This window comes from Lytechinus variegatus, chromosome 17, assembly GCF_018143015.1.
Source record: "Lytechinus variegatus isolate NC3 chromosome 17, Lvar_3.0, whole genome shotgun sequence".
In the NCBI taxonomy this organism is placed as follows: domain Eukaryota; kingdom Metazoa; phylum Echinodermata; class Echinoidea; order Temnopleuroida; family Toxopneustidae; genus Lytechinus; species Lytechinus variegatus.
Window position 1 is genome coordinate 29,931,995 of NC_054756.1, and position 141,956 is coordinate 30,073,950.

At 35.4% G+C, this 141,956-nt stretch overlaps 5 protein-coding genes across 6 annotated transcripts; 2 read left to right on the forward strand and 3 right to left on the reverse strand.

The window, feature by feature from the left end:
- The first annotated feature begins 10,552 nt into the window (after positions 1-10,552).
- On the forward strand, positions 10,553-16,888 carry LOC121430899 (myosin regulatory light chain 12A-like). Its single transcript, XM_041628326.1, has 4 exons — positions 10,553-10,661; positions 14,738-14,947; positions 15,514-15,675; positions 16,695-16,888. Exons 2-4 carry the CDS (start codon positions 14,743-14,745, stop codon positions 16,886-16,888), a joined length of 561 nt encoding a protein of 186 aa, XP_041484260.1. The 5' UTR covers positions 10,553-10,661; positions 14,738-14,742.
- Positions 16,889-27,711: 10,823 nt separating this feature from the next.
- On the reverse strand, positions 27,712-93,594 carry LOC121430941 (sodium-coupled monocarboxylate transporter 1-like). Of its 2 annotated transcripts, none has more exons than XM_041628377.1 (16): positions 92,916-93,594; positions 70,719-70,784; positions 48,928-48,979; positions 48,152-48,219; positions 44,510-44,664; positions 43,310-43,450; positions 42,215-42,344; positions 41,256-41,344; positions 40,115-40,227; positions 39,576-39,643; positions 38,782-38,868; positions 37,582-37,760; positions 31,304-31,404; positions 29,632-29,771; positions 28,856-28,948; positions 27,712-28,100 (listed from the first exon to the last, which is right to left on the reverse strand). In XM_041628377.1, exons 1-16 carry the CDS (start codon positions 93,270-93,272, stop codon positions 28,011-28,013), a joined length of 1,929 nt encoding a protein of 642 aa, XP_041484311.1. In that variant the 5' UTR covers positions 93,273-93,594; the 3' UTR covers positions 27,712-28,010. The 2 variants fall into 2 exon arrangements, with proteins under 2 accessions (XP_041484311.1, XP_041484312.1); XM_041628378.1 differs by lacking the exon at positions 92,916-93,594 and adding an exon at positions 84,299-84,655.
- A 16,449-nt stretch (positions 93,595-110,043) lies between these two features.
- LOC121430622 (prolactin-releasing peptide receptor-like) lies at positions 110,044-111,078 on the reverse strand. Its single transcript, XM_041627938.1, has one exon. The coding sequence runs from the start codon at positions 111,076-111,078 to the stop codon at positions 110,044-110,046; it is 1,035 nt and encodes a 344-aa protein (XP_041483872.1).
- Positions 111,079-120,593: 9,515 nt separating this feature from the next.
- Positions 120,594-121,598, reverse strand: LOC121430623 (somatostatin receptor type 3-like). The gene has a single exon (XM_041627939.1). It carries the CDS (start codon positions 121,596-121,598, stop codon positions 120,594-120,596), a length of 1,005 nt encoding a protein of 334 aa, XP_041483873.1.
- Positions 121,599-124,916: 3,318 nt separating this feature from the next.
- LOC121430624 (galanin receptor 2b-like) lies at positions 124,917-125,972 on the forward strand. The gene has a single exon (XM_041627940.1). It carries the CDS (start codon positions 124,917-124,919, stop codon positions 125,970-125,972), a length of 1,056 nt encoding a protein of 351 aa, XP_041483874.1.
- The last annotated feature ends 15,984 nt before the right edge of the window (positions 125,973-141,956 follow it).

Consider the following 141,956-nt stretch of genomic DNA (forward strand, 5'->3'; position numbering starts at 1 on the left):
ATAGATATTATTTACAGAAATCTTGAAGTTTACTTGCACACACTAAGAAATAAATGTATAAAAAAAAAAAAAAAAAAAATGTTCAGAATTGAACCCCGAAAGGTTGATGCAAAATCAGCACCCTATGGGTTCAAAAATTGAACCCCTGATTTGGGGTTCAAAAATTGAACCCTGCGGTTGGGGTTCATTTTTGCACCCTACGGGTTCAAAACTGCACCCATAAATTTCAAAATGAAATTTCAATTTTTGAACCCCAAATCAGGGGTTCAATTTTTGAACCCATAGGGTGCTGATTTTGCATGAACCTTTCGGGGTTCAATTTTGAACCTTAATTTCTTAGTGTGCAATATGTAAAAGAATAACTGAAACTTTAATTGTAATGGTGAAAGTTTCGGATGCGTTTTTTATTTTTTGACGAATCGTCAAATACTCAAATAACTGAAATAACTCTATGGTTTATATCGTCCCTATATTTTTGTTTCATGTAGTAATGCGTAAAAGACAGCTATATACAGTTGATACGACACCTTTTCGTTTCCAACCTACAGTGGGAAATCACGTTTTATTTCTTTTAAACGAATTACACTGAAACTATTACGTGGATTTACTCAGGCCTAAACTGCATTGCTATCATAATTTACATTTATTGTTACATCTTGAAATAGTTGATACATGGGACCTTGGAATTCATGTTTCACTAGTAGTGTATGTAAGAGAGAGATAAGAACTTATCGTCCAAAATGATGCGAACTTAAGAGCATTGTTTTCATATTTATAAAGACACTGACAATAAAGTATATTTTCACAGTATATTTATCTTTAGTATCTTATATTCTTTTATATACACCGTTTACACGCATTCTGTTTCTTTTGAAAATCTATTTGGAGTATATAAAATTTGAGCAAGATTATAAGATACATAACCTTTTGATACTTTATATGATTGTTGCAAGAGCGGAAGAGCCAATGTTTGTTGATTAGGATTGACAAGACAACTCACTGTTTTGAATGGATTTCAAGCGAATGACAAAAGATTATATAATATATCCAAACACTTACAGATCTAAGTAGGCAGTGCACTCCCAATTAGTAAATGCTGAGTGCTGACTACTGAGTCTACCTCAACTATATAATAAAAAGCATGTAAATTTATATCTTTTCAAGAATATTTTACCCAAAATAAAATATTAATTTTCTTTCATGCAGAATATGCAATTTAGTTATTGCACAACCAGTTTTCATACGCGGCGATACAGGGGCGTCATCCCCGTAAGATTTTTCAACCCCTGAAGCAAAAAGTAGAAAAAAAATGGGAGTACCCATAAGAACGAAGAATGCCTACAATGCAAGAGATGTTCCTGTGAGAAGTAACTGAACTAGACATTACCCATTCGGCAATGGGAGTCAATATTTCGGCACGATTATTACTTGACTTGAAATTAGGGCCCCCTAAGAAATCCTGGATCCGCGCCTGGCTCCCACTCACATAATTCTAGCAGGGCCTACTCTGATGAGAAGTTAAACGAAATTGAAAGCATCAAATGGTTGAAATAGAAATCGCTCGAGTTTCCCGCTCGCATTGATTATTTTTTAAGGTGATATTACGTTTATTCATGAACACATCATTATAAAACCATTATTCAATTGCCTCTTCTTCATGCATAGGCGGATCCAGGTGGGGACCCGAGAGGCCCGGACCCCCCTATTGGTAGAGAAAAAAAAGGGGGGAAAGAAAGAAAAAGGAAGGAAAAGAAAAGAGAAAAAAGAAAAGGAGGAAGACGAATGAATAAAATAAGATGAGAGGAAGACTTGGAAAAAATATTTTATGTCACTATATAAAATTTTCGCTCGCGCTTCGCGCTCGCATTGCCTGTTAAGTGATCCACATATCTTGTTCAACACGGAGCTTAAATATCAAGATTGGAAGTCAGTATACAAAACATATTTCTCCTTGGAAATTGAACTTTCATTAATTTTTGTGATTTACATATTGATTTTTAAAAAGTGCTCTGTAAAATGTCAGTTTTATGGTCTGAATATTAACATTTTCCAATTGCGCTGCGCGTTCGCGAATTTCGATTTATCAGGTACCTATTATTTTCATGTATTCCATAAAGTTTTCAAAATATCCCTTTTCAGGTCTGATTGTCAAAACGCATCAGCTAGCGCTGCTATGCTTGCATTTTTGATTGGCGGGTTATGTATGTCTCAATATTGATTGTATAACAAACTTCTTAAAATCCCCTTTTCATGACAGTTTATCAAAAATTTCTGCTCGCGATTTGCGCTCGCATTAATGGTTAACTATATCAACTAATTAATGATGCATCCTATTCATAAATAAAAAGGTGCTTGAAATGTTCAGTTTTCAGGCCATAATATCATCAGATTCCGCGCCCTCATTATGCATTAATACTAAGATATTAATTTAATAATTAAATTGTCACTTTTGGTTTATCTCGCGCTTAGCAAGATGAATAGGAAGATATATAGTCATCATATTCATATGATAACATGTCCTAAGGATTGTCAAGGTCCTATGTCTCAAAATTAAAGTAATAATGAAACATATCAGCTCTTTATCAAGTGCGATTTATATCCACCTTACAAGTTTTCTACTAAGTGTTTGAAATATCAGATCGGAATGTCAAATATTTTAAGCTCGCGCTTCGCTCTCGCTTTTATTTTAATGAGAAAAGATTGTTTAGAATGGCTAGATTCTATGTCTAAATCTGAAACATGCGCGCGCATTTTCATTCAGTTATCCAGTTTCAGATCACAATATCAAAAAATTCTGCTCGCCCTTTGTGCTCGTATTATTAACGTAGGAAGATCCCCTTTCATGATTTACAAAACATGAATAGAGTATCCCGTTCAAGGTCGAAATCTCGATTTTTTTACGCTCGCGCTTCGCGCTCGCATAATTTGATTGTAATATCTTTATGGCTAAATGCAAGCAGTCCTTAAAAGGCACTTTTCGATCAGTTCAAAACGTATATAAACATTTTCTGCTCGCGCTTTGCGCTCGCATTATTAATGTAGGAAGATCCCCTCTTACTCATCTTGTTCATGATTTAGGAAACATGAATAGAGTGTCCCGTTCTAGGTCTAAATCTAGAATTTTTCCGCTCGCACTTCGCGCTCGCATCAATTGTTATCTTGTTCATGATTACAAAAACTGATAAAAGTTTTCCATTCTTTATGTAGAAATGTCAAAAATTTTCAGCTCGCGCTTCGCGCTCGTATTATTTGATTACGAAATATGTAATGTCTTCATGGCTAAATGCAAGCAGTCCTTAAAAGGCACTTTTCGATCAGTTCAAAACGTGTACAAACATTTTCTGCTCGCGCTTTGCGCTCGCATTATTAATGTAGGAAGATCCCCTCTTACTCATCTTTTTCATGATTTAGGAAACATGAATAGAGTGTCCCGTTTTAGGTCTAAATCTAGAATTTTTCCGCTCGCACTTCGCGCTCGCATCAATTGATTTGATTTGATATACTTTATTCTTCTGCATCCATAACATTCATATGATACATTTTTCACAACATAATAAACATAATATGTTAGCATTTTTGGCATGAATCATAAATAAAGTGTACTGAAAAAATAATTCCTGACAAAAAATATTATTATACTACTGTATATGATATTCACAATTTGCAGGAGGATTGTCATCATAAGCAGATTGCTTGAAAAAAATGACAATCCCAAACTTATACCATGTATACTAATTGAATTAATAAATTTATAAAGCAGAATTGGCATATATTTTCAAATACGAAACATGAATTCATGCAATATTATAGCATAAAGATGAAGATGATAAAGCTGAGGGTGACGGTGATATGATGATGATGATGATTATGATGATGATGATGATGAAGGCCATGGAGATGATGGTGGTCATGATGAAGATATTGGTAATGACTAAATCGAAGGAGGAATAAATTCACGATAAAAAGGATACGACACAGAAATTTTACTTCATATATTCTGATAATAACATAGATTTAACGTTTGCCTTAAATGAGTGAAGAGACGAAGATTGTTTTACAGACTGCTTGTAGAGAGTTCCACAAATCTGGACCATGGTGTCTTATGGATCTCTGCGCAATAAGCAGTTTAGGGTTGATTAAATGGAAATTTGAAGAGTTATGGGTACGGTATGACTGAATAGATGTATTCAGAGAATAAAAGTTGTGGAATGAAGGTAGGTGGGAGCATGTTATTTACGTACTTAAACATAAGTAGTAAACTTTGAAGTGTATTTATGTCCAATACGGTTAGAGTCTTTAGTTTATGGAATAATGGATTTGTGTGTGATAAATATTGGGAATCAGTACAGATTCGAATTGTTTTTTTTTCTGTAATTAAGTAAATTGTATTAAAGTTTTCCATTCTTTATAAAGAAATGTCAAAAATTTTCAGCTCGCGCTTCGCGCTCGCATTATTCAATTGATGAAATATGTAATGTCTTCATGGCTAAATGCAAGCAGTCCTTAAAAGGCACTTTTCGATCAGTTCAAACGTATACAAACATTTTCTGCTCGCGCTTTGCGCTCGCATTATTAATGTAGGAAGATCCCCTCTTACTCATCTTTTTCATGATTTAGGAAACATGAATAGAGTGTCCCGTTCTAGATCTAAATCTAAAATTTTTCCGCTCGCACTTCGCGCTCGCATCAATTGTTTAGTTATACTGTATGGCTATCCTGTTCATGATAACAAAAACTGATTACATTTTTCCATTCTTTATGTAGAAATGTCAAAAATTTTCAGCTCGCGCTTCGCGCTCGCATTATTTTATTGTGAAATATATAATGTCTTCATGTCTAAATGCAAGCAGTCCTTAAAAGGCACTTTTCGATCAGTTGAAAACGTATACAAACATTTTCTGCTCGCGCTTTGCGCTCGCATGATTAATGTAGGAAGATCCCCTCTTATTCATCTTTTTCATGATTTAGGAAACATGAATAGAGTGTCCCGTTCTATAGGTCTAAATCTAAAATTTTTCCGCTCGCACTTCGCGCTCGTATCAATTGTTTAGTTATACTGTTTAGCTGTCCTGTTCATGATTACAAAAACTGATTAAAGTTTTCCATTCTTTATGTAGAACTGTCAAAATTTTTCAGCTCGCGCTTCGCGCTCGCATTATTTGATTGTTGAAATATATAACGTCTTCATGGCTAACTGTATGCAGTCTTTAACAGGACTGGTAGGCCTACCTTTCCGATCAGTTCAAAACGTTTATCAAAATGTCTACTCGCGCTTCGCGTTCGCAGTAATTATTGAAGGCACATCTTTTTTTCCGAATGTTCAAACTTTAGGAAAAAATACATACAATTTCAAAAAAAAAATGCTCGCGCTTCGCGCAGGCACTATAAAATAAGGATTATGATATTATGCATTTATGTTGATTTAAAGAATAAAGCTAAAAAGTGACTTATAAGACTACCTCCTTCAAAGAAACAAACGGGAAAAAAAGCCATCTTCGAGCGGCCGATCGGGGAAAATATGGCTGAAAAAAGAATCTGGGCCCCCTTATTGTTGAAGGCTGGATCCGCCCCTGATTCATGTGCCTATGAAATAAGATAATTTAACATGCATTTAAGGCACTTATGATTGCCTGGGGGAGGGAAGGGCCGCCATTTTTCCGAAAAGTACACAGGGGCGCCAAAATCAGGTCGAATTTGGGCCCCCCTCCCTGCGAAATCCTGGATCCGCGCCTGTATATATATATATATGTATTAAATACAACACTGGCGTACAGATTGGGGACATGGACCCCCTGGAAAGGGGAAAGAAACGCAAAGAAAGAAGTGTGAACTATCATCATCTGGATATTATGTCAAAATATATCACGAAATAGGGGTTTGTAATAAAAAGGTGTCGACATTTTTCCTCGCTCGCTTCGCTCACTCGCATTGAAAAAAAAATAAATTTTACGTCATATCCTGCCCCCTCAAATTTTTTGCCGCATTACGCCACTGCAAAGCATACAGATTTATGAACCAAACGCTATTTTCGCCCTCTGCGTTTTTTGCAAGACAACCGTAATCCTATCATGCCGATCTATGAGAGCACGTACCCCTACCGACAATAATAAATCTTTTTTGTTTTTACAGGGTTCAAGATTTCACAAACAGGCAAACAAATTGATTTTTTAAACATAGATTTACACATGTTTCATCTTTAAAAGCTCAGTATTAAACCAGTATGCTTTTTATTAATAAAAAGTGAATGCTCAAATCGTTATTTTGTATTCATTATGTATTATTGTTTATGATATGGATTATTTTGTATATTGCATTTGTAAACACATTTCTTATTGTATTATTTTAAAGGGCAGTTGTGAAAGCAAGCAAACAAACAAATAAACACACTACCACCACCAATGCATGATGCCTTATTAAAAAGTTCACTCCATTACAACACATCTAAAAAATACCCAATCAATACAAAATTATAAGACCCTATGCAGGTAAGTCAGGGCGGATTAAGGTTTATCCAAAAGAAGGGAGGGGCGCACATTTCCCCAAGGGAAATTTGAGAAGCAAAAAAAAAGTTTTCGCAAAAAAATGGAGACCATTTTGGCCTGTGTAAAATTTTACAAGCAAAAAAAAGGTCGTTACTTGTGTATGAACGTAATTATGAACGGCATATTCCCATTTAAAATATTTATAATGACTCTCAAGACGGGGGGGGGGGGGGGTGGCAAGGGCCGGAGATGCCACCCCCTTGGATCCGCTAGTGAGGTAAGATTCATTTGAGAATAATCATTTCTTAATGATACGTAAGATTGTTTTCCTTATCAGTTAAACCTTCCTTTTTGTAATTCATAAAAAACGATAAAAATTGAAAGAAAAAAAGATCACCTTTCTTTTTTAAATCTACACCTGTAGACAAAAAAGCTTGAGATACAAAAAAAAAAATTGGCAATCTGACTATCATCAACTAATCGAAACATCTTGTTTGTCAAGGGGAAATTGATTTTTTTTAAATCCATTATCAGATTTTCCCACAGCGCAGTTATAATTGAACAATAGTACAGAATAAATGGAGGAATGTCTCTGGACAATTTGGTGAATCTAATTTCTTGATTTTGAAAGGAAATAAGCTATTGATACAAATACATGTACATGTATCTTTATGGCAGGGGCCGCGGAAAGGGTTTTGGAAAGGGAGGGGGTGCTGACCATGTAAAAATCATAATCAAATGGTAATTTTTATGTTTTTTTACACGGTTTCTGAATCTTTTTCACATTTAACAAATCTCGACTGTATATACGTACGACTAAGATACAGTAGATGTCAGTCAAAAGGATCTGCCTATCTATCAACTGGAGAGCGTTTCATCAACATTTTTGTCCTACAAATTGTCTGATCTGACATCCTTCCTTGATTTTGATTGGCTGTGAGGCACTGTTACTATGGTAACCTTCGGAAAAATATGGGACTTGTCAGATAAAACATCCGACAAGTCATTTCTTAACATCATAGAAGAAATCGTAGAAATCACAAACTTGACAAAATCCCTTATCGAAGCAAAGTGGGTAATAAAGTGAGTGCGATTTTTAAGTCGTACTTAATATTTCGCCATTTGAGAAGAAGGTATAATAGTGTTAAAGATGTGGGGCTTGGGGGCCATGGATCCTATTAAGTTTCACCACCAAGAAGGAAGGCGAAAAAAAAAGAATATAAAAAGACAATGTGAAATATGATAATCATTCAAATGTCATGTCAACATCTATTAGATTTGGGAGAACTATATTGTGTCAGTCGTTTCCCAAACATGAACACCGATGTTCACATCAATGCTAACTCTATATATGAACTCAGCAACACTCGAGTGATGGAAATATAACCAATAACAAAATTGTTTGAATGATGAATTTGACCTTTTAAAAACGAAAGATGCTTTATACCCGCTGAGAATATAACAGCAAAGAGAGAGTGCCTTTAAACTTCCAGACTTGAAAGGGTTTCAAAGTCTAACAGGTGCTAGTTTTAGCATTGTATACACACCTGTTCTATTCTCCAACACTGGGTGAGGGGGTAATGTCACCCTTCTTGCAGTCATCATCGCTATATAGCTTTTGATCAAACTACGTGGATGAAGAGGTGGGGGTGGGTACCCGCTTAGTATTATGAACTTTAATTAGGTTATAGGTGAGTGACTTAACATGCAAGGATATAATCTGGGGCCCAAATAGTAACTGAACGTGCATGTGTTTTTTGATGTCATTTTTCAGATCGGATATCTACAATGTAGTTATGAAATAATAATGATTATTAAAGATATTGTTTAACTTTGTGAGCAGCCGATTTAAAAAAAAAATCTCAAACCAAGATGAAACGTGTGTACAAGTGCATGTATAAACCCTGAAAACAACCAATATTGAGAATGAAAAGCTAAAACTACAAGGCAAACCCCGATTTTGTAAATAGGTGTCTTATAGACACCTAAATGGTACACATAAGTGTATGGGATTAAATTAAGATGGTGCTTCCGGTCACTTTATATTTCAATTTTTGAAGCTTTAAATAATTATTTTCGAACGCAATTTTTTCTGGGCTTCATTTTTGTAACATATCACAGACACAGGTGACAAGTGCGACCTTCTAGCTCAGATTTTTTAAAAGTCAAACCAATGTTAACCAATCACTTTAATACTTCTTATTTATCAGTGGTGCTCACTAAAGAATAAGCTGTTCTCCCAGCTAACCCTGAACAACAAGATGTCATTACTAGCAGAGAAGAAGGCAAAAGGACCAAGTGTTTGATTGGCCGGGGATCGAACCTACGACCTCCGTTCACGAGGTGGGCACTCAACCAGTGAGCCACTATGCGCGCCATCTACTATATTTGTCATTTTTATTTGTTTTTGTTGATGTTTCATTTTTATGTTTTGATTTGTATTGTTTCTTTGTCTGCATAATTATGATTATGTTGTACAATTTTTTGAAAATAAATACTAAATTATATTTATATAAAAATATGTTTGGAATTTATATACGAATCATAAATTGTATGAATCATGATTAAAACTTCGATAAAACAACTTTCTCTTTCTGGTTCAAAATGTTTTCAACATTCATAGTTCCTTTAATATACTGGAGCGTAAGTAAACTGCTGCGCCCAAAAGTCTAAAGGTGGACCATGAGACAGGCTGAGTCATATTGCTGGTTCATGTTCCATCATCAAATGATATGATTTGCAACCGTTTGTTTAGTGCTTTACACATTATCTGTGTGTCAACAGTAATATGACAATATAGTAGTGCAAGAAAGTAATTAATCACTGATCCACAGTTATGATGCATTAATTGCTCAAAATGCTAGTTGGGGCTATACATTAATGGGTATGTAATTATTATGCATACGTGAATGTGCTAACAACATATGCATGTAAAATCGTGTATGACTTAAGATTTTAACCCCAAAATGTCATCTCTATAACTTGATGTTCGTATGCCTATATTTCTATCCTGAAACGTTAGAAAGTTAAATGTCCCCTACATGATTTTCTGTGTTTTTTTAATGTTTTTGAATTAAAATATGTATAATTATGTATTCCTAGCTTTGCTTAAATTTCGTATTTATCCAATGAACATTAGTATTGTGGTGCATCATTAACAGTCAGAATCAACTCCTAGGAAGTTCAATATGGCAGTAAAAATGAACACCAGATTTTACCATGCTTATAAATTTTCCGGACATAATCCAATTAACTTCAATTGACTTTATCAGCAAACTAATAAAATAGTAGTTTTCAGCAAAATTTCGACCACCCAAAGCCACATTCTCGTGTTTGGCCCTCAAAAATTGAGCGAAACTTAGGGGGTACAGTCCTGTGCGTTCTATAGTGATGCCGGTGAATTAAACGTCTGAAGGGGGTCAGAACAATATAGCCTCAGTCCTATATATAACATGTACAATACGAAAGAAAGAGGAAAAAAGGGAGAAAAAAGGGAGAATTATTTAGTTTTTACTTGTAATAATCATGATAATCGCGAACAACTAGACATATAGTAAAAATCTGTGAGGGCGCGAAGCGAGTGAGCAATAAAAAAATAATTTGAAAAAAAGATATTTTCATAAAAATTTCGGTATAATATTAAAAAAAATAATGATATATATATCATATTAATTTCACCCATATTCCATTCCATCCCTACATTTTGTCTCTTTTTTCATTCTGGTGGTGAATATTTGGGGTCCATGGTCCATACGCCCCCCCCCCCCATCAGTGTAGACTGAATTCGATTTGACTGTAACGACTGTAGCATTAGTAAGGGGAGAGAAAGAGAGAGAGTCACAGACAGATATGAGAGAAAGAAACAGATATAGAAGGGAGAGGGGGGGGGGGGGGCAGAGAGAGAGAGAGAAGGGGAGATCTGGAGACAGAGGGTTACATGGTGGTTTGGCCCATACCCAAATTGATAAGTTGACGGCTGTTATGAACAAACACAATTGAATGAAAATGGACTTAAGACCTTTTGGCATTCAATGACTGATTCACAAGACTCTCCACACAATACAGACAGTAACATACTCAGTATTCCTTCTCAGTAGCTAGCCTCCAATACCGCGAACGACCATATTCTACAAAATCTGGAAACTTATTAAGGATCTATTCAATTTGAAAAAAAACCGGGTAAGTAGCCTAATGTTATTTTGATCACTATAGGAGCTCCGGTTGTTGAAGTCTTTTACTAACTCTGGCATTTCATTTTACTAACATCTTTTTAATCAAGATTTTTGTGTGACCGATTCGTAGGGTCATACAGCCTATCGGTTTTACCATGGTCCATGGTTTTACAAACAATAATGTAGTCTTTTATTGTCGCATAAAATATTAAACTAAATAGCTTGTGGATTTAATCGAACTTTACTCGAATAAAACGGAAGAAATAAAACTTAGAGTTTTGATATTTGAATGGAATCAAACATGTCTCTGTTTAATATGGGTTTTTCTTTATTTTGTTATTATGATATGTGGTAATGATGGATTTTGCTTGAATGGATATTCATCACTGTTAATTCGGTTATTACCAATGAAAGTAAATCATTCATTAATTCTGTTTCTGTTTCTGTTGTGGCAACTCCCGCAGGAACTCGGCAGGACAGCATTTTTTTTTGCTGGTAATTGCAATGTGCTTGTGAATAGAGGATCCTGGACTGTATATTTTTCTACTTTTGCAAACATTTTTTTTGTTCGTTTGACTTCGGTGGAGGGACCATGGAGCTATATGCCGGGACCATTCACTAGCCAGTCGTTTCTTTAAACAATCACTTTTTAATGCATATCTAAACGCAAACTTCACTTTAGATTGCAAATGAGATTTCAGTTCGATTTCTAAATGAAAGTATTTGCCTTTTTCCCCACTCGATCACTTCGTTCTCTCGTTTGCATAATTATACAGTGGTGCTAAAATCCTAGTGAACGCCACCACGAAATGCACTCCTTTGCTGAGTGTTGAATGCTCAATTTTATACCATTTTTACGAAGTAAGAATGCTCGTCTTTAAAATTTATCTGATTTATATTACTTTGTATTATGTTTTGAATTAAAATGGAATAAAGAATTGAATTTGAATGTAGACAACAATACTACAATGTTTGGCAAGCCTCGAGAAACAAACTTTATTGAATGTCATATTTTATCACCTAACTTCACGATTTAATACCGAAAAGAGCGCAGAACCTGAATACTTGAATAATTATTTTGTGGTGTGGTTCACTTACTGGTTTAAGTTTTTTTTATTTTAATCAATATTATTATAGATGTTGATGATAGAAGATATCGATTATAATTATATAAAACGCTCTCCAAAGTGCATGATACAACATTTCTATATTATCGGATGGAACATTAAAAATATATCATATTCTATACATTGAATTAAATGGCGCTGCAAATAAATGTATAGATTTCATGTCCATATCACTATTTGAATAAACTGGCAAATGAGCGAAACTTTAACATTTTTAATTTTTGATAAATTTACATCGGATTTCGATGATTTTTTTTCAGGGTAAAGCTTGTTTGGTTAAGCATATGATATTCTTTTCTCAAATTCAAATCATTCAAGAAAAAAAAATCAAATTATTGAAGGGTTAACTTGACCTTTAAACCACGGCTGGGTACGTGCAATCATAGACAGGATAACAGGGTGCAGGAGGTTTAGTCCTCCTTCATGGATCAAGTCTGTGATGAAAATAAAGCGCGGGAAATATTGACACGTTCTCCTCATTTGCGGTTTTCCGTTAGATCTATTCAGAGTCATTTGGGCTACTTCCAGATATTCTATAAGCTCCGTCATTTTAATGAAAAACATAACTTTTCATTGTATGAGAACACACCCGTTTGGTCTTGTACATCCGAGCTGTTTATAGGAATACAACGTTTTTCACATCATGTATGCTTAGACTTGAAAGGATATTTTAAGCAATTCTCGTGCGCGTAGACGGGGGGGGGGGTGGTGGGGGCGGTCGCCCCCCAAAAAAGTCCCCAAAAAGAAAAAAGGGGGAAAAAGAGAGGAAGAAAGGAAAAGCGAAGGGAGGAAAGGTAGCTTTGTCTGCTTTACCCACGCGTTATTACAATGTTTTGTAGGGGTAGTAGTATTATTTAAAAAAAGACATATTTTTACTGGGTGAAACTTTGGAAATTTGGTCTTAGATTCGAAGTTTTTCAGTTACTTTTTTTTAATAGCCGGGTCTGGAGGAAAGAGTAGGTTTTAAAACTCGTGTTATTCCACGAGAATAAGAATATAAGGTCTTATGTTAGAAGATTTTTTTTCGTAACTGTTTTAGGTCTGGAATAAAGACAACACTCTAAACCTCTTTTAAAACAGGTTCTTAGGTTGAAGGTTTGTTTGGTCTTAGACTTTGATTTTTTTTAATTCTTACTATTAGCTTTTTTTTGAAGAAAAAATGGTCGGGCTGAAAGACTACGCTATATCCAGCATTAATAAAATTATGGGGTCTTTATTCTGTTTTTAAACTGTTATTCATAATGTTTAAATAACAGGTAACCGGGTCTGGAGAAAAGACTACGCTTGATTCCCAATTTACTCTTAGTGCATATATTCACAATATACACCGTATAAGTTGAAACAACAACAAAGACATTAATTCCACCAGTTTTAATTAACTGGGTCTGGAGAAAAGACTAAGCTCGATTCCCATTTTTTTCCACAGGGTTATCATTATCGTATCTTAGTTTGGACTTATATTATAAATTTTGAAATAACTGGGTCAGGAAAAAGACTTTGACTTATTAAAATTCTTGAAACAACCGGGTCTGGAAAAAAGACTTTGGACTTATATCACAATTTTTTAAACAACCGGGTCTGGAAAAAAAGACTTTGGACTTTTATTATATTTTTTTAAACAGCCGGGTCTGGAAAAAAGACTTTGGATTTATATTATAATTTTTGAAACAACCGGGTCTGGAAGAAAGACTTTGGACTTGTACTTTGATGTTTTATTAACCAGGGGGTGTTTCACAAAGATTTAAGTATGACTTAGAGTCGCACTTAAATGTCTTGTTGCGCGCAGTATAAAAGGCATGACAGCATTGGTCAGATCATGCCAAGAGGACGCGCACTACTGCGTATTGATCAATAAGATTGCGCGTTGCATATAATGTACGGTCGACATTTAAGTGCGACCTAAGTCAAACTTAAATCTTTGTGAAAACACCCCCCCCCCGGTCTGAAAAAAAGATTTTGCACTTTTGTGCTATATGAACGCATCACTATAGGATTTTAGTTTAGAACGGATTCGCCAAAAATCCCTTCAAATTTATTACATTTGTGGGCGATCAAAAATTATTACATTTGTGGGTAAAGTGTTATTACATTTGTAGGCGTTATTAAATTTGTGGGTAAAGTGTTATTACATTTGTGGGTGCAACAGACACCCCCTAAATTTTTTGGCTTCCGCCGCCAATGGGTAGTAGTAATGTAGTTGGTGTTCGTTCGACCTCGGGGCGCCGAATTGATTTCGACATATGGGCCTCGAAATGATGTTCAACGGGGGGGGGGGGGGGGGGCACCGAATTAATGTTCAACCTAGGGGAGGGGGGGGGCGCCGAATTTATGTTTTACCTATAGGGGTGCCCAATTGATGTTTGTCCTGGGGCGCCAAATTCATGTTAACCTTAGGGAGGGGGCGCTAAATTCATATTCGAACTTTGGAGCGCCAATTCGATGTTTGTCCTGTGACGCCAAATTCCTGTTCAACCTTATGAGGGGGCGCCAAATTCATATTCGACTTTTCGAGCTCCAATTTGATATCATTATTATTAGAATGTCCGATCGGGAAACACATAGATGAAAATATCTCCCCCTCCCTGTTGGCGAAAGCTGGATCTGCCCCTGGTAAAGAAATTTCAGCTCCCGCACACATAATTTTAGTAGGGCCTACCACTCTGATGAGAAGTTAAATCAAATTGATACGCCAAAGTGCTTAAAATTCTAAGCCTTTGCATTTGGCAAGTTGTATTACAACATATATATGGAGATCTTTTTGATGAACACATTAAAAAAAGTGGTCTTCGATTGCCCTTTTTGACGTAAATTATGAAATAAGATTATTCAACATCCATTTAAGGCACCTATGATTGCCGGGGGGGGGGGGGGGGTTCCGAAAAAGTTCACAGGGGCGCCAATATAAGGTCGGGCCCAATATTGATAGTCTATTTTCGTTTCATGTTCTCCTTCATAGACGCAATGACCAGTCATCACAGTGTAATTGCTAGTAGCAGTAAAAAGAAAAAGAAGTCTGGCCGAGCAGCTGCCCGTAGGACAACTAACGTCTTCTCCATGTTTGAGACAGCGCAGATCAAAGAATTCAAAGAAGCCTTTAGTATCATCGATCAGAATAGAGATGGATTCATTGATCGTGATGATCTTCATGACATGTTAGCATCACTCGGTAAGTTTTTTTTAATCAGCAATATTTGATAAAGAAAAACGGAGTTCTTCACAGGAATGATTTGTAAACATTTCAACCTTCTAGATATTCTTAGTTGTTACTGTTTGTACATTTACTTTATTTTTTAATTTCAATTTCAATACATTTGGTGATAACATCCATAAAAACATTATATAGTCATATTAACATAGAAAACAACAACAACAACAACTGCACATTAGATTGAATATTTGAAGGACAACAAGCTACAACAAGCATTGTGATCAGCTGAACCTATGACGTAATGAATCAAGTTTTCGTAACAATAAAAACAAAGAATCGCTACACTAGACTAAATGAAATAAGTCTATTGGACAGACATGATCATTATAATACATCCAATTTATCAAAAATAATTGGTATGGGTAAGGTAAGGAACATGGGTTGTAGTATAATTGTTATCGTCTTCAAAATTATCCGACCAATGGTAGGACAGTAACTATCGCAGCGCCGCCACTAGCCAATGTCATCGTTACTATCATGAAAATCATTATCATCGTATGAATATTAATTTTGTGATATGACAGGCAAGGACCCGACTGAGAAGCAACTTGATACGATGATCAATGAGGCTCCTGGACCTATCAACTTCACCATGTTCTTAACTCTCTTTGGTGAGAAGCTACAAGGTACAGACCCTGAGAATGTTATCCTTGATGCTTTTGGTTACCTGGATGGAGAAGGAACTGGTATGTCTATAGTCGTTTTATACCTTAGCCCATACCATGTGAAAGGAAACGAAGAATTTATGCTAGTAAAGTTTGAAATGGGGAAAATATACCAGAGTGGCTCCATTCTCTGTCAGAATGTCTTAAAGGGGCAATCTATCCCATTAAAAAAATGATCTTGATAAAAAGAGAAAATCAGAAGGCTTAAAACCCAGAAAGTCTATACAGGTCTAATATTTTGAATTAAAGTTTCCCCTATTTTCACAAAAAAAGGTATTTTGCACAAAGCAGATGATACCTGCGGAGCGTTGTGGCCCAGTGGATTAGTCTCCGGACTTTGAAACAGAGGGTCGTGGGTTCAAATCCAAGCCATGGCGTAGTTTTCTTCAGCAATAAATTTATCCACATTGTGCTGCACTCGACCCATGCAGATGAGGTGAACGGGTACCTGGCAGGAATTCACTCCTTGAAATGCCGAGCGCTGGAAATGCTGCTTGACCTTCAGCCGGGGTAATAATATCCAAGTCCTTTGGAAGCGCATTGAGACGTTATTCATCAGGGGCCGCGGAACCGGGGGGGGGGGGGGAGATGGCATCGGCCCCACTTTTTTCCAAAACCGTGTACAAAAGTGTAAAAATGACCATATGATTGTGATTTCTAGCATGGTCAGCACACCCCCCCCACTTTGAAAACCGTTCCGCGGCCCAGTTATGCGCTATACAAGAACTGACTATCATTATTATCTGCAAATGGGAGAGCCAGTGATATCATGGATATTATGTACCCAAAACCTTTTTTTTTCTAGATTCGATTTGACCAACGATCATATTCATTGAAGCATAATGGTAATTCCATATGTTCAGGAATGAATCAAACCTTTCTTAATCTTTTTGCATGTGTGTGTGCCTGTGGATATGTGTAAGAGGGGGGGGGGGTCAGTGTTAAACTATCTCCTGCTCATATTCTTAAAATCTTGCTAGTGAAATGTATAACGTGATGATATTAAAGAACTAGACTTTTTTCTTGTCTTTCTTTCTAAGGTAAGATATCAGAGGATGTATTTCGTGAGATGATGATGACGATGGGGAGAAGGTTTAGCGAAGAAGAGATGGAGGAGATAACACGTGGTGCACCAATCAAAAACGGTCTCCTTGACTACCGTGAGTTCACACGTACTCTCAAGCATGGATCATCTCGAAAAGGGGACAGAGAGGGCGGCAAACACAAGACTTAATTTCAATAGTGAACAGCCGATACTGTCAGCCGAAAATAATTAAACCTTATGGATTTAAATATACAGCTAAGAGATTTGAATTCAAATCTTTTTATATTTAAAAGTTAATTCTTAATATGAAAAATAGATCCAGTATTTGGCTGGTCACTATTCACGACCGATTTTGATTTATTTTAAATCATGTATTTGTATTTTTAGAATACTACGGCGCTGGAGACATCGCCTGTTCAAACGGTAACAAGTGCGTGTGTGTCTGGGGTGTGCGTAATAGACTTTGCAAAAGTGATGTCTATTACGTGTTTCATAAAATAGTGATGTTTATCCTTGTTTGATCAACCATCCTCATTTTAAAACTGTGATAGAACTAGTTTTTATTACAAGACATTAGCAAATTTTATACTATTGGCTAAACGCAATGACTAGTCATGTGGTGTATATCGTCCAGTCATGTGATAGATCCATCATCATCTTTTGTTGTTGTTGTTTGTTTTTTAACGCGCCCTCATTTAAAAAGAATATATGCGCCAATCAAATTTATTTTATCTTATTAAAAATGTTTTCATTTTACTATTTTCAGTAGATAAGGCCTTATATTTTAAGATTTGAGAAGTATAAGGCCGTTAATTGGAAAGAAGAGATTTTGCAAGCGCACGCAAGCTTATAACATGATTGCTTTGTAAATGAAATAAATTTTGCGATAGATTTGAATGAAACTTCTTTTACAACATTTAATATCGTTCCCATTCCTTTATTTTGTGTTGATCATAGAATTGTTTATTTTAAGGTGTGGGGCAAAATGAAAGCAAATATTATTTTAAATTTACCAAAATATTTCGTTGAAACTTGCATATTCCTTTTTTTCACAATATTAGGTAAATTTTACTCAATCTTATTTTAGAGTGGTCAGAAGCCAGTCTTATGTTTCACCCTTTTAATTTCTTCCCCCCATCTTTATCATAGATTTTTTTTTTGAGGGGGGCGTGAACGTGGGCAATCGCCCCATATTTACGCCAGTGCGCCAAAAGATTGTTTACAAAAGTGGCTTGTGAAGTTTGGACCTCTTTGTGGCCTTGACTGAGAGACTTCCCAGTAACCAGACCATAATACCTGGCGATCGCTGAAACCAATTTAGAATAGTCAGAATCGGAAAATAATCATGATAATCTTCCGTTGCTGTGAAGCTCGTAACATGTCATTCTAAAGACAGTGCACGATCTTTCCACGATTTCTCCCGATTTCTCCCGATTTTTAACAAATCACATTTTGCATTGAATGTAAAAGTACAAGAAGTAAGACTATTTGTCTTCAAAGTTGTGCGTATAATGCTATAGAAATACTGTCTAAAATCTGAACTATGCCTTTGTGGTCAGTTATGAATTGAATTTGATTTTATTCCTACATGCATGGAGGCTCGGAACAGGCTGGATGTTGATATGAGTATTCATACCAATATTCTTATCGTTAAGAGTTTGAAGGTTTCAAAGTTTATGTCAAATGTTATTACATTTTCTTTGAAAATCTAGGCCCTGTTGCATAAAAAATATCATAAAGTTGCATAATTTTTTTCATGCAACAGGGCCCTGATGATCGCAAGGGATCGATTCGTATGCTTTGGGCTCTATATACGGGATTCCATGCAGGAACACTTCTTTATTGCACTGCCTTTAGCACTATATGGCCTTTTGCAGCGCACATATTTGGATTAATTGATAATTTTAAAAACATTTTTTACATCGATAATCTTATAAATAAAATCCTCTAAAAAATCTCTTAACATTGTATTGTTTTTTTGCTGAACCACGAATTTAAGGGCGGTATTTCATGAAGCGAGTATATTTCACCTACAATCGTTATAAACTTCTGAAATCCTTGTATTTTATTGGGTGAAAGTAAATTCAACAGTGAAACCTCTCCAACAAGAATGCTTCGTGAATATATCCTATGTTTTTTTTTCTCATTAATGTTTGATTAGGCCGTTCATTAATTTTGTTTTTCGTCCATTCTTTTATTACATAATTACTCAACCAAAATTTTACATCTATGACAAGAGTAGTTTTACTCCGATTTTAGATTTGTGGTGTCAGCTCAACATTTTGTGGTGTTATAGCCTTCGATTGTATACCCTCTACACTCTTTTGTGTTAATATGTCCATTATCTTAGGTGTATTTTTAACACCTCAGGCTATGGCCAACCAGGGATAAAATTTTATGTTAGTTTTGAAATCCCAGTTTTAGAGAAGAAAATTTTGCATAAAAAGTTGGTGAAGCAAGAAAACAAATTATGTTTATAAATGAAAATGAAGTTTACGTCGTCCGTTGTTTTGAAAAAAAAGAGAAAATCCCAATCTTTATTTTTGTGTGTGTGTTGACTTAGAAGGTTGATTATTGTATAGTCAAGTAATCATTTTTCTATGTGTGTGTTTGTGTGCAATCATCATTATCATTTATTTTCACGCTGCTTTAGCATTATGGTTTGAATACATAGCTTAGATGATAATGTAAATTTCAATTTCATTTCTTCATTTGCTGTGCGCTTAATAGTAATACTCAATTTTGATTTTTAGTACAGTAGGGGCCTATAAATCATCAGTTTGATCCCCTATTTCTTAGTGTGTAATCACTATGAAAGAGTTATTACCTTCTTGTAAATCTCAAACTACTCATGTCTTCTGAATCAACTATATAATTGATGCTGAAGACATCAGGTACAAATTACACTTTTTCGAAGTTTTGGTAAGTTAGGTTTAGATAACTTCTTCACTGATGCCCCATTAGCTGAGTGGTTTCTTTGGACATTGAATATGATCAATTTGACGATCATTTTGTTATGCAAGGCTAAAAGGCTTTCATTCCGCACTGACTGAAAAATTTCCTTGCACTTAATTAATTTTTACCAAAATCGTGGTCTAGTGGTTTATGACTCTCGTCTTTCAACCTGCATTGTACTGGACTACACCCAGGTGAGATGAATCGGTGCCCGGTAGAATTGATTCCAGGGGACCGTTTCATAAAGCTGTTCGTAAGTTAAGAGCGACTTTAAGAACGACTGGTGAACTTTTTTACGCGCTTAACCATCGTCAATGAATATACCATTTCCACAAGAAAGGTTCACCAGTCGTTCTTTAAGTCGGTCTTAACTTACGAACAGCTTTATGAAACACAGGCCTGGAATAATTTAGCGCCTATGATCGCTCAGCAACACAGCAAGTATTAAGCGCAGTATGCAATTACTAGTAGCTCCGCTGTATGAAATTGATCATAATATTATAAAATAATCTAGAAAGATACCTCTTTTTCTATTTAGCCATATATGGTTTGAGTGGTACAAGTCAGGTATCAATAAGAAATAAGGAGTTGTTATTTTATATTCTAGAAGTTATTGTATAGCGGTGTACTATCATTTTCCTTCTTTCTATTAACTCTGTATAAAATTATGCGTAATGAAACAAAGGTATTGACTGCTTACTTTTTAAAACACATTGTTGATGTATTTTTGTATGTATTTCGATTCGAAAATAAAATTCAATTAGTCTTCAAAACAGGCTTTGTTCATGTTATTTAATCCAATTGTTAATCGAACATTGTTTTATTATACCCCGAATTTCTAAGATAAAAATATTGTGGCGATAGACATATGAAAATATTCTGAAGCAATTTTATTTTTTATTTTTTTTTATTTATCACAATGAATATAATGATTAAATCATTAACTTTGTCCTTTACTATAATCATACAATCTTCAGAATCTACCAATCATTTTGTTTGAAAAATATGAAGGAATCAATCAATCATTCTATCTATCTATCCATCCATCCATCCATCCATCAATCAATCAATCAAATCTAATTAAACAATAAACCATGCACCAACCAACCAAGCAACGTACCAACCAAGTAACGAATCAAGCAAGCAAGCAAGCAACCAACCAATCAAATCTAATTAAACAATAAACCATCACCCACCCACCCACCAACCAACCAATCAAATCTCATTAAACAATAAACCATCACCCACCCACCCACCAACCAACCAATCAAATCTAATTAAACAATAAACCATCACCAACCTGCCAATCAAATGATTTGGGAGTTATTGACACTCTACAAAGTCTATCTAAACAACAAACCAAATCTCATTAAACAATAAACCATCACCAACCTGCCAATCAAATGATTTGGGAGTTATTAACACTCAACAAAGTCTATCTAAACAAGTTGATAAGGAATTAAAAGGATTATCAAACTTTATTTTGACTATTTAAGTCAGACACCCTTCACTTAATTCGACTCGTCCTCCAAGCATTCTTGATCGCAAATCTTCGTAAAGAATCGCCGTTTTCTCGAGGCCGCCGACGACTTCTCCGATTCTGAACAAAAAAGAATTAAAGATAGAATAATTCCTTAGTCGAGAATTAGTAAAAAAAAACCTTTACTTAAACACTGATCGTTTGCATGTACTTAAAATTATAAATTGGACTTCGTGTGAATTGTGATGAAGTATATAAATTCAACGATTTAAAATTTGAATTTGAATAAAAATAAATCGTTAAGATTCAAATTAAAAATTTCTATAAGAAAGAGGATATTTTATCATTCAACAATTACCCCGTCCTCTATTGTTTTGTCGTCTTCCCCGCTTATCAATCTCTGACCAAATAATGCTATATATTTTAGTCTTGACTTTACAATATTTTTATTTTCTTACCTTTCTGAGTCGGATTTTGGTGTCATCTCTCCTTGTCTCTTTTTGAATAGGAATCAGCTTGGTTTTACTACAAACTGGCTTTGGAGTCGGACCTAAACGGGGTACTGGAGAAACTTTCTGGATTGGGATCATGGGGATTGGGTTTCGAAGCTTGATGGCGTCATTAGTGACGTGAACAGGTTTGCTCTCATAAACCCTTGGCTGAAAGAGAGAAACGGATGTATAAAGTGTTTTGTTACGACGCCTTCAATAAATTCACATATTGTGATGAAAGAAATAAAGACACGGACATGAATATTTATATGGATTACAATAAACAGACTAATCTTATTATATGTGAATATAAAAAAAGATTTAGATAAAATACTTTTGAACAAACATTAATATCCACACATATATACATGTTAATATATATATATATATATTCCAGCATTCTAAATAGGCAAACTATAATTATTATATCAATTACAATAAATGGAGAATGAGTAAAGACCTACAAACATCATCGTCGAGATTCCTAAAATCCGCCAAAATCCGGGTATGAATTCAAAGCATTTCTCTTTCAATACCCCCACTTAAAATTGAAATACCTAAAATTTAGAGTTAACTTTTTCGATTCTCTCACTGACCTTGCACGTATAACCTTCAACTTTGACCTTGTCATTGACCTTGACGATGGCCTTTGTCGCATTGGAACCAACATCCCTTCCATGTGAGGTGTTTGAAGTCCATGTCTGGATTGCGGGACTCTTGGCTATGGTCTTTGGAGTGATCCTCGTCTTGGTTGGGACCACTTTGGTCTCATTTACGATCCAGGACCTAGCAGGGACTGTGGTGTCCAAAGTTTCATTTTCGAACCATATCTGAGCAGGGGGAGACCGCCCACTGGTCTCGTTTACATATTCGATCGTGGAAGAATGACAATACTGTGATCGCGATCGGAGAGAAGTTCAAATAAAACAGAATAGAAAGAAGTGCAATGATGACAACTACACTAACAATGATTGTGCAAATGATTAAAAGAAACAAATATGAAATAATAATGATAATAATAATAATGATAATACTAATGATAATAACAGTTATAATGATGATAATTTAATCATGAAAATAATTATAAAATAATTATGAAAATAAGAATAATGATGATGATGAACGAAAATTATAATGATAAAGAAAAATAATTTTGGTATTGATAGTAATACTTATTATCATAATTTCGATTATAATAATGATAACGGTAAAGATAATGAAGATAAAAAGTGACCAAAAAGACTAAAATCAACATAATAATAATAGTGAAAATTATTATATTTGAATATTTGCAAGTATCGGTTCATCTGCACATTATAAATCATCTAATAATGATAATAAGTCCTTTAAATAGCTTTTAATAAAAACTTTGCAAAACTTTCTCTAAATTTACAATCTGGACCAGATGGGGGGGGGGGTAATATATACCACGTGCAATTTCACTTAATTTACAGTTTATGTTTTCAGTCCGGTTTATGTTCTGTTATTTATTTACCATGTTTGTGTTCTGTTATTTATTTACCATGTTTGTGTTCTGTTATTTATTTACCATGTTTGTGTTCTGTTATTTATTTACCATGTTTATGTTCTGTTATTTATTTACCATGTTTGTGTTCTGTTATTTATTTACCATGTTTGTGTTCTGTTATTTATTTTAGCATCTTTATGTTTGGTATATTGTTGGAGGGTTTTCTTGTAAAATAGTTTTAAAAAAAATGAACCGGACCGCCCTCCAGTGTTTTTACCATTTGCGTTAAATAGAACATGAATTAATAATAATACTGATGATAACAATAGTTATAATAATGATAATGACAATAAATTATAAGAATAATTGTAATAAAAATGAAGATATATAACAAAATTATAATAATGACAATAAATTCGGTACTACTACTAATAATACTTCTTATAATTACGATTAAAATAATGATAAAGATAATGACGATAAAAAGGTGGCAAAGCCGTGCAAAGATCCACAGTAATAATAATGATTTTATTTGAATATTTACAAGTAATGATTCATCTACACATCAAGAAACTCGAAGTGATGGCCTACAGAATTAAATATTCTCATTTTGGTAGCCCAAATCTGAGAGCTATAGACCTACTGATCAACATTTTTTTCGCTTTCTAAAAGAAATATTACCTCTTGGGCTTCCACTAAATCCTGATAGAACGCTATTGATTGAGACATTGTAATGAAATGACCGATACGATACGAAATATGGCTAGATGATGATAATAATATCGAGCATCTGGCACGAACTGTGAATATAATCACGAATGAAGTAAGTAAACAAACCTACCTTATTTTATACCATCCAGTTGCTATGCGCATTGCGGGCAAAAATTTTGCTCATCTTTGATTGTGACGAAATAATGAAATCATCGCGACGCGCAGCTTCTGCTACTGCTCTCGTGGCTCTTTGTATTGCTAGCTCCTTTTTTGGTTTCTTACCTGTACCTTCTCTTCCAAATTCTTCTATGGCCACTCCTCTAATAATCCCATGCTACTTTTTTTTAACCCGTTTCTCTCTCTCTTTACCAGTGTTAATCCTTAGTTTGACTGCTACTCCTAAACTCTCTCTTAAAGGGGAAGTTCACCCTGACAAAAAGTTTATTGTAAAAATAGCAGAAAAAATAATAAAAAATATTGCCGAAGGTTTGAGAAAAATTCATCAAATAATTAAAAAGTTATTAGAATTTCAATTATTTGATTTGTGACGTCATATGCGAGCAGCATTCCTACATAGCGAATGGCAAAAAATCAATGAAATGTCATTTTCTCAGAAAATTGAAAATGGTTTTCACTGTAACTTTTGTATATCAATAGACAAATCATTTCACACCAAATCATGAAAAAAAAAACAAAATTAAGTCATCAGGAACCATACAAAATTTGAAATTCATACATTTTATATTACATAACACATGGGGCAGCTGCTCGTTTATGACGTCACAAATCCAAAATTTTGAACTCTAATAACTTTCTTACTCTTTACCGGATTTTCCTCAAACCTTCATCAATATTTTTTATTATTTTTCTGCTAATTTTACAACAAAGTTTTCTTCAGGGTGAACTTTCCCTTTAAAGGTCAATTAAAAAAAAATGAAACTATCATCAAAATAAAATCGGATGGAAATTAAGGTTTGTTTTAAAGTTTGGAATTTTCGGTAATTCTCTCTCTCTCTTATTTTCACAACATGGGTCACAGCAAATGAAAGCATCAATGGTGACACCTACTTATTGTTATAAGATGAAAACACACGTAGCATCAAAAGACATGCTCTTCAGCAGGTGTCTTATTTGTTGCAGAATTGACTATAAGGGAGTATCTTCATTGATTTACAGTAGGTTGCTGTCCAATATCATGCACCCTAATGCGGGGCGCCAAAGAGACGAAGAAAAGAGAGGAAAGGCAAAGGGGAGAAAAAAGGAGGAAAAGAAGAAGAGAAGGAGATGAATAGGCGAAAGAAAGAGAGAAGGAAAAAAAGAGGGAAGGGGGGGTGCACTGAATTGATGTTCCACCCAGAAGGTTCGACCGAGGGGGCGCCGATTGATGTTCGACAACTATTCGGCGCCCCCTAGGTCGAACATTAATTCGGTGCCCTCTATATATCGGACATCAATTCAGCGCTCCTAGGTCGAATATCAATTCGACACGCCCTATGTCTAACATCAATTCGGCACGCCCTTTCTTTCTTTTTTTTTTTCTTTCTTTCTTTCTTTCTTTCATTCTTTCTTTCTTTCTTTCTTTCATTCACTCTTTCGCTCTTTCTTTCCCCCTTTTTTGGGTTTCTCTTCTTCCTTTCCCTCATGTTTTCTCCCCTTTTCTTTTCCTCTCTTTTCTTAATATATTTTGGTGCCATCTTTTCGCCTTCCCGTGGGCCCGGAACCCGAGGCCCCAAGAATACGCGCATGGAAAGTGATGCGTTTGTATGCCAATCAAGTATTTATTGTAGGAAACACCAACATTTTCGACATTCCCTACTTATTCATCAGAAGTAAATGACAATAATCATATTCGTGATGATCGTAGTGCGTATTCTCAGACAGACGTTGATATGATAATTGACGGAAGATGCGCACCCTTCATAATAAACAACAACAATGACAATGGTAATGCGAGTTTTGAGATGATCAAAGTCAATTATCTTTAATAATTTTCTCTTTTTCATGTCGTTTTTGTCAATACAGGAATATAAAAGATCTCGTATATCATCATTGCATTTACTCAATAAACCTGCATTCAAAACATTATAATGGTTCCCAAATTTGAGTGATTTATATTCAACAATGATAGAAAAAAAAAAACAAATAAAACAATGAACACACACGAATATGCATCATATACTTTGACAGTAAAAATAAAAGCAAACGCATACAGTATACTGCATGTGCGTTTTGCCAGTGAATATATACCTACTCTACGAATTAAGCTCTATACCTGTTTTATTACAACAGTTCTGTGGTTCAAACTATTTTACAAAGTCAGGCTTTATAAGTCTTTCTTGTGCGTATATCTTACAATAATGAATAAAACATATTTATATACTTTAATATCGACACGCCTATAATTTATCACGAGAGTACTGTCTCTGAAGCTGACATGTGTTTTAAATCTACATCTACCTTTTTTGCATTTGTATATTCGCATACACTATTAATATAGTTGGGCGAAAATGCCCAACTTTTAACATGTTCAACTATCCTTGGGCAACTGTCCACACAACTACTGGTTAAAATCTGCCCAAATTGGGTAATAAGAAAGATAATAACTGGGTAATTATTTGCTCAATATTTGGATAATAATTGCCCAGAATACATATTTTTTTACCAACATACATTACCCAACACAGTGGGTAGTATGTTGCTAAACGTTTTAAGTGTGTTTTGTATTATTTTTACGAGTTTTGTCGTTAATTTGGTGATCAAGTTGTAGAAGTTTTCATATAAAGTCGTTGCTATGTCAGACAAACATGCAGGGCAAAGTGTAAAGGTCGTGAGAGGAAAGGCGGAATGTCGGCGCGGTTTTAAAATCGAAAGCCCTCTATAGTCTATTCGTATATAGTTTACGCTGTACACAATAATGACTTAATGTTTACAAATATTAAACATTTCAAAAACAATAGTCCTTAATATAGGTCTATTATTTCGATTTTTCTGGGACACGTGGATAAAGATCTGATAGTTATTCGAAAGCGCAGAGGTTGGTTTTCACTATAGTGAACATTTAGTGCGCGTGCACTAAACAAAATGTTCAAACTGACTCATATTCCGTTTAAAAAATCCAGAAGAATATAAAAACATGGTGTTGAATATCAGACCTTGACCGTTCTTCTTTGAGGGTTTTTCTTCGGATAAATAACTTGCAAATCGTTGATTTGGATCGTTTTGAAAGCACTCTATGACAACTTGATAATCATCGAGTCTGGTGATATACAATTATGTATAGGTCTAAACACTGAAATCCTAAAAGGGGAATCCAACCCAAGTCGATAGGTGAAACTTCAAACAATATTGGACAAACAACAAGAAAGTTGTGAATTTTCAAAAATGGCAAATATTGGTAGTCACTATACCAATTCAGACTTCGATTTGGCTGCATATGTGATATCTTGTGATGTAAGGCAAGGACTATTCTTCCATGTACTCAAATACATAAAATGGCTAAAATCATTTTTTCAAAAGATTTACTTCAAATCAAATTTTCTTTCATGAGAACATAAACAATATTCTACATGGGTTATTACTGTCCAGGGGATGGATACTTAGGAGAAAACCACAATACCTGATAATGAATTACATGGCCTATATGGGTTGTCCTTGCCGCTTTACTTGTCAAAATTTACTTACCCAGTTGCTAATTTGAAATCTACATAGTCTTTGGGATCTCAATTTTAAGCAGCCATGCATAACTTTCGTATTGCATGTCCGATTTCTTTAAAACTTTCACCATTCTTTTTTAGTTTCTTTTTCTCCTATCCAATACAACATTTTATGACCAAGATACCACTTTGATTTTTTTATCTTTGCAGTTTTTATTCGTCATAAAAATAATCAAAGTATACAAAACATATTGTTGCACTTCAATAAAAAAGAACATTGTATAAGTACATACAACATAATCTTAATTTACAAGAAAATTGTACCCCAGCGCTGCCGACAGGACGATCCATTAACCGAAGAAGAAAGGGGGTACGGTAATACCCAACGGTCCAGTGTCGACCTGGCGGCATCGCTGGGGTATAGCGCAACCAAAAAAAATATGAAATTTTCATGTATTAACATGACCGAAAACACCCCTTTAATGCATCTTAGAGTATGTTTATAATTGCATATCACACCGATGAATGCTTCAGGAAATGTTCCCATGATATTCTACAGTCTGCTGTCTTCGTGATCACTCGTAAACTGCGTTCCAATTTCTCTGAATTTCTGCTCAGGCAAGGCATCACCATTTAGTTGAGACTATAAGAATAGAAAATGTGTGCAATTCAAAGCTGATTAAGAGCCATTTCTGTACAACGTGAAGTTTGATTACTCTGCTGTGATGTAAATTCAAACTGATTTAATGTATATGTATAGAACACATGAACCATATACAAACCAATAGCCTTTCAGCTACTCACTTCTGGCAAGGTCCTAACTTGTATTCCAACCTTCTGAGAAGCGTTTTCTTGTAAACATAGTTTCACTTTAATGATAGCACTCTAAACTTGAATATTGTAATGATTATGTTACCAAGAACAAAATAAGTAGGTTTCTTTCAAACCATTTTATTTTCTCTTTCCAACCAAAATTCTATGTATTCATAGCAATAAATATTCCAAACGGATATATTTCAAGACTAAGTATTTCTAACATTATAGTCAATGAGAAATGACAGACGGTGTTGGTCGGATTGCATTATTGCCCTCACACAAGAGTATCTTTTGTAGATTTTTCTATAAAAAGTAATCATAATACACAGCAAAAACTGTGGTGTTAACCGGTGTACATAGAGGACCACACCAGTCATTTTACACCGGTGTCAAATTGGCGGTGTTAGTTTTACACCTATAGGAGTTATTAAAACACTTTTTGTTGTTACATTTACACTCTTTAGTGTTATGTTTAATCTCTAGGGTGTAATCTTAACACCTCAGGGTATGGTCCTCTATTAACATCAATTGGTGTCAGTTTTAACACCGCAGTTTTTACAGTGTAATCTCATGATCTCATACCTTATAGTGGCCATTGACGGGATGGGGCAACTCATCATCGTTAACGTAGGCGGCGTTTTCATACTTGACTTTCATTGCTGTATCATCTTCTTCCTACATAGATAAATGAATTCCCTGATGAATTGGTGATTAGGCGATATAATTTCATTCTCTTTAAGGCAGACAGTGAAGAACAGGATATTGATAACAATTATTGCTATGAATTTTTGCTTGGTGGTCAGTTTAAAATCACTATTTGTCGTCTGAAATTTGTTATATTGTTGAACTACTGCTATGTCTCAAGCTTTTTTTGCCTTTCACATTTGACCTCTGCTTTTTTTTATCCATTTCTATTTTGTGCTGTATCTACAATATTGTATCTGTGTCCAAATTCCTATGTTCTGTTTTCATTCCTATAAAATTGTCACTTGGTAATTTTTTTAAGTTAACAATAAATGCAGAAACTCCCGCAAAAAAAATAATAACTTTATATTTCCAACATGTTATTTTTATCTACAAGTATTTCATGATACCTCTAATTAATTTCTAGTGTATAATTAAAACATAAATATTGTGCTACATGTCTGTTTATTAGATTTCAATTATTGTAATAGTATCATGGATTTTTGTTATTGTTCTGTTGGAAATGAGAAAATATAAAACTGAAACTGAATATGTCTTAGAATATCGGTTTTAATCATTCCAATTGTATTAGCTCTGAGATATGTCAATACAGATAGGTTTTACTTTTTTGTGTTGTTCTCTATGAATAATTATTGTTATTGAACAGTTCCTACCTTTGGTTCTTCATCTTCTTGATACAACTCTCCCACACCACATCTTAACGGTTTCTTGATTGACTCAGGAAGGCAGCAGTACATACGATCAACGATAGGGCTTATTAGACTTGGGTTAACCGTTCTTGGATCGGTATAACCTGCCCGAAAAAAAATACAAAACACGAAGCGTAATAGTCAAAGTTATACAACGTTCTTTATCGAGATTAGGGCTGATAAGTGTTAGATTAGATGTTAAGGCTAGTGTCCAATACTGGTCCTGATCGTTTAATTGCTCCATTTATATTGCGCAGTTACTATGTGCACATACTCTACTGCGCTTTGATACTTGGTATCATATTATTACCCCGGCTGTAGCTGAGCTGCCATATTAATAGGCGCTAAAGCGTTCAAGGAATAAATCCTACCGGGTACCCATTCACCTCGCCTGGGTCGAGTGCAGCACATTGTGGATAATTTTCTTGCTAAAGGAAATTACACCATGGCTGGGATTCGAACCCAAGACCCTCTGTTTCAAAGTCCGGAGACTAATCACTGGGCCACAACGCTCCAATCCTTTAGTTACGCAAGCATTTAGATTAAATAATAGTTTCGAAGTCACTTTGTTCCCTCACTAAAGATATGACTGCATTTCACTATCCCCGAAGTAAATTAACGTTAAAAGGTACTCCAGGCTGAAGGAAAAAAATATGGTTTTTAAGATAAAATAAAGCCAGACAAACAAAACATCTAGACTTCATCAAATCGGACAAAAATAACAAAGTTATGATATAGGCCAATTTTTGCATTATTTCGGTGAAGCAGTTTTGTGCATGACTTAATGAATATGCAATGAGCATTTACTCAAGTTTATTTAGATAAGAGCGAATTTAAACGTCCACTTGGCAGACGCTTTTTGGAACGATGAGAATCTATTGGAAATGGCCGTTAAATCACAATGGACAGATTAAAAGTCACTGTCGAAAGTTGGCGGATCGGGACAACACATCGGACCAGACAAAAAATGGTAAATATGTCGTTTGTCCAGAGTCCACGACGACACTGCTGTTTTGATTCATAATCACAGCAAAAACTGTGGTGTTAACCGGTGTACATAGAGGACCACACCAGTTATTTTACACCGGTGTTAAATTGGTGGTGTTAGTTTTACACCTATAGGTGTTATTACAACACCTATGGTTTTTCCATTTACACTCTTTGGTGTTATGTTCAATCTCTAGGGTGTTATTTTAACACCTCAGTGTGTGGTCCTCTATTAACACCAATTGGTGTCAGTTTTAGCACCACGATTTTTACAGTGATTCTATTTCGACAAAGCTTGTTTTGTGATGCAGGGCTTTTGACAAAAATATTCTCTGCGATATAGAAAGCGTCTGAGAAGTGATTGCTAAAATGCCCTATCATTATTTTCAGTCCGAGAGACCTTACACTGTAAAAACTGCGGTATCAAAACTGACACCAATTGGTGTTAATAGGCGACCACACAATGAGGTGTTAAATCACACCCTAGAGATTAAACATAACACCAAAGAGTGTAAATATAACAACAATAGGTGTTGTAATAACACCTATAGGTGTAAAACTAACACCACCAATGTAACACCGGTTTAACATAACTGGTGTGGTCCTCAATATACACCGGTTTACACCACAGTTTTTGCTGTGTACGTACCTGTCAGGAAACTAATCAGAAGTCCCCAGAAACAAGTCTGAAGCCAAGCAGCCGCACTGTACCAGGAATACGATAGATAGTATAACGGTGCGATAGCCGGTCTGAAAAATCAATATGCATTGTATCAAAGACTATATCATTCACAGTAAAAATATTATTATTAGCAGTATTAATACACTATAAAAACTGGTGTTAAAACTGACACCAATTGGTGTTAATAGAGGACCACACCCTAAGGTGTTAAAATAACACCCTAGAGATTGAACATAACACCAAAGAGTGTAAATGTAACAACCATATGTGTTGTAATAACACCTATTGGTGTAAAACTAACACCACCAATTTAATACCGGTGTAAAATAACTGGTGTGGTCCTCTATGTACAACGGTTAACACCACACTTTTTTGCTTTGTATCATTCACAGTAAAAATATTATTATTATTAGCAGTATTAGTAGTAGTAGTAGTAGTATTCAATTCAATTCAGGTTTAATGAAAAAAAAACATGGCAGTCACAGAATGAATTGTACATGTTTACGCAATGCCAACATACAATAATAAAAAATGACGAAGATAAACAATGAATATACAAATTAAAATTACATATTATGTGCAGTTAAAAATGAAGTTAAAATGGATAAAAATGAAATTATAGATAATACAATATTGCACATTCATTACACAAATTGCAGTTAGTTACCATGATATTTATTTAAAAATCTTGTCAGGCTTGGAAGAGCACTGTCCTGAAATCTTTTTGTTTTACATGGAATCATCTTTTATTTATTCATATGTCGTAAATTGAAAGTGTTTGTTTCCATTGGAGGTAACCAGTTTTTGTACAATTGATTTATTTTTAACTTTAAAGCGAAATCTGTGGTAAATTTTTCTTTTCGACTTTCAAGTGAAGTCAAATTTAAGGTATTTAGAGCCTTGTCATAAAATGAATACTTGGTTCCCAAGTTTCAATATCTTTCATCTGTTTCAAAGTAAGAGAAGCAGCTAATAGAGGTACACAATACTCTAGGACTGGTCTTACATACACTATATACACTGTTAACAAATCACATTCTGGTAGATTGTAAGCTTTCATTGTTCTTTTTCATTATTTCGGTTACATGAGCATTCCACTTTAAATCATTCTGAATTGTAATTCCTAGGATTTTCACCGTGGTTACACATTGCAATTGGGTGTTATTTATATAGATCACTTGCGGTCGAAGAGGTTGTTTTGAAAATGAAATTGACATTGTAAAGCATTTTGATGCATTAAGTTCCATACCATTTCGAGAAGTCCATGATTCGAGAAATTCAATTTCAGTTTGTATTTGTGAAGTTTGATTATTCATTCTACACTCTACCATAGTTAAGTCATCTACATATTTAGAATATGACAAAATACTATCACTACAGGCGCCATTTATCATTATCAAAAATAAAATGGGACCAAGTTTGGTACCCTGGGGTACACCCGTAACACTGCATTTTGATTTCGATAGCTGGCCCCTATACTTCACAGCTTGTTGACGATTACTTCAGAAATCTACTACCAAAGATATAACACAAGGTCGAACATGCATTCTACATAATTTAGTAATAAGAATATTGTGATTTATCCGATCGAAAGCTTTCCAAATATCTGTCAGTATGACTGTTGATATTGACTTAGGTTTATCAGCATTCCTAAATAGTTCATTTAACAACCCAATCAAATAGTTACATGTAGAAATTCCTTTTCTGTTTCCGTACTGATTTTGATCAATTTTGTTCGAAATATCTTCCCAAAGCCAGTTTTCAATAAATGTTTCCGCAATCTTCGCAAAAAGATGATGTTAATGCAATTGGTCTTAACTCATTGATTGTTGGTGGGGAAGACTTGGAACAGGAATGATCTCAGCATACTTCCACATTTGTGGAAAAATACCTAGATGGAAAGATGAGTTTGAGATGTCAGCTAACGGAGTACTCAATTCAACTGCAAACCCTCGAATAATGATAAAAGGGCACATAGGGGGCGCCGGTTAGAAACACGGTAATTGTTGTTTATTCAACCTAGGTAAGTTTGAAGCAATTTGTTGAAAATTGTCATTTATACGATTGGCAGTTTCTTTATAATTATTTAGAACAGTAATAGTAGTATTATTAGTAATAGTATTACTATAATTAATATTATTATTATTATTAGTAGTAGTAGTGGTAGTAGTAGTAGTAGTAGTAGTAGTTCGTCTTGGTTTAATGAGATACGTATGCTCTTCATGTATTCCTAAAAGCAGTTCTTGAAGTGTTTATTTTCAGGTCAGGATATCAAAATTGCATAGCTCGCGCTTCGAGGTCGATAAAAGTGAAACATTATCTTCTTCATGAACTCTGCAAACAGTCACTCACAATTTAGTCCGTGTCCCAATGCCGCGACCCATATATATATGTTACACCCCTGAGTAGAAATATATGGTGATGAGAGAGGGTGCACAGCAAAAACTGTGGTGTTAACCGGTGTACATAGAGGACCACACCGGTTATTTTACACCAGGGTTAAATTATTTTACACCTATAGGTGTTATTACAACACCTTTGGTTGTTACATTTACACTCTTTGGTGTTATGTTCAATCTTTAGGGTGTAATTTTAACACCTCAGGGTGTGGTCCTCTATTATTTATTTATTTATTTTATCATTTATTTATTTTCAGTTTTATTTAATCAGGGTGGCCTCATCAGTTAACAAACTGCTGTCCTTGAGGGCCCTGAGATAAAAATCAATATGTACAATATTTACAAAGAATGAATACATAAATCAAAATGGCATACACTAAAACAGCAAATAAAAACATTAAAAATACAATCTAATAAAAGATCAACATTGAATTTCAAGAAACAAAGGAAAAAGAAAAGGCTATTGGAAACTGCTGCATACGATTTAACGGGAGAAGGATGGATGACTGGTGACAGAGTTATGTTCACATTGATTGATAATAATTTGAGTAGAGATTGTAATGTTTGCCAAATTAGAATATGAATATGATTGAATAACGCAATATTACTCCTCTTCGTTGCAAGGCCTATCAATTATTCATTTGTTAAACGAGGCACGGAATGAATTGAGGGACATAGCCTGGCGTTGATCTTTTCTAAGATTATTCCATTCTATGGTCCCGATGTACTGAAAAGTCCTCTTGCCACTGTTATTATGTAGAGGAGCACTGTTTACCTGCAGGGAGGCAGTGGACATTGATCTAGTGCCTATATCATAATTAGGTTTAATAAACCGTTCACTTAAATATGGGGGAGAAATACAATTAACACATTTAAATACTTCACACATTCGATGGAAATGCCGTCTGGAAAAGAGATCTTTCCATTTTAGAACGGAAAATAAATCACAAATGTGAGTTCGCGGATGGGCCCCCAAGATCATCCTTGCCATTCTGTTATGCAATTTGGTAAGTCTATCAAGGAGACCGAGAGAGGAATTAGACTAAATTATGTCACAATAATCAAATTGGGGCATGATCAAAGCATTACAGAGTAGTTTAAAAATATCGACCGGGATATAAGGCTTTGCGGATCGACGTAGAAATCCAATTTTTCTCGAAATCTTTTTAGCAATGTGATCTATGTGACTTTCATATGTCAAATTTTCATCGAGTATAACACCTAGATACTTAAAATCGGATACTCTCTCAATTTCCTTATTTCCAATAGAAATCTCAACATTTTTGAAATTATTGAGTCGATGTTTGGATCCAAGTATCATGTATTTTGTTTTACTCGTATTTAGTGTTAACTTATGAGTTAATAACCAATTACACAATTCTTCTAATCCGGCTTTCATATTTGATTCTAGATCATTAGGTGACCTGGCTTTGAAAAGTAAGACTGCGTCATCTGCATACATGTTGATTTTACATTCGATACCTGATAGTGATTTAGGAAGAGTATTTATGTACATGATAAACAGCAATGGCCCTAAAATTGCGCCTTGGGGGACTCCATATTGAATAGCTCTCATATTAGATAATTTATCATCCACTTTTACCTTTTGTTTCCTGTTAGTGAGATATGATTTAAACCATTCATATTCAACATTTCTCACGCCCGCATTGCTTAAAATATCCAATAAAATCGCATGATCTACAGTGTCGAACGCTTTCTTGAGATCGATAAATAGTGCACCAGTTACAAGACCATCATTCATATTAGTTAATACAAAATCAGTTACATCAAGTACGGTGGATTGAGTCGAGTGCCTCGGCCTGAAACCTGACTGCTGGGGGCATAGGAAATTTGAATTTTGCAAAAAATCATACAACTGGTTGTGGACCGCTCTTTCCACTAATTTAGATACCAACGGTAAGACCGAAATCGGTCTATAGCTTTCAATTAAGTTACGATTTCCGTCCTTGAATAGCGGTGTAACTATCGCAAGTTTCCATTCTGCGGGAAATTTTCCTGATGAAAGAGAAACATTTATTATGTGTGTCAACGAAGAGAGTATGGCCGGGCAAGCAGCTTTCAGGAGCTTACATGTTATATTGTCCATCCCCGTTGCTTTTTTACTAGGCATGACACGAATTTGTTTTTCAACAAAAGACGTAGATATCGGTTGGAATTTGAAAAGTGAATCATTGTTGCCATGATTAACTGACAAAACCTGGCAATCACGACCAAAACTTTTGGCCAAGTTTGCTCCAATATCAGTAAAGTGGTCGTTACAATTGTTTGCTAAGTCTACTTTGTTATCTGCTAAGGGTAAAGTATTTGATTTCCGAATGGAAGCAGCTTCTTTTGTCACATTCCATAATCGGTTAATATCATTTTTGTTTTCTTTCACTTCTTTGTTGTAATATTGTTTCTTCAAATAATTCCCCATGTTGTTAACTTTGTTTCTAACTTGCTTAGCTTCCTTCCAATCATTGGTGGTTATTGCATTTTTGAAAAGATAATCTCTATGTCTCCCTAGTTCAATCATTTCCTTTGTCACCCAGGGGCCCGTTTCTCAACACCTGGACAAGTTAGTAATATCTTTATCCACCAACCACGGAGTTAGTTCCAATCTTACTAAACCCGTTTCTCGAAAGGCTTTCTAACTAAAATACCTTGATATCGATATTATCGGTAAAAAGAGCAGACGAGACGTAGCCTTAGTCACAAAATAGCATAATTTTCAAAAAGAAAAATTACAACAAAATTGCAAATATTGTGATGAATTGGGAATTTCATCTTTTAAAAATAATAGCACAGGTATATTATGCACCATACATACTTAGACCATGAAGACTAGAGCATTCAATTGCTGAGAATATGGAATTATGAATAATTGATCTCGTGACTAAAAAATCACATGTGGACGTTGAGATGGGTACCCCCGGGATATCCAATTTTAATAGTTTAGGAAAGTAAAACCATAACGGTTTTCGTTGTAAAATGATGATAATTATACGGTATTTTACGATTCCAAACATCATCAAAATATAGTCTAACAGTTTTGTTTTAAATCTTAGATACTGAAACTTACGATGTGAGAAATTCTATGCGTAAATTAGAGATAGAATTTATCAAAATGTTAATAAGGGTCTGAAAATGACAAATACGAGTCCATTTATGGATGGCCTGACGTGGTAGAATCTTTATCGATTAAATTATTTTACTATTTCAAAATGAATGGCTTTGTGGAGTATTACCAACAGTTTTTGTAGATTCTTTGTATTACAATGATTATAGAATGCATTATCCAACTTGTGTTTGGATGTAATTTCAACATCTATGATTGATTACGTAAGATTATAATTTTCACATTTCTAGGCACTTTTGCATGTCATAGTCTACCCACGTGATGCCACTTCGTCATTAAGAAAGAAGTTGTGAGAGGTTCAGAGAAGTCATAAATATTTAGTGAGGTTGTTGTACCCGATCTTGGTAAAGAGGGCTTCGTGAAACGGTTAGCGGACAAGTACCTCACTATCTCCGATTTAGTCAAGAAGTTAGACTTATGACGGTGTTGAGAAACGGGCCCCAGGGTGCCATATATTTAGTACGAATGCGAATTGATCGAAATGGAGCATGAATGTTGCAAACGCCATCAAAAAGACCTTTCCATATATTCCATGCAATATCTACGTCTTGACACTCAAGTAGTCAAGTAGTTAACACCAATTGGTGTCAGTTTTAACACCACAGTTTTTACAGTGTGAGGTAGGGAAATGGGGGGGGGGGGGGCGGTTAAGGGAGGGATGGAGTAAGGACATATAGGAGGAGGTGGAAGGGGGGGGGGAAACAAACCTTGGTTCTTCGGTTGGCATCATAGTAGTAGGTCCCATAGTCATCGTGGTAAGTATGCTTTCATTATAACACCCGTCTGTGTATAGTGGTGGTTTATAGACCTCAGGGGGGTAAAGTTGTGCCCCTATTCCTACCCATAGGGACCAGACCAAACCACACAAGGTACCTCCAATAGCTCCCTGTGGACAAAACAATATGAGAGAACTATTAGATAAGAATCTTTATTTTTTTCATTATAAAGGTCTTTTGACAATAATTGCCCCTGATTTTGTTTTGTAAATTTCCCAATTCACGAAAAGTTGGTTTAGCGTTGACGTTGAAATGTTTTTTTTTTATTCAGAAGATGTTCAGACAAAGATTATAGTTAAGAATAGGTAAATGTTACGGAATATTCTTCAATCATGCGTTACAGCAAACTGTGGTGTTAACCGGTGTACATAGAGGACCACACCAGTTTTTTACACCGGTGTTAAATTGGTGGTGTTAGTTTTACACCTATAGGTGTTATTACAACACCTATGGTTGTTACATTTACACTCTTTGGTGTTATGTTCAATCTCTAGGGTGTTATTTTAACACCTCAGTGTGTGGTCCTCTATTAACACCATTTGGTGTCAGTTTTAACACCACAGTTTACTTTGTAATTTCATTTTCACTCTGCTTAACTACCAGTACATTCAATTCTACTTTGAATAATTGAGTTTAATAGGAGAACTTGCACACTCGATTGGTCAGGTACAACCCGCCTTGACAGAATTTTGAATTTTTTTTTGTCTGTCAGATTTTTTGTTTGTTTTAGGGAACGTGCTTCATTTTTGGTCAGAAAATGTTTTCCGCCCTAACCATGTTTTGCCGGCAGTTATTGTTTCACCTATATAGTTTAAGTGGTGGATATGTTGCTTTTATCTTCTTACAAGGCTAGACAAAACAACTTATCTTAATCAAAACTAGAAATTAATATCATTTCATTCGATTCTTATGATCATTAAGACCTTGTAACGTACATTACAAAGATGCATTATAATCTCACCTCTCAGCTAAATTATATTATTGTATAAACAGGTCAGTGAAAACCGACAAAATAATGATAAAGATACTCATGAAAGACAGGAATGCAAAAGATAAATGAATGAATAATAAAGAAAATTGTGATGAAATCAATTGGTGGTCTGTCATAGACATAACGATGATGTCTCTTACGTAAGAATTTGTCCATGGAAAGAACATTCCTAAGCTGTACAACCCAAGCATTGGTCCGCCAATCATTCCAAATATACTTAGTGCAGCCTGTAAAGAAAGATCGGGGAAGGAAAACTGTCAATAATTTGATGAAAACAACAAAATTAAATCAAATAAAATCCCAACAATCTATTAAAACAACCCCATCATTTTCGAATAATGTGACCAGTTAAGCTCTATTTATGAGATATTTTATTGAATGTTTTATTTGATTACGACACGGTTTCCTTCAAACATGTTCTGTTGTATAGTAAGATTATCGTATTTATAATGTCCACAATAACAACAACGATGCCAATCTCTCTTTTTCTATGATGTGCTTATCCTTACGGTAAGGGCGATACAGAGTAATTTAAATCTAACATCAATAAATCATATCATCTCTTTTAAATCAACTTATGTTGGAACAAAATAATAATGGAACAAAATATAGTTCAAAACCAATAACATCTTTGAAGTAATCTTTTGCATAGAAACAGATAAAAGTGTTTGAAATCAAATGAAACATACACTGTAAAAACTGTGGCACTGACACCAGTTGGTGTTAATAGAGGACCAAACCCTGAGGTGTTAAAATCTTAACCTATAGAGATTGAGCATAACACCAAAGAGTGCAAATATAACAACAACAAAAGGTGTTGTAGTAACATCTATAGGTGTTAAACTAACACGGTCAATTTAACACCGATGTAAAATAACTGGTGTGGTCCTCTATGTACACCGGTTCACACCACAGTATTTGCTGTGTATCAAACCTGAAGAACCCCTCCGAGCTGTGAAGCTACATACGTCATTCCAATACAGAGAACCCCAAAGAAAAGTGCTAGAAAATGAGAAAGAATTAACTAAAATAAATAAAGGTAATAATGTAGAAATTTGAATATCACTTATCATCCAATTATCCAAAGGTCATGAAAATAAACGGCGAGATCGATTCTTGAGAGAGAAATAATATGATATTAGCACGTGGCAAGTTGTGGCCTCATTGTGTATCTGTCAGTAGGGCCTAGTCCAGACTGGACCTACCTTGTTGTTTGGAAGTGCCCTTTTCCAAAGCTAGCAAAGAGGTCACATGTCTCCCAATCTCTAATCAGCGCCAATCTACTCTCCCTAACAAAGATAGCTTTGTGAAAGGGCACTTCCAAACAACAAGGTCCAATCTGGACTAGTAATAGGACCCGACCGGGGACCTGGTTCATTGGCTGTAGCTGCTTTAAAGGTGCATGCCCTATTGTATTTCATTTGCGGATAAAATGTAAAAATTATCTGGAAAGTCATTATCCATGATACGTACCAAGACCTTTGGTGACAAGAGTATATTTCTTCTCTTCAATCTTTGGCCAGATAGACTTTACAATATCTTCAGCAGTTACAGCAGCCAGAGAGTTCAGACCAGATGATACAGTACTAAGGAAGGCAATGACAATCATAAACCATAGTTAAAACGAGAAGTACCACTAGGCCAACGCCATGTCTTACATAGGAGTATTATAAATTCTACAATTCGTATGTTTTCTCAAATTGATACTTGTCACTTGTGTTTCGTCGGTCAGTGTTCTTAAAACTCAATAAAGAGAATTCGCTTTTAAACGAAGAATTATGGAAGTGCTGGATTTCCATAGGTTAGAAATCGATCATAGTCGTTGCCCAGGTAATCTTTTGTATACTTTTGGTAGAATCCTTGTACACTTTTGGTAGAATCCCGCTTTGTTATGGCAAAGCTTGTATACCATTGACTTTGTTGCAAATCTTTTACGTGACCTGTCTCCCTTTTCCTTTAAATTATGAAAATGAGTTGAAAAAAGTACAAATGTTGCCAATTTTAACTTGATTTGTTTTGAATTTATAGTTCAAATCTTGTTATCTTTACAATACATACACGATAAACAAATAGTAAACAAATTACATATACAGTTGAAAAAAGTAAGCTTGTCTAAAGAAAAGGTATTCGGTGACTAAGTACAATAGGTTGAAAAAGAGGTTTCTGCGAAAACGAAAGTGGCGGAACCTAAATTCAAAACAGAGCTTGCATTTCATAGGACCCTACTCCCTAAAATATGAATGGTGCAAGTATAAATACAATTTTATCGTTTTTCGTAACATAAAATTATCCCAACACTGTTAAGAGTGACTAAAATGAAGAGTCGGCTTATTGCAATCTATGTATACCTCTATGTATAACAGAGAGGATACACTGTAAAAAATGTGTGGTGTTCAAATTGACACCAATTGGTGTTAATAGAGGACCACACCCTGAAGTGTTAAAATAACACCCTAGAGATTGAACATAACACCAAAGAGTGTAAATGTAACAACCATAGGTGTTGTAATAATAGGTGTAAAACTAACACCACCAATTTGACACCGGTGTAAAATAAGTGGTATGGTCCTCTATGTACACCGGTTAACACCACAGTTTTTGCTGTGTACATTACCTTAGTGCTGCACTAAAGACGGCTGATGTAAACAATCCGGGTAAGCCAGGCATACTTCCAAATAGATACATTACAAAATAAGGCATCAGCTACAAGCAAAAATAAAACGTCAATGTGAAAAGCTGAACAACACACCACAGTAAGATTAAATGCTAAGAAATTTTATATTTCATAAATCATATATTATAACAGATAATCTTCAAACAGAGAATTTCTCGACAGCTCCAAAACCATTGGCACCATGAAATTTTGATATCTCAATTATAAAATTATGAAAAATGTTGAAGGGCTGTGCAGTGGTCAGAAGTTGCTTTTCGAGTAGATAGCAGTTTGTTTCCAGTAATGATTCTATTTCTAATTACAATGACATTACATGTAGAGTACCACAGGGATCACTTCTTGGTCCTTTATTGGTTTATTGTTTCATTGTACTTGTATTAATGCAACTTGATAAATCATTTGTTGTTACAATTATTTTTAAATGTAAACTTATGGCAAGTTGTTGCTAATATTTTGGAAATGAACATGAAACAAAAAAGGTCATATTCAAATTTCAGTAGTTAACATTTGAAAACATTTTGAGTATGTCATTTTGATCATGAAATCATGCGTGAATTTAACAGAAAAGTTTGTTGAATCCCTGTGTGCCTTAACAAATAATTGAAGATTATAAAACTGCAAATCATGAGTTTTATTGAATCACAACTTATTGACACAATAGGCAAGCATGCAAAATTATTGAATCAAGTTGCTTTAGAACAAACTCTCCCTGGTGGGTGTTTCATAAAGCCGTTCGTAAGTTAAGAGTGACTTTAAGAACGACTGGTGATCCTTTCTTGTGGTAAATTGTATTTTCATTGGAGATGGTTTAGCGCGTAAGAAAGGATCACCAGTCGTTCTTTTATAAAGTCGCTATTAACTTACGAACAGCTTTATGAAACGGCCCCCTGTATTATTACCTGATCAGATGAGGATACGTAGCCCATCGTAAAGGGATCGCAGTCTACGAAGTTTGCATACATGACCAATCCTGACAGGCAGGCTGCTGACACCACTATCACCATACCTATGATAGCCATGAAGAGGGCGCTATACATTAAAAAAAATAAAAACCGGAGAGAGAAAAATATAAGGAAATTGTGTAAATTTCTCAAATATCTGCCTGTTGGGTCTAAGCGTCTATGCGACGTTATTGAATAATTTAAAAGTTAACACAAAATGATTCAGAATGAGGCCCTCCAAACTGCCCAAAGAGTCATAACCGGGGAAAAAGGCAACGCCCTTGAATATGCGTATTGTCGTGAAAACAAATCGTGTTCAACTGGTAAATGCACATAGTGTTCCTGTAAATGAAAGGATGGTTATTGATATTATTGATATGATGGTTTATGAATAGAGTTCATTTTGATCTATTCAATGATCCACTGTTTGCCCCTTGTCTGGTTGTTTGCTGTGACGTCATTCGAACCTAAGAACATATCGAAGGCTGTAGTGTTGATCCATGTGCTTAGGAGACCAAACCAATACTCAAGAGTCAATTGTTTGTTGTTAGTTCAACACCTACACGGATATTAAGAAAATACCTTAAGTTAAGTTCGAACTCTAGAGTGTAATTTTAAGACGTGTGGGTGTGGTCTTATACGGACACGGACACTAACAAGTGTAAAAATTAGTCTGCAGGCACAGATCCTGATTGGAACTTTGATCAACAAGTGTGCCTCTATGCAAAGACCAGCACATTAATAACCTGCCGTTCCAATACAAGAGGGCCTTCAGTACACACAATGCATGAGTAGGCTGCACAATCAGACCCTTAACTCGAGTGAAGAGTTTTGCCCAGCAGACTACACCACCCCTGTAACACCAGGGACCCGTAATTGCAGAAAGAGTTGCGATCAAACGCAACTCAAAAAATCTTACGCAACTTGATTTTCAGCTGATGAAGCACCAGTATTCGGGACTTGCGCTTGATATTTTGACTTTGAAATTTAAACGCAACTCTTTCTGCAACAGGTACCTGGAAGCAATGTAGAAGCTGACGTGAATGCACTTACAGTTGGGCGGTCTTTTCCTTGCCACACGTGAGATATCTCTGGACCTGTGATTGGTTGACTCCATAAGTACTTCCCCATGTAAAGGTTCCGCCCACTATGATCGTCCAGAATGTATGACGGACGGTGGGATCAGGATCAAAACTAAAGAAAAATACGTAATATGATTATTTAGGTTTTACATCTAGCAACTCCATAGAGAGTACAATATCAGTTATATCGGGAAATATACGCCATGGTAAAGGTAAAATCATTTACTCTAGGAAAGATTTATTTGTCTTTATGCAACATAAAGGGGATGATTTAATATTCTGTTTATTGTTAATTGAACAGTTAAAGGAGGAGGGTAATTAGATTGATAATATACACCTGTTACACCTGTTGATTTTATAACAATTTACACACTCATCCCTAGGAAAGTGCCCTTTTAAAATATTAGGTTAAGACCAAACTACAATTTTCGTCCAATTTGTTCACACGAAAAACAGTTGTCAACTGTTTTTCGTGTGAACAAATTTAAAAGGTTCAATACAACGCGGTTGAAAACAAAATTACATTAAATTATACGCTTCATATTAATTGAAAAAATAAGCTGAGTTCAAACAAAAGAAAATCTGAACTCAACAGAGTTTATAACTAAGTCTGTATATAACCATGATTTTAGTAGTTTGGTTTAAGGCTGCATCCAGTAAAAATCTACATGAAGGTTTAGCCGTCTATCAATCACTATACCCTATAGAGGTGTCACACGCCTAATTGAAACAAGAAGGTAAAAAGTATTCATCCCAAGATTTTTCAATTTCATGGTTGATTGACAAAAATGTATACGTTATGATTCGCCATCTAACATAAATTAGGAAGGTTGAAATGGGGGGAAAATATCACTTTACTTTTGAACCTATAATCATTATGACTGGCAGAAACATTCGGACCATTACATTGTTTCAAATGATGGATGAAATCTCGTCACGAAATATTTCCATACATGTTGATTATTTATGTAAACATATTTTGATGGTCAGATATGAAATCTCAGATGTTTACTTTAAGTAAACATTGGTCCTCTTAATCCTATTCATAATTGATTACAATTTTGTTTTGTTTTGCTTTTTAATACGCATGTCTGTTTGGAATGTTTACAGGTGTGACAGCTGGAGAAGACGTATCTGTTAAACATACAGAGATGGCAACTATAATGCTTACTTCCAGAAATCAATCCTTCCATTTTCTTCGCAAATTTGCCAAGCTTTGTCGAGCCCACCAGTATTCATAGAGCCTTTGATGATAACAGCTAAGAAACCTGACATCATAACCATGACCTGAAAGGCATCAGTCCACAACACTGCCTTCATTCCTCCCTACAGAGTAAGACAAAGTAAGACATAATACACTGTTAAAAAACCTGTGATTTTACAGAAAAAAGAAGATTTTGCAGAAAGCAATAACAGAATCATTCTGTAAATTCATAAAACAGGAATTTTTCTGCAATTTAACAGAACAGGTCTGTTTAAAAGGGGAAAGGGGTGTTTTATCTAAGTAAATTTGTAAGATTCCATACACCAAATACCAATTTCCTGTAAGATTACCCAATCTGGTAAGATTACAGGTGTTCTCGAGACTCTGCTGCTGGAACATCTTTTATTTTAAGGATAAATTTTCGAACGATATTGACGATTCCTCATATACGGTAGCACCATAAATCTTATTAACAGTGCACCCTGCCTAACATAGCATTTAATTATTACAGTTCTCAAATTCAAAGGATGAGCGCCAAGAAGGCATTAGGTCCATTTTTATAGTCCGGGATCGAATCTATGACCTCCCGTTCATGTGTCGAATGTAGTAGTATAGTTTATTCAAACCAAAATCAAACACATTCATAGTAATGGTATAAAGCAAGACATTAAATATTTGATTAGGTTTGGGACCCCAGTGAAGCACAGCTTGTTAACAGGGCCCCTGTAGCGATGAATAACATATCTACAATAAGTATAACTAACGTACAATGATGAACAATGTTATAACTTATAACTAACTACAAACAACCCCCCCCTTCAGCTATACACACATACGCGCACACACACACACACATCACACCCCCACACACACACGCACGCATGGACATATCATTCATGGCTAACTCCTCTTGACTCATGTACATGTAGTACCTGATTGCAATCTGTCAAAAAGGCGTTTTTTACATAACATTTTAAATCGAGATAGAGTCGAGCTTTTAATTATATCATTGGGTAAACTATTCCATTCTTTAACACAGACTATTTTAAATGATTTCAAAGCAGTTTGGGTTCGAGCATATGGCTGATGGATAAGGTTTCTTTGACGAGTATGATAATGATGGATTGAAGAATTTTCCACAAACACATCAGACAAAAGTGTATACTGGCATGATCGACATTTAAACATGAATATTACACAACTAAGAGAAACCATCTCATTGAAAGGCAAAATTTGCAGTTGCAAAAATAAAGGAGTACTTGGTGACCTGTAATCTGAGTATGTTATATATCTAACAACTTTTTTTTGAAGAACTTGCAGTTTATGTATATGGGTCCTAAAAGTGTGCCCCAAGCAATATTGCAGTACATCAGATAAGGCATGACAATAGCATTGTATAGAGTAACTAGGGTCTGCTGGGGGAGGAAAAACCGAAGTTTGGATATTACTCCAACACTCCGAGACACTTTAGTACATACATTATCAAGGTGATTTTTCCATGATAAAAATTCATCAACCGTTACACCGAGGAACTGCACATGTTGACCACCAACAACTAAATAATTAACATCATCAGGGATAACCTTTCCTCTAGCCCTGAATAATACATATTGTGCTTTACCAGTATTTAATGACAATTTGTTACAGCAAAACCATGCAAAAAGTTTACTTATTTCAGTATTAACTGTTTGCATGAGAGTGTGAATATTCTTATGAGAATATAATAAACAAGTATCGTCAGCAAAAAGAGAATATGTAAATAATTGAGACGAATTTATGATGTCATTAATGTAGATCAAAAATAACAATGGGCCAAGAACAGATCCCTGTGGTACACCATATTTGACATTACCTGATTGTGACTTAGTACCATTAACAGTAACAAATTGTAATCTATTTTCCAGGTAACTTTTAAACCAATTTAAGGCTGTACCTCGCACGCCATAATGTACAAGTTTTTTCAAGAGAATTTTGTGGTCAATTGTGTCAAAAGCTTTTGACGAGTCTAAAAATATACCAAGGCAATACTTCCCACCATCAATTGCACTGACTATTGTATTGATTAAATTTAAAACACCCATACTGGTGGAGCAATTTTTACGGAATCCAAATTGCTGAGGGATAATAGTTTTATTAATAAGCAAAAATTCATTCATTCATTCTACCACTGAGCCACAATCATGACCGTGGTGGTTAACTAACTATTAAGTGGAATGCTATCAGACTGAAATTGAAATAATCATTGTATCGTAGATAGCACAGCAACTTTAATACCAGGTGAAGGAGTCCATAGCTATGGGCAGCCAAAAGTGCCAAAATTAACAGTTTGAGAAATATATATAAATAAACTAAAATGCAGAAATATATCTAAACATAAAGAATTTTTTTTAGAAATAAAGATAACAAAAACATAGAAATTCACAGAATCAAACATTTGTGCAGAAATAAGGACAAACACAAAAACAAGACAATCGCAAAAAATAATAAATGATAAAAAATACATATACACTGTTAGAAAATTCATCCTTAAAATAAAAGATGTTCCTGCAGCAGAGTCTCGAGAACACCTGTAATCTTACCAGATTGCGTAATCTTACAGGAAACTGGTATTTGGTGTATGGAACCTTACAAATTTCCTTTAATAAAACACACTTTTCCCCCTTTAAAATACCTGTTCTGTTAAATTTCATAAAAATTCCTGTTTTATGTAGTTACAGAATGATTCTGTTATTGCTTTTTGCAAAAACTTCTTTTTTTCTGTAAAATCAGGCTTTTTTAACAGTGTAGATTACCATATAATTGAACACAATCACTGTATTTTGCATAGACGAGATATGAATGCACACTCGCATATCTACCCAAACAAAAGGAACCAAACTCACACCCATCTTCGGAACCCTTACTCACCCACACTCCTTCACACAAGAGCCATATTGGAGCAATATCACTGCACCAATAGGAGTAAAACGCGATACAAGGTTGAAAAACCAGAGGCGGATGGTAATGACCTAATTTGATTATGTGCATTTCATCTAAGAAAAAAAATATTATCATGATTTTAATTATTATTATTGTTATTTTCATTATTATTACTATTTTTAATTATCATTATTATCATTTCTAAAAATTATTATTATTATGAGTCTTACCACCATTGATTGATTAATCAATTAATTAATTTACGGTACCTACTTACTTATTTATTTAATAAATAATTTGTTCATTTATTCATTTACCACTTTATGTATTTTGACATTTAAAAGTACATACAATTTTAATAAAACGCAATAATGAACATAGAGAACATAGTGCACCCATGCACTGGACTGCCAATGTATTTATCAAATAAACAATATAATGCTTAAATATTTAATTTCAAGCAAGTAATTCCTGCCAGGTATCTATATACCTCACCTTTGTCGAGTATAGCAGATATAGATATTTTTCTGAAATTTAGGAAATAACGCCATGACTGGGATTCGAACAAACGACCTTCTGATTAAAAGCCGAGAGTCAGAATCTCTAGACCAAAAAGCTCCCTCTCTTATGCTATATGTAATGGTTGTGCAATAGTTGTAATGTGGAGATGATGAAATAAATGCTACTTACAATTGTAGTATAGAAGGTACACACAATCCCAATAGCCATGACTGATCCCCATAGATTCAAACCGGTAACTAATGAAAAAAAAAAGAAATGAAAAACAATGAAAGAGAATGAGAGGGAGAGAGAACACGTAATTTATATTCCAAACTAAGTCGATCCAATTTCAGTAAAATTGGGTCAAATTAATATTGAAAAAACTTCGCAAAAAATCAATGAGTATGATAATAAACAACAACAACAACCTTGATAATAATATCAATAGTTATAATAATAATAAATACATTTCATTTTCGTTAATAGTAGGTGCACCTTTAAAAACAAGAATTTTTTTGTCTGAACCTAAACTTTTGAATTTAATAAAACTAAGGGCCTCTTCACAAGTGAATCTTCATTGAAATGATGATTGCAATATGCGTCTTTAGAATCATCGGACCTTTCACACGGAAAAAATATTATCTATATTTTAGAACATATTCTTTCAGGTACAAAATATCAGCATTAAACTTTTTTCATCAATGACCTGATGAAAACATAAAGAACAGCAAAATCATCATATCATACATACAAATAAGTCAAAGTCTGAGTCAAAGATAACGATACTTGGTAAAAAAATTTACTGGAATTCACCTCCGGAGAAGACTTTTAATTCGTGATTGTGATTAGCGTTCGTGATATAGTTTGGTTTCACATGTGCTCAAAATTCGTCATTAGCCTTATTTGTCACTGAAATCATAATTTAAATTAAGATTTTTTTTGCGGTGTGAAAGGTAGATAATTACCTTGATTGAGCGCCAATGCAGGAGCATAGATGACAATCCCTAGGTATAGGATCTGTAAACAGATAGATAATTGGAGAGTTATAAATACATTTATTCTTTCTGAGAGAGAAGTAGGCATTCAGCTAAAAATCTTGTCCTGGCTCTAACGAAGGTTTATTCTTCAAAATTATTTCGGGGAAAAAATGTCTGTATTCTCCCAGTAAATTGCTTAGTCTTGCGCTACATCCACTTTGTCTTCTTTCCGTTTTGGTCTCATCCCAAACGGTCTTTACATCCAATTGGTCTACTCACTTTGATCATTTAACATATTTACCAGTTTGTCTTCTTTCCCATAATTATGTCGTTAGATTACATACTTATGAACCATATTTCCATTTGAAAACGTTAAACATGACGAGTAAACAAAGTAGAAATTAGACCAACTTGACATTAGACTAATGACAATTAGACTAGGTGGGTATTTCTTTATTTATTTATTTTTGTTTTATTTATTTTATACTGCAGGGTAGGCCTGTTCAGTTCTTAAAACTGCTTTACAAAGGCGCCCTGCAGTTTAATATACATGTCAAGATAACTATAAAATATATCATAAAAAACAATCAACGTCAAAAATACAAAATATTTAACATCAGAAACAATTAACACCAAAAATATAGAGTGGGAAGTGACAATTTAAACATACAAGTACATACATGTAGCATTGTAAATCAATGGAATATTATTTCGCTCTTTATCAATTCGTATGAAAGGCTTTGCATAATTTTGTAAAAACTAACAAGGAGGTATCAGAAGAGTCGTTTGGACCAAACGAATTTTTATCAGTAGCGTACCTAGGATTTCCAAAGGGGGGGGGGCAAATTCGTCCGCCACAAAATTTGACAAGCAAAAAAAAAGGTCATCAACCATAAATAAAGGATTTCGTACCAGAAAAAAAAATGAGGGGGGGGGCAGGGATAGGTCCCTTCCATGGGTTGTGACTCGTTATGGGGGGGGGGGCAGTCTGCCCCCTCTGCCACCCCGTAGGTACGCTAGTGATTTTTATACTAAACTGAGTAGACCAAGTTGTTTCAGCCCGGGTGGTATTAGACTATATCTCAGAAATAAACAAATTGTTATGTTCTCTTTATTACCCAGCGTTTGTTTTTTAAATAAACTCTATGTTTGATATTAATTTTTACTAGCACAGATGGAACCATCCTTGAAATTCGTCGTTTTTATTTCCATATAACAATGATATGATGACCCGACATACATTACAATTCTTTGATTAAAAAAAAACACTTCCCGAGAAACACACACGATCACACATTGCATGATTAAAGTAGTGTATTTTTTAAAGCTTCATTAAAAGTCAAACTCAATTTACGAGGGGATTGTAAATCTTTATGTATTGCGATGATATCAAAATCAGCTGTTAAACTTTATTTACATTCCTCCCTTCATGCAAATGTTATTTTAAGATGCTTTTGTTTTCTTATATCAAAATGAGCTATTAAACTTTATTTACATTTCTCCTTGTATGATCAATATTTTATTTTTGTTTGTATTCTACCGTTACTGCCATTAACCGACGTGATATACTGGCATTTTATACCACGCCTACAATAACGCTCTAAAAAAAATATTGGGTAAAAATGCTCAATGAGGGTAATTATGTGTCCAACCAACATTGGGCATTTCTTTTTGGCATTTTTATTTATCCAGTGTGATGAAAACTTTGCCCATTCTATGGTGTTTGCTGCTTATTTTTTAAATATTGTTAAATCAATTTGATCTTTCTTTACCAGTGTTGTGATTTGGCAGGCAGCACCATTTCACACTTATCATTCCTAAAAAGGTTTACAAATATTCCTTCTGAAAATGTATACTTGAAAAATATCACTTTTAGATTGTATCATAGTTCATGGCATCTCATCAAATTATATCCCCTTTTAAAAAGGTAAATGGGAGAGTTTTTGAGTATGAATAATTGAAGTTGAACCAAAGTTACATTATCGGATAAAATAAAAAGTATACTTAAGCATGATGATCATTACGTCATCCTTGAGAGATGACGTAATAATAAATCATAAAAAGTACAAAGTACGACTGCGTAAAGAACGCTCAACAAAAAGAGCCAATAACATGACAGTATACAAATAGCGATAGGCATGAGTGCGATGGTGCGAGATTTCGCATGAGCTGAAAGAAAGTTGCTTTATAAACCTCTCTTTCAGAATGTAGAATAATCCGTTCCTCTGATTGGTCAAAACTGAGGTCATGTAAACGACCAGGGTGACCAGATTTCACAAAATGAAATACGGGACAATCGACAAACAAAGATAAACAAAGAAGCCCACACAAAGTTTTAGACTTGTGAAAAATTGGAAGGGCCCGGGTGAACGGAAGAATGAAGGAGAGAAAGAAAAGAGATGAATTGAGAAGGAAACGAAATGAAGGGAAAAAAATAACAGAAAGTTAGAATAAAAGAAGGATGAAAGAAAAAATAAAAGAGATAAAAAAGTTTCCGTCATTTTTGAAATGAACATAGAAAGAAAGAAAAAGTAAGGAAGGGAAGATGAATAAATGTGTGAAAGACAAAATAAAGGATAGAATTAAAGGAAAAAGGGTAAGAAAAAGGAGGAGGAAAGAAAGAATGAAGGGAAGAAATATGTTTCCTTCATTCTTTGAAAGAAAGAAGAAAAATGGGAAATGATGGAGGGAGGGAGGAAGGAAGGAAGAAGGGAGGGAGGAAGGAAAAGAAAGAAAGAATAAGGGAAAAGAATTATAAGGAAAAAATAAAATAAAGAAAGGAAAAAAGAGAGGGAGGGGAGAATGAAAAAAGAGAAAATAATGGAAGGAGAGAATTAAAGAACGAAAAGAAACAGGAGAGGAAGTAAGGAAGCCAAGGAAATTTTAAGGAAAGAAATAAAAAAAGAAAATTTGATATAGAGAAGGAAAGTCAGAGAAAGAAGGAAAGAAAAAAATGAACAGAGATAGAGAGACAAAAAATGTTCAGGAAAGAAAGATAAGAAATAAAGATATGACAAAAAATGGCAAGCAGGAAGGATAGGGTAGAAAAGAAAGAAAGAGGAAAACAATATCACACTTCAAGCAAACAAAAAAATTTAATCATCTAACAAAAATCATAGTGTTATTTTATGTTTTTAAAAATGTATTTAAACAATTTTCAAAAGTAAAATGTTTTAGAAATGAACAAAATTTCAAAGTGAAACATAATATTGTCAAACTTAAAAAAATAGATGAAACATCTCCGTATCGTATACACCAAGACTCAAAACGAAAGTTGAAACAACTAGATCTATGAAAAGTCAATAACTTGTTCCTCCGATTACATCTCCAAATCATTAATCTGAGAATCAATAATATAAAATATAAGAATTTCCCGTCAATTTTGTGATTATTTTGGTGGAAACACTGTTTATCATGTGAGTTTGTTGGCACCATTGAGAATTTGCTCCGATCCTACATGTCTAGCTATAGTAGCCTGCCACACACAGGAAGGAGGCCAGTTCGTTTGCACCGCAGAACTTGCAAAAGTTTACAGTTATCGATTTAATGGTTGTCTCTGCTTCGTCATCTATTGGTTATTTAAAGAAAATTTGTCACTTTTCAATGTATTAATTACATTTTGTTCAATGTTCTGAAATACGGGACAAATGGGCGTCCCGGGAAGGGTTTGTCGGGACGCCGGGACAAAGGAGCAAAATACGGGACAATCCCGGGAAATACGGGACGTCTGGTCACCCTGTAAACGACAATGCCTTCAAAACAACAAACTAATGTGGTAATCAACGGCAACGGGCATAGTTAACAAGATTTCTACCCGTTGCCCTCTGACACGCCCCTTAACGACGGGCATAACAAAATTTGGCTCAGATCCCTTTTTGATTGCATGCAAAATGTTGCTTTCTGCGGTGATTGCAGATACCATAAATATCGCGCGATTTGATCGAAAGTTTTAGACAATTATTGCGCAAGTGTGCGCAACGGATATGTCTTATCGATGGAACGATGCTGATCTTTGATTTTTGCTTTTTAATTCCTGCTAAAATACCGTATATGGCATTTATTGAAAAGAAGACTAATTTATTAAGGACATAAGCATAACGGATGTATCATTATCAATCATCAAGTTGTTCACGCTCGCAAAAGGTGAGTCGGGTGAAAAGATATGAAGACGGTCACTGCACTTTGAAGTTAAACGCTAACGTTATATGACAAACGACAACGTTGTCGTGAGATCTAACGTTAGCTCAGGAGTAAGTTAGATCTAACTTCCGTACTCCGTAGGCCTAATGACAATGTTCCGGTTAATCTTAGATCTAACATCTAACGTTAGATCTAGACTCGAATTGAGATTTAAAAGTTAAGACTTGACGTAACTTGGGGTAGCCTCGTTGACCTATGCCTAACTTAGACTAGTGGCAGTACTCAGTACGGTAATTGGTATGGAATGCTTTGATATTCGACTTCGAGACCTAACGTCAAACTCGGGGGCATGGCTAAGATTTAAGTCTTAGAAGACTAGCTAGGGCCTAACGTTAGCCTGGGGCTTACGCTTAGGGCTTAGTTTTATTCTAACTTGTTTAAGATCTAGGTCTAGACTAGGCCCTAGATCTAACGTTTATAATTCGATTCGTAAAATATATATGGACTGCTTTTATATTCGAGATACGGTTGTTTCTTTCGGCTCGCGGGTACCGCATCGGCCAGACCATGCCCTCGGGCATAGTCGCGCTGCAGCCTCCTTGAGCCTCTAGAAACAACCATGCCTCTCAAAGCAGTCCATATATACTATTCAACGAGGCGTAGCCGAGTTGAATAGAGCGTTTCTTTCTTTCACCGAATTTCATTTTGTACATTTTGGTTGGTACGGTACGTCTTGTGTGCAACGGTACGAATAACGGCGCAGCGCCGGCGCTTTAAATTGCACGCGCGAACCACGCCCTGGTAACAAGACTTTGTAAACAAACCTCATTCTCTTTGCAATTTGGTATCTTGAGAACATACCGTACTGCCATTTTTTTGACAGATTTTGACCAATTTTGCGTACACTTTCAAGTCGATTTTGCCAATCGTCATGTCAGTATCATATCATTAGATATTTCTTGATAACTTGAGTAAATTGCGACCCGAAAAAAGTCAAAAGTTTATGTTTTCGATGACCGTCATGCATAAGTAAATCGAATCCAAGCCCAGGGCCTTTTTAATAGGGTATCATCTGAATTATTATCAGATGATAATTGACATTTCAGGGCAAACTAAAATGTATTTAAGCAAGCATAATGACAGGCAAAAATGATTTATTGCAACTTGCAGTATATGATAAAAAGTGAAATAGCTGGAAGTCTTAGAAACAAACACGGACTAGCTGCAAAATTATCTGGTCATTATTTAACAAGATTTTCATTCACGGAGATGGATCGGTGTAAACCCGATGGCATAGGCGGCGGAGCAGAGGATTATCTTTTGTGTTTGGGGGGACGCAACAATAGCCGTCCCCCCAAACACAAAAGATAATCCTCTGCTCCGCCGCCAATGCCCGAAGGTAGTCCATCACGGTACAGGGCGGGGTGGGGCTCTGTACACAGGGGCGGTTCTAGGATATTTATGAGAAACGACCTAAAGATGATTTTTATAATATATTTGTAATTCAATATTTATTACGCGACATAACCGTCTCTTTTATACTCTTTCATTATCTTCCTTTCATTTCCCTTCCTTTTCTATTTCTACTCTCCCTTCATTTTCACGATTCCCGCCCCTTCTTTCTCAAAAATACAGACGCATAATCGTATCCTCATTGAAATACCACTCTATTTTACATATAGCTCCTTTATGACTGGTATTCTTAGTGGTTTATAATGATACAAAATTGTTTCATTTCATTTTTTTCGAAAACAAATTGCAAAGTATAGGCCAAATGCTGGAAAGCATTATAGCTGGTTGCCTTTTACCCCAAGGCTACGATAATGAAGGCTGGAGGGTAAAAGGAAAGGTAGTTGCGCCTCTGAAGAAGTTTTAATAGTGATAATAAAAGAGCCACCCATCTCGATAAGGTTCCATCTTGTTGAGACTCGAATCTTAACCTGAAATAAACCTGGCTGACGGGTACTGCTTTCATAATATTTGCGCTATAAGCTTTCCAGAATTCGACCTACTTTGCAATTTAATTGTTATTGAAAAAATCGGCATATATTTTACGTTGTGAGTTGGTTTGAAATCGTAAAATATGACAGTATACTAGTGTCTTGACTAGTCGCTTGATGACTCACCCGACTAAATATCATTTACTCTCTCATATTAAAGCTTTATCTCAGCATCTTTATAACTTATAATATCAGTAGCATTAGACGTCCCATTAACCAAACATGAGTTGTTCTGATTATGAAGTTTACATTGAATATCCTGAAGACTGCGTGACAAAACCAAGATGATTATGTTTGCTCTCTTTGCATGGGCGTGTCTTGGGGGCGCTTGGATGTGTCATAAATTTATGCATACATTTCTGAGTATAACAACTTTTAAAGAATTTCATTAAGTAACAAGTTTTAATATTGTCAATTGTAATACATAAGCGTTCATAAATAGGGGAGGGTATAACTACAGTGCGTATAAAAAAAGTTTACACTTTATAGAACAAATCCTCTAAAATCATATACTTGTAATATCCTGACGATTTTCCACATTTCAGCATTGGTACAGATCCATTTAAGCAAATGACGATATAACTGTCGAAAAATATTTCCGCTTGAGTGAGCACCACTTACTTTTGAAAAGTTAGTGAAAAATTATTTGCGCAGAACTTTGAAATAGTTATGCGAATAAAAGTAGACCTTAATCATGAAGAACACGTGGAATTTAGCTAGTAAAATTGATTTGAAGATATCTTTTATCTTTTTAAAACTTGTTTCCTTGCCCAAAACACTGTGCATTGCGCCCCACCCCACTCCCCCACACACTGAGGCCATCGTGACGATATTTGCTTTACACTGAGCTGTGATTTACATGAAATTGTTTAGGCTTGATTTCCATTTTGTTAATCATTGTCAAGCTTGGAAAAAGTGTGGAGAAACAAGTATTAAATGAAAAATGAAATGTAAACCCACTTTAAGTGTTAAAAACTTAGTGAAAAATGCTGGAGATGTCTGATATAAACTTTTGTTCAGATTCAGTTATGTCCTCAGATCCAACTGGCACAAAAAGGTAAATGTTGTGCTTACTAAGTGTTGAAATTTCAATTTGGGTGGCAAAATTGTTACAAAATGCTTGAATGTATCCGTTTTATTTCAAATGGCTAAAAGTGCTAGGGAAATTTACGAGAAATGCTTCGCAGGGTAAGTTTGATTTCACCCTTTCCCATTGACACAGCGTGAAAACAAGCATTTCTGCGCAAACAGATTTCTGCGAGCTTTACAAAAATGGACAGTGCTCACTCAAGTGTAACATTCTGTCAAAACGTTTACTTCCATTAGATAGATGACAACCAAACCCAAGATTATATGTGAAAAAATTACCCACATGTTGTATATTTTTTAATTCTCAGGGCTATTTCAAAGTGTAAACTTTTTCTGATACGCACTGTATATGAGAAACTCGAATTCAAAAGGTATTTATATAGTACCATCTATTAAGAAATAATCTATTTCGGGACGCACTTTAACTGTAACTTTAGTTCGAGTAGCGAATTTACGAGAGTAAGACGAGAGTCATAACTGTCATAAAGTGATTGCCCAACCAACCTCGGATAAAAATATTTCCACCATACTTTCTCAAACCCGGTATTTTTGTATACTAGACCATGACGCCCCCCATATACCCAAAATAATACCCGCGGAGTATCAAAGTCAGAAATACTTAAAATATCAATATTATTCGGTTACATGAAAAAACAAAAACATGAATTAGGTTTTTAAGAACGAATTACGTTACGTTGTTCCACTTTATGATGTTATCGGCCAAAGTTATGTGACTTTAACGCTATTATGTGTTATGTTTACATTCCATTGTGTATTTTACACCTGGGGGTGTAGTCATCTGAGATCATCCACCCATTAAACAATATCGTAGTCTGTATAGTATCTGTAGGCCATGCTTTAAGTGAATTTTACACCATAAAAACGCTGTTTTATTATTTTTCTATACAACACTTTATTTTACAATATGAAATTTACACAGCAAAAACTGAGGTGTTAACCGGTGTACATAGAGGACCACACCAGTTATTTTACACCGGTGTTAAATTGGTGGTGCTAGTTTTACACCTATAGGTGTTATTACAAAACCTTTTGTTGCTACATTTACACTCTTTGGTGTTATGTTTAATCTCTAGGGTGTAATTTTAAGAGTTTGGTCCTCTATTAACACCAATTGGTGTCAGTTTTAACACCGCAGTTTTTACAGTGTACAGTAGTTGCCTAAGTTTGAACAAGTGTATAAATCCTGAGCAACAAAGATTTATCCTCAGTCAGTTACGGCATGGTTGTTTAAACTGTTAAACAACTACTGTAAAATTCATATAGGACACAAATTTTAAAAAGCGTTTCTACGTACCGTGTACGTATTATCAATCATTTTCACAAGTATGTATCTTGCCTAAAGACACCGAGGTACAAGAAATGTAGAACACAGAAGAAAACACAAAAATTGTACGTTAGGAAACAGAAAACTGCGTTCTCTATCATAATTGAAACATTGAAAAAATACAAGACAGATTGGGCATATAGGATGACTCAAAAATAAATAAGTTTCTTCCTAAAAAGTATGACGATGACACGACACGATGTGTAAATAAAAGACATTGTAATATAGAGCTAAAATACAGATAAGATGAGTATTCGAACTCTCACAACAAATGGGTATATAAATAATGCAAACCGCCCTTGATAATCAGGTGGGATTACGATGGCATGAATAATTATCACGCTCCGTGGTTTTATTATCTCTTAAAATATTAAGTGTTTCTACTTATATTTACGAGTGCAGATCATGACCAAATCCTTCACTGCAATCGCACATTGATAATTATAGCGGACATTATTACATTATTATACATGAACTTTGAACATTTAGAAAACGAACAAACCTATCCTTAAAGGCAAAGTTCACCCTGGCAATAAGTTGGTTTTGATAAAAGGAACAAAATAGATAAAGATATTGGAGAAGGATAGATGAAATCCATCAAAAAATAAAAGTGTTATGAATTTTTACAAGATTTTATTTTGTGACGACAAAGAGTAGAAGCTCCTATATTTGAAAATGACTTTTAAAAAGCCCCGAAATGGCGGGGTTTTTTTTTAATTGAAAAAAATTGTACGGTGAATATAATCTTTAGACACATCACATCTCATGTTATTCATCCCACGATATTCGAGGATCAGCGGTAATCCGCAGGTTGTCTGTTGCCTTAGAGTTTCTCTAGACGAATAAGGTGAATTTTAAGAAATTCAAATCAAAGCCCCTTCCACGATAAAAAGTCATGTTTCATTAAAATCGGAATTCATGAAATTTATAAAAAGAAAACATTGGGGGCTGGTCGCACACGGCATTTCAAATTAACAATTCTCTTATTCTTTGAAAGTCTGATGAATTTTCACCTTTATTGCTTTTGCTTTTTTCAAGTCCAATCGTATTGGTGACCTTCCCCTGCAAAAAATATGTTTTTAAACCTTGATAAAGTTTATAACACACTTATGCATTGTCACTAATATGAACGAGTCTCCGTTGTCAATCATTTTATCGTAGGAAATATAAGGAAATATATATAGATGAATTTATTGTCTACATAAATCAAGATTTATGAATTTATTTAGCATGCTGTGTTATGTTTACAGAGCATGCCCAAGCACTTCTTAGTTTACACATGACGTTTAATGACCGCAGAATATATTATGCACATGCATGAACCTTGAAGATTATCATAAGCAAAGGAAAAACCTCAGTTTATGCACTTCTTAAAAAAAACCTAGAAAATCCCCAATGGAATATCTTAACGACTTCATAAATGTTGATATAGAACCCTCATTTCTTTAATCAGTTCGGGACATGAAAAACATTTATGATGAGACATGGAGAAAAGGAGAGAACACGTTTAAAATAATTTCCAAACGAAGTGAGTAGACCCATCATGCTATGTGGTATGATACGTAGCATACTAATCTAAAGATGCTTTATGGTAAAAAAAAAAAAAACTGAGGCAGAGAAAGCCCGTGCACCATATGCTACACTTGTCTTGGGAGTCTTAAGAAGTTGCTGGTGTGATGATCTTAGGCTACAAGCTGGTGCATAAGGCATGACAAGGTCTTGTCAACATCGGAGTTTTTGCAGTGTGAAGAGATATACTTAAAGGTATCTATAAAGTCTGTCACATTTGACATTGATAATTGAGAGAACATAATCAATGGTTTAAAACAATGCCCAATGGTTTACACTAACCATAATTTTGTTTTGTAGTGATCTTTATTATTCATTCAAAATAAATTTCGTACATACATAATCAAGAAAATATAGAACAAGATAATAATTGCAGCAGTGCAATACACAAATTAAATAACAGTGTAATAAACATAACAGACAAATTGTTTCAGAACAGAGACATAATCCGAACTCATATAAAATATAACATTTCAACAACTTATGAATGCAGCTAAAGCAAGTAATAAAACAAAGACGGAACTACGCGAATTAAAAGAATGAATATATATATATATATATATATATATATATATATATATATATATATATATATATATATATATATATATATATGAGGTTCTCCCATCCCATGAGCCCCCCCCCCCCCCTTAGACCCCAAGCTGAACAAACTAACACAACAACAACAAACATGAGAAATAGTAGACAAAAAAAACATTTACATAAAGGAGAGAAAAAAAAAGACAGGAACCATTAACAAAAGGGAAAAACCAAAAAACAAAGCATAAGACAGGAACAATTAGAAGGAAAAAAACACAAAAAAACCCCCGAACCAATAACAGACAAGACAGAGATCAGTTTACAGTGACAGTGATCGATCGATTCCATGCATGGGCAGACGAGGGGCACCCCTCCCTTCCGGGTGTCTGGAAAACGAAGACCGAAGACCGAAGACCGGGGACACGTATCACACTCGTGTGAAAGCGTTTGTAGTTCACGCACGAAGCGTGTACAAAGCAGTGCAAAGTGTGTACAAAACACGTGCGCGGGTTAGAATGGACTTTGGACCTTGCCCCCTACACATGTTCTCCCATTGACATAACGCATGTCCCCGGTCTTCGATCTTCGTTTTCCAGACCTGTTGTTGGGTGTCTGGAAAACGAAGACAGAAGACCGGGGCCATCGCATCCGTCTAGCTAAAATAAACCATTATTATATTCAGATCATGCAAATTCAGGAATATTCTGATATTGGATATGTAATGAATTATGATTGGTTAATGATTAATTGTATGGATATCGTAATGTGAATGATAATTGATTGAGCAATATATCGCGCTCAGCTCAGCTGGCATTAAAATTTTATACCATTGACATAACGCATGTCCCCGGTCTTCGATCTTCGTTTTCCAGACCTGTTGTTGGGTGTCTGGAAAACGAAGACAGAAGACCGGGGCCACCGCATCCGTCTAGCTAAAATAAACCATTATTATATTCAGATCAAATTCAGAAATATTCTGATATTGGATATGGAATGAATTATGATTGGTTAATGATTAATTGTATGGATATCGTAATGTGAATGATAATTGATTGAGCAATATATCGCGCTCAGCTCAGCTGGCATTAAAATTTTATACCATTGACATAACGCATGTCCCCGGTCTTCGATCTTCGTTTTCCAGACCTGTTGTTGGGTGTCTGGAAAACGAAGACAGCAGACCGGGGCCACCGCATCCGTCTAGCTAAAATAAACCATTATTATATTCAGATCAAATTCAGAAATATTCTGATATTGGATATGGAATGAATTATGATTGGTTAATGATTAATTGTATGGATATCGTAATGTGAATGATAATTGATTGAGCAATATATCGCGCTCAGCTCAGCTGGCATTAAAATTTTATACCATTGACATAACGCATGTCCCCGGTCTTCGATCTTCGTTTTCCAGACCTGTTGTTGGGTGTCTGGAAAACGAAGACAGAAGACCGGGGCCATCGCATCCGTCTAGCTAAAATAAACCATTATTATATTCAGATCAAATTCAGGAATATTCTGATATTGGATATGTAATGAATTATGATTGGTTAATGATTAATTGTATGGATATCGTAATGTGAATGATAATTGATTGAGCAATATATCGCGCTCAGCTCAGCTGGCATTAAAATTTTACTACCATTGACATTACGCGTGTCCCCGGTCTTCCGTCTTCGTTTTCCAGACCTGTTGTTGGGTGTCTGGAAAACGAAGACAGAAGACCGGGGATCGCATCCGTCTAGCTAAAATAAACCATTATTATATTCAGATCAAATTCAGGAATATTCTGATATTGGATATGTAGTCAGTTATGATTGGTTGATAAGTTAATGATTAATTGTAAGGATATCGTTATCAGCTAGGGCATAATTAATACATAACAATTATAACGTACAATACACCTCATATATACTGCGCAATCACGTACAAGCAGTCTCAACTTAACTGCCGTTTGCAACTACCATTGACATTACGCGTGTCCCCGGTCTTCCGTCTTCGTTTTCCAGACCTGTTGTTGGGTGTCTGGAAAACGAAGACAGAAGACCGGGGACCGCATCCGTCTAGCTAAAATAAACCATTATTATATTCAGATCAAATTCAGGAATATTCTGATATTGGATATGTGATCAGTTATGATTGGTTGATAAGTTAATGATTAATATTGTATGGATATCGTGATGTGAATGATAATTGATTGAGCAATATATCGCGCTCAGCTCAGCTGGCATTAAAATTTTACTACCATTGACATAACACATGTCCCCGGTCTTCGATCTTCGTTTTCCAAACCTGTTGTTGGGTGTCTGGAAAACGAAGACAGAAGACCGGGGATCGCATCCGTCTAGCTAAAATAAACCATTATTATATTCAGATCAAATTCAGGAATATTCTGATATTGGATATGTGATCAGTTATGATTGGTTGATAAGTTAATGATTAATATTGTATGGATATCGTGATGTGAATGATAATTGATTGAGCAATATATCGCGCTCAGCTCAGCTGGCATTAAAATTTTACTACCATTGACATTACGCGTGTCCCCGGTCTTCCGTCTTCGTTTTCCAGACCTGTTGTTGGGTGTCTGGAAAACGAAGACAGAAGACCGGGGATCGCATCCGTCTAGCTAAAATAAACCATTATTATATTCAGATCAAATTCAGGAATATTCTGATATTGGATATGTAGTCAGTTATGATTGGTTGATAAGTTAATGATTAATTGTAAGGATATCGTTATCAGCTAGGGCATAATTAATACATAACAATTATAACGTACAATACATCTCATATATACTGCGCAATCACGTACAAGCAGTCTCAACTTAACTGCCGTTTGCAACTACCATTGACATTACGCGTGTCCCCGGTCTTCCGTCTTCGTTTTCCAGACCTGTTGTTGGGTGTCTGGAAAACGAAGACAGAAGACCGGGGACCGCATCCGTCTAGCTAAAATAAACCATTATTATATTCAGATCAAATTCAGGAATATTCTGATATTGGATATGTGATCAGTTATGATTGGTTGATAAGTTAATGATTAATATTGTATGGATATCGTGATGTGAATGATAATTGATTGAGCAATATATCGCGCTCAGCTCAGCTGGCATTAAAATTTTACTACCATTGACATAACACATGTCCCCGGTCTTCGATCTTCGTTTTCCAAACCTGTTGTTGGGTGTCTGGAAAACGAAGACAGAAGACCGGGGATCGCATCCGTCTAGCTAAAATAAACCATTATTATATTCAGATCAAATTCAGGAATATTCTGATATCATGTAGTCAGTTATGATTGGTTGATAAGTTAATGATTAATTGCAAGGATATCGTTATCAGCTAGGGCATAATTAATACATAACAATTATAACGTACAATACACCTCATACTGCGCAATCACGTACAAGCAGTCTCAACTTAACTGCCGTTTGCAACTACCATCGACATTACGCGTGTCCCCGGTCTTCCGTCTTCGTTTTCCAGACCTGTTGTTGGGTGTCTGGAAAACGAAGACAGAAGACCGGGGATCGCGTATAATTTTGTCTAGCTAAGGTAGGCCTATCATTCAGCACCATGCATTCAAGAATATTTTGATCTTGGATACGTCATCTGCCATGATTGGCTGCAGATAAGTTATGGTTATTTGTGTGAATGGTTCTAGGACAATTACCCCCGGACAATTACCCCCCGAGGACAATTACCCCCCGGACAATTTAACTACCCCCGGACTACTACCCCGTGGACAATCACCCCCGGACAATTCCCCCCGGACAACTACCCCCGGACAATAAGCCCCGAGGACACTTACCCCCCGGACAATTATCCTCGAGGACAATTACCCACTGGACAATAACCCCCGAGGACAATTATCCCCCGGACAATTTCCCCTGCCTGAGGACAATTACCCCCATAAAATCATCCCTTCTCTCCAGCATCAATGTTAGAAGCGGGACCCTTTTTAAGTTTTGGTCGGTGGCACAGGTTTTTCGAAATATTTTCTACTTTATCTTACCTTGATAATTTTTTCTTTCTGTTTGATATTGCTCTTTTTCCTTTTCTCTCACTTTCTTCTTTTTTCCGTTTTTTTTTCTTTAGCGGCGCCTTCTGCATCATAAAAAATTGGGGGGGGGGGGGGGGGTCTTGCACCCGAAATCTCCCGTTTGGCTATGCATATATTCATCAGAAAATGTGTAAACTGGCCCTCATACTAAGTTTTCATAGATCAATTGAACACGATTAGTCATAATAATCACAAATGCTGAATATCTCCGATTCCAATAATATTGATCTCATTTTTTGAATATTTATTTCGGGTTCAATTTCAGGAAAGAAATCAGGCAAATAGATAAAACGTAAAAAGACACCTTTATAGGTAAAAATATATTGAAAGTCGATAACGCATCTATCAACACTAACACTGTCAAGTAGGACTTATAATCCTGTTATTTTAAAACAATTCAACTAATAAGAAGCTAAAAATTATGAAACGATTGGTGCACATTCCAGCAAGCTCAAAAACTTTATGCAAAGATAATACAAACAAGAACACCTTGTAATTTTACCATTTAGGCCCTAAATGGTAAAATTACAAGGTGTTTTTTGTGTTTTACTCTTGGGTGAAAGCAACATTAAAGAAGGAAATTAAGTACCAAAATTACTAAATTGTAAACAATTGTAAAGAATATGACATAATCAAAAACAGTGTTTTTTCTAAACAAATTCTGAAAATTTTTGGAATCGCATGTATATATTTTAACCTGAAAATTGACTATTCTGGGCAATGTTTGTGAACCTGAACAAGATGCGTATGTAACTAGATAATTACTGCAAGCGCAAAGCGCGAGCAGAAATTGTTATTAACTGTCCTAGCATTATCGAAAAGGGACCTGTTAAGGACTGTTTATAGGTACCCACGAAGACGCCATATTTCAATAAAGCATTTTTTTAACATTCCGACCTAAAAGAATGGTAATTACTTTTTGTATCAATAAAAGGGATAGGTATGTAACGAAACAATGGATGCGAGCGCGAAGCGCGAGAGGAAAAAAGAAGAGATTTCAGACCTAAAAGCGGGACACTATTCATATTTTGTAAATCATAAATAAGATATAGTTAATTGGCATGATTGGGTATCATTACTAATGCGATCGTGAAGCGCGAGCAGACAATTTTTGATATTATGATGTGAAACTGGATAATTTAAATAGATTTTAAATAAAGAACATGCAGGCTATCGCGCATGTTTTAGATTTAGACCTAGAATCTGGGCAATCTGGGCACTCTGAATACATTCTTTAATGGAACATTATGGACAATAGGAACTTGGCAAATCAAACAATGTGACCACGCAGCGTGAGCTTTAAAAAAATGCTGATATGTAGACAATAAAACGGACATTTTACAGAGCACTTAAATTTGTGAATGAAAAAAAATATTGAAAGCTCGATGTCCGAGCTAATTATGTTTTGTATAATAAATTCAAAACTTGCTCAATATCAGCCTACATGTATTGAGCAAGATATGAATCTCATCGAACAGGCAATCCTGGCGCGAAGCGCAAGCAAAGATTTTTTTATAGTACCATGAAATTCTTTTTGGCAAGTCTTCCCTCACATTACTTCATTCACTCGTCTTCCTCCTCTTATTTTCCACTTATCTTTTCTTCTTCTTTTCCTTTTATCTTTTCTTCTTTCTCCCTTTTTTTGCTCTGCCAATTTTTTTTCAGGGGGGGGGGCACACCAAATCTCAGGGAGGGGGGCTCCCAGCCCCCCCCCCCTGAGACAGCCACTGTTGTGTTCTTTAATTTCTTTCTTTTTCCTCTTGTTTTTTCTGTTTTCTATTCAGATTTTATGTTAGCATTTTCGCATCCCGTTTATTTTTGGCTCTTTTCCTTCCCTTTCCCGCCTAAAATTTCCGTTTCACTTTGCCATCTCTTTATTTCTAACCCCTTCCTCACTTGTTTATTAGTAGGCCCTATTTCAGGATGATTATTTGTTCACTCCAATTATTATGTCCCTTTTCCTTTCTCCTCTTGTTTCTTTATTCTCTTTCCCTCTCTCATTGTTTAAATGCGAGACTAAGAGATCCAAATGTCGATTCCTAGAGAGAGTTAGCCGATTCTGCGGTGCAATTAGACCAAATGCCAATTCTGCATCGGCTTTTGGTTCTGAACCAAAAGCCGATGCACGTGTAAACAGGGTAATTTTCTTCAAAACGCGTACTGACAGACTGAATGTTGATGTCTCGAAATGTACGCGTGGGAACGTCTCGGGTTTAACCGCAAAGTAGTATGCGTGCGACGCACTCGTGTTTCATGTTCGCCGACCGTATGGAAAACGTTCTACAAGGGCGCGCTTCCCACCTGTCTTAGGTCCATGACATTGCTTTCTATTACAATTAGGTTTATTTTATACGGAGCTTTTAAAGGGATGGTCCGGGGTGAAAGTATGTATATCTTATTGAATAGAGTATAATTCACTGAGTAAAATACGGAAAATTTCATCAAAATCGGATAACAAAGTTATTGAATTTTAAAATTTAGCAATATTTTGTGAAAACAGTCGTCATGAATATTCATTAGGTTGGCTGATGATGTCACATTTCCACTTGTTCTTTTGTATTTTAGTATGTGAAATTAGGTTTATTCAAATTTTTTCATCCAAGAACTAGAAAAATTGGATTGGCAACTGATTTAGTGCAACAAATATTTATTGCTGCAACTTATTTCATTATAAGGGAGACATATTATTCGCACGAATATAAAATAATGTAAAAATTATGATTATATTTAATAACATAGGAAAACGGAAAGTGGAGATGTGACAATATCAGCCCACCTAATGAATATTCAAGACGACTGTTTTCACAATATATTGCTAAACTTTAAATTTCAATAACTTAATATTACTTGTTATCCGATTTTTGATAAAATTTTCGGCACATTGCTCAGTGAATTCTACTCTATGTATTAAAATATAAATATTTTCAGCCCGGACCATCCCTTTTTAAGTGCCATCAACATGGCGAGAAACTTAATCATGCCATCGACATCCGGGGGGGGGGGGGGGGGGTGGCACTAAGTATACAATGCATAGTGTGTATGTGCCGCGGAGGGGACCCCCATTTTTACACTCGAATTTCCGTTCCAAGGCATAGCATTTTCGTCTTATTAAGAAAAAAGATCAAAGAAAGCCGCTCCAAGGCATAGTTTTTTGCCTCGCCCGCGGCACACCCAGTTTTGGTCGAGTGCCCCCCCCCCCGGGGTCCACATAGGCTATAATAATTTTATGACCTTTTATAAGTCGACTTGGCGAGATATCGTATCTAGTCATGGCAACAGTTTTTATAAGTCGACTTGAAGAAAACGAAGTACAATTGCACGAAAACGTGTCCGTATAGCACGCTATAAGTGGTAATTAGCTAGACAAAATCCCCGGTCTTCAGTCTTCGTTTTCCAGACACCCAACAACAGGTCTGGAAAACGAAGATCGAAGACCGGGGACGTGCGTTATGTCCCCGGTAGTAAAATTTTAATGCCAGCTGAGCTGAGTGCGATATATTGCTCAATCAATTATCATTCACATCACGATATCCATAACATTAATCATTAACTTATCAGCCAATTATAACTGATTACATATCCAATATCAGAATTTGATCTGAAAATAATAATGGTTTATTTTAGCTAGACGAATGCGATCCCCGGTCTTCTGTCTTCGTTTTCCAGTCACCCAACAACAGGTTTGGAAAACGAAGACCGAAGACCGGGGACATGCGTAATGTCAATGGTAGTAAAATAGTTGCAAACGCCAGTTAAGTTGAGTCTGCTTGTACGTGATTGCGCAGTATGAGGTGTATTGTATGCAAGTTTATGACAGTTTTGAGAACTGCAATGGCTGAATTCCATGGGTAAAATATGTACATTAATTATAATTGTTATGTATCCTTATTAATTATGTCCTAGCTGATAACGATATTAATAACCATAACTTATCCGCAGCCAATCATAGCAGATGACGTATCCAAGATCAAAATATTCCTGAATTTGATCTGAATATTATAGGCCTATCTTAGCTAGACAAATTAATACGCGATCCCCGGTCTTCTGTCTTCGTTTTCCAGACACCCAACAACAGGTTTGGAAAACGAAGACCGAAGACCGGGGACATGTGTTATGTCAATGGTAGTAAAATTGCAAATGCCAGCTGAGCGCGATATATTGCTCAATCAATTATCATTCACATCACGATATCCATACAATTAATCATTAACTTATCAGCAAATTATAACTGATCCAATATCAGAATATTCCTGAATTTGATCTGAATATAATAATGGTTTATTTTAGCTAGACGGATGCGATCCCCGGTCTTCTGTCTTCGTTTTCCAGACACCCAACAACAGGTCTGGAAAACGAAGACGGAAGACCGGGGACACGCGTAATGTCAATGGTAGTTGCAAACGGCAGTTAAGTTGAGACTGCTTGTACGTGATTGCGCAGTATGGGGTGTATTGTACGTTATAATTGTTATGTATTAATTATGCCCTAGCTGATAACGATATCCTTACAATTAATCATTAACTTATCAACCAATCATAACTGACTACATATCCAATATCAGAATATTCCTGAATTTGATCTGAATATAATAATGGTTTATTTTAGCTAGACGGATGCGATCCCCGGTCTTCTGTCTTCGTTTTCCAGACACCCAACAACAGGTCTGGAAAACGAAGACGGAAGACCGGGGACACGCGTAATGTCAATGGTAGTTGCAAACGGCAGTTAAGTTGAGACTGCTTGTACGTGATTGCGCAGTATGAGGTGTACTGTACGTTATAATTGTTATGTATTAATTATGCCCTAGCTGATGATAACGATATCCTTACAATTAATCATTAACTTATCAACCAATCATAACTGACTACATATCCAATATCAGAATATTCCTGAATTTGATCTGAATATAATAATGGTTTATTTTAGCTAGACGGATGCGATGGCCCCGGTCTTCTGTCTTCGTTTTCCAGACACCCAACAACAGGTCTGGAAAACGAAGATCGAAGACCGGGACATGCGTTATGTCAATGGTATAAAATTTTAATGCCAGCTGAGCTGAGCGCGATATATTGCTCAATCAATTATCATTCACATTACGATATCCATACAATTAATCATTAACCAATCATAATTCATTACATATCCAATATCAGAATATTCCTGAATTTGATCTGAATATAATAATGGTTTATTTTAGCTAGACGGATGCGATGGCCCCGGTCTTCTGTCTTCGTTTTCCAGACACCCAACAACAGGTCTGGAAAACGAAGATCGAAGACCGGGGACATGCGTTATGTCAATGGTATAAAATTTTAATGTCAGCTGAGCTGAGCGCGATATATTGCTCAATCAATTATCATTCACATTACGATATCCATACAATTAATCATTAACCAATCATAATTCATTACATATCCAATATCAGAATATTCCTGAATTTGATCTGAATATAATAATGGTTTATTTTAGCTAGACGGATGCGATGGCCCCGGTCTGCTGTCTTCGTTTTCCAGACACCCAACAACAGGTCTGGAAAACGAAGATCGAAGACCGGGGACATGCGTTATGTCAATGGTATAAAATTTTAATGCCAGCTGAGCTGAGCGCGATATATTGCTCAATCAATTATCATTCACATTACGATATCCATACAATTAATCATTAACCAATCATAATTCATTACATATCCAATATCAGAATATTCCTGAATTTGCATGATCTGAATATAATAATGGTTTATTTTAGCTAGACGGATGCGATGGCCCCGGTCTTCTGTCTTCGTTTTCCAGACACCCAACAACAGGTCTGGAAAACGAAGATCGAAGACCGGGGACATGCGTTATGTCAATGGGAGAACATGTGTAGGGGGCAAGGTCCAAAGTCCATTCTAACCCGCGCACGTGTTTTGTACACACTTTGCACTGCTTTGTACACGCTTCGTGCGTGAACTACAAACGCTTTCACACGAGTGTGATACGTGTCCCCGGTCTTCGGTCTTCGGTCTTCGTTTTCCAGACACCCCCTCCCTTCCCCATTATTTTTATTTTGGTTAATGTTTAAAACCTTTAAATATTCCCATTTTTTATAGTGTCGCGTTTACGTATTACGCTCTAGTGCAATCTTCTTTTCTTCTTCTTTGCTAATAAGTAACTTTTCCTTTATCTCTTCAGGAGTTGGTGGTTTACCCTTCCCTCTCCCTTGATATATTTAATATTTGATTAGCAAAATTATATGATTAAGTAATTGTATGTTTTCGGTTGTTTCCTCCAGACCAATATGGATTTCCATCCAGCTTAGTTTTTTGAGAATTGGAAGGCTAAACAACTTACTACTCCGTTCCCACAAATCCCCTAGTTTTTCACATTAAAAAAATAAATGCTTATATGTTTCATCGTATTTGCTACAGAAAGAACATTTGTCACTTGCTATAAAATGAAACCTGTGTAAGTGATGATTCAGAAAGATTATATTGTATAACATTTTAAATTGAAATTCTCTCAATAATGAATAACGAATCGATTGCAACAACGCTCCGATCAATAAAAAGATTACGCTTCGAAAAAGTCCAGGGATTGAAAAAATATACATCATGGGGATATATTTTCACAAATTCTTGGGTTTGGGTCTCATCTATCCAATGAAAGTAAAAGTTTTGATAGAATGTTAACCTTGAGTGAGCACTGTCCATGTTTGTAAATCAGTTTGTGCAGAAATGCTCATTTTCACGCTGTGTCAAGGAAAAGACGCGAAAATAAACGGACCGTGCGGTACATTTCTAATACATTTCTTTTGCACATCATTTTAGCCAATTTAAATAAAAAGGTACATTTAAACACATTGTAACAGCTATATCGTCATTTGCTTAAAGAATTTGTACCAATGTTTAAATGTGGAAAGAGCTTCAGGATATTACAAATACACAATTTAACAGGATTAATTCTAAGTGTTAACTTTTTTTTGATACGCACTGTAGAATATAAAAAGAACGATAATTTTCTTTTAAAACTAAGAAATTAAAAAGTTCATTACCATTTGGGCGAAGAAGACGAGAGTTCCAAGAATTCTAGTTGCCTTGTTGAATCTCATTTCAAGATACTGCAAATGAGAAAAGAAAATAGAAAATAATGAGAATCGGCGAGATCTTATTTTCAATGAAAATTGTGGTGGGGGGGGGGGGGGGTGGTCATGATGAAATAACATTTTTTATTAAAGGAAACCTTTCGCTATTTTCAAGGTGATTGATAGCACGAATCAAAGTGGGGCACTTGTTGAAAGTCATGGATAACTCATTGAAAAAGGAAATAAATCTCATAGTTATTATTATCTTTTGAAATTTATTTAAATTCTAATCTTGCACATAATTTTTGAAAGTTGGAATGGGCAGCTGTTATTTGTAGTTCAAATAAACTCTGATCAAGTCAACACATGAGTGAATAGTCCTTATCAAAGGGATACTCCGGACTGAAAATAATAATATCGAAATGAGTAAAATTTACTTCGAAAAACGCTCAAAACATCATCAAAATCTGATAACCAAGAATAAAGTTAATGAATTTTAGACATTAGCAATATTTCATAACATTGTTATGCACAACATCATGAATATGCAATGGATGGGCCGATGATGTCATAATCCCTTTTCGATTTTTTTTAAATGTTATTACATTAAATAATTGTTTCATAATTATTTAAATACATGTGCGTATATGCCTTCATTGTAAAATAACAAGAGTAGCAGCAGTGATTATCTTAAACATTCAATCAGCAGTCATTAGATTTTCTTTTCATTCTTGGTGGACAAACTTTGAATAATTATAATTTTATATAATAAAACAAAAAGAATAAAAGGAGATATGACATCATCAGCGGACATTTGTTTGTTTGTTTGCATTTATTTCTGCGTTCAAAAACACAATACAAAATTATTTATAATTACAATCTACAAAATAATTCACAATATAAACAATGTGGTCATATTACATAATAAATACAAATAAGGATGTGAGTATAAATTAATCTTTTATAAATGTAAACATATACATATAATGTAATAAATGAACGCAGGAGACCGCCATCGTGAGCTGTTAGGCTTGAATTGATGGCGGCCTCATAAAAGATTCGTGACTAAAATTAATATTTACTGACCAAGTGGGTGCATTGCAAGCGCAGGTGCTGGTGCTGTGTATAGCAGTTGAGTAAAATCAGAATATTAAATAGCGAATGTGAATATTTGAGTGAATGTTTTAATTTGGAGGGTGGGGTTGATAAGATTGAATGATAGTTTTCTTTAGAGTGGCTTTTAATGAGTATATGGTTGAACACGTTTTAATATTGTTTGGAAGACCATTCCAAATGTCAGGACCATGGTGTCGTATTGATTTAGAGGCAATTAACAGTCTGGGGTTAGAGAGATGAAAGTTTCCGGATATGCGCGTTGGGTAAGTATGGACAGAACTATTAAATTTGAACATGTTATCAAAGGACGAAGGGAGCAGATTGTTAATATATTTAAACATAATTATAGTTATTTGAATAGTATATAAGTCGGCAATTTTTAATGTTTTCAGTTTAAAAAATAAAGGATCGGTGTGAGCCAAATAATGTGATCCTGTACAAATGCGAATTGCTCTTTTTTGTAATTTAAAAATAGAAGTAAGTTTTGTGGAACCACAATTAGCCCAAACAACGTTACAATATGTTACATACGGGAGTATTAACGAATTATACAATAGAAATAAAGTTTTGTGTGGTAAAATAAATTTCAACTTGGAAATTATTCCAATATTTCTCGAGATACATATAATGATATGGTGCAGATGTTCATTCCAAGACAAAGCTTGATCTATGATGACGCCTAAGAATCTAGATTGAGTCTTCCGCTCTAATGGTGTGCCGTCAATGAATTGGAGAATCTGTAATATGAGAATGTTTAAAATGGATGAAGTGGGTCTTTTTTTAGTTCAAGGATAGTTCATTAGCTTTAAACGAATTTAACGAATGATAACGGACATGGGACGTTTGTTGCTCCTATATGTTGCGGATTTACAGTTGATCCGTTCTAAAAGTTTTTTGCAGCTAAAAAATTTTGCGCGGACGAAATCACAGTGAACGGCTGCTCGATGGACAGAGCGTAACACGTCTGCAATGAATACACCATGTACACGACGGATGCACAGCGGTTTCAAACGGATGGCAAGACTCTTTTTTACGTTTTACATCTTCTTTGCATCCGTAAGTGCAGTGGGACCTAGCCTATTGATATTGAGCGTGCGATTGATCGCCCCCCACGCAATGGCCCGCGGGACGCCACTGTCGACGTCGTCACATCGTGTATTAACATTATAATCACGTATCATCACAGACACATGACCTTTAATTTTCCCTTTGCTAAAGGGTACGAAATGTAACGTAATTCAACACCATTGAAAGGAGACACAAACCTGAAATCGTGTAAATATTTGTGATATGAGACTAATCATTACAGAAGAAACAAGATTATAATAGAAAAAATCTAAATGAAATACAGTGGATGTGAGATAACATAAAAAGGACAGGACAAAAGCGGAAAAAAGAACTGTCAAATCTAATCTTCATGAAGTTCTAGCGCCTACGTTTTGGAAAAAGAAGTGATAACAATACTAATATTCTCGAGTAGAATAGAGGACTGGCTTTTAAATGCGCGTATTGGTCATACAATAACAATCTCTTTTAACTTCTCACCTTTGCTTTGGTTTACGAACTGGATTTTTTTCTGTAATATGTAATCCATGTAGTATATTTACGTGTTTTCTCTTGTATTCACATGGGCAAGATCAATTAATGAACATGCATGTTCTAAAATGAATCCCTCTCCGCAAACGTTTAGGCCTATATGTAGTTGTATTTTATCGCTAAACTAAACATGCATTTTTGAACATGCAGCAGATCACCTCATTATTCTTTAATACTTTTAGATCTTTCTTTTGACTGAGCAAAATATTCCAGAGTTTATACAAATACATTTTTTCACATCTTGCTTCGTACCCAAGGGCGTATAGGCTGGGGGGTGCACTGGATTCACGTGCACCCTCACGCTGAGGCAGAGGAGTTCCGACACTGGCAAGCAAAACGAAATTTGTACCCCTTCTTAATTCTGCAATCAATCAACAGCTGATTTGATTTTGATTGATTTGATTTTCCAAACTTTATATCGACCTCCCTAAGATGTGCACCCTCACCTACCGCGCCGCTTCCCAGAATGTGCACCTACCCATTCTGCACCCTTTGTTCTCCAAACATTTTTTTTTGCTCATTGTGCCCTTTCTGAGCATGCCCAGGACAAATTTCAAATTGAAACCCATTGAACACCCATTGGATGTTTAACTGGTTTCAATTTGGATTCCAATTGAGACCAATTTGCTATTACATGTAGTTCCATTTGAAACCAATTGGCTATTGATTCCAGTTGGAACAAAATTATAGTCCATTGGTTTCAATGGGGATCAATTACCAATATAATGGTTTCACTTGGGAAAAAATAATGGCTTATTGGTTTCAATGGGTACCCATTGTTTTATTCTCCATGCACTCCAAATTGAAACCAACTGCCAATTGGTACTCAGTTTGGATATTCAATGGGTTTTCAATAATGGAATTTTGTTCTGGGTGACCTAATTACAAAAAAATCAATATCTAGGACACACACGGCACTTGGTTTAGTCACATTAAACAAATAGTGGTATCAGATAATATAGGTTCAGGAAGCTAACTAAACAAAAGTATCTTCGTTCGTTCACATTATGTCATGAACATCAAATAAATGAAGATCATCGTAGCTCAAAAGTCAGTATTGCATTGTTATCTGTTATTGTATTTTCTAAATTTCTATCCCTACCTTGAAAGATACAGGGCTAAATAAATGGAAACCTGCAGGAAACACATTTTGTCGAGAGAGCTGTTTGCATTACATTTTTTTTTTTTGGGGGGGGGGGTGATTTGTCATTGAAAAAAATATGAATCACTTAAGAGCAGATATGTTTCAAAGATTTCGACTTCATTATATTTCGAACCCACTGACATATTTTCTACCTTCCCTCTACTTTGCTACAAGAAAGGGGGAGTTGTAGATCTAAGTCTGCAAGTGTAGATTCAAATTTCGCACTTTAGTGAATATTATGACATGTATGATATATGTCTTTTACAAAGTATCGTTGCTTTATAATATCACAAAAGAAGCCCGTAAAAACATTATATTTTTTTTTCGGGGGGGGGGGGGGCGGAGAATGCTCACTTTGTAAAAAAAACATGTTACTTAAGACCCTAATATGCAGCAGCAAAATTTACTTCATATCTTTCAGAATACCTACCCCATTTGCACTTGTAGGCCCGTATTCTGAAGTCGGGTTTAACTTAAACTCATGTTTAAAGTTGTGTTTAAGTATGGATAGCCAATTGCTACTTAAATCAATAACGGTAAAGATATCATATTTCAGCTCAATTGGCTCTCAAAATCATTCACAATAGTCTAGGAAGTATAAATAGATGATTATCTTCACCGTCGATGAATCAGGAAAGAGCACAGTAAACATAAGAAACATACAACTTAATAAATTTTTTGACACTTTTGGCTTCCCATTTTTTTGCACAGAGTTAGACCATGATCTAAGTTATACCTGACTTCAGGTACGGGCCAATAATGTTTAGATGGTAGAAAATAGGCATGAACAGTGTTGTTATTAAGACCAGCCACTCCCGATGTATGACAGACCAAACAACCAGAACATCGAACCATAAATGTACATTTCTGCTGGAGATACCAAGAACTGTTGTGGCTGAGATGAAGCCAGCGATCAAGGACAAGGATTCTGGTTATTGGGTGCATGTTGCGATTTGCCAGAAGGAACTCATCCCACTGTCATTCCCTTGTAATAATAATAATAATATGCAATAATAATAACATTGAACATGATATAGCGCATACTATTACCCCGGATTTACCATGGCTACCCTGATCGGACGCTCGAGCATTCAAGGAATTCCTTCCTGCCGGGTACCCATTTGGGTGGAGAGCGGAAAATGTAGATAAATGCCTTGCCAAACGACGCGGGTGCTGCGGTGGGATTATATCCCCGAACCTTGTGGTTCAAAGTTCGGAAACGTATCAACTGAGCCACAACACTTCTCCAAAGAATGAGAAGAATCGTCACCATTATTTATCATGGCATTGTCTATTATACTAATCAGCTTAATAGCCCTTGGACTGTAAACATAGAATAAGGATAGGGCAGTGATAATCATTGCCATCTATCAAGATGTATTTCATTTCCAGGCACACTATTGTTACTCCGGCTTTAGCTCGAGCTGCCTTCGAGCGCTAAAGTGCATTCAAGGAATTAATCCTGTCGGGTACCCATTCGCCTCACCTGGGCTTAGTACAGCACAATGTGGATATATTTCTTGCTGAAGGAAAATACACCATGGCTGGGATTCGAATCCACTACCCTCTCATTGAAAGAAGAGAGTCAGAACCACGTGATCACGATTAACAAACTTAAAGGCGCACAAAGGCTGCAATCCTTCGCGCAAAATAATGTGCAATCTGCGGCAAGAAGGAAAAAGGTACAATTTTTAACCATTTTAAGGAAAAAATCAATTGGATTGGAGAGGACCAAAATTTTGTGGGGATTCTGGGAGCAGCTCGAGAAATTTTCGACGTAGGTTTATTCAATACAATGGAAATGGCATATAATGAGCAGCATAATTGTGTGTACAATGGAGACTAGACTGCTTTGGCCAAGTCTGTCGCCCCTAGCCCCAAATATGTCTCTTTGTATTATGCGAAGGAACACAGCGACCGATTAAAAAAAAATCATTATATTCAAAATGCTTGAGAATGATTTTATAATCATTTCATCTCCATGTATAAACACCCATCAGACCCTGATTGGTGTATAATGTAGATGAGGGCATGTGGGAGCTTGTAGTGTCACTCTTTCCAGGCTTTACAGTAATCTATGCAGGAGTGAGCCAAATTCCTACTTTTAACAGCGATATCTTTAATTTGCAGAGATAAGACCTTTAACATAATATATCAAGGTACAATAGAGTATGGCAGAGGGTGGTGTTTTTAATGGTACCAACCCCTTTCGACGAGGGAATGTGATGACTGATGTTAAGTATTTGGAGCATTCTATTATGAACTTCCAAATAAATGTAAATCTATGAATTCTTTAAATTCCCAATCACATTAACCTGAGGCCTCGTTCGGGGGCAGGGGCGAAAATATAGATTCTTGACCCCCAATAATTTTGACAATACTATTCAGTGCAAAAACGTTTTTTTTTTAATCAGCGGAGAGCACTATGAAACCATTGTACTTGACATTAGAATACTATTATACATATAGAAAATTGTCATGTTTTCGGAGCTCTTAATTCATGCGCAAAATTTGGCGCAGATTGAGCGCGCCGAAAGATTTTTTAAATATTTTTTCACTCCACCCCCAACCCGAAATATTGATCGACAACCCTATACAGCTAACTCTAAACTAAAAATTTTAAATAACTTTAGCCTTGGTGAGGGAGAATATAAAGACCGAATCATTTTCTGACCCCCCTCCCTCCCAAAAAATTTATATATATCATTAAAAATTACACTATTTCAGATCGCGTTGACAAAAATAGACAAATCAGCTGCCGAGATCATATCCATTAAAGCCTTCATTGTTATGTAAGCTATAACTTACGGAGGAAAAAAGCATCCTAAATATGGAATCATTTCGACTCTTTCATGAAATGCCTAATAGTATTTTAATTATCTTATTATAAAAGGTTTTTTAAAAACAAGCAAGAGGTGCATTTATTTCCAAATCTAAGCAACATTATATCAACAGTCAGTTGAATCATGGACTTACAACTTTGTAAGTCCATGGTTTCACAGACCCACAATATTGGTTTTTATTTTATGTACATAGATCTGTTTATATATGGACTCTTACGATAATGGTAATAACAAGCTATATGCCATATACAGTTAATTCTTCAAACCCTTATCACTCAGAAGTGAGCTGATCCTTGGACTTTGACGTGTGGTCCGAATTATTGAGGATAAAGCACTGATTAAAGATTTACAGTTACCGAGTATATCAACATTCGAGAAATATACACCCAAAGATCCATAATACTTCTGTCCGTCTTATTCTGTTGTCATAGCAACGCACTAGCTGGGGCTCTGACTACCGGGACACATTGAAAAGACATTAAAAACAAAAATTTTCAGGCTCTCTCCCCCCACACAAAAACACTTGATTTATATGCACGTCCGTATGCAGAGGGGTAGGGGGCAAAAGTCATACAAATTTTCGAGAAAACATATCGAAAGTGTGGGAGCGAAGAGACAGAGCTTGGCTAATACAGTTATATGGGCGCTTTTGCATTGGCTTAGGTGAAATAGAAGAATTTGGTGCACACTTTTCGTGAATTCTGTGAAATTTTCAGTAAAATAATGTAAGTTCTTACAATTTATTGTGTGTGTGTGTAAGGGGGTCGGTTTCTACGTAATTGGTAAAAAAAATCCTATGGTTTAGAAATGGATCGCCGTTTTGGAGATGAATTCCTGAATACCAAATTGTATTAAAAGCTCAGCGACAATTTCCAATTGTATATGGCTTTAAGCTTAGATCACAACGAATGGTCATACTCAATCAGAGGAAGAATGAGGAATGGAAAAAGGTGCTTTCCCCTCCCTAATATTACAATTTAGAAATGTAGGTTTATCATCGTATTCAGTCGTATACAAGTCTTCGTAAGAACCCACCGAAAGTACGCTCAAAATCTCTCACTTTCATTACAAACAATCATGCAAGAATACTTTTCCAGTGATTAGCTCAGACGTTACACATAATATGAATATGTTTTGGAACATTGTAAATTCTACGATTTCCCCAAGGAAAAACTACTACTGTTTGTCTGTACACGGTCAACTATAAATTTGACATTGTTCTAAAGGTCTATCCGTATTCAATTACTTAATACGTTCGATTTCACATTTTAAGCAGACCACAGAACTAATTTGGAATTTCTTTATTTTTTTCTCGTAATTTTACATTTTATTCATACTTCACGCCTTAAAATATTGGACTCTGAACGATAAATGTATTTACACAGCTTCGATAAATCTTGTAGTTGTGGTTTAGCTCCAAGGAGCAACGCTAATATGTTTTAAAAGGTTTGGGTAATGGGTAAGTGGAAGAGAGAGATTCACGGGGTGAGATAAAGGCCGTGGTAGAGGGAAGAGGTAAGGAGCTCTGTTAAGTCCTTATCAATCAGAAGGACCATTGCCCCTAAATTCTTGCTTATTTATGAAAAATCTTTTAATAAGTAGTCATTCAGGACAATACAATTAAGTAACCTCAATACATACAATTGGGAGCAATATGTTATAATTTTTTCATGACAAGTGTTCACAGCATTTTTACGAGCTGAAAAACTTCAGGTTTTGTGTGAAGTTATATTTTAGGGAATTAATTGATGATTTCCAAACACAAACAATGAATGAATGAAACTTTGTGTAAATTATGGGGCTAAAATGTTATGATTTTTTAATAAAATGTATATCTACATGATATATGTCACAACTGTCACTTTTTTTGCTTTTTTTGGTCACAATTTTTTTTTCTAAAGAAATGCGGTTCTACTTTTTCAAACCCATCTGCATTTCATGAAACCATATGGTTTGTCTTATTTTCCAGATTTTTTTTACAACTTGAAAAAAGTAAGGAGTTTACTGTATTTAAAAAATAGTGATCATCAAGGGAAGTCCAAATAGATGATCATGATGATTGATATGTATTTTTTTACATCTTATAATAATTCCACATTAGCATGCAAGAGGAAGTCATCTTTCAGGCTAGGTTGAAATAATTATAAAAGTTTTCTTTTCATGCTCAATGAAAAGAAATTAACCTGCTCTGATCAGTGAAAATCACCAGTTAAGCTGAAGGGATTCACAAAAGAATAAGCCTACATGAAATCAATTAAAATGTTTAGAATCACCTATTTCATGTTCTATGGAGATAAACAAAGTACTTTTTCAGTTCACTTTATGTTAAATCATTTAAATGAAAGTAAATATGCCTACTATTTATGGTTTCTGAATCCAAATCCTGCAATTAAATGCAGTATTATACTGTGTTTCGTACGGGACATGTCCCGTACGACACAGCGTGTGTCGTACGGGACAACTTTTAATAGGACAATAATTGAAAAATGAAGGGCAGTAATTAGATCCTTATGGAATAAATCGATCACCCACGGGTCAAACAAAGAGAAACTGATTTTATGAAATTGCATCATCAAAAATAAAATTGTAGGAAAAACTTTTGCATTGTCATGTGTCGTACGGGACATTGCCAAAAATAGGTTCGGAAAAATCAGGGCTGCCCCTATTATGGATCATGAAAATGTTGTAGATATTATTTGGAACCATCAATGATCTTTTATTCTATTGACCTGCGATATTTTCAATCTTCTCTTGCTTTGCAAATAATTGTTTCAGGCAGAATTTGTACTTGACTATTCAATGAGCAAAATTATTGAAAATTTAAAATTCCATTGTTCTCCCCCCAAAAAACTATATCTGTCTTCACTTTTGGTTAAAACTCATAATTTTCATAAAATTTAGGTATCATAGTAAAATATTACACTACTTATGACTTATTGAAAGCATGTTGAAATTTATGATATTTTTGAAGTTCTAGTGTGGAATCGCCCTGTTAGACCTAAAAACATGTCATAAAACGGAATTGTCTTTTCATGTTTTCTCTTGCAAATTGTGCAAAACCTTTTATTTTTAGTCCAAATAACATCTATATCATCCTAAATCTCATACTTTGTACTTTCTTACAATGATACTCTTCAGTGGTGTGCCCCCCCCCCATCGGCAAAAGAAAATAATGGGGGAAAACGAGATAAATAAGGATAAAGGAAGAGAAATAGTGGGAAAGAATAAATCATTGTACATTATGTTCAATATATATTTTATCTTATATTACATAAGAAATATTTTTATAACTTTATGAAATATAATTTGCTCAGGGCCCGTGTGCTCATCGTTCCTTGTGCTTGCATTGTCTGCTTAATGAGATATCATGTTGTACTAAAACATCACGTTTTCAAGTTAATATACACCAAATATATTTTCTCACACGAGTTATAGCTTTATGTTTCTTTTTCATTACTTAAAGTGCACTGCTCCCTTTTAAGGTCTGAATAGAAAACATTTCCAGTCCGTGCTTTGCGCTCGCATCATTTGGTTAATTAAATAAATATGGTGTTAGTGAATTCCTTCAAACAAACCTTAGAATGTCCCTCTTCAAGTCTGAATTTCCTAAATTATCAGCTCGCGCTTCGCGCTTGCAATATTTGATTAGTGAGATACGTATGAAGTGACTCAAATTTTTTTTCTGATAGCCCCCCAGTGCCGTGACCCAAGGTCCGCCACTGTCACTCTTGATATGTGGCACTTTGGAAATGGGTCAGGATCAAGCTTTTCCCGTCAAGATACAAGACGAAATTTCTGAGTAACATGCATGAAATCCAGAGTTCTGATTGGCTGGATAATGTTTCAAAACGACGTGCCCGGGTAATTTGAAAAGATTACCACATTGTGAGTGTGACCTTAGATAGGCCTGAAGCAGGAAACCGTTGGAATTTGGGTGTGCGTATTGTCTCTTTGACCAATCAGAGAGTAGTTTTCTTGTTTTCAAGCTGCAAAATGTACGTGGCCTATTAAAGGTAGATCCCGACCCATTTATAACACCTCTTCTTATACAATCTTTATCATATTAAAGCTTAGGTCTTCAGCTTTATTATGATCTAAAAATCATTTGGGCTCAAACAGAAATAAAGTGTAAAAATAACAGCTTTTGACAGGTTAAAATAATCATTATTTAGCGTGTTTTAGATCAAAAGTTTCACCAACATTGCACATTGTTTAATACATTCAAACACATCATGACCCTAAAGAATGATTCTTTTTCACTATGGTACCAAAATTATGAAATGTGATATATATTCAGAGCAGCAATAACTGAATTAAAAGAGGTGTTTTTGTCGGCACCCAGCTCATTGAATATGCAAAACCTTTCTTGTCATGAATATCACTGGAATAAATTAATGAAGCTACTTTTTGAGGACCTGTCGACCGACTGTGTTATCCTTATGAGCATTTTATTGGGAACCTTACAAATACTTTCAGACTTAATGCAACACACATCATGCATGAATGGTGCCTGATTAGTTTGGCTTGCTGACACTTATGAATTGATATCTCGCTAAAGGTGAAAACACGTCTGAAGAATTTACTTCTTCTCATTTGGGTAGAATGAAAAAAAAGTAGCAGTTCTTGTTGTGTTTTCTTATACACTCTTCCTTGAAACAGCATGCATGCAATAATCAACTGCTCGTATAAAACATGTTGAGATAACACATTTAGGCTCGCATAGAAGTGTTGTCATCGTGTCTGATTCTTGAAACTCTAAGTAGCTCAAGGTGCGCTAATTTGTAAATGTTTCATTTCGTGTAAATGCTAATAATCAACGACAAGTTTTAGCTAAGACTGACTCATTTGGACTCATTCTAAAAGCTATTCTCCTCTCTCTACAAAGTCAAATATTTTTTTTTCAGCTCATTATAATAACTTCCCCTACAAAAAAGTTGGCATAAAATTTTTTCTTAATCGAAAATTTGAATGCCAAAATTTTTCTACTTCTCAACTTAAATGTTTACAAAATCACTTTACGTGATTTAGTTACAGTTTGATGTATCCCAAACGCAATGCCAGTTCATGCTCGCATGACCAAAAAAATGGGGGGGGGGGGGGGATGCAAGAAAATACTGAATTTGTGAATGCATCTTTTCTGCAAATGCTTGACTCCAAATCAATAAACTATCTAGATAGTGCTCGTTCCAAAATAAAAAGCTGTGAAGATGATAATGATAATAAAAATAATACAATATTTAACATTATATCGCTTGATATAAGTTTCTAATCGCTGCATACTATTGCTTCTGCTTTAGCACGGCTACTCGACCAAAGAGGAGTGCTCGGGCATGCAAGGAATTCCTTCCTCCCGGGTACCCATTTACTACACCTGGGTGGAGAGTGGCAAACGAAGGTAAACGCCTTGTCAAAGGACGTAGGTGCTGCTGTGGAATATGAACCTCGGACCTATAGTGATTCAAAGACCGGATAGCCACTGAGCCTTTAAACATATAATATCATGTAGGCCTATCACCAATGTGAGATAGTTTGGTTTGATTAATGTAAACTTGTTTATATAGCTCTTATTACTTACTTTATCAGCGCACACGTGCGTTTCGTTTCAAGAAATAAATTTCTGACTGGCACCAAATCACCTCCTAGGGGTTGATTACTAGATTGTTATATCAAGGAGACCAAATCCATAATTTTGTTTTAAATCTTACTTTTTTCTCAAGATTTTTGAACTAAACTGTAGGCTGTACGTATATTATCTCTCATTACTTAGCGTCGTTAATGGTCTCAATGAATTCCTTGGGTATTATTATGCATTATATCAAAATTTAATCTTCAAATGGATTTTCTCAACATATTTCTTCTGATCCTTTCATATGGCTTAAGAGAATGGTGACGATATTTGTAAATTTGAAAAAAAAGTTGTATACAAAAATATTATTAGTGCAGCAATTGGGTATAACGCAAAGTATATGATTTGATCAGTATATCACGTGATCCTGATTCTATGATGGTCAAACATCAAAAGGTGGAGGAATATAGGAAACATCTCTGACGGTCCACATCTCATCAGGGCCTATATCAAATTAAATAATTCATTTAGTAAGGGTCAAGTTTCAACCTAGCATATCATTGATTTTAATCAAAAGAGATAATTACATTAAGCATAACGCTGAAAATTTGAACGAAAATCGTATGAGATTCTAAGAAAGTATTATCTTTTATTATTCCGCTTATTTTCATAACAAAGTTAGATGTACATCCTTGTCGGTATTCAAATGTTTGACCAGATAACGTCAGTAATACACTTTTTTATTTTGTATTTTTATTACGTGGAATGTGCAATTTTCTAATTTTCTCCTCATTGTAATGTGCAACACAGTTTGATTCCTCAATGGAAGTGTAAATTTGCCATTGTTGTAACCTATGGTAATTTGCTGAACAGTAATGTAAAGCCTATCCTTATTGTCAAATCTTAAAAAAAGAATGTTGTATAATTCATACGATACATTTACATTCCATCTGGACTCCAAGAATCTCCAAAGAAGTGGCGGGATCAGTTAAGAGAGAGAGATAGGATTCAAAAGGTTGGCATGGTTGGTTGAGTGTATGATATTATCGACTCTTTCATTTCCTTATCACTGATTTGCGCATAGAACTGTTTGTGAAAAAAAGATGCAAAATTCTGATATGTCAAATTTCTTATTTTACGTCCAAGTCTGGTGAAATTTCCAGCGTCGTGATCGTTTGAGTTTTATCTCTTTATTCAAATCAAGTTTTTGTTTGGTTGGCCTAAGCCTTTGGGAAATAGATTATGTGGTAGACTAGATCAGGTTGTCTCAATTCCCTGATCTTACCTCGTTCGCACTGGTGATACTCAAACGGAAGAAAACAGGCATAAAGAGAGCAGCAATCAGACCTGATCCTATGTAGGCAAAAGAGAATAGCCAGAACATTGAGCCATAGAGGTACATCTCGGAGGGGGTCCCAAGGACTGTGATTGCAGAGATGAAGCTCGCGATCAATGACATGGATACAGGGAATGGACTCATATTACGATCAGCCAGTAAGAATTCTTTGGTAGTTGATTGTTTGGTTCCAGTACAACCATAGAATATACCTATCCCGGTTGAGATGCCCAAGGATATGGCCAGAACCACATAGTCCCAAGCAGCAAATGTCCCAACATCGTACATGTCGTCTACTTTGGGAAGTTCAATGTAGAAGAAAACTTTTCCGTCTTCGACTTGTAAGGTAGTTTCCCCCCGATTAAAGACACGGACGTCTTGTTCCACGGCCAAAGACAATACTGCATATAAATGGGAGTTTGTTCAAAGCTTGTTTGCTAAACAAGTTGTTGTCGTTGTTGTTTGGATTGAACAGGCGTTTCCATCGGTTAGATGACTTTTGACATGCGAAGTGAGAGGGCGCATAATAAAGATTGTAATCAACATTGTAATTACCTAATAATGACTTGATTTGAAACTATAGAGTGTTTAAAACGTAGTACAAAGTGCAAACGCGTAGCCAGTGGGGGAGAGAGTTCGGGAGTCCCCTTAAATTTCCAAAAGCAAGAAGAAAAAAAAGGGGGAAAACAAAATATTATAATTCGTATGAAAAACATACACACTCTTACAGATATTGGCTAAAAATGACCCATGAGAGTAGTTATGTGTCTCATCAAACATTGGGATTTTTTCTTTCTTTCTTTTTTTTTTTTTTTTTTTTTTTTTGGGGGGGGGGCATTTTTATTTGTCCAGTGTGATGAAAATTGTGCCCGTTCTAGAGTAATTACTGCTTACAGGACAATTTCAAATCCTTCCCACATTGGGTAAAATACTGCCCAAATTGGTTGGACACGTAATTACCCTCGTGCTGGTTAAAATTTTACCCAATATTTTTTTTACAGTGTAGTGTAGTCAGGAATAAAACTAGGTATCATGAGTGCAGTAAGAACAATCACAAACAATCATTTCTTCTAGATTGCTGTTGGTTACATATACTACAAAATATAAAATACCTAGAATATTAAACATGAACATTGAACGATATTACATTACTCATGTGATGAAACGGATAGGCGTATTTACAGTGCGTTGTATCATTCACTTATTTGATACCTTTCTCATACATATTTGATATTTTTCACTTCCTAGTATGTTGATCTGGATTTCGGGTCTTTGATCATGATTATTCTTTGCCTTTCCTATTTCGGGCACAAAGATAAAAAGTATTTTGTTCCATCGATGTACCATTCTTTGTATAGATATGGATTGTATTTTCTGCACAGAAATGATTACAGTGATTTAGGTTACATATGACTAACTGATATTTTGAAAGAAATTAACATATTCCATCTCTGCCAACACATTTGTGCGAGATAAAATAGTGATTACTTTATCGTTATATACAGATTAAATCCAACTTAATATGTTGCTATCAAACAAGACTGAAAGGGTTAAACAAATCGAATTGATAAGAACATACCACGTGATAACAATAAATTCGCTGTACACACTGACTTGGTTTGCGTACGTATTACGTAATTATAATTATGTGCATGTAGAATTTGAGATATGCTTTATGTACTGCCTAGTTCATTTTAAAAAGCTCGTGCTTCACGCTCGCATATTTTGCGTAATGAAACACGCAATCCCGACCTTTCGTTTGAGGACGCGGACGCTTATTTACAACGGTAGTTGACTTTGGAAGGGACTTTTTGGGCCCGTCATCATGGTCGTAAAACTCAGTCCTGCAATGCAAATTGTGTGACATGAGATTTTTTTTTCGTTTCGCATCTGCGACGGAAACATTCAATATGCGTTTCGTGTGCAAAATTCTGGTTGCTACTATGGTAACAGCGATTTATCCGATTGAGGACGACTTTCCAAAGCCACATTTGACTCCTCCTAGAGCTCGAGAGGCCGCCCGGGGGGCCCACTTCCATTGATTAGTGGATACCAGTAGCGACCACCCGTAAAAGGGGACAGAGTGGGCAGGTACGTTACGTATATAGGCCTATGTAACGTTATAAGTGTGTCAAAACGATGTTTAAAATGCTGAAAAAAAGGGATATATATTCAATACTTGTAGGGTTTCACAAGCCAAATACTTGTTAAGAGATGCATTTTCATAATCTGGAAAAGAATTGCTTCCCTTGTTTAGCATGTTTAGGGTACTTTTCGAAACCCCATGGTCGTACCTGGTATCCAATCATCAATGTCAGTGGTCCCCCCGGAATTTGAATCTAATCCCCATTTCTGGGGAATGTAAAACATAATGCCCCTCACATCGTGTGCGAGAGGCATATCGTTTGTGTATAAGGAGTAAACAAAAGAAACAAAGAAACAAAAGAAACAAAAGGAAACGAGTTCAAAGGTATCGCATGATGTGTACATATCAACGCATGCGAAATGTTCGGCTGGAGAGGTTGATCTTATCCATGAAATCAATTGCCAGTGATCCACCAATAATCCACATTAAATGTGATATCGATTCGATGGACTGTAATGATCTATATTTAAGCCTTCATTCAGTAAGTTTTTCCTCACTCAATATGTTCTCGATTTGTTTGAAAAACCACTTTCTTATCCATGTCATAAATCTATTTTAGGTCCTGCATTTTGAATATCTCCAGCCATCAGTCGTAATATACGTGCATGTATGTGGTATGGGTGTCGCGGAAAGGGACTTTGCACACGAAAAGCAGATTTGTAGGGCCTGTAACCCCCCTGTTACACAAAGCTTAGCATTGATCGTAGAGCAGTTTTCTACGTTTGATTATATTGACTGTAATGCACAATCAATCTTAAAAATCAAGTGTATGATTAAGCGTTAACTTTTGTGTTAGGGGACCCTAATGCTAGCGTCCGTGATGATTGCGAAAGGTCCCAATTATGTCGAGAAGAGCGCTTCATGAAAGGACTTGACGGTCGTTTATCCGACAGTTCAAGAAGAACAGTACTTCTCAGCCAATCAGAATCAAGGAGAGATGTCAGACCTGACAACTTAATTGTCGAACAAAAATGTTGGTGACATGCTCCTCATGTCGCGATTTTTTTCTGTCAGTACTTGTGTGCCCGACGCGAGAGGGAAGTATACCGTAGCAGTAAACTTTTAATGAATAAATCTATGGGAATGACGATATCATAGGATACATTTAGCCAGACTACGCCTCATGAATATTCATGGATACATGTAACGTGATGATAAAGGTAATTTTCGACCCATCGGCCAGTTCGATTGGTGTGGCTCAATCGGTATGGTGATCCTGCAGGCTAGTCCACGGACGGGGGTTCGAGTCTCGCCTAGGACGATTAAAAAAATGATAATAGCAATAAAAATTGAAGTTAGGGTCTGAAAAAATACAATCCCAACATTTGTAGCCTGATCCAAAGCCTCCAAAACAGCCGGCCGCAAAAGAAATGACGGGGGAAAATCACGTTCAAGTCAATGTACACTGTATTAAACAGTATTTGTACACCTTCACATTTTTAAGCAAATTAAAGAAAAACTACTGAAAATAGGTCCGCCAAAAGTGACTGCATTGTAGAATATGCATGTGCCTTTTTAGCCTAAATGAATTTCCCCCCGAAATTGCATAATTGTATATTTTCAATATTTTGTTCATTTTCACCCTCAAACAACTATTTGTACACTTTCCATTTTGAGTACATTTTCACTGTTTAGTGATCCCAAATACTCTTTTTAAGGATAATTTATCATATAAAGGGGATTGATCTGCATATTGTTTAGCAGGAGGAATACCTTCTTAAGTTCCTGTCATAACAAAAGATCCAAAACACCATTATTTCACTATTCAACCCTGGCTTAACCTTATTGATACAGAAACATACCGGAAACAGCAATATCACTTGAAGTCAATGTGTATAACTTGACTTCCTTCACCAAAATACGTCATTTCATACACTCCTAATGACATTTAGAGTTTGTGACCATTCACTACACTAACTGAAAGGATCGGTTGTAGTTTTTCAACATGGTTAAGACTTGTGAAATACCTGAGCTTTGAGGGAAAAAGTTGTGAAGTTCCCCAAAGATGGAGTTTCTGTACACAAGACTTGCCAAGAAGTGCAGTATATCATCCATAAATTCAAGAAGACGAGGTAGAGTTGAAAATCAGAATGGAAGAGGGCTACAACATCAAGGACAAATAGGTACATAAATGACAGAGTGATCAAAGACCAGAAGATGTCTGCACAGCAACCTATAGGTTGAAGCAAGTACAGGCACTTAGGTTTCCACCCAAACCATCAGGAATCGACTGAGAGAACGCGGACTGCATGGCAGGATTTCCCGGAAGAAGCCATTCATTAATGAAAAGAACAAACTGAAATGCTTAAACCTCGCCAGGGAACATACTGGCAAGCCTGTTAGATTCTGGAAAACGGTACTTTGGTCTGGCAAGTTCAAAGTACCATTTTATCTGAATGGTAACATCGTATCCCTAAGAAACACCGCAGGGATATCGTATGACTTCCGTGCAGAAATCGCATGATTAACTCTTAAATATCACGGCCACACTGATTAACTTTTAAATATCACGGCCACACTGCCTCTCCATGGTTTGTCCTGTACGATGACGAACACATGAAATCGATGATACCGTAACATGCATTATAACAATAGCACGCTATGGCTTGGAATCTAACCCTCGTCCCTCAGTTTAAAAGACAAGATTCATAACCACTAGACCACGAGTACCAGCCAGCCAAAACAAATTAAGAAAATTCAGGAAACAGAAAGTTCATATTTTTATCATGCCAATTAAACTCTTTCTCAATTAATTTGTATGAAAATACTCACATTTGGTGATTAATAGCGAAGTCACATTTCCCCTACGGTCTCCGTACGGCGAGTTAAAAAAAAACGCCGTTTAACATTTCTTTTTTTCACCCATCAGAAAATACCTGGAACTGACAAACTTCGAGGCGGTCTGAAACCACCTAGTGTCATATTCCAGAAATACCCGAATGACCATGTCTTATGCCGTTTGGTCCAACATCATTTCGTTCAACAGTCACTTCGTACAATACACTGTAGTTTTCTATTGTGCTAATTTAGCACTTGAGGAGCCTCTATAGTGACTGCACTCCGGATTGCTGACTTAAAGGACAAGTCAACCCCAACAAAAAGTTGAAAAATCCAACCAGAATAACACTGAAAATTTCATCATAATCGGATGTAAAATAAGAAAGTTATGACATTTTTAAGCTTCGCTTAATTTCACAAAACAGTTATATTCACATCCTGGTCTGTATGCAAATGAGGAGACCGATGACATCATCCACTCACTATTTCTTTTGTATTTTATTATATGAAAAATGAAATATTCTAATTTTCTCCTCATTGTCAAGTGAAACAATGATGTATTCCTCGCTGAACATGTGGAATTAGCATTGTTTAATAATATATGGTTCAGTGAAGTAGGCAGGGTGACCAGACGTCCCGTATTTCCCGGGATTGTCCCGTATTTTGCTTCTTTGTCCCGGCGTCCCGACAAACCCTTCCCGGGACGCCTATTTGTCCCGTATTTCAAAATTTTGAACAAAATATAATTAAATATAATTAAAACATTTGAAAGTGACGAATTTTCATCAAGAAACCAGCTGATGACGAAGCACCAATACAAATATTGATACATGTAAACTTTTGCTAAGTTCTGCGGTGATTTTCTTGGTTTTCTTGCCAGCCCTCTGGCCTCCTGCCTAAGCGTGGTATGTAGGCTACTATAGCTAGGCATGTAGGATCCGAGCAGATTCTCAATGGGGCAAACGGTCCCTCGCATGATAAACAGTTTTTTCCACTAAAATCAAAATAATCACAAAATCGGCGGTAATTTTTTACAATTACATTATGGATCCTCAGATTACTGATTTGGTGATGTAATCGGTTGAGCAAGTTATTGAGTTTTCACAACTAGATCTAGTTGTTTCAGCTCGCCTTTTGAGTTTTGTGATCGGTGCGAACTTATAATTAATGGGATGGGAGAGATGCCTGTGTATGATGCCACGATGTTTCATATAATTTTTAAGATTGACAATGTTTCACTATTAAATTTTATTCTTTGTCTAAAACATTCCATTTCTTTTGATATTGAAAAAAAAACACCAGATATGATTAGCATTTTTGTTAGATGATTGGATTTTTTGTTTGAAGTTTTTTTCTTCTTTCTTTCTTTTCTATCCTTCTTTCTTCATCCTTCTATCCTTCCTGTTAGCCTTTTTTTGTTCCATCTACCTGTATTTCTGATTTTTCTTTCCTGATCCTTTCTCTCTCTGTTCATTTTTCTTTCTTTCCTACTTTTTTTTAATTTCCCTTTTTATTTCCTTCATTTTTCTTTCCTGACACTTTTCTTTGCTTACTTCTCACTTCCTCTCCTTTTTTCGTTCGTTCTTTCTCTCCACCTATTATTTTCTTTTTTCTTCCATTCTCCCTTCATTCTTTCCTCCCTCTCTTTCATCTTTTCTTTTATTCTTTCCTTCATTTTTCCTTAACCCTTTTCCCTTATTCTTTCTTTAACTCCCTCCCTTCTTTCCTGTTTTTCTTCTTTCTTTGTTTCTTTGAAGGAAACATTTTTGTCTACTTTCTTTTTCTCTTTTCTCCTTTTTTTTCTTTCACACATTTATTCATGTTCCCTTCCTTTCTTTTTTTCTTTCCTTATACATTTCAACGAATAAAGGAAACCTTTTTTTCTCTCTTTTACTTTCTAACATTTAGTTTGTTTTTCCCCTTAATTTTCCCCTTCATTTTTGTCTTTTTTTCTTCTCAATTCATCTCTTTTCTGTCGTCTTTTCATTTTCTCCTTCATTCTTTCGTTCTCCCTCCTAATTCTTTATAATTTTTTTCACAAGTCTAATAGTGTGTAGCCTTTATTTGTTGATCTTTTATTAAGACCTGGCTCGGTCGATCCGCTCATGTAGCGTAATTTGTCGATTGTCCCGTATTTCATTTTGTGAAATCTGGTCACCCTGGAAGTAGGTCCTTATTTTCAAATCTGTAAAGAATTAGATATTGTATAATTCGAACAATAAAAAACAAAAGAAATAGTGAGTGAGGGACATCATCGACTGACTCATTTGCATTATGACTGAGTTGTGCATATCACTATTTTGTGAAAAATAAGCGAAACTTTAAAATGCCATATCTTTCTTATTTTACATCAGATTTTGATAAAATTTCAGCATTATGCTAGTTTGATTTTTCTCTATTTATTCAAATCAACATTTATCTGGGGTGGACTTGACCTTTAGTAATTCAGATTTGAACTAGAAAATCAGCACTCCGCAGTGCAGTCGCTATACATACTCTGTAAATGCTATAGTTAGGTTAAGAGCCACATCGTCTATGAAAGAGCATTTACGTCCAATTGGTATTAGACCACGTGGATCTTTAATAGACCAACTAGTAATTAGACTGGTAAGCACAGGGGTTTAGCCGATGTGGTTTATAAAAGAGACCAACTGATATGATCTTCTTGTGGTATTTTGTATACTTTAATGTATTGAATGAGTACAGACAACTGAGCGAATGGTCCTAGAATGTACCGTCAATGTCCCATACATTTTGGTATATTTACTTCAAAGGTCAGTTGCCAAAATGTATCGTATTATAGTTGCGGCACATATTTAGTAACAATTACATTTTGGCAAATTACCCATATCTGCCGTAACAGGCCCAAGAATGGATCCTTGAGGGACACCTCAAAGTAACAATTTATGACTTTTATTCCTCTTCAAGGCCTTACCACGTATACGTTTATGCACTAATTATTGGATGAGCAATAGTATCGAAGGCCTTGAACAGGTAAAAAATAAAATTTTCCTTTGTATGACAATGATTATCAGTAGCGCAAGCGACATGATACATGTAAATAAATTGCAGAATCGTAGATGTATAGTGGAATGGTATTATCTGAAACCAAATAGATAATCTGCCAAAACATTGCTGCTTTAAAAAAAAAACAGTCTCGCCATAGTACCATTGTAAAGACAAAGTCTAGGCGATCGTTTGTTTTTCAATATCAGAGTGTTTGTATAATGTGGAGGTTACGTAACCACGTGGTCTAAGGCTCCTTGATAGACATTGAAAGTCCGGGGTTCGATCCCCGGCCACGGAACCTATGCCGATGATCAAGGCATTTGATCGACAGTGCTTTTTCTAATCCTACATTCATATAAATGCTACCCTTGATAAATAAATAAAAAAGTAAATATGCATATGTTTTTCGCCACACAATATACTGTGATTGTCACCAATCACCATCAACACCATATTCATCATCATTGTCATCATCACCACCATCAACTTCATCATCATCATCATCATCATCACCACCACTATCATCATCATCATCCCAATCAATTACCATCGATATCAAGAACATTCCTCACCTAATCTTCTTTCTTGCGAATGTTCGAATAGCCTGAAACAGTGAAAGCAAAGACAACTCACCTCATTCGCACTTTTCGCGCCAATTTTGTAAAAGATCGGGATGAAGAACGATCCTGTCGCAAAACCAACAAACAAATAGGCAAAGCTGTACAACCAGTACATGGTACCATAGATGTAGGTTTCAGCAGGTGTTCCTAGGACTGTGATTGCTGATATAAAGCTTGCTACCAAGGACAATGAGACAGGAATAGGATTCATATTACGATCCGCCATCAAGAATTCTTCGGTGGTTGATTGACGGCCACCAGCACAAGCGTGGTACACACCTATCCCAGACGATATGGCCAATGATATCGCCAGGATCACATAGTCCCAAGCACCAAAGGTGGTGTTGATAAGATACGCGCTCTCGGCCATTCTCTCTTTGATAATCGAGATAGGTATTAAGTTAAGACTGGAATCCTGGTATATCGAACTGTGGCGAAGTAGCTCCTCTATGAACACAACTTGGCAATTGTAATCGTCAAACTGATTCCCCGGCTCAGAGTTCCTTACTTATATTCATTTGCGAAACTTTTATACCATGATGAAGGTAAACATGAAGTTTTATGACAGAACGTGTCAAGAGTAATTGAACCGTAATTGCCAAGGTAATAAAAAAGTGATCGCGGTGCTATAACACGTATGAAATAATGTAGCGTCATCAATTATTTCACGACGATACAAGTTGGAAACGAGTTGTGCAAGTTATTTTGGGCTCGGGGGTTCGACACGCGAGCCGTGCAGATCATCCCGGCAATTTTATGCTGTGTAAACGCGATCAGCGTGATCCGCCAAAATCGTAGGTTTCAACCCGCGAGCCTTTTCAGACTCGCTTATTATTTTGTGTGTGAACAGAAAACCATGTCGAGCTCGCATGACCTAGGTCAAACACGGCATATATTTGTTACGTCTATTCTTCTTCCGTTCTCGCGGACCATGTCGAACTCGCCTTTTTTTTGTTTCAGTATAAACGCGATCACAGTTGCCCTCTTCTCGGCGTTCGGCCCTGCTTGAGGATTCAACACTCGAGTGGTGCACACCCTGGTACAGACATGACGGCAGTTCTTTGGTGAAACAAACTTCTGTCAAGTCATACTGGTCAATAGACTACAAATCTATTACGTAATAACCAATGATATATCATCGGTAGGTTTGAAGTCGATGTCATTGGTTTGTCTGGATTGGGGACATGGTATGTGCTATGTCAATTTATTGTGGGGCTGGGGAAACCGTTCTGATTTAAAAAAAAATCAACTTTTAAAAAACCAAGGAAGAGCTTTTTAAACATTCAACTGGTTTACAAACATGTCGAGAGAATATGGACAAGAATTTTGGATTGACTGAGGGAGAATATATTTTCTGAAACTATAAGGGAAAGATGAAGACGGGAAAGAGATATAGAGGGGGTGGAAAGGAGGATATAAAGCGAGGATAGGGCAAATGGCCGGTTATATTCTTTTCACATAAAATATGCCCCTATCTGGTGCACAGGAAGCTGATTTCATTGTGTCACTTCGAATTTTTTCATCCACCATACAGACTATAGATAATTTCAGAAAATTACAAATGCGAATAACTAATTTGGAATCATCATTCCGGGCATGGTGGCTCAGTGTTAGAGCGTCCGCCTCATGAACGGGAGGTCATGGGTTCGATCCCTGGCCGAGTCATACCAAAGACTTATAAAAATGGGACCATCTGCCATCTTGCTTGGCACTCAGCATTTAACTGGAGAAGGGTAATAATAACATGTTATGCAGGGCCCGCTGGAAGATCAGTCTTATAATTGAAGTGGCTAACCTGGGTAAATAAAACATTATTATTTTAAAGCACTCTCAGTGAAATACGCAATTGTATTTGCAGAAAAAGTGGTATCCACCCCATTCCCCCAAAGAGTCTGTCTTGGGTGTGACCAGTACTGCATAAAAAGAACTCTCCTGCCTATTTCTTATTTTTAAAGTGGTTATTATGATAATACTTGCTGTAAGGAGGGGTATAATTAAGGATCGTTTAAAGATTAAATTTCTGTCGATTAAATCGGCAGAAACTATCTCATTCTTTTTGTACAAGCCGTTTTGCTATATTTGCTCGCTGACACTATAGTTTTACAAAATCTGACCTAGCAAAATACGTTATGTGCAATCATTTATGTCTCTGATATCGTGAATGAATGTCACAATACGATTTATATCTTCTCTAATTTAAGCATTCAGCCAGCCCCGAAATACTGTTAATGTTTTTCCCTTGTATGGACCTACAAAGATCTGCTGACAAGTTAAAAAACTTTTAAATCTCTGCTTAAAACACATTTATTTGCTCCTTGAAATTTTTTCTCTTTATATATTTTTTTGTGTAACTATAGGTTAAAATATTCATGTTTAGTTCTCTTTCGTAAGTTGTTTCTTTGTTATAGGGTTTAGCTTAGGCCTGGTGTTTTTAGAGCCCTTGTGAGTTATGTACCTGCCGGATTGCCTTCTAGCCAAGTTCCTTAAACTGCGGGTAAACAGGGCATTAAGATCAGGCACCAGTCCCCGTAGATATATTTTAAGTGCTGTTTATTGTAATTTCATTATTATTATTAGTTATCTCTGTAAAGCACTTTGATCATATTTTTGTTAACATGGTTAAAGCGCTGTATAAGTACCTGTTATGTATGTATGTAAATTAGTACTTAAACGATAATTTACAAGACATCGATACGGGACTTTTGGGGACCTTTTTCTCAGCATTTATGGTCTAAATAGGTAAACAGTTCTAACACTTTTTTGTGATTAGTCGAGAAGAAAAAGTGTGCAACTGTTGTTCTGTTAAGTGTCGGAAATGAAAACATGTTAGTGGCAACTAACATTAACATTGGTGACAACTTTCAGGAAAACTTCCATGGCCGAACAAACATGACAAACATGGGCAGAGGAGTCGATAATGGGGAGGAGGCAGGGGGCAATTATCCCAATAAGAGTATTGGGGTCAAATAAATATATTTTACCCCTATAATTTTGATAACTTGAAAAAAGTATCATATGCAAATATATGCTTTAAAAGCAACATAAAAAATTGTGTCGGCAAAAAGTCTGTATTATAATTTTGCGCGCAGGGTGCACCCGGAATTTTAGACATTTTTTTTCTTTTCTGCCCTCAACTGATCCAAAATATTGATAGACACCATAAACCAAGAGTCCGAGTGCATCCCGTGAAATTTCCTCCTACCTCCCCCTATGAAAAATTGACTACCCCAAATGGAAAATTGAAACGGTTTGTCAACGAGATTATTTTTCAAAGCGATTCGCTTCCGCCCCCCGCAAAGAAGAACAAAAACTACAGGCTCTCGAAAATACAAAAAATGTGGTCTTTCCAAAGTACAATGTTGCGATGATAAAGTGAGATTTATTTCCGCCCAACTCATATCGAGGACATTTGATGGCTAAGCATATAGGTTGTCAACGAGTAATGAGATTTTATCTAATAAAACGTCCCACTGCGCAACTAATGATAAATTTGATATGAATTTTATGTGATTATATAGTAATCCCGTATTGTACATTTTATTCTACCCTCCCTTATTTGATTTTTGTTTGTGCAAAGACATTTTTGCTTTAAGAGCTTCTTTTGTTTACAATGTTTACAAGCCATATCTTTTCAAATGATTTTGTTAATGTCTTTACAACTTGCCTTCATGAGTATTTTCTTGTTGACAACAGATTTAACACAATTTTATCGATTATGTTGTTTCCAAACTTGAGATCTTCCTCTTATACTTGGTGTGGGATGAGGGAGAAAGCAAAGTAGACGAGGCTGGTGTAGAGCAATCAGCTACTTACCAATATTCAAACACAGCATCATGAATGAGTAATTTGTATTGACAGAACATTATTAATAACTATTACCAGGGAGGTGACAGGATACTGAGGAGGCAAGACTATTTTTAATCAATATCCCTTTTCACTTGAATCACAAGGGTAATATATAGCAACACGAATCATTACTCTCTTTGTTATACACTTTTCTTTCTTCACTTCATCTTATTCCTCATTTTCTTCTGATTTCTGATTTTCCACTACATGTTAAATCATATATAGGGCGGCATGCCGGGCCCGCCTTGAGCTCCGCCATGTTCCTGACTGCGATCCGTGAAGAAGACGTTCAAAGTCCCTCGAAGGACTTTATTGTTCTTTTATAATCATGAAAACGGCAAAGAAAATATAAAAATGAAGAGTAAATACATTCAAGGTGGTATCACACTCTGCTTTTCAAACAGGTCACGTCGTTCATTTGATATTTGAAACGGATCTATGGTAGTTGTGGAATTTGCATTGTTTGGGTCTCTAAGACCGACCAATCCCGATCAATTCCGATCAGGTACGATCTGTTCGGTAAACCTCGGGAAGAAGTCGACCCGGTCTGGATTAACCCTATTGGAATCGAAAATTTAACCATGTCTACCATCATGACGATGTAAAACAATCCGAGCTAGACCAACCAGATCAAAAATATATTGATCAGGTAGTCAATCAACTTCGCATAAACAGTTTTCAGTTGGACCAGTCACACAATACCTCTTTCAAGCTTGGTTATTACATGATCGTTCCCGCAGGCTCAAATTTTAGGTAGAATAATACCGGAACACAGGCACGTGCCCCCTTTGCACGTGCTTTGAGAAGCAAAATAAAAATTTCGGGTAGGAAATATCCTTCATTTGTGGTTGAAAACTTTTTTTTTTTGCTGGTCAACTTTTTTCGAGTACGAAATCTCCTTCATTTGTGGTTGAAGACCTTTTTTTTTTGGGGGGGAGCTTGTCAAAATTTTCCTCCGAATAATTTGCACCCCCCTTTGGAAAATCCTGGATCCGCCCCTGCCGGAACATTTCAAAGTGTATGATACGATGCACCGGCGTTCAGTCAGGTGAAGTTTTGGGGACTATGGAGCCCCCCCCAAAAAAAACATATATAAAAAATCACAATCCACAGACAGGTTTAAAAGGGGGAAAGGAAATGGGCTCACTCTAGTCATCTCTAGTCATGTTGTATCAAAATCTATCACAAAATAAGATTTTTCATAATTATTAAGAAGGAAAAAAAAGACGAACAAACTGTTCGCAGCTTTTAAGAAATTTTGCCCCGTACAATGTGGCAGGTCCCTCAAATACATTTTTGGGCTCATTTCTCCATTCTTGATACGGTGTACCATTAATTATACGGTGTAACATTCATGTGGCGAGTCGACAGGATTGAATGAATGAATATATCAATCATTTTGAAACATAGTTGTTTTGTTGAAAATTACCTACCTTGAAATGAACCTTATTAAATATAATAAAAATTTGAGAAAAGGGTAAAAGGATGGAATGCGTTGTTTTTTTAAGATTGGGGGAGGGGTAGGCTTGCCATGATAACCATCATGTCAATACATAAAAAGAATCGCATATTAAACAAACGTTACGTAAAAATTATTCGTTTCTTTTTTTTTTTTTTGGGGGGGGGCTTATGTTGCAACTGTAATTTCGATCTACTCCTTTGTACCTATACATCATTTCACATTGGTTTGTTTGATGAATGTCTGTATAAACACCATGTTGAATACTGCAGTCTGATCCGAGCTTTTCACCGGGCTACAGTGGTAGCTGCTTGGTATGCTAAAAAAAACACCCTCTTTCAAACCAGTCCCGCCTACAATGTTTGCCTAAAAATGTGTTGTCTTGCCCTATGATGCACATTTCACTTTACATTGAACCTGATGAAGGAAAGAATAAATGACTATAACATTGATGTTCAGTAAGATGAAAGAGTTAATGTCCTGCTGAAAGGCGCTAGTGCTTTGACGGGAATCGAACACTGGACGTGCGCACCCAGTACTTCAAGGTCAATTCCGGAAGCACTTTCCCCGTAAACAAAAAATGACAAGCAAAATCAAAGGATGAGAGAAAAGACAAGGGGAAAAGTAAGAGAAACAAAGAAAAATAGGTCAAAGGTCATGGTCATTTCCCGAATCTTTTTCCTGTAATTTTTTTTCGACAAACAAGAAAGAAAGAAAAGAAAGGTGGTAAAGGACATTAAAATTCTATGAGGACAGGATGCTCTTCCTCTCATCACTAGTGAATCACATCACTTTATTATTGAGGAAAAAATGAAGTATCATTAATGTCAATTATAATCCATTGTCACAAAATTGTCGTGGTCATTTAATTTTTAACCGTTTTTTTTCTTTCTTATAAATAATATTTTATTTCTTCCTCATCAAATCAACCTATATACAATTTCAAATCCTATAAGTCTATAAATCTTGTTCATGTATATAAAACAAAGATATACCTTACTTTTGATTAAACTACAAAACTTTTCAATGAATGAATGAACACACATTATATCATAAGCATCAGAGCCCGTATTCCATACAGCCTTCGCTTAATTATAAGCAGTTTTTCTTCGAATATTGCTTGTCTAAGAACTTTTTCCTAACGATATTTTATCAACTTTAGGCCATTTTTGCCAAGTCAGACGGTGTAGCTCACCCAAATCTCAACGACGTCAATGGAACATGGGAACGTCACGCAACGTTTGTCACGAACGCAACAGACGCACCGTGGTAAAAGTTTTGTCATTTTATTTCGCATCATATCAAATTTAAAGATGGTTGTCGAGAAGAAAAGGAAAGACAATTCACTATAGCAGAGAAGATGGCGCTAAATGAAGAAATCAAAGCCAGAGAGAGAAGACTGAAACTAAATTTGATTTGAAATGATTTGATTTATTGTTTTCTTCTGCATCCATAACATTCGTATAATACATTTTTCATAACACAATAAACATAATATGTTAGCATTTTTGGCATGAATTATAAATAAAGAGTACTAAAAAGATAATTCCAGACGAAAATGATTAACTATATGATATTCACAATTTGCAGGAGAAGGGTTGTCATCATAAGCAGATTGCTTGAAAAAAATGACCTTTCCAAACTTATACTAATTGAATTAATTAATACATTTATAAAGCAGAATGGGCATATATTTTCAAATAGCTGAGGGTGACGGTGATATGATGATGATTCAAACGTAACATTTTAAGACACAAGACATGATTTACACGTAACATTTTAAGACATAGAGAAGGCATGTGATCTAGTTTCTCCAATGGGATATGTCATCTATGGGTTTTGCGTGTGAGAGCGTGTGTATCCGTGTCTTTTTTAAAAGTTCTATTTTCAATTCGTATTTCCGATGATAATGACAAAAATAATAACGGTATATTTACCCAGGGTAGCCAATTCAGTTTCCAAAACTGTTCTCCCAGCGGGCCCTGCAAGTTAGTATTACCCTGGCTAAGCTATAGGCTACCGTTTCAGGTGCACTGCATGCACACAGCTTCTGAGGAACCACTTTCTGCCGGTACCCACTTACCTCACCTATTCTTAGTGGTGCACAATGAAAGTGTTTATCGTTTATCCATATGTATTTTTTTACAAGCAGTGCCAAATACACGGGTTCGTCTGAATTTTACAGTCGTTTGTAAAATCTACAAAGAAAGGTTGTAGAGACACGCAAATAGAGAATCGAAAAAAAAAACAATTAAAAAAGGGCGGGGTTGAAAATTAATGTGCAGTTGACAAAACGAACATACTTCATCCACGCTGCATGTTGATTACCATGCACCCTTGTGGGGGGGGGGAGAGAAACAGGGCCAGGAGCCCCCCCCCCCCCAATTAAGCTGTATGGTTAATCTTACATTTCTCTTTGATAAATTGTGAATCTATTTCTGATATCTAGCAAATCAACAACTTGTCCTACCTCATTCGCACTGGTGATGCCAAGGCGGTAGAAGTTAGGCAGGAATAACCCGGTGACCAAACCGGCTCCAATGTAGGCGAACCCATATAGCCAGAACATTGATCCATTGCGGTAGACTTCAGCAGGAGTGCCCAAGACTGTTATAGCTGAGATGAAGCTAGCGACAAGAGACATTGCTACAGGGAAAGGGCTCATGCCCCGATCGGCCAAGAGGAATTCCTTGGTTGTTGATTGCTTACCTCCAGTACAGGCATAGAAGACCCCTATCCCAGTTGAAATACAAAGACAAGCAGAAAGAATGACATAGTCCCAGGCCTGAAAACGACCAACATTGTAGAAAGGCTCCTGATCAGCCATCTTGGATGAGTGTAGATCAAAATAGGTTGTTCCTGGTGATTGGTAAGGGCGGTTTTACAGAGTGGCACCAACCCGTGAGTGAAAATGTGAAGAACTGCTACAAAACGGAAAGTTGAACTTGTCACTACTATCGCAAGTTCAACGTGAGAATGAGGAAATGATTTCCGTTGAACTGTTCAGGTCGGGGCTACAGCTATGAGATGATGTCTTTTACTGAAATTTGATCAAAGCCTATTTCATGACCTACTGACATTTTCCAATCAACATCACAGATCGTGTTGTTTGTAATGAATAATGCAACCGTCCAAAGTTGAGAGTAACGATGTCACCTTTCAGACTCCTAGGCAACTTTCTATATTTGTTATCAACAATAAGTACGAAGGGTGTATAACATGGCTAGTAATGTAAACATTATATTTGCCTCTTCGACTATTGTCGTAGCTCCACAGAGTTTAATGATGGTAAATAGGATATGTTTTTTTTTACAACCACGATTTATTTGGGAGGCGTGTCATTATCAAGACGAGCCTACAGGTTCCAACCAAAGGACAATCATCAACACCCTAAAAGTAGAATACTAAGTCCATTCTGAATCCACTTGGGTCAAATCTTTGATCTTTTACTTCTAAAATAGGACTTGAAGACACCTTTAGGACCTTCCAGAAAAACGATGAAATATATGCAATGAACCACTCTACACAAATATCTACACGTTACAATAAGCCAGTTCGTAGTTTCTTTCTGCGCATGATCAAAAGATTCTACGCATAATCAGAGGAAGGTCATTTGTACTAAAGTGACATGGTGGTTTAAAATCTAATGAGATAAGCACCGACTTTGATGTCTTGATTATTCATATATTCTTTTGAATAGTGGTTTTCATTTACATCCACAAAAAACAACAATGCGTCCACGAACGACCGTTTGCCAAGTACATTGTGCAACTTGCTATGATATGCATTCAAAGTAGGAATGCAACAAATATCTGTATAAAGTGTTCATTGGTTTGCTATTCTAGTCACCTGGTCTATTCAATTTCTTCATCCTGCTATGTAAGGCAAGCTTACGTAATATCTCGCTTTGAAATCTGCCTATCATAATGAAAGAAATGAAAGGTCATTTGACCAAAATTGTCCATGAGGTAACTACGAACTGGTTACTATACAGGTATGGTTCATGTGTTATTATTATATATGGGACTTTCAACAATGCAACTTCAGGCAGAATGACACAGTCTGGCGTTTGCTATACATTACTATCATGTCATGATCATAGATTTCGTGTATTAATCCACATTACTCAGTCAAACCTTATGTGAATTCCATATTTTCCCCTTCGGTTTAGAATATACACCGAAAAAAATAGACAGAAAAGTTTTGAGCCTGACATAAGAATCATGGAAACCAAAATTGAGTCATCAAATCTTTCAAATTTCTCAATTCTACCCACCAAACAAATGTGTTGCTCATAGCAAAATTTAGTGTAACTTTACATGATCTTTCAATTTCTGTATCAGGCGTCTCATGAATGATGGGCAATCCTGGGCATCGAGGTGTCATCAAGCTTCGGCGGCTGAAAGGAATGACCCCAGCTGAGACTTGGCAGCTAGTCTTTGAGGGTAACCCATGAAATTTGAAAGGAAATATACAGCCTAAGACCAAGAAGCACTCAAAACAAAATCATTTCATGTCACCAACCCCAAAGAATGCCAACTCAACTTTGTCATTTTTTTTTCTTATTACACACACTATCTGATACATGAACCTGTAAAATCAGATTATTTTGCTATGGCCAAGAAATTTAGTGTGTAGAATTAAGAAATGTGAAATATTTAATGGATTAAATTTGGTATTTATATCTTAATTATTTTTATGTTCGGCTAAAAAACTTTTCAGTAACCCCTCATACTGTATAGTCTTTATTGGTCTACGATCTCTTTTTCAAGCTAGCATCGCCATCAAAACTGAAAAAAGTGACCGCCCCAAACCCCCCAACCCCAAATAATGAAATATTCATGAGGACAATTAAACTTTTTTTTTACTTCAAAGAATGCTACATTTTATCAAAAATCCATGCAGTGTACATTTGTATATCACTACGTTGTGCATAAAACTGTTTTGTGAAAAGTAATCGAAATTGGAATATGTTGTAACATTTTTGTAATTCTACATCCAATTTTGATGAAATATTTAACTTTTGGTTCGGGTAGACTTGCTTTTATTTATTAAGTGGAGGTGTAGTGGTCTAATGGTTATAACTTTCGTATTTCAATCGATTCCACTTCGATTCAATGCCATGACGTGTTTTCCTTCGGCAAGATTTTCACTAACATTGCGTTGCACTCAACCCAGGTGAGGTGAATGAGTACCTGTTAGGAATTTGTTGCTTTCAACGCAGTGGGTGTAACTAACAGCTGGTCTGCTAAAGACAGGGTAATTATGCTGCATTACTGTAGAGCGCTTTATAGAGACTTGGGATAAAGTAAGTGTTAAACACTTCACTCTTAAAAAATAAGAATGCACAACTTTCAATCAACTCTGAGCAACATACTGTCCACATAACTATTGGTTAAATCTGTCCGAATTGGGTAATAAAAGCTAATCATTGGGTAATATATTCAATTTCAATTTCAATTTCAATTTTATTTATTTCACTTCCATCAAACAAAAACAAATTGTATACCATATATATAAAACATATATATATATAAAAAATACATATATATAAATAAATAAGTATATATTTATATACATATATATATATATATATATATATATATATATATATATACATATATATATATATATATATATATATACATACTTCATATAATTATATTACACCAACATACATTACCCAATGTACAGTATATTGCCCAACATTTTAAGTGTGTATATAGTACAGCAAGTATGTATTCATTAATGATTGACTTTAACAAAGTGCCTTTTCCTTATAACAAATAAATGAAATAATAGATTAAACACATTTCCAATGACAATGTTTTATTTGGAAACTAATTGAGTGGTTTTAGAATTCAATGACAAATTCGTAAAACCATAATCTGACATAAAATGCAAAAGGCATTAAAATTCAACGAAATTTGGCATCCCAAATCCGATGCGTAGATGCAAATAAATGAATCAAAATGACATTAAACGCGCAACTTTTGAAGAAAAAACCAATCCCTATATCATTCTTAAAGGTCAAGTCCACCCCAGGAAAATGCTGACTTGAATAAATAGGGAAAATCAAACTAGCATAGTGCTGAAAATTTCATCAAAATTTGATGTAAAATAAGAAAGTTATGACATTTTAAAGTTTTGCTTATTTTTCACAAAACAGTAATATGCACAACTATGTGCGTCAGTCGATTATGTCCATCACTCACTATTTCTTTTGTTTTTTATTGTTTGAATTATACAATATTTCATTTTTTATAGATTTGACAATAAGGACCAATTTGACTGAACCATATGGTATTAAACAATGCTAATTCCACACGTTCAGGGAGGAATTAATCGTTGTATCACTTGACAATGAGGAGAAAATTAGAATCTTTCATATTTCCTTAATAAAATACAAAAGAAATAGCGAGTGGATGACATCATCAGTCTCCTCATTTGCATACAGACCAGGATGAGCATATTATATAAATGTTTTGTGAAATTAAGCGAAACTTTAAAATGTCATAACTTTCTTATTTTACATCCGATTTTGATGAAATTTTCAGTGTTATGCTTGTTGGATTTTTCTATTTTTATTCAAATCGAATTCTTGTTGGGGTGGACTTGTCCTTTAATGATCCTCCTCATATACAAGGTGTCTAAAATGGTTTATTCTAAAATAAAACAGTTATATGCACATCTTTACTATTAAAACAATTTTGATTCCACAGAGAAGCTTTTATTGTCAAATCTGCAAAAGAAGAGGAATATTTTATAAAAAAAAGTTTAAGCAAAGAAATTCAAAAGAAAAAGCGAGTTTTTCTTTTAAACAATGCACATCTAGTTGCCAAGAATGCGCATAGCATTTTCGTTAAGTTGAATGCAGGATAAAAGAGTATTGCCGATTAAAAGCCTTGTTCACGGGCAGTTTTCCATGTATTGTCAGGCGCCTTAGTTTTCCTTAGGCAAGAAATTCATTAACATTGCGCTGCACTCAACCCAGGTGAGGTGAATGAGTACCTGTTAGGAATTTGTTGCTTTCAACGCAGTGAGTGTAACAGCTGGTCTGCTAAAGCCAGGGTAATTATGCTGCATTACTGTAGAGCGCTTTATAGAGACTTGGATAAAGTAAATGTTAATCGCTACACTCTTAAGAAAAAAAAAGAACGCACAACTTTCAACCAACTCTGAGCAACATACTGACACATAACTATCAACTATTGGTTGAAATCTGTCAATATTAGGTAATAAAAACTAATAATTGGGTAATATATATATATGTATATGTATATATGCTTTTTTTCCAACATATAGATTACCGAACACAATGGATAGTTATGTTGCCCAACATTCTAAAAGTGTATAAACAATTATAAGTATTCATTAATGATTGACTTTAACAAAGTGCCGTTTCTTTATAACAAAATGAAATAATAGATTAAAGACATTTCCAATGACGATGTCTTATTTGGAAACTAATTGAGTGGTTTTAGAATTCAATGACAAATTCGTAAAAACAATAATCTGACATGAAATGCAAAGACATGAACTATCAACGATAATTGGCATCCCAAAGCCGATGTGCTCGAACGTAGATGCAAAGTAAATAAGTCAAAGTGACATTTAACGTGCGCGTTAAATTTTGCAGGAAAATCAATCCCAATGTCATTCTAATAATCCTCCTCATACAAGGTGTTGGAAATTGTTTGTTCTAAAATGTTTTTGTGTAAATCAGATTGACCATTCTCTTTCACACACACACACGACCAGACAATAAAGAGAACCTCTCCGGTAGATACTTTGTTTCTATGTAATCACCATACTCATCATTTCATATTAGGGTGCCATTCAGAGTGGTTTTTTTTGTATCTTCATTGACGTATCCTCTACCATATAGCCTTAAATATCAAACTAAAGAATAAACAAGTATTATTGATAAAGGAAACTGAGAAAATGCTAGGCATATCGTTGTCATATTTCGCTGAGAGATCCCAGAATATTGCGAAAAGAAACAGGAATATAACACCGTAACTTGATCAGGACCCGTTCATGTTAAAACACGTACAAACATACCCTCACCCACTTTGACACGCAAACACACCCACACACACACACTCTATCTCTCTCTCACACCCCTCCCTCACACAACTATCCATTTCCATACCCAAGCGCACACCTTTTTCAACATGTTTTTATTAAGGATTTCATTCAAATGAATTACATAAACTCCAGATAAATACAAAAAATACAAATCTTCATTTCATATCAACAAGGACATGCATAAAAAAACATATATATTTACCAAAAACTGAAGCATACATGTATAAGGACGGAATGAAATTCCTTAAAATTATAACAATAATAATATAGGTTATTTATATTACGCACATATCCACCTTGTTAGGTGCTCAAGGCGCTCATCTATTACCCGGCTAAGCTAGGCGTTCATAGCGCACACAGCTTTTTAAGGAATTCCTTCCTACCGGTACCAATTTACCTCACCTGGGTTGAGTGCAGCACATTGTGGATCAGTTTCTTGCTGAAGGAAATTACGCCATGGTTGGGATTCGAACCCACGACCCTCTGTTTGAAAGTCCGAAGACTAATCCACTGGGCCACAACGCTCCACACAAAATTATACTTTTATATCTAAAAAAACCCCAACTTACTTAACTGAGCCCCAACCCTCTATGTATTTTATTAATAATTAATATTAAATGACTGATTGGCAGGAAAACAGAAATCAACCTACATGTATTATCATTGCATCCCATTTTACATCAAGCTTCAACATAACTTTACATAATTATACACACATACACACACGCATGTTTAATCAATCACACACACACACACCACCCACTCCCCAACGCTCACAACCACCCCCACACACACATACATTTGATGTTGGTGTTGCTGAATAGCCAAACAAAAGGACTAGAAATCTGGGGACATTCGATTTATTCGATTTATCTTTATTACTCAAAACATTGATCAAACATTCAATCTTCTTCAGAGTCAAGCGAAAAAATATATTTTACGAGACCTAAAATGAATTTAAATTAATTTTCATTGTAACGTGCACTCATATTTGCATTTAGTAGTATAGACGCTAATTAATATTATAAGCAAAAACTAGAATGTGTACACGAAGTCATTATTGTCCAACAATAAATAAGAATACAAAGAAAAAAATCGCAGGTTTATAAAGCCAGAGTATAGTATACAATGTGTAGCTGATTGTTTCATTTTCATAACTAAACAAATGTTATTTGTTTATGTGCAGAAGTAACTGAGTCAAATAATCAATCAATCAACAACGTATAAATACCCTAAACCACCCTCTTTCTTTCACTCCTTTACTTTTTGAAGGGGCCTCCTCCCACTTTTCATATCACCCATTTCCCTCTATCGTCAGTCTGATCGCACCCTCATAATAACATTGACCTTCTGATCCTTGTACCACCAGTAAATATCTTATGATGAACATTAATACCGAGGACGTGGACTAATTGGTAATAAGTAGTAAATGCATGTAAGACAATTACAGACCGTCACATAATAATGTTGAATACGATCTCCACATCATATATTCCTGAACCTACCATCGTGTTTTAGTCTTGCCTTAGATTTTAAAATCATCAACACATCCGTACATGTTTCATTTAAATATAAGACCTTTTATTCACAACATTTTTATAATTTTTTTAAATTAAAGGCTTTGATTAAAGTCGTTCTATTAAAGCGCTTTAATAAATATTTGATTGGCAAAAGCACTAACTGGATTTTTCTTCGTTATCACTTATTTAGGCCAATATGTGACAATGTAATATACTGTAATAATAAATATGAGAAATGTGAGAATATACATGGAATGTAAATAGGAATATATATGTCTATATAGAGCTTTAATATGGTCTTCTGTGGACCTCAAAGAAATGCCCTGCACTGGAATAAGTGATGATGCAATTTGTTCCAAGTGAAAAGTTAATATGACTGGGCTATATGGGGGGGGGGGGGGGCGGCGATTGTTATTGTGCAATTTAAACAGGATGCGAATTCACGGATCAGAAATGGATAGGTATTTGATTTTTTTATTTCTCTGAAAAAAATAAAGGTATTTTGGGGGCTTTGACGGGTGCATAAGACAAATTGCATATCTGTTTATAGCAAAGAAAATATTTCAAAATATGAAAGATTCGTTATACAGTGAATATCAAAAAAAAGTTTACACTTTGAAAAAGCCCTGGGAATTTTAAAATATACATCATGTTGGTATTTTTTTCACATATATTTTTTGGCTTGGGTCTCATCTATCCAATGAAAGTAAAAATTATGACAGAATGTTACACTTGAATGAGCACTGTCCATTTTTGTAAAGCTCGCAGAAATCTGTTTGCGCAGAAATACTCGTTTTCACGCTATGTAAAAGGGAAAGGACAAAATCAAACTTACCCTGCGAAACATTTCTCATACATTTCCCTTGCACTATTAGTCAATTGACATAACACAAATACATTCAAACATTATGTAACAATTTTGCCACCCAAATTGAAATTTCAGCATTTAGTAAGCACAACTTTACCCTTTTTTGTGCCAGCTGGATCTGAGGATGTAACTGAATCTGACCAAAAGTTTATAGCGATATATCCAGCATTTTCACCAAGTTTTTATCATTTAAAGTGGGTTTAAATTTAATTTGTAATGTAATACACATATATTTTTGGGCTTCTTACTTGTTTCTCCACACTTTCCCCAAACTTGACAATGATTTACAAAATAAAAATCAAGCCTAAGCCATTTCATGTAAATCACAGCTCAGTGTGAGGCAAATATCGTCACGATGGCCTCGGTGTGTGGGGGAGTGGATAGGGCGCAATGCTCTCTTCGAAGTGTTTTGGACAAGGAAACAAGTTTCAAAAGGTAGATGATATCTTCAAATCAATTTTACTAGCTGAAGTCCACGTGTTCTTCATGACCAGGTCTACTTTTATCCGCATAACTATTTCAAAGTTCTGCGCAAATGATTTTTCACTAACTTTTCAAAAGTAAGTGGTGCTCACTCAAGCGGAAATAATTTTCGACATTTATATCGTCATTTGCTTAAAAGGACCTGTACCAATGTTAGAATATGGAAAAATCTTCAGGATATTACGAATGTATAATTTTACAGGATTTTTTCAAAGTGTAAACTTTTTTTGATACGCACTGTAGTGTTGATTTATAAGAGATTGCAGTAGATTGTGCCTTAATGTGATTTTCCGCGGAACAGATAGACTATTCATGATGGGTGGATGACTCGAGAACTTTTCTGAATCATTCGTATTATACTTATCTTATTTAACGGAGACGGATGAAGCGATAAAACAAATTTCGTTAAACATTCCACTGGCTTAGAATATGAACGACGCGCGTTTGTCTTTACGAGGTACGACTCCCATACAACGTTTTGAAAACCAACCAGGTACAAGGAATCAACAAGGAATTACAAAAGCAACCTTGCATTAATTCGGCATTCCTTATTTGGTGGATGATCTCTGGGCTGTCTGATGATTTGTGATTTTGTTAACGGTAATTTTATTCAACCATATTGATTTTTTTCATAACAATAATTGTCTCATGGAACTCCAGTTAGTCCCTTTCACGATTTCGTGGGAGCTACATGAATGGAAGGAAAATCGACATTCTGGCAGAACGTCCATGACAATTTAAAAGTTAAGTTCAATTCGATTTCCTTTTTACAGATTTGTTATGAGTCAACGTGCTGGTAGCATTTGAAACCAATGGACGTTAACGTCCTATTAGATAATCCGTTACGACTTTTTAGATTTTACTTTGACTGGTTTCAAACTGCCGATGAAACGGTATTGACACTGACATTAGATTTCATTTGATGTTTCCTTTTCCACTGGCAGAAAACCTGCCTCAATCCTTTTTGAAATCGTCGATATTGAAAGGAATATATGAAGGGGTTGATCCACATATTACCGAAAGCAATGAAAACCGACAGTGTATAGATCAATCCAGTCAGATCGATGTTGACTCCAAGAACATACAACCAGTATATTATCTGGTTTGGTAACCAGCAAATGACAAAACAAGCAGACACAATCAACATTATCTTAATGACATTCCTTCTGGCACGAATACGACTGTTAGCGTTGGGTGCTGAAGAAGTTACCTGAGACCCAGTAGACTTCTTAGTGTCCTGGAATTGTTCTATCATTGTAATCTTCAGCTTTATAGAGATGGCTGTGTATACATAAATAATAACAATGATGGGAAGAATTAGCTCCAGGAAGGTAGCTCCAAACGTAAGGCCAGTCCGCGATGCATTGTTCGGGAAAAGAAATAGATGACACTGGTTCTGTTCTACCTTCGAGAACCAGGCTAGGTACTGCTGATAGGCGAATCCCGACAACCATGGTAGAGCTACAAGACAGGCCAACTTCGTTGATTTGGTTCTACTATGGTAATGAAGAGGGAATACGATAGCATAGTACCGCTCCAGTGTCATTAATGTTAGATTGAGTGAACTAGCGACGATCAGAGACCAGAACGGATACTTGGAGTGCCAAAATGCGCAGAGGAACCGGGCAAGGATTGGGTTGTTGGTTGGGATAGATGGTAGAGGAGCAACGAAGCTGGCCAGGAGTAGGAGCGATGTCAAGAGATCAATCAGAGATTGATTACCGATCAAGACGTTAGCGACATCGTGCAGATCGCGTACGACGATGATAACGAAAAGAACGAGAGTATTACCAAGGACGCCCAATAATCCCATCACCGCGTAGACTATGGCAACTGCAATCGCACTGACTTCTTGTCCATCATATTCTACCTGTTCCCCGTCCGACGAATTAAAGAAGGTGATATTCATTTTGTCAAAACGCCGTTTATTTTCAGAGAAAAAATCCTTGGTAGCTTGTACAATAAAGCAAAAAGGTCATGTATTTTGACCCCTTTTCATGAATATAGATGATACTCCTTTAAAATATTCGACAGAACTATATTAATTACAGGACATGACACAAGCTGAGATAGAAGGGGACGGATCCGGAGGAGAGTCCCTTCGCTTATCGGTGGAAAATAACATAAAACTCGTCGGTTTTTCTTTATAAAGGGATGAAATAAGTAAACATGTTCAAATTGTCATTGAATTAAGTCAGTGAATGGCAAAACAAACAAAATTTCAAACATACAAGTGCGTGCTCACAAGCACAAACGTCAAACGCACTCCCGCAAATAAACAAATGAATAAATTTGATTAAAAGAGCAAAAGCTGAAAAGCCTGTTCAATCTATTACTGCTTCTGACTCTGAAATTGCTTTAATATAATATGACTGGCCTTATGGTTTCCGAAGCGCATGCTTTTATATGTTAGCCTTCAGTTTTCCTTTGGGTGAATTAAGTTTAATTGGTATTGACGACCATTTTTTTACAGGACAAATTGATTCATTAATGATGAGGTTATCTACAAATATTCTGTGAATGCCAAGCCTCAATGTTATTTTGAAATCATGGGTAGAGTTGTAATACACGGCGGAAGTTAAGCTTGTTTTAGCATAAAAAGTTAACATGGGAAATTGATTTTTAAAAGTAAAACCTTCAGTGTCCTACATAAGAGAGGGGTATGCGACCACGGCTCGTTTGGAAGAGGGTCAAAATAAATGTCTTAAAAGAGTGAAAACCATTATATATCAATAGAATCTGCATTAAGTTTTGTTTCTATCTCACAAGTCAGATCGAATATTTTGTATACTTATTCGAAAAGAGTCAATATTCCATGAAAAATTACTCATTTATGTGAATTTGGATCGAACGAAACACGACTCGACTTTTATTCTTCAGGATCAGCTATACTTAAGTCGTACGTAGAACACTTTAAAAATCAAGGATTTAAAATAAATTCACATCGGCTGTGGATAGTGACCAGCCGAATGTTGGATTTATTTCAAATCTTTAGGATTAACATTCAAATCTACAAGGTTTAAAACTTAATCTAATATTTGACTGGTCTCTATTCACAGCCGATCTGGATTTATTTTAAATCCTTGATGTTTAGAGCGAACATAAGTCCATGAAGAAAATTTTCAGGAAATGCGCAACATGTTGAGGGGCCCCAGACATAGCATTATGAGGTAAGATTTCTATTAAAAAAAACTTTTTGACCTATTAAATCTAAAAAAAATTTTGGTGATAGATTTTGACATAATATCTTTTTCAGTAAATGATTTTATAGTTAACCCTTTCACACTTCGGACTACAGCAGTGAGCTATTTTTTGTTTAATATTTCATGAACCGAAATTGAATTGAATTGAAATTTCCCTTCGATTTTTTTTCCGTACCTTATTTTCTTAGACTTATTTTTTTTATTTTCATCCATAGTTCCCTCTATCTGTACGCCAGTGATGCGTAACACAAAAAGTTTGCCCTACTCAGTTGGGAAGATGACCTTATTATGAGTAATTTCCGTACAGTAACAGTGGCGTAACTACGGGGGGCAAAAAAAAAAAAAAAAACGGGGAAAAAGAGAAAAAGAGGGAGAAAGTGAAAGAAACATAGTGGGAAGGAAGAAATTATTGTTAATTATGTTATATTATATTATAGTTATGTTATGTTATATTACATAAAAATAAAAAAATATATATAACTTTATGAAACATAATTTGCTCAGGGCCTATGTCTTCATTGTTCCTGGTACTCGCATTGTCTGTTTAACGAGATATATAATCCTGTTGTACTAAAGCCTCCCGTATTCAAGTCAATATACACCAAATATATCTCCTCGCACTTCGAATTATTATTGTTTTATGTAGTGACATATCATTTTAAGGTCTTAATATAAAACATTTCCCGTCCGTGCTTACGTTCGCATTAGTGGATTGGTGAGATAATATGTCTGCTCTTCATGATTTCCTAAAATCAGTCCTTAAAATGTCAATTTTTTTAATCTAAATATCAAAGATTTCAGCTTGCGCTTGCATCATTTGGTTAGTGGTCTACGTGAATTCCTACAAACAAGCCTTAGAATGCCCCTCTTCAGGTGTGAATTTCCAAATTTTTCAGCTCGCGCTCGCAATATTTGACTAGTGAGATGCGTATGATAATCATGACTACAATGACTACAAAAAGTATGTCTTTAGGTGTAATTCAAACAAAATCAGCATGCGCTTGGCACTCGCATTAGATAACTATGGTGAGATATGTGTACTCATAATGGATTCTTTTAAAAATAGTCCTTAAAATATACATGTTTGGGGTCAATATATACAAAAATTTCAGCTCGCGCTTCGCGCTCGCTTCATTTGGTTAATGAAATACGTAGGGTCGTCGTGAATTCCTACAAAAAAATCCTTAAAATGTCCCTCTTCAGGTCTGAATTTCCTAAATTTTTAGCTCGCGCTTCGCGCTCTCAATATTTGATTAGTGAGATGCGCATTTTAATCATGATTACAATGACAATTGCTTTATGTGTTTGGATGCATATAATTCTAACAAAATCAACAAGCGTTGGCACTCGCATTAGAATACTATGGTAAGATATGTATACTCCTAAAATGTGGTCCTTAAAATGTCTGATTGGGAACAATATATACAAAAAATTTCAGCTCGCGCTTCGCGCTCGCATTGTTTGTTTAACGAAACAGGTACATATCATGATTACAAAAATTTGCTTATAATTTCCCCTTTTAGGTCTGAATATAAAAAAATTTCAGCTCGCGCTCGCATTAAGTGATCAGTGACATACATATCCGTTTAATGACACTGTCCTTAAAATATCTATATTAGGTCAGCATAATTAGCAACTGAGCGCGCTTCGCGCGCTCACTTGGTGACTCAAAATTTTTGCTGGTGCCCCCCCAATGTCGTGACCCACGGTACGCCACTGCGTACAGTAATAATGACTGAATTCATAAGGAGTATATCGCGATTGCTATTGGTAGCTTTAATAATAATAATGATAATATAATAATAATTGTCATTTTCATAGCGCTTTATCAATCTACGACTGTTCAAAGCGCTTCACAGTTATTATTACCCGGTCACTGGATTCATAGCATTCCAAGCAGCCTGTTAGGCGCAAACTTGCTAAACCAACCACAATGACGGTTGTTTCATACCGGTACACAATTAGCACCTGGGTGAGAGTGGCAGTGTGGACTGAAGCCTTGCCAAAGGACGCTGGCCATGGTGGGATTCGAACACACGGCCCTCTGATTACAAGGCGAGAGTCAGAGCCGCTACATTACGTTGCTTCCACAACGCATTATTTGACCTTTCTTTCCTATTATACCATTTTTGAGGGGAATGCTGATTTTGCAAGATGGTTGAATTTGTAATCCGTTGCTTACTGAATTTGTATTACCGAGAAATATGCATCATTTCGGGTGCTATCATAATATCACACATGCACTTGTTAAAGGGTGCGAATTTGAACTTTTTTATAGTGTGCATTTGAAATGAAAAAAAAAATGAGTAGAAGTTAGGAGGAGATCCCTTGCTGACTAGGTTAGTGTCGATGCTGAACTGTATTTTGTTGACCAAGGGTTGATAATCCCCGGATGAATAATTCAACTATGCTTTCTCAAAATGTGATATAGCCTGATATATATATAACAGGCTACACTCTAAATATCAGATATATATATATATATATATATATATATATATTTATATATATATATATATATATATATATATATATATATATATATATATATATATATATATATATATATATATATGTATACATATGAACGATTAAAAATATTCATACTCATATGATATTGTGGTGTGCATACAGCGCATTCAAACTGAAACATTAGAAATCAGTATGGAACAATATTAAAAAACTGAGTTGGCTAATGATCGATTCAATTCAATGAAATAAACAAGATGTTTTCCAGACAAATATATAAAGATATACATAGGCCTATATACTTTTTATCACAATATAGATAAACCTTATTGAACTACAGTACTGAACTACAGCAGACGAAAAACAAGTCTAGACCAACTACAAGACTAGATATAACATTATACAGATATTGCCTACCTAGAGTTTGAATATAACATTTCCTCTCCCCGACGGAGTTATATTTTTCCCAAGGGATTATATTTTGCCCGAAGCGCGCAGCGCTGAGGGAAAATATTACCCCGAGGGAAAAATATAGCTTCGGAGGGGAGTTGAAATGTTATTTATTAAAACGATAGACCAGGCAATATCTGTTATATTATATAGTATATGTGGATTCGCCATCAGAAATTTCTTTCATCATCTGGCTCAAACCCGAAATTCTTGCTTCAGCTCTGATCCATCTACGTCATAACAGATTTTTCTTATAATGCATCAAGCGCGTTCTTCATTCAATCGACGCGTTAACATTAGCGCGTACATTTTTACACTTGTTACGCAACTTGTATGCAGAGAGTGACGTCACCTTAGTAAATATAACGCCGCAATTGAAAATACAACGCAGTATATTCCCTGAGGTGACGTCAAATGCGATCCTCGCAGCCATGGTCACGTGATGGCGTATTGACCTATCACTGATTCGAATCTACATGACCTATGTAATATAATCGGATATTTAACGTGTTATAATATATGCAGATATGTTTTAACTTTTTACTGAGAGTATAAAATAAATAAAATGTCGTTGCCTATTGTACCAATCACTTTTGCCATATTGCCTCATTTTCATGGATCAAGTAAATTTTATTGGCATGTCAATATGTTTTAATGCAAAGTTCATTACGAAGAAATCGCCAAAGTTCCCTGATAAAAAGAAAATATCAACCATTTCATTTAATTTCGGTAAATGAACTTGCGGCGTTTTCGTCATAATGTATTTCGTTTAAGAAAATATATTCTTGACAGGTCAATGAAATTTACCTGATGAAAAGGTTTAAAATTTTAAAGACAGTGTCTCCTTGAATTCATTCAAACGTAAACTCAAACGTATCCTGCTTAATTCCTATAATTCTTCTCAACGGAACTAACACTTCATTATCTTGATTATAATCCTTACATTTTTCACTTTTATTTTATCTTTTTTCATCTATATTGTCCAGTCATATCCTTTGTTATTTCACCAGATCAAGCTGGTTCATGGTCAGCCCTTTCCCATTCTTAGTTTTACTCCTTTTTAAAAACTAGTTGTCTTGTACTGTCCTGTCTCTTGTTTTGTCTTGTCTTCTACGTCTTGTCATCCCCTCTCTCTGTTTTTTCCTGTCTTGCGCAACATATCCTTTACAACGAAGACCTCTTTGTGTGAAAAGCTTTGCATTTGTTCAGTTTTTATGTTTCCGTCAATATGATTTCTTTTTCTCTTTTTCTTTCCTGTAATACATGCATGTACGCATATAGTAAGTCGACTATAATTTCTTCTTTTCCAAGGGGGATCCACAATTTTACAAGCTTTGCTTTTTAGTGGATCCCCCTCATTTCCATATCCATTTATGCTCTATATTATACTGTGTTTTTTTTACGAAGTAAGAATGCCCTTCTGTAAAATTGTATTTGATTTATATTGTTTTATATTACTTTGTATTATGTTTTGAATGGAAATGAAATAAAAGAATTGAATTGAATTGAATTGAAAAAATCATAATATCATAAAGCATAGAAGCTCACTTCTTGACGTGTGTGTAATGTGTAAGTCATGGTTTATATGTTATATTATCCCAATTCGCAAGGTACTGTAGCAAAACAATTAAACTTGACAGTGACATATCGTATTCGTGTATGACGTATGACGGTCATACAACCTGGTTGGTAATTACAATAATGGTGCGGATTACTAAAAATATATATAATGTTAAAAACAGCGAAAAGTGATACAGTAGTGTAAATGAGTTCGTGATCCATCAGTACATATTATCACAAGGTTATAGTAAAACTGGTATTAAGATTGATTTCGTAATTAAATGCATCAGTACAAACTATAACACGGTTAGTGAAACTGGTATTAAGATTGATTTCGTTATTAAAGACATCAGTACAAACTATTACACGGATAGTAAAACTGGTAATAAGATTGATTCCGTTTCTTTAATGCATCAGTACATATTATCACACGCTAAGTGAAACTGGCATTAAAGTGATTGGTTAACAACATTGGTTTGACTTTAAAAAAATCTGAGCTAGAAGGTCACACTTATTACCTGTGTCTGTGATATGTTACAAAAATGAAGCCCAGAAAAAATTGCGTTCGAAAATAATTATTTAGTGCTTCAAAAATTGAAATATAAAGTGACCGGAAACACCATCTTAAATTCATCCCATACACTTATGTGTACTATTCAGGCGTCTATAAGACGCCTATTTACAAAATCGGGGCTTGCCTTGTAGTTTTAGCTTTTCATTCTCAATAATGGTTGTTTTCAGGGTTTATTAGTTCTAATACATGCACTTGTACACATGTTTCATCTTGGTTTGAGAATTTTTTAAATCGGCTGGTCACAAAGTTAAACAATACCTTTAAGATTTATCTCGTTATTAAATCCATCAGTGTATACAATCACACGGTTTGCAAAGCTGGTATTAGGATTGATTTCGTTATCAAATGCATCAGTTTATACTATCACACGCTAAGTGAAACTGGCATTAAGATTGATCTCGTTATTACATGCATCAGTTTATACTTTTACACGGTTAGTGAAACTGGTATTAGGATTGATTCCGTTATCAAATGCATCAGTACAAACTATAACACGGTTAGTGAAACTGGTAATTAAGATTGATTTCGTTATCAAATGCATCAGTACATATTATCACGCGGTGAGTGAATGCATCAACTATCACACGATTAGTGAAACTGGTATTTAAATCAATTCCGTTATTAAAAGCCTCAGTACGTACTATGACACGCTAAGCGAAACTGGTACTAAGATTGATTTCGTTATTAAATGCATCAGTATACATACTATCACGCGGGAATTGAAACTTAAGATTGAGTTCGTGATGCATCAATGTATACTATACACGGTTAGTAAAACTGGCATTCGTTATTAAAGGCATCAGTACAAACTCTAACACGGTTAGTAAAACTGGTATTAAGATTGATTTCGTTGTCACACGGTTAGTAAAACTGGTTGATTCCGTTATTAAATGCATCAGTACATACTATCACACACTTCGTAAAGCTTGTATAATTACGATTGATTCAATTAACAAATATTATCACACAGTAAGTAAAACTGGTATTATGATTGATTTCGTTATCAAATGCATCAGTACATACTATCACACGGTAAGTGAAACTTTTATTAAGATTGAGTTCGTGATGCATCAATCGTTACTAGGGGCGGATCCAGCTTCCGCCAATGGGGGGGGGGGCAAATTTTTTTTCAAAGATATTTTCCCCAATAGGCCGCTCAAAATGGATTTTTGTTTGTTTCTTTGAAGGAGTAAAGAGCCAACAATTTTGAGGGGGCTCGATATGGCGTATAGCGTAAAATTGATAAGAAGGTGCGAGCGAGCAAAAAAATTGAGATTTTTATTACAAAAATCCAAGTTTGTGATAGATTTTAAACTTAACATTTAGAAAATTGTATCATATTTCACTCTCGTCCCTTCATCTTTTCTCTTTTTTTTCTTGGTCGTGAAAAATGAGGGGGGGGGGCACAACGCCTATAACAGTCATTTCTTAGCTTTATTCTTATAAAACAACGTACATGTGTAATAATCTCATCACGCGAAGCGCGAGCTAATTTTTTTTTGAATTTCATGTATTTTGTGCACAAATTTAACATTCTGGATATTCTATATAATTACTGCGAGCGCGAGCTAAAATTTTTAATATGCTTTCCGGCCTGATCGAAAAGGGACTTGTTAAAGACGTTTTGCAGTTAGCCATTAAGACGATACATACTTCAAAGATTAGATTATGCTGGCGCTATGAGCAAACTGAAATTTTTTTGACATTCCTAACTTAAATATTGACATTCTAAGCACTTTTTGTAATCATTAACAGTATATGTATGATGCGAGCACGGAGGGCGACCGGAAAAAAAAAGAAATTTCTGACCTAAAAAAGGGACACGCTATTTATGTTTTGTAAATCATGAAAATGATGGGTAATTTGGGACCTTCCTACATTAATAATGCGAGAGCAAAGCACGAGCACAAAATTTTTGGTATTCTAAACTGAATAGTTTTAGCACATTTTGAATAAAGATCAAGTTGCGTATGTAAATAAACATGCGTGCACGTGTTTTAGAGTTAGACAGAATCTGGGCATTTTGAATACATTTAATTTTTTATCATGACAATCAATAATGTAAGCGCGAAGAGGTAGCTGAAAATATTTGATATTCCAGTATGAAAATGGTCAATCAAAGCACTGTGTAGGGAACATTGTGAAGTGGATGTGGATATCACTTATTAAATGATGCGAGCGCGAACCGCGAGCTAATATTTTTATTATCGTTTTGCTCTCGGACCAGAACATTCTATGCCTTAGGCATTTTGTCATCATATGAAAATGATAACTATCTTCCTATTCCTCTTCCTAAGCACGAAATGAAACTTATCGATATTCCTTTCTGGAAAAGTGAATTTAGTTATTAGGAATTCATAAAAATTTTATAATCACATTCATTAATCTAATAAGCCTATAATGAGTGCGTGAAATTTGTTAACGTTGGGCATGAAAACTTAATATTTGAAGCACTTTTGTATTCATGAATAAGATCCATGGGTTGATATATTTTGAACAATCAATACGAGCGCAAATCGCGAGCCGAAATTTTTGATACACTGTCATAAAAGGGGGATTTTAAGTATTTTGTTTTAGAATTAATATAGAGGTATACTGAAATCACCAATCAAAATGCGAGCGCGCAGCGCTAGCTGAAAGGGCTTTGTTTTTGACAATCACACCTTATGGGATATTTTGAGAATCTTATGGAATACACAAAGACAATAGATAGGCATACTTGGCGATTCAAATAATGCGAGCGCAAAGCGCAAGCATCGATATGTTGATATTCACACCATAAAACGGACATTTTACAGAGCACTTAAACAAAATCAATTTATAAATCAAACAAAATAATGAAAGCTCCATGTCAGAGTTGAAACATGTTTTGTATATTGACTTCAAAACTTGATTGAATTGATTGAACAAGATTTGTATCTCATCGAACAGGCAATGTGAGCGCATAGCGCGAGCGAAAATTTAATGTAGTGCCAATAAATAAAAAAAAAATCCTCCAAGTCTTCCCCTGACCTTATTTTATTCACTCGTCTCCCTCCTCTTCTTTTTTCTCTTCTTTTTTTGTCCTTTATTTCCCCTTCTTTTTTTTCTTTCTTCCCCCCATTATTTTAGTCCGCCAATAGGGGGGGGGGGCCCCTTGGCCCCCTGGATCCGCCTATATGAATACTATCACACAGCAAGAGAAATAGTACTCGGGGTAGTTGTTGATCTCTTTGCTTCTTTTCCCCTTTTCCACCGGCAGAAAACCTGCCTCAGTCCTTTTTGAAATCGTCGATATTGAAAGGAATATATGAAGGGGTTGATCCACATATTACCGAAAGCAATGAAAACCGACAGTGTATAGATCAATCCAGTCAGATCGATGTTGAGTCCAAAAACATACAACCAGTATATTATCTGGTTTGGTAACCAGCAAATGACAAAACAAGCAGACACAATCAACATCATCTTTAGGACATTCCTTCTGGCACGAATACGACTGTTAGTGTTGGGAGCTGACGTATCTGAAGAAGTCACCTGAGATCCTCCAGACTTTCCACTATCCTTGAATTGTTCTGTCATTGTAATCTTCAGCCTTATGTAAACAGCTATGTATACATAAATAATAACGATGGTCGGGAGAAATAACTCCAGGATCGTAGCTCCAAACGTAAGGCCAGTCCTTGATGCAATGTTCGGGAAAAGAAACAGATGGCACTGGTTCTGTTCTACCTTCGAGAACCAGGCTAGGTACTGCTGATAGGCAAATCCCGATAACCATGGTAGAGCTACAAGACAGGCCAACTTCGTTGATTTGGTTCTACTATGGTAATGAAGAGGGAATACGAGAGCATAGTACCGCTCGAGTGTCATTAATGTTAGATTGAGTGAACTAGCGACGATCAGAGACCAGAACGGATACTTGGAGTGCCAAAATGCGCATAGGAACCGGGCAAGGATTGGGTTGTTGGTTGGAATAGATGGTAGAGGAGCAACGAAGCTGGCCAGGAGTAGGAGCGATGTCAAGAGATCAATCAGAGATTGATTACCGATCAAGACATTAGCGACATCGTGCAGATCGCGTACGACGATGATGACGACAAGAACGAGAGTATTACCAATGACGCCCAATAATCCCATCACAGTATAAACTGTCGAAATTGTAACATCACTCAGAGCTGTTTTCTCACTCATCTCTCCTGTTGAATTCGAAAAAGTGATATTCATTCTAAGGAAAGTTGTCAAAGACTGCACACTTATGATAAAACAATCTGTCAATACTATTTTTGATTTCGATGAATACATGTGAATACTTTGCATGAATCTACAGCGTAGGGATGACTATCGAAGTGCGAAGATTGCAAGGATACGTATTAACCAGACAGAATACGAAGGAAACGTCTTCTTCTCGACCATCAAAATGTAAATTGGCTTTGAAAACACATCTCGTCTCGGTCTTTATAGATGCAGTCGAAATTTCTCCGACTCATGAAGTGGTGTGTTTAAAGAAATAAGATCAAATAAAAACGAACAAAGATAATATTCCGGAAGAAATGCCTACATAAGGAATAGTCATCTATGAATAATTTTGACTAGCCGAACTTCTGTAATAGATGTTAAAAACTCTCTGTACGAACTGAACTTAAAGGGCCAAGATGTGAAAGCTAGCAATTATGTTTGACAAAAAAAAACTTTTCAGGCATAATTCAAATTGTAGATATAGTGCACATTCCCTCAAACTCCGATATTCGATGCCAAGCTAATATTATTGTTAAAAAGACGATTATTCAACTTTCCTTTTTAAATGGTAATGCAATATGTCGTCAACAAAAGGTTAATTTCTCTTTGAATTAGAAGCACCTTTTTAAAGCATTCCTTAATGCCAAGGGTTTTTCGTACAGGGATATTGAAAGAATGACGCTCACTTTTGGAAAAATATTTTCTTTTTAATTAAATATCAAACAGAGCGTATTTGAATTGATATGGATTTTCCGGTGATCTACATGTAAATGGCTATTGGAAAAGTAGCTCCAGATCTGTTCGACAAAGCATTTATTCCTTAAGTCTTCTATAATTTCAAAAACAGGTTTGAAAGGCTTATTATTTTTCAAGGATCGTTTCGGTAGAACCCAACAGAACATACAGAAGAACGTTCGATAACGGTTTTTTTTTAATGTCAAACTCAGTTTAATAGCAACCTCAATTTTTTAAGGTTATCAGGGAGATGAGTGGAAGCATACAAAAACGTTTAATCAATGTTGGTGCACGAAGAGGAAATATATTTTCTCTTTTACGGTTTGTATCAAGCCTCAATAGATTGGAAAGGTATTGATTCCATGATGGATTGTGGAATATATCTCGGTTTAAAAATTGGAATAAGCGATGAATACCAAGAGGTCATAATACACGTTGTATGAATATAATTCTACTTTAAACATCGTCTCCGGAAGATGCATCTTCTAAGAATGTATCATGGGGGAAAAAAGATGGCTTCTTCATATATCACATTTCTTTTAAAGTTATCCAGCCAATAATGTGAGAAAAATATTAAAATGTTAAGCCTGCAAAATACATGTTTTCATAACTGAGCCTTGTGACAGAATTAATCTTTTACGTGGATTAGATATTACAAAGTTAGGAAAATGCAGTGCCTAAACAATTGAACTTTTCCAATATCCGTGTAAGGGTTATCTCATTTATATCATTTTTTAATATAACTTAAGATGAATGAGGGCTGAAACCTACATGACAGGAAAGATATCGCCAAAGAAAAGGTGAGTCTATAAAGCAAAGATACCTTGAATAGTACTATCTCTGGTAATACATTAGGTACATTATGTAACAGTGCCGGATCTACAAGGGGGAGGGTAGGGTGTTTAACCCCCACCTTGGGCTGCCAAGTAATAAAAAGTCATCACGTACATTTTGGAGTCAACCCGAAATCATTCTACATGTTTAGTGAACCCTTTTTTGTGTTACTTGTAAAATCTATTCGCAGTACTAAAATGATCTTCCATTGGTAGTGAACACCCCCCCCCCTTTTTGGCTTCTTAAATTTGTCGGTGAAACCCCCTCTTTGGGAAAAAAAAAGCAAGATCAGCCCTCTGATTGATATGGATTCTTTAAAAAGGGCAACTCTTCTCTTTGGGAATTATCTTATCATGATTATAAGACAGTTTCTAATATGGTAACTCATGAACTCTGCAACACAGTTTTTTGCTGGTATAACGCCCAGCTGGTCTATAACCAATACATATGAAACAGTTTACATCTAAGTTAAACGGGAATAGTGGCTGACCTTATAGACGACAAAAATACTCTCGGGTCTCTTTTTATCAAAGTGAAGGCAATGGCAGAGCGAGGATTCGATTTCACAACCATTATGAGTCCAATTCTCGAACCACTAGACCACACGACCCCGGGTATTAATATTTTCTTATAAGACAATTTACATCGGCTTGGTTGTAAGGAACATCACTTTACTGAAAAAGCCAACATTAACCCAACTTGTTTTCAACCCTGAACTTTAATTAACGAAATCACACTGTCTTTTACATGTTTTATATCTATTGAAATGTTCGAATGCATGTATTCTCGAGGTAATTAAATTTCAATTTACGTCAACATTAGGAAATCCAACACCCCATGTTCAATATGTCACAGTGCTTTAATAATGAAAGGATCTTTACAAGGTTGATATACTGAAGTTCGGAAAGGAAATGAATGTTTGAAGTTAGAAGAAAGGGACAGCAGCAAACCTGTTCTCTCTCAATTTACATGACGTCTTGTTATGTCAGCTGAAGAAAAAATGAAATCCCACGGAGAGCAAATATTATTTTACAACTATTCAATGATATAAGTACCAAATTCGAATACAAAAAGGTTTAAGTCACTAGTGGGAAGAAAATCCATGCGTGTTAAATACAAAGAAAATAATTGATCAACTATTACAAGCATTCTATTAGGTATCACGGTATGGATGATCTAAAACATACGCAGAGACACGAATATTTATTGTCTCATTTCATCTAATATTATGTTGTCATTCAGAAAAGGTGTTTGAACAGTCTGGATTGACTTTGACAAATTATTAAGTTACCAGGATCATTAACCATTGCTGGTTGTCCCTACTGCACCTGCCTTAGTTATAATTGCAATGTCATTTTTCTCATTTTGTTAGTATAAAAAATTATTCATGTAATCCGATAGTCATCTTTGCAGGAGGCACTTTTCACAAATATAACGGACAGAGGCGATTTCTCTGCGAAAACCGAATGGATTTTAATGAAATAATTTCTGTAGCCATTTTCATTTTGGTAACGAAAACATTCGCTTGGATTCAGATAAATCATTCAAGGGCACGGAATTTGTCGAATCTTACTTATTAAAGAAACACGAAGGCCAAAAAAAATCCACATTTTATAAGTTTTCCTCCTTTGAGTTAAGTCTGGAGAAACACGAAGGCAAAATTATCAGCAGTTTTGTAACAATTTCTCCTTCTTTAATTGAGTTATGTCTGGAGAAGGGATGGAAGCCAACAGTTCTAATTCTACTGCTGAAGGTCAAGTTAAAGATCAAGCTATCTCTGTCCTTACAACTACCATCTACATTGTGATGGGATTATTGGGCGTCGTTGGTAATACTCTCGTTCTTGTCGTCATCATCGTCGTACGCGATCTCCACGATGTCGCTAATGTCTTGATCGGTAATCAATCTCTGATTGATCTCTTGACATCGCTCCTTCTCCTGGCCAGCTTCGTTGCTCCTCTACCATCTATTCCAACCAACAACCCAATCCTTGCCCGGTTCCTATGCGCGTTTTGGCACTCCAAGTATCCGTTCTGGTCTCTAATCGTCGCTAGTTCACTCAATCTAACATTAATGACACTGGAGCGGTACTATGCTATCGTATTCCCTCTTCATTACCATAGTAGAACCAAATCAACGAAGTTGGCCTGTCTTGTAGCTCTACCATGGTTGTCTGGATTCGCCTATCAGCAAAACCTGATGTGGTTCTCGCAGATGGACAATGACAGTTGCAATTTATTCCAATTCCCAAACAATGAGACGAGAACCGGTTTCGCTTTTGGTGCAATGTTTTTAGAACTGGTCTTACCAATTGCAGTAATGGCATTCGTGTACACTTCGTTGACCAGAAAGTTGAGATCGACCATGGAAGAAAAATTCAACAAGAGGACCAAGGAAAATCCTAGATTAACCTCAGAATCGAAAACAAGGAAAGCTGGACGTGTGGACCATCGACGTACTGCCAGAAGAAATATCATTAAAGTAATGCTGACAGTGTCTCTTTTCTTTATCATCTGTTGGACCCCGAACCAAGTGCTTTATATGGCCTTTTGTTTTGGTTACAACTTGAACTTTAACGGTTTCCTTTACACATTCTCCGTCTTTATTGCTTTCGGCAATATGTGGATCAATCCGTTTATCTATTCCTTTCAATATCGAAGATTTCAAAAAGGATTGAGGAAGGTCTTCTGTCGGTGGCGTAAAGAAAAGAGGTCCAACAAACCAATGGCCGTTTCAAATACACTTTCAGCAACTCTTTGACATTTGATCATTCTATCAATTTGATATATTTTGAATTTATTCAAAGAAAGAGAGGTTATGTAATATTAACTGATGTATCTTTATTTTCATTTATTTATTTGTTTTTATTCTACTTATCTATTTATTGCATTATCGTTATCATTACCATTATTATTATCATTATCGTTATTATCATTATTTTTTTTTATTTTTTTTTTTCCTTTTTTTTTTTTTGGGGGGGGGAAGCTTGATCAAATTCAGCTACGCATGGAGTGGCCAAAGCTTTCAAATGATGGACTACCTTATGAAAAACAGTGGAGCCAAGATGTCGGATAATCCTTGTTTTCATAACAATTACTTTTCAAATTCACATATATCTATTCATACAACTGGAATGGGGTTTGAACGACACTCCTCTAAATAGGGTCTCTTCAACCAAATTCTTAGGTCTCATGATTGACGATAAATTGAAATGGAACATTCATATTCAAAATATATCCAAAACTATATCCAGGAATATTGGTGTAATGAATAAAATAAGAAACTTTTTTTTCCAAAGTCAACACTTTTCACACTATATTCCTCCCTAATACTTCCTTATCTGAATTATGGAATAATGACATGGGGTAACGCCAACAAATTACAGGCAAAATTGTCATCCTACAAAAGAACATTATAAGAATTATACATAATGCTCCTCCTCGTTCTCATACTAACAATTCATTTTACAAGTCGAATATTTTAAAATTTCCAGACCTATTTCTTTTTCAAACAGGCAATTCATGTATAAATTGAATTCAAACGAACTGCCAAACATATTAATTAACATGTTTACACAAAATAACGCCATTCACAATTACCCAACAAGACAATCCCTCCGTTTTCACCTTCCCCGTACCCGCACTCAACTTGCACAAAAAACAATTTCCTTTTACGGTGCTTAAGACTGGAATACACTCAGTCACGACATCATTAACTTCGTTAGTCTGAACTGCTTTAAAATCAAGCTAAAAAAGCACATTTTCGAATCTTATAGAGTAAGTCCAAATTGAGCGCTCAGGACACAACCTCTCCCTTTCTTTCTTTTTCTTTCTTTCTTTCTTTCTTTCTTTCTTTCTTTCTCTACTTTCCTCTTTGTCCTTCCGTTTCATCTGCCATCACTCTTATTTTTTTCTCTTTCTTTCTCTTTCATCCACACAGGTACACCAGTCTTTCTTCTCGGTTACATTTCTTTTCACTTCCATCCATAATTTCCGCACTCCATCCAACACAATAGCATTTTTAGGATTTTTTTTCTCGTTCTTGCATTTATACTTATACCTACAAACCTGTCTTTTAACTTATTCTTTGAGGAATCCACACTCAACAAGCCTTGCTTTTTAGTGGATCCCTCCATTTCCTCAACATTTATTTAAATAGTAAAGATGAATTAAAAGAAATTATATGCAAAATTCTTTATCATGAATAGTCTACAGTTATTATTATGATTATCTCAACCCAGACAAAATACACGAGAGGCGAGTAAATGCAGTTTCCGTGGAGTTTAATAAATTGTTTCTGAAAAGCATCTTCCAAATGATGTATACCGAAATGTAAAATGATGTGGCATCAAATAAAGCCAAAATAATATAATGCAAGAATTAAAACATAAAAATACATGTATAAACGTAAAGCCTCCTGAGATGTGTCATATGCGAAAAAATATAAGTTATTAAACCAATCTCCTCAATTGAAAATTAAAACAGTCCATCCGCATTCATGACAAAGACACCAGTTTGTCATGTTGGCCAAATGTGGGAAACGTAAAAATCCATCTGCAAAGCTACGAAGCAAAGATTCCCGTTTGCAACACGAGCTTATGCAGGAAAACTTTTAAAACAGAAACTAGTGCTCAGAAGCCCCACCAACGGCCCCGAACTAGAATGTGAACGAGGCAACGTTAATGTTCGGTCCTAAATGGAATTCGCTGGTGGCCTCATCCAAATCGGGTGACGAACCACGCCCCGTTCACATTATAACCTGAGGAGTGGAATATACGAAATTGGTCTAAATAACTGAAAATTATTATCTCAGGAAGCCCATAATAAGTGAAGAATCATAATGTGTTGGGAAAAGGCCGAGCTCCAGCAAGGGCGAAAACACCCCCCTGAACACCTGATGATAAATGAACTAAACTAACTGGTAGACCAAAGTAAAATCCAAAGTTATCTAAAAGTAGGTGAACAGGTTGGATGGAATTACCTTGCGGCCCACTTTGGGTGTGCGACCAGGCTTAAGGCCCGAAGCTCACATGCAGGTTAGAATGAATAACATAAAACAAAACATCTTGATGTTGAAAAATTAGTGGGGGTGAAAAGGGGGTGGAGGAGGGAAAAATACAGGAAGTATGTGGCACAAAACAGGTGAATTGAGATAAAAGATGCTTTCCACTCGACTCCACGAAGAAGAATGCTAACTTGTTAGAAATTGGATTTTGCCCCCTCCCGAAATTACCACGTCAGCTAACGCGACGTAGCATCTTTAGCCACGCCTCCTTGTGATGTCCGAACTACCAAAATTCGCAATGCAACATTTTTTGGGCCACGCCTCCTCGTGAAGTCCGAACAATACCATATTTGGCATCGCAACATATCTCCACCAGGCCAAAGGAATTCGCCTGACCAGGCCCCTTCCTTGTAAACACCTGTTACGTACCGCTGGCGAGATATGTTGTTGTCCAGCTAGTCTGACCTGAGATAACCTCTCATTAACTCGCTTTGCGCGTTAAGAGGTATTATCTAGTTCATTGTAAATATCATTATTAATATGGTTATATTGTTTAGTGTCTATTGTAAATATTTATTTATCTATGTCATATGGTCATACTGTATATAGTTGTATATTCATTTATATCTTTGTAATGATTTACTTTACTGTTGAATTAACTTGAGTTGAAATAAAAAATAAACTGAAAGACATAATCATATTGATAAGATAAGAATATTTTGAATTACTCATAGATTACAGAAAATTTCCGCATAATCCCCCAGCTAACGATGAAAGTTTCAATTATCAAACTGGTACACCTGATCTTCAAAAAGTGATAAATCCTCATTGCTTTTGATTAAAACTCCAAACATTAAGTTTGAAGAGTTGTACGATTCTTGTATAGGTTTGTATTGAACATTATCAATTCTTTTCCAGTAGTAATACGGTGGTGAATTATGTTATACATATATAATCCCAGAGACGTTTATAACGTGGTTTGATTATGCCATTTTGACAAGTACTGTAATACTAGTAACCATGGTAACAGGGTCCAGGAGCCAATCATAACCAATGTTTCCATCCTGACATAGCAATGTTAACATGGTGGGCCCCTGGTCCAGCATGAAAGCTGGAAATCGCTAGAAAGATCGTAATAATATTTTTTTTCTGAGGATATCACGTTCTTTGATTTGTTCTTGGATTTGTAGATTTGTTTGAGTGTTAAATGTACTCCTACAAACATAATTCGTACCATGTACTTATAAATGCTAAGATATAAATATCAACGTAGTATAAAACAAAGTAATTGTAAGAATGCAAACTAGCTAAAAGATATAAATTACTGATTCAGCATGAAAATAAAACCAAGCATAACCAAATCAAAGTTAACACTTCGATCTTAGCAATTTGATTTCAAAGTGTTAACTTTGAAATCTAATCGACTTTAATAAAAAAAAAAGGTTTACACTTTGTTTTAATCCTGTAAAGCTATTGTTTTTTAACATTGATATAGATATCTTAAACCAAATGACGATATAGCTGTAGAAAAATATCTTTCCGCTTGAGTCGGCACCGCTTATTTTTGAAAAGTTTGTGAAAAGTGATTTGCGCAGAACTATATGACTAAAAGTAGAGGTTAATCAAAAAGGAAAGAGATGAATTGTGTTAAAATGATGAGGATGTAATCATCGTTCAATATTTCGATGCAAGAATTTCTCAATCGCAATGTTTGAAGGAGAAAACGAGACTGACGTTGCGACTAAGTTTCAATGTTTATATTATAGGTACAGGATAGATTTTCAAGGTTTATATCTTGGTACAGAATATATTTTCAAGGTTCAAGGTTTCTATCATAGGTACAATATATATTTTCAAGGTTCAAGGCTTATATCATAGGTACAATATATATTTTCAAGGTTCAAGGTTTATATCATAGGACAATATATATTTTCAAGGTTCAAGGCTTATATCATAGGTACAATATATATTTTCAAGGTTCAAGGTTTATATCATAGGACAATATATATTTTCAAGGTTCAAGGTTTATATCATAGGTTCAGTATATATTTTCACGGTTCAAGGTTTATATCATAGGTACAGTATATATTTTCACGGTTCAAGGTTTATATCATAGGTACAGTATTTTCAAGGCTCAAGGTTTATATTTTAGGTACATAATATATTTTCAAGGTTCAAGATTTATATCATAGGTACAGTATATATTTTCAAGGTTCAAGATTTATATCATAGGTACAGTATATATTTTCAAGGTTCAAGATTTATATCATAGGTACAGTATATATTTTCAAGGTTCAAGATTTATATCATAGGTACAGTATATATTTTCAAGGTTCAAGATTTATATCATAGGTGCAGTATATATTTTCAAGGTTCAAGATTTATATCATAGGTACAGTATATATTTTCAAGGTTCAAGATTTATATCATAGGTACAGTATATATTTTCAAGGTTCAAGATTTATATCATAGGTACAGTATATATTTTCAAGGTTCAAGATTTATATCATAGGTACAGTATATATTTTCAAGGTTCAAGATTTATATCATAGGTACAGTATATATTTTCAAGGTTCAAGGTTTATATCATAGGTACAGTATATATTTTCAAGGTTCAAGATTTATATCATAGGTACAGTATATATTTTCAAGGTTCAAGATTTTTATCATAGGTACAGTATATATTTCAAGGTTCAAGGTTTATTTTATAGGTGCAGTATATTTTTTCAAGGTTCAATGTTTATTTTATAGGTACAGTATATTTTTTCAATTCAATTCAATTCAAATTTATTTTCATTCTTCAAAATGATACAAATAAGTACAAAATAGATTGATTCAATTTAAATAAACAATAGCATGAACAAAATTCAATATTGGAAGAAAAAAAAAATACATATTTGAAAGTAATCTAAATATAAATTAACATACATGTCAAATTAAATCAATATAATCAATATCATTACATATAATTGAATCAACGCAATTATATATCATAAGAAGAATGGAGGGGTCCACTGAAAAGCAAAGCTTGTATAATGTGGACCCCTCAAAAAATAGATACAATGAATATAGAAATATACGTAAAGTAATACATGAAGATAACGAAAAGGCAAGTAATAATAGTAAATAACACGAAACAACACAACACATGAACATGAGGTGGACAATAGTACGATAACAACTGCCTAGAATATAGAAAGAAAATAGAGATAGGGAGAGGGATGCAAAGCTAATTTGCTGCATATAATTATATTATGTCTACACATACATACACATCAATACACGCACACACACACACATATATATATATACATATATACACACACATACACACAAATACATACACGCATACATATACACATTACACATAAACATACACACACACACCCCACCATACACACATATACAAATACACCATTACACACGCACACACACACACACACATACAATAGAAAAGGTACAATATAATGTATAGACAAGATATAACTTTCAAATTTTATGTCTAATTGGAAAAAAAAATAATAATAAGGCTTTATGTTCTGTATAAACATAGATTAGCAAAAAATGATACAAAATTTTAGTTTAAACAGTGAATATAATTCATTAGGAAATAAGGAGCATAAATTTTAATTTGTTTTTAAAGGACAGTAAAGAACGGGCATCTTTAATCTCATCGCCAAGGGAGTTCCAAAATCTTGGACCTGTATATAAATAAGTATTTTGTGCTAGATGCGTTCTGAGGAGGGGCAAGTGATATTCATTTGACTGCCTGGTGGGATAGTTATGGAGGGATTGGTTTTGGTGAAACATAGAGTCAAATATGCGTGGCAACGAATTATTTTTGTATCTATACATGAATTGACCTAATTGAAATAAATATAAATTTTTTATTTTCATGATTTTATGTTCCAGGAACAATTGATCTGTATGAGAACGAACTGGTGCATTACATATAATTCGGAGTGTTTTCTTTTGTAAAATTAATATTTTGTCCAATAAAGAATTATGGGTATTTCCCCATGTTAATATTCCATAATTAAGGTACGGTAAAATTAAGGAGGAATATAACATGAGTAATGTGACCTGAGGAAAATAGTGTTTTAACTTATTAATTATACCAATATTACGAGATAATATTTTGCTCACATGAAGAACGTGGGGTTTCCAAGAAAGTTTATTATCAACTATAATTCCTAAAAATTTAATTTGGGAAACACATTGTAAAGGTGTATCATCAAAGATAATGTCAGAAGGTAAAGATTCAATAGAATTACTAAATATCATATATTTGGTTTTGTTTAAATTAAGAGATAGTTTATTGGCGCGTATCCATTGAGTCAAATTTAGCAGTTCTAAATTCATGATCTGAACTAGAGTTTGAGGGTTTTTGTGAGCAAAAAATACATTGGAATCATCTGCAAAAAGAATGAAAGAAAGAATGTCAGATGATCTATGAAAATCGTTAATGTAAATAATGAATAAAAGAGGCCCTAATATACTACCTTGTGGGACACCACAATTAATGTCATGGTTCAAGGTTCAAGGTTTATATTATAGGTACAGTATATATTTTCAAGGTTCAAGGTTTATATCATAGGTACAGTATATATTTTCAAGGTTCAAGGTTTATATCATAGGTACAGTATATATTTTCAAGGTTCAAGGTTTATATCATAGGTACAGTATATATTTTCAAGGTTCAAGATTTATATCATAGTTACAGTATATATTTTCAAGGTTCAAGGTTTATTTTATAGGTACAGTATATATTTTCAAGGTTCAAGGTTTATATTATAGGTACAGTATATATTTTCAACGTTCAAGGTTTATTTTATAGGTACATTATATATTTTCATGGTTCAAGGTTTATTTTATAGGTACAGTATATATTTTCAAGGTTCAAGGTTTATTTTATAGGTACAGTATATATTTTCAAGGTTCAAGGTTTATTTTATAGGTACAGTATATATTTTCAAGGTTCAAGGTTTATATCATAGGTACAGTATATATTTTCAAGGTTCAAGGTTTATATCATAGGTACAGTATATATTTTCAAGGTTCAAGGTTTATATCATAGGTACAGTATATATTTTCAAGGTTCAAGGTTTATATCATAGGTACAGTATATATTTTCAAGGTTCAAGATTTATATCATAGTTACATTATATATTTTCAAGGTTCAAGGTTTATAGGTACAGTATATATTTTCAAGGTTCAAGGTTTATATTATAGGTACAGTATATATTTTCAACGTTCAAGGTTTATTTTATAGGTACATTATATATTTTCATGGTTCAAGGTTTATTTTATAGGTACAGTATATATTTTCAAGGTTCAAGGTTTATTTTATAGGTACAGTATATATTTTCAAGGTTCAAGGTTTATATCATAGGTACAGTATATATTTTCAAGGTTCAAGGTTTATATCATAGGTACAGTATATATTTTCAAGGTTCAAGGTTTATATCATAGGTACAGTATATATTTTCAAGGTTCAAGGTTTATATCATAGGTACAGTATATATTTTCAAGGTTCAAGATTTATATCATAGGTACAGTATATATTTTCAAGGTTCAAGATTTATATCATAGGTACAGTATATATTTTCAAGGTTCAAGGTTTATTTTATAGGTACAGTATATATTTTCAAGGTTCAAGGTTTATATCATAGGTACAGTATTATATTCAAATTGTTAAATTGATGGGCGTTGTCAGATTGATCAAACTGATTAAATGTGAATTATCACACTTTTTAAACCTGTCGATCTGTTTTGGGAGCTACAGGAATTATGTTGACAGGATGTATGAAGATTGATGGAGAGAAATGTTCGACTTGGACACAGTGACTCTGTAATGATGGGTAGCTAAAGAAGAACGTGTCATTCTGACAATGGGTGCCAACGGGGGAGAATTTCCGAATTTCAGACAACTCATGGGATGGTTTCAAAGAGATGTGACAGAAAACAACAAGGGGGATGTATAATTTATCCGTTGCTCTAGATGATACATTCCAACTTTAATAGGGTCTTTAGTTCTTAGGAGGAGAACTTTTCTCTGTAGCTTATCCAAAAGCGAGAGTGCAATGCAGGGGCGGATCCAGCCTTCGTCAATAGGGGGGGGGGTGGGGGGCGGATTTTTTTTAGCCATGTTTTCCCCGATCGGCCGCTCGAAGAAGGTTTAGTGTTTGTTTCTTTGAAGGGGGTAGTCCTTTAAGTCACTTCTTAGCTTTATTCTTTAAATCAGCCTAAATATATAATATCATAATCCTTATTCTATAATGCGAGCGCGAAGCGCCAGCAATTTTTTTTTATATTATCTGAAACTGGATAACTGAATGAACGTGCGCGAGAGTGTTTCAGATTTAGACCTAGAATCTAGGCATTATATATACATCTTTTATTATGAAAATAAAAGCGACTGCAAAGCGTGAGCTTAAAATATTTGATATTCCGATTTGAAAAGGGGGATCAATTTCAGCTTCATATTTCAAACACTTTGCAGGAAAATTGTAAGGTTGATATAAATCGCACTTGATAAGGAGCTGACATTCTTCATTATTACTTTGAGTTTGAGACATAGGACCGTGACATCCTTAGGACATGTTAAATATAATGACTATATATCTTCCTATTCATCTTGCTAAGCGCGAGATTAAACAAAAGGGATAATTTAATTATTAAATTGATATCTTATTTATTAATCCATAAAGGACGCGGAATCTGATGATATGGCTTGAACACTGTATATTCCAAGCACCTTTTTTTATTATGAATAGGATGCATCAGTAGTTGATATAGTTTTAACCATTAATGCGAGCGCAAATCGCGAGCCGAAATTTTTGATAAACTGTCTTGAAAAGGGGATTTTAAGTCGCTTGTTATATAATCAATAGAGACATACATAACCCGCCAATCAAAATGCAAACTTGGCAGCGCTATCTGATACGCTTTGAGAATCAGACCTGAAAAGGGATATTTTGACAATTTTATGGAATACATGAGAATGATAGGTACCTAATGAATAATAATCCGCGAGCGCGCAGCGAGAGCGGAAAATGTTATTATTCAGACCATTTTTGCAGAGCACTTTTAAAAAATCAATTTGTAAATAACACAAATTAATGAAAGTTCGATTTCCGAGGAGAAATATGTTTTGTATATTGACTTCCAAACTTGATATTTAAAGCTCCATGTTGAACAAGATATGTGAATCACTTAACAGGCAATGCGAGCGCGAAGCGCGAGCGAAAATTATAGTGACATGAAATATTTTTTTTCCAAGTCTTCCTCTCATCTTTTTTTATTCACTCGTCTTCCTCCTCTTTCTTTTTCTCTTTTCTCTTTTCCTTCTTTTTTTCTTTCTTTCCATTTTTTTGCTCCGCCAATAGGGGGGGGGGGGCCCCTCGGGCCCCCACCTAGATCCGCCTATGCAATGGTACAAGCTCCAACTCGAATAGAAACTTCACAGGTCCAATATACAGTGCATTGTGACTATTGCCTTGAATGGAATGAAATCTCTTGAGATGTTCAGTATGTATAGCCTCTTTGAAACTCTTTTGGCAAGGTAGGTGATGAAGGGAGCCCAGGTCAAAGTGTTGGCGGTAATGACTGTTATCGATTTCTCAATTTTCAACATGTCACGCTGAAGATTATCAGCTCAGATGATTCAGGCATATCAATTTTTTTTAACAATGTGCAGCAGGGTTGAGTCGTCATCAATAAGTTAAGACCATTTTTTTTACTTGGGAAGTCAGATCACCGATGTAGGCCAACACAGGAATAGCAAGGCCCTAATGCACTTCCCTGAGGCACACCAGCAGAGAGGGTCTTGGATGTTGAAGTGCAGCAATCTGGAATACCCGCCAGCTGACTAATGGCAAAGAATAAAGAAATCTATCCACATACGTCTTCATGTATAACAAAATATTACAATTCGGTATAGGAAGATCGCGATGCCAAACAGGGTCAAATGCTTTCTTGATTGCTAGAGCTACTGTATAATCATGGCTTCATCAGTTTTGAAGTTCAGCTTGGCAGGAACTTGACCCTCATCATCAAGGTGAGCATTTGCAGCCAATGTGTTGTCCAGGAGCTCAAACCTGTCCTTAGCTTTATTGAAAATATGGTCATTATCACTTTTCAGTTACAGATTTTTACCAGTTCACACCATTTCTTAAATCCCCATTCCACAGAGAGCAAGATCTCTGAAGGACTGCTGTAAGACCATGAAACTTGCTTGATCTTTCAAGGGACTTTCAAAGATCTTCGAAGTCTTTCACGATTCCCAAAGAATCTTTCATTGGTCTTTGGGGTCCTTGTGATTCCCAAAACCTTTTGAAACGGTTCAAAACAGTCTGTCAACGGTCTTTCAAGAAAATGGTCTTTTGATGGTCTTTCCATGAACTTTCATAGTTTCTATTAGTCTTTCCAAGATATTTCGCAGTCTCTCAAGATTTTTGCAGAGATCACTGTAAGACTGATGAGAGATCATTGAGATCCGTGAAAGATCATTGGAAGACAAGGAAAAGTTCATGGAAAGAATTCTGAAAGATCAATCGTTGCATAAAAGATCTCTGAAAGACCATTGAAATATATATCTATAGGTGTAGTCTAAGTCCAGTAAGACAAGAATCCATCAGTCTTTCAGAGTTCTTGGAGGGGGTCTTTCTAAGCCATTCCACAGAGATGAAAAATTTCAGTGATCTTGGAGACTACTGTAAGACCTTGCCAATTTTTGGTCTTTTTCAAAGGTCCGTGAAAGGTCTCCCTTGTGAAATGGGGTCCTAAATGTATACATACTTGAGTTTCTGCTTTATCAGCTGCAAGAACGGAGTATATCAGCTCGATCTGCGTATGGTACGCTGGACTCCATGATATGATCCAATGATCTGTTGTACACTAATCGTTTGTAATAGTCTTCTGTTTGGATTTGACAGCATCGTAATTCGTGAAATACTAGCCACCAGTGGCGTACCGTGGGTCACGGCATGGGGGGGGGCTGACAATTTTTTGAGTCACTTAGTGGGCTCGCAAAGCCCGCTCAATTGCCAGGTATACTGACCTAATAGACATTTTAAGGACTGTTCCATTAAACGGATATGCAACTCACTGATAATGCGAGCGCAGAGCGCAAAGTGCGAGCTGAAAATTGTTAATATACAGACCTAAAAAATGAAATTTAAGCAAACTTTTTTAATCATGATACGTCCCGGTCTCACAAAATAAACAATGCAAGCGCGAGCTGACATTTTGGTATATATTGACCCCAACTAGGGACATGTTAACGACTTAGGAATTCATGAAGAATCTATATGTCTACACCAGAGTATTGAAACGACACCAGTTTGGAATCAAACCGATCCTGTTTTGATATTAATTGGTGTTGTATAAACACCTATCTTGTGTTAGACCAAAACGAAACTGGTGTATTGTTTAACACTTCTCTGGTGTGGACATATATAGATTCCGGGCTGGTGTTAAATCAACACCAGAGTTTTTACAGTGTATCTCACCATAGTCATCTTGATGAGAGCGCTAAGCGCTTGCTGATTTTGTTAGAATTACATCTAAACACATAAAGCACTTTTTTTTAGACATTGTAATCATATTTGCATGATACGTATCTCACTAATCAAATATTTCGAGCGCGAAGCGCGAGATGAAAAAATTAACTTTCAGACCTGAAGAGGGGCATTCTGAGATTTGTTTGGAGGAATTCACTAAGACCATACGTATTTCACTAACCAATAGATGCGAGCGCGAAGGGCAAGCTGAAATTTTTATATATTCAGACCAGAATAGGGGACATTATAAGGACTGCTTCTCGGGATTCATGAAGATTAGACATACCTCACCAATCCACTATAATGCAAACGTAAACACGGACTGGAAATGTTTTATATTCAGACCTTTAAGTAGTCATAAATAAGAAGCATATGTCACTTCACAAAATAATAATTCGAAGTGCGAAGAAATATATATGGTGCAAATATTGACTTGAACAAAAGGATTTCATATCTCATTAAACAGATAATGCGAGCACCAGGAATGATGAACACATAGGCCCTAAGAAAATTATGTTTCATAAAGTAATGAAAAAAAAATTCTTATGTAATATGATTTATATGTAATATAATTCTTGTTCCCCCACTACGTTTCTCTTTCTTTCTCCCCCTTTTTTTGGAGCCAACGGGGGGGGGGGGGGCGTAGTTACACCACTGCTAGTCACACACAGCGTTTGTTGGACATAATCTGCGACATTGCCTGTTTCGCGTTCTCTGGTACTTGGTTAAAAGGTGCTGACTTTTCTACATAGGACAATAACACTAGATTTGCCAAAATAGAATTAATGTCACACAATTTCCCATCACAAATCTCTTTAAGAATGGAGAGTAATTTGATACTATTTTAAAAGGGATTTATTCACCACCACCATCACTATTGTTCTATCCCACTGAGTATCTTTTTGGGAGAGTTATTATTCACTGGAACATTAAAGGTCAAGTCCACCTCGGAAAAATCAGACAAGAATAATGCTGAAAATTTCATCTAAATCGGATGTAAAATAAGAAAGTAATGACATTTCAAAGCTCATTTTCACAAAAAGAGTTATATGCACAATTTAATTTCATGCAAATGAGAGAATCAATGATGTCCGTCACTCACTATTTCTTTTGTTTTTTATTGTTATATTTCAATTTTTACAGATTTGACAATAAGGACCAACTTGACTGAACCATATAATCTTTAAAACAATGGTAATCCCACATGTTCAGGACGAAATGAAATTTTGTTTTACAGGACAATGAGGAGAAAATTAGAATATTTCACTTTTCATATAATAAAATAGAAAAGAAATAGTGAGTGATGTCATCAATTCCATCATTTGCATACTGACCGGGATGTGCATAATCACTATTTTGTGAAATTAAGCAAAACGTCCTTACGTCTTATTTTACATCCGATTTTGATGAAATTTTCAGTGTTGTGCTTGTTTGATTTTTCTCTTTTTATTCAAATCAACTTTTCATTGGGTGGACTTGTCCTTTAAACGCTGTACTTTGGTCAAGATATCATTTTTTTTTATATTATTCCTGCCATCATGGTTGGAAGCTCCTTTTGATCTATTTTCTGAGAGAAAAACGGCGCTGTGGAAATATGATTCCCTTTAATTCATCAATCTCAACTTATCTCCACCTTCTTTAACCTTCCAATGCTAATATTACTCCTGACATTTAGGGAGATTCGTCTCATCTGTTTGCATTATCTTGAGTTACGTGGTCATCTGTTGATCTAATAGTAATGATTATAACAATTTGAGTAACATAATAAACTATGGGAAACCTCTCCTCTCCCTCTCTACTTACATTCTTTCTGAATAAATATACGTTTTCCCCGTTTTATTTGTTATTACCTTCTACCCATCAGTAAATAAAAGATTTGTACACCTCTAATTGGTCTGTATACATTTTTTTAGTGACAATTTAATCGAATTAACAAACACGATGTATTTATTTAAGATGCCAAATTCTATTTCTATCTTGTGATCGAATTGGTTAAATAAGCTTCTCAAACCCTCTCTCTCGTTTTCCGTCACTTTCTTGTATCACTCATAGCTATACTCTTTTTAACCAACACCTTTCTTTCATACTCATTCTCAATATTCTTACCTTAATATTTCTTACTTGAATGTGGATTAGCATAATCTGATATCATCGATAAGGATTCAGGAATATATACTGAAATTTTATTATAATGTAATCTCTCAGATCAATTTCTGACAAGTATTTAAACTAATCCATTGTCCCTTTGAACTCAAATCAAAGAACCATCACACACGTATCTGAGGAGTATCTGAGGAGTATAAGAAGAACCATAAGGCAAGTAACAATGTACCTGAAGCAACTCAAACCAAAATTAAGTTTTAACCAAAAAAAGATAAAAATATTTCAATTACAAGGACAGAAATTATGACACGAATCAGGGACATCCTGTTTGATCATGACACAATTAAATACTTTGATCAAAGCCCCCCGTTTTCTGTTTTCTAAAATGAAATTACTTCTAATGATCACATTGCGTGTCCTTGAGTGATATGTACACAGGGGCGGATCAAGTTTACGCCAATTAGGAATGGAAGAAAAAAATGGTAAAAAAATCAATGAAATGTCATTTTCGCAGAAAATGTATTTAGCGTACCTTTAGTATAACCCTACTTCATGGTATAATACTAGACATATCATTTCACAATTGCTCCTAACAAGAAAACAAAAATAAGTCATCACGATTCATTAAAAATTGAAATCTACGCAGGGCAGCTGCTTGTTCATGACGTCAAAAAATCAAAACTTAAAATTCTAATAACTTTCCTAATCTTCAATGGATTTTCCTTAAACTTTCACCAATATTTTTCAGTATTTTTTCTGCTATTTTTCAAACAAAATTTTCTTCAGGATGAACATCCCCTTTAAAATGATGCATCCAGACAAAGTTCATGAAACTGATAAAATAAAAACCATCAAACATTCCGATCATGTAGAATTTAGCAACACTTTATGATATTGATGAAAGGTGACAACAAAGGCAGGTCATTGGTCTGAGTAGTAATATAAACCCCTAAAAAAAGTTTGGAAATCTTTGTTTAGCCCTTAAATTCTCCCAACTTCCAATTTTACACAATGCATATTTTACATCATTCAAAAGATCATTTCATTTTCTTTAAAATGATACCATGCTTGTTATGATCATGCCATCACGAAAAGCAAGATTCAAAAGTGTTGGATAAGGTCTGAATTGAAAAGCTGCAAAACGAGCAAAAAATGTTTGGAAATCTGAGTTTGGTCATTAATTTCTCCCAACTGCCAATATTACACAATGCATATTTTACATTATTCTAAAGATAATTTAATTATCTTTAAAATGATACCATGCTTGTTATTATCATGCCATCACTAAAAGATTAGGATTAAAAAGTGTTGGATGAGGTCTGAATTGAAAAGCTGCAAAACGAGCAGAAATAGTCATGAAGGGTCAATTCAGAACTTGTGTCAATAGAGTTGAACATCCATTCAAATCAAGCCCCTGCTTCTGTAGTGATGGTTCTGTGAGATAACATGGTTTGAAATATCCATGCATGTTTGTTTGTTTGTTATGTGCTTGCTTGTGTAAAGTTGTGTTTGATTCCATGTTAATGTTGATCTTAAGGTGCATGAAAACAATTAAAAGAAGCCGCTGAGAAACTCACTCATCACCACTGAAAAAAGAACAGTGACTTTCAATAGTGCGACCTAGCCCCACATTTCAAGGCACTGCACCTCCATGTGAACGATAATCATATCATGTAGGGTATCATTGTAAATAAAATTAAATGATCTATTCATTGATATTACTTACATTGATATTTATTAAAACCGATGAGGAATTATTGATCAAATTCAAAACAAACTGCTGAGAAACTCACTCATCACCACGGAAAAAAGAACAGTCACTTTCAACGTTGTCATTTTGCAACTTTTGAATTTTGACCTTGCCCCACATTTCAAGTCACTGCACCTCCATGTGAACCATAAAATATCATGTAGGGTTTCATTTTAAAGAGAATTAAATGCTCTATTCATTGATATTAATTACACATTGGTATTTACTAAAACTGAGGAGGGATTAACGATCAAATTCAGATTTCCAAACTTTTTGTTCAGTTCAGTTATACTACTACTACTATTACTGCTGCTGCTACTACTA

What these genes read in the sequence shown, in the direction of transcription:
- LOC121430941 (XM_041628377.1), bottom strand. Translation starts at nt 93,272, where the DNA reads ATGGCCGAGAGCGCGTATCTTATCAACACCACCTTTGGTGCTTGGGAC. An exon ending in GTCTTTAGTGCAGCACTAAG is followed by an intron (nt 40,228 to 41,255) that starts GTAATGTACACA and finishes TGCCTTCCTTAG; the next exon opens with TACTGTATCATCTGGTCTGA. An exon ending in ATGCCAACCGAAGAACCAAG is followed by an intron (nt 31,405 to 37,581) that starts GTTTGTTTCCCC and finishes TTGATTTTTCAG; the next exon opens with ACCGGCTATCGCACCGTTAT.
- LOC121430623 (XM_041627939.1), bottom strand. Translation starts at nt 121,598, where the DNA reads ATGAGTGAGAAAACAGCTCTGAGTGATGTTACAATTTCGACAGTTTAT.
- LOC121430624 (XM_041627940.1), top strand. Translation starts at nt 124,917, where the DNA reads ATGTCTGGAGAAGGGATGGAAGCCAACAGTTCTAATTCTACTGCTGAA.
- LOC121430622 (XM_041627938.1), bottom strand. Translation starts at nt 111,078, where the DNA reads ATGAATATCACCTTCTTTAATTCGTCGGACGGGGAACAGGTAGAATAT.
- LOC121430899 (XM_041628326.1), top strand. Translation starts at nt 14,743, where the DNA reads ATGACCAGTCATCACAGTGTAATTGCTAGTAGCAGTAAAAAGAAAAAG. An exon ending in TGACATGTTAGCATCACTCG is followed by an intron (nt 14,948 to 15,513) that starts GTAAGTTTTTTT and finishes GTGATATGACAG; the next exon opens with GCAAGGACCCGACTGAGAAG. An exon ending in CCTGGATGGAGAAGGAACTG is followed by an intron (nt 15,676 to 16,694) that starts GTATGTCTATAG and finishes TTTCTTTCTAAG; the next exon opens with GTAAGATATCAGAGGATGTA.